At 40.6% G+C, this 138,129-nt stretch overlaps 1 protein-coding gene across 1 annotated transcript; it reads left to right on the top strand.

Annotated features, from left to right (window-relative positions):
* The first annotated feature begins 22,495 nt into the window (after positions 1 to 22,495).
* On the top strand, positions 22,496 to 96,284 carry LOC128359847 (spectrin beta chain, non-erythrocytic 4-like). The gene is made up of 43 exons (XM_053320168.1): positions 22,496 to 22,640; positions 23,196 to 23,347; positions 24,008 to 24,181; positions 29,085 to 29,176; positions 29,293 to 29,373; positions 30,144 to 30,259; positions 30,454 to 30,566; positions 30,764 to 30,951; positions 31,225 to 31,342; positions 31,641 to 31,799; positions 32,440 to 32,742; positions 33,074 to 33,224; positions 33,674 to 33,810; positions 34,572 to 34,721; positions 35,977 to 36,345; positions 36,451 to 36,665; positions 36,753 to 36,890; positions 40,671 to 40,911; positions 41,423 to 41,581; positions 42,698 to 42,828; positions 42,954 to 43,179; positions 48,919 to 49,121; positions 51,177 to 51,267; positions 59,718 to 59,864; positions 77,515 to 77,778; positions 81,792 to 82,016; positions 82,555 to 82,644; positions 82,942 to 83,220; positions 83,349 to 83,479; positions 83,681 to 83,885; positions 84,156 to 84,401; positions 85,115 to 85,249; positions 86,660 to 86,904; positions 87,431 to 87,435; positions 87,674 to 87,849; positions 88,282 to 88,366; positions 88,461 to 88,657; positions 88,871 to 89,886; positions 90,046 to 90,106; positions 90,476 to 90,732; positions 94,458 to 94,628; positions 95,740 to 95,782; positions 95,973 to 96,284. The coding sequence occupies exons 1-43, from the start codon at positions 22,496 to 22,498 to the stop codon at positions 96,282 to 96,284; spliced, it is 8,142 nt and encodes a 2,713-aa protein (XP_053176143.1).
* Positions 96,285 to 138,129: the final 41,845 nt, after the last annotated feature.

The raw sequence follows: 138,129 nt of genomic DNA, 5'->3' as shown, positions 1-138,129 counted from the left end.
CTTTGAATAACTGTGTTGGCACGTATGACCGTTGATGCAGTATAATGATAGATTTCAGGCTTCAAGCGACTGTTGAATTGACCGTTGATCCAATGTGCTTCTCTCTCCTATCCTTCCTCTCTCTCCTCTCTACCCCAACCAGTCGAGAAAGATGGCCGCCCACTTTGATCCTGGTTCTGCCTGAGGTTTCTTCCTATTAAAAGAGAGTTTTTTTTGCCACTGTCGCTAAGTGCTTGCTCATGTGGGAATGTTGGGTCTCTTTAAAGTTAAAACCTGAAGAGTTCGGTTTAGAACCTGCTCTATGTGTAAAGTGCCTTGAGATAACTTTGTTGTGATTTGGCGCTATACAAATAAAGATTGAATGATTGAATATATTGTGTTTCTAATGTGTTACTTACCTGATTAGTTCTGTCATATTCAGTATTTACATAATTTGTAAATACTGAATATTTCCTTGGCCCCCAGAAGACAGGGCCAAGGAAATCAAAGACATGGATCTCTCTACAGACGTGCTTCCTGGCTTCCTTGCCCCCGTAACTATTAAAGGAATACTTCTCCAACAGTGGCCTTGAGTAGGATAGCCCCCTACCCCAGGACATGTATAATGGCTGGAGAAGATGGTAAGATTCACTGCAGGATCTTAAGGCTATCCCATGCACATATGGCTCCTTCTCCATCTCACAAGCCAAGTCTACTGAGCTTGGTATGTTCTCAGATAGACAGATAGACAGGTAGATAGATAGATAGATAGATAGATAGATAGATAGATAGATAGATAGATAGATAGATAGATAGATAGATAGATAGATAGACAGATAGATAGATAGATAGATAGATAGATGGATGGATAGATGGATAGATAGCCTTTATTGTCCCATGGGGAAATTCGTTTTCACAATCTGTCAGAAACACCACCAAACATGAACAATATACATACACACACCCGCTGTACAAACGCCACCAAACATTGAGAACATATAAATACACACACACTGCACAAACACCACATATATCACATATGCCTCAGTCAAGGCTATAGCTGCAGCAGTCTACCTGAAAGTCATGGAGATGGGCACAGTGAAATCAGCTTTATCATGCCAAGCTGGCTCTAATACCAGAGCTCACCATTCCGAGACTGGAGCTCTGCGCCGCTGTTGTCGCTGTGAAGTTGTCAGAGCTCCTTACAGAAGAACTTGACATGAAAATAGACAGACCTACATTCTACACCGACAGTAAAGTGGTGTTAGGATACATAAACAACAAAGAGAATTAAGCAATGTTATCTACCAGACCAGTGGAGACATGTTTCAACAACCCCGCTGATCATGGCTCTCGGTCTGTAGCAGCAGGGAAGTTCACCCACACCACATGGCTGTTCAGTCCAGCATTTCTGCGGCAGCCTGAGAGCACGACTCCTGAGAAAGGTCCATTTGAACTCATGAATCCAGAGTCAGATGTTGAAATTCGTCTTGCCACCACAGTGTCTACAAGTCATTTGGGTTCAGCACGCTTTGAGCGCTTCTCAAGGTGGACCCCCCTCTTCAAATCAGTAGGCCACCTTCGTCACATCTCTCGCAGCTTCATCAAATCTAAAGATGACACCAGTTGTGCAGGCTGGCACCTCTGCAAGACAAGTCTCACAGATGAAGCCTTAACTCAAGTAAAATGCACAGTGGTCAGATGCATCCAGAATGAAGTGTATGCAGAAGAAATCAAATGCATCATGGCAAAACAAGACCTGCCATCTAACAGTTCCTTCACAAGCTTCACCCAATGATTGATAACAATGGCCTACTGCAGGTAGGAGGACGCCTTGCAAAGTCAAAATTGTCAAGTCTTGAAGCCAACCCGCTTTTGATCCCAGGCAAGCATTACATTGCCACACTGCTCATCCGTCATCATCATGTAGCTGTAAAGCATCAAGGAAGACACTTCACTGAGGAAGCTGTAAGAGCATGGATAGTAGGAGCCAAGAGATCTATCAGCAGCATCATCCATAGATGTGTGACTTGCAGGAAGCTACGAGGCAGAAGGGAGCAGCAAATCATGGCAGACTTGTGTGCTGAACGCTTACAGACTGATCCTCCATTTTCTTATGTTGGCCTTGATGTATTTGGACCAAGCTCTCCTAGCTTCATCAATGCACTTTGCGATCAGAGGTCCGACTGTGAGACCAACTTCATTGGTGCATCCGGGGAACTGAAGCTGGATCCTCCGAAGCCTGGTGAGATGAGTGTGAACAACTACCTACTCGACCAGAGATGTTCCTGGGTATTCAACCCTCCCCACTTATCTCACATGGTTGGCACATGGGAGCGTATGATAGAGATTGCACGATGCATCCTAGACTCAATGTTCTTACAAGCGGGACACTCTAAGCTGACTCATGAGGTTCTGACAACATTGATGGCTGAAGTTACAGCTATTATTAATGCCAGACCTTTGGTGCCCGTCTCCTCTGACCCAGAAGCTCCTCTGATCCTAACCCCCTCAATGCTCCTCACCCAGAAGTTTGGTGCAGTCTCACCTCTCCCTGGAGACTTCACCAAGGCTGACATGTTTGAACATCAGCCTCTCCACAGTCAATGCGGCGTCTATGTATATATGTCTATGATCCTAGCCATGATAAGCTAACTTGTACATATGACAAGCTATTCTGTATTGTTTATTAATGAAAGCTTTTCTGTATATTTATATGTCCATTTCAGTTTCACACTTTCTTGTATTAAATCCTGCAACACCTGTCTGTTCCTTGGAGGATGTGATATAAGGGAGAGTTTAGCTGGCTGTGAAGCTCAACATACGGCAAGAGTCACATTGCCCCCCTCCCCCCCTCAAGAGTACCTTGCTGCAGTAAAGATGGCCGACAAGAGCGCCGCCATATATCCAATCCTTGCCGGAAGTGTCAGGTGGAAGTTAATCGCCGCTCCAAGTGAAAACAAAAATAAAAGCCTAAAAAACTCCACATACGTCGTTTACACATAATTCTATGAACTTTGTTGCAGTTACATGTTCATCGTAATGTTATAATTGACTCCACAAGTTTATAGGCTACTGTAAAACTCAGAAGTTATAATGTTAACGTTTCATGGATTTAACTTTAATATCAACATTATGAATACAAATGTGAATATTATGTTTGTGTGGTGGTGGCAGGGGGGGGGGGGGGTCACTCTCTCTCACACACACAAACACACACTCACAATAGGACTTAATAATAACTAAGATTGAATAGAGTTCTCAGATTAAATTAAATGAGGATTAATCTTCTATACAGTCTATGGGATTAATACAATATTTAAACAATCAATACATTAACTGAGCACTTTCAGATTAGGCAGCAGTTGCAACATGTACACACAGTCACAACAAATGTCATACCTGCTTTCACATGAATATTAATTTATCAATACTTAATATTTAATGTCATTTAATACTGTGCAATGTCCGTATACTGTGCAACATCATTACTCTCATTGTCCATACCCATTACTCACTGCATTATCACCATTATCACCATCACTGTGCAATATTTAAATAACATGCTAACCGCTAATCGACATGGACCAGGGATGTATTATGGACGCCGAAAAAGCATTACATTACACGAAGAAGAAACTTCCGCTTGAATTAGATATATGGCGGCGCCCTGGTCAGCCATCTTAACTGCAGTTGGGTCCCTCTCACATTGGGTGTAACAGTACAATTACTTTTCTAATGTTCTAACCAATGTTTTCAGCTGTTAGGGTAAGTGTACCCATTAAGCACCAAAATGTAAGTTCAGGTGTTTTTCATGGATACTGACATGATTTATAAGGAAGTTCATTTCTCATAAAGCAAGATTCATCTCTCATTTGAAAATGTATTCATTAGTTCATGTAGATTTTGTAATATAAAATAAAGATATTTTATGAAGAAAGTCAAAAGTCTGGCATGGGCTTAATTCGTACTATGACACAATTTAAGATCATGTGTGCCCACGTCATGATTTATTTAGAAAACATAAAACAAAACATTGATTTAAAAAAAAAAACAGTAACATGTTAAATATTAAAAAATGAGGAAAAAACCCTCCTGAGAAAAATCTTAAAGGTCTGACTTCAAATGTAACCCCATTTTCACAACTGTAATTTAATTACACATTTTTCTCAGTAACTAACAGATTACAATTACATTTGTTTAGTAATTAAATTACTAGGGTTACTCCACAACACTGATTATAGAATGAGTAGAACTGACTAAAACAAAACTCCTCAAAATAATAATTGAAAGGTAGGCTATATCCAATGAGATCTGGAATTCAATTGGACCAAAAAACATTGAGGACGCCTGTGACTACAAGTGTAACCTGAACTGAAATCATAGCTACCTTGCTTATACGAAAAGGTGAAAGAAAAATGTTTCTGTTTCTAAATATTAGAAAACCATATTATTCTAAATATTTAGATTTACGACACATCATGATGGTTTTTGATTGGATACAGACATTAGGAAGCCCCGCCCCTTTCTTCTTCCTGGAGCAGAAACTTGGGAAAAAAAAGATGGAGGGAAAAGGTGTCCCGGAGTCTTTTATTAATCAGTTCATCATTAGTTACACCACTCTGTTACAGTATAACAGCATAAGGTATCTAAGGTACGTTTGTTAAAACAGTGTGAAGCTAAATTTACGGTAAAGCTCGTTAAACTAACTCAGCATTACTCACCTTTGACACTAATGGAGCTATGATTAGCCCACTGATGTTTTAGTTAGCTTAGTATTATTTAAGCAAAAATGCCAGCATGTGATTCCAGCTTCTCAAACCAATAGATTTTACAGTCTAGAGAAAGAGAAAGGTTTTCACATGATTCTAAATTGGATGTTTTTGATTGCTTTTGCACCTTTTAATTAAACTTGCTGCTTAATTTTTTATGATAGGCCTATTTTATGTTCGTTTTTTAACAATCCGTCTTTTAAATTGATGCTTTAACTTTGAAGCACTTTGAGATTTGCTTTAAATGTAAAGAGTATCACAAATAAAATGTATTATTGAACATAATGTATTATTATTATTATTATCATTATTATCTGATATTACAGGCGTTTTCACTTTTATCTGACATTTTTTTAATCAAACAATCGATTAATCAAGACAGTAATCGGCATAATTAAAACAATGGTTAGGCCTACTTGCACCTCTTGTTAATTTATATAAATTCAGATGGAAGATGAATGCAACACAGTGACGTTAATATATTATTCTCTGTTTTTATTCTCATATCTTAATCAAGCTCAGAAAAGTTTGAGCTTTTATATTTTTATATGCCTTTTAGTTTTATAAATTTAAGCTCTCATCTGACTGTCAAACACGTCCTCTCGTGGCTTCTTGATATAATTGATCTCTCTCTTTCTCTTTCTCTCTCACTCTCTCTCTCTCTCTCACTCTCTCTCTCTCCCGCTCTCTCTCTCTGCTCGCCGCACTGATGCTGACATTTCTCTCCAGCATCACCAGCGGAGAGGAAGAGGAGGAGGAGGAGGAGGAAGGAGGGGTTGTGTGTCAGGTGGAAACGGGGACCTCTATGGATATCATCTTCACCCTCCACCGGCTCGCATCCTCAGCACCGACAGCATCTCCCGGCCGGCGGTCACCGCTGCAGGCTCACAGCGCGGCCCCGTTTTCTGCAGCAAGGCGTTGTATTATTTCCACGGTACAAGCTCCCCGGGCTGGTTCTGTAATTACCCAGACAAACCGCTTCCTCCAATAATAAGGACTAATCGAGGGAAGACCCTGCTGGACTAGAAAGCGGAGCGCCAGTCTCCTCCATTGATAAACTACTCTCCACATCCACGTCTTGGTACAAGAGGAGGACAAAAAAACCAATCCAGGAAAAAAAACTAACGCTGAAGCTGAAGGTAAGGCCGAAAGGAGGTCGACAGGATGCGCCTTATCTCCGTTGGATGTCGTTTTATGTTGTCATTCCCTGTGTGAGAGCCAAAGGGAGTCGAGCTGCATGGTGTTTTTTCGGTTTTGCAGGGACGCTGGCCTGCATTTGGGTGCAGGGTACTGCAGTGATCCGTCGGGGGGGACGCGCTGTTTCATGTCTATGCTTTTTTTTCTTCTTTTTTCACCTACATGTGTTAGGCTACATGGTGCATGTCTGGAAAAGTGGTTATGGTACCTGCCAGAGCTGGCTGTCTAAATTGAAAAAGGATAAATGAGTTGACAAGCAGAAGCCAGAATAGCGGCCTAGTGTGCAGGGGCTATTGGATGTTGTTGCATGTCATACCGGCTTCTTTATCACCCATAACTTTAAATGACAGATGTTTATGCAGGTTTCTGAGGCTTTTTTAATTGATAAAATGTGTCTAAATGGAAACAGTTAGAAGAGTTTGTCAAGTGAGAAATCCCTACAGTATAATGTATTCCTGCAGGAAGTTAGGTCTGTGGTCTCTGCACTGTGTGACCTCACATTACTTTGTCCTTTGTGGCATCACTTGTTCCTGAGGGATTTCTACTGTCTTTTATAAGGCAGTACATTCAGATTACCATTATCATATGTGTTATATGAAAGATAAAGAACAGCAGCAGTAGCAACAGCAGTAGCAGCAGCAGCAGCGCTTGCTTTAGCAACAGAAGGAGCAGATGCGCTGTACTCTGTCCAGTCCTGATGTGGTCTGTGTGATCACAGCTGCAGTGAAAAGTGACTAAAACCTTGGTTTCACAAAAAGCTCTCACTAATGAGCACGGCTTACTATTTGTGGTGTTTGTGGTAAGGCAGGTGTGGGTTGTGAGTTGGTCAGCCTTTGTTAGTTGGTGCAAAGTGTGTGTGTGTGTGTTTGTGAAGGGGGGGGGGGGGGGGGGTGAACAAGAAAGAAAGGAGGATAGTCACAATCAGCAAAGGTTGTCATCATGTATTCATTTAATGTAATACTCCTGGTAGATTTAACAACTCAGTTGAGTCAGTTTAATCTCCTCACTATCATATACATCTTGTGGTATTTCATGTTACTACCTTGGTCCCAGTATTGACTTTTGTAGTGCTTATACTACAATACATATTACTAAATACAACTGTGGTTTATCATTGAGGTCAGTATTATAAAAATACTATATACTATACACTATACTAATATGAAATTAGTTAGCTCCATTAAGGATAGTAGTTCTTTTTGTTATCATCCCTGTCTTGTGTGGATACTAAACAGCGTCTCTGGGTCACTGTAGGTCTTTGCCGCTGGTCTGGTTTTTGTACAAGGTGACTGTTTTGATTCATATTTGTGGTCCTGCAGACTCAGAACTGGGCGTCGACTTGCTTACAGATGTTGTTTCACTGTGCTGAAGGGGTGAAGTGAGTGGAAGGGACTCAGTGCAGTGTGTAAAGTGCGTATTGCGTGACGTCATGGTGCAAGATCCGGTGTGTGTTGTGTGTGTGTGTGTGTTTCTGTGTGTGTGTATAAAAAGGGAGAGAGAGCGCTTCCGTCACTGTAGGAGCAATCTAGGTTGCTTTTTTTAGACATTTTTGGAAAGTAACATCATTCTGGATAACCTTTAGGGAAAGTCTTTAGTTAAGTTTTAGGTCAGACTAAGGATTTGCAGGTTTTCACAGCATATGCCATCAGACTAAATACAAATGTCTTATATTTTCCACAAAAAAAGGTCAAAGTCAAGATGTTATTCTCCTTAATGATTAATTTATTGGCAGTCTTGCAGGGCAAGACTGCCAATAAAGCAACACTGTGTCTTAAATCACATACTAAGTTAGTACCCTTGTGTGTAGTATATTGAGTACACTATTTACTCAAATTTCAACAGAGTAGTTAGCATTCACATTATCATTCCAGTACCAAATCATTACAGACTGCAAAATTAACCCAATAGTACTGATGGCGTATATGTGACAACAGTGTAGTGATGCTTAGTGCAAAAAACACATGTATAATTTACATTTGTATAATGCGGCGATGTTCACTATAGTTACAACGTCCTTGGCTGTCATTTCCTTTTTGAAAAGTGGTCCCTCCCCTTCTGCTACATAACCAAGATGGACATTGAGGGCAAGAAGAGTCTATAGTTACACACTCAACTTTTTGATTGGTTTGAGTGCACCATCCGGGTTCTCATAGTGCTCTTCATGTTTCCATACTACTCAGTGTGAACGTCCTTATGCACCCAAAATAGTAAGTGTAATTGAGAAGCAACACAAGAAACATCGTACTGGAGGAACACATTTCTCCACAGCTCTGATAAAAAACAGTAAAGCAGAGTGAGAAGAAGAGAAAAACTTTGAACAACATACTTAGTGGTGTATTTGGCAGGGATATCAATACAATATCAATATCACTGCATACACTGTAGTATCATCCAGCCTTAATGTACTATTCTCTTTACCATAACCCACAGAAACTGGCTAAAAAGGAAAAAAATCAATTACATATTTAACATGTCTCCTACAACACCTTGTTTTTCAGCTGAGGCTGCATAACATTCACAGGCCTGTTGAATGATATACAACAGCCAGTCATCAGGTCAATTTATGTTTATTATATGTCATCTAATAATTATGCACAGTAATGTATTTCATTAATATTGGCTAATAGGAAAATTAACAAACAGTGATATGGGGGCAGGAGGAAACCTCTTATACTCTATTTAACCATTTAAATCTTTACAGACTATATATTGAGCAGGTCGAATTCATTTATATTCAATGTGATCCACAATGAACTTGTATTAGATTACCGACAGTATTGTTATGTTTTAATGGAGAATAATGTAAAGTTTTTGTTTACCTACCTCATACCCTCCGAAGTGAATTTAATTGATACTTCAGATCGATCAATGGAAGTTTCCTGGAGGAGCCGATCATGCTCCTCACAGTTGTCAATAGTTTGGATTACTTATCATCTTAGATAGCAGAGGTCACGGTAAATGTCCCCGAGATGTTTTGATCTTCATGTGACGATATTGATGAGGACTGCTGTGTGTGTGTGTGTGTGTGGGGGGGGGGCGGAGGGGGGTATACTGAGGGTCTGGCCCCTATTTAAGCCTCACAGAAACAGAGACACAGAGCTGCTGCCATTGACTGATTAACACTGGCAGCTGTCTTTCTCTCTCTCACTCTTTTTCTCTTCATCTTCCTGGTGATATGCCTTCCCGTCTCTCTCTCTCTCTTTTTTTCCCTTTTCTCCTCAATTCTCCCTATTTCACCTCCTCCAGTGTCAGCCTTTCTGCGCTTCCGTAATATCTCTCTTCTATAACCTATATTTTTTTCTCTCTCTCTCTCTATCTCTATCTATCACTCCCTTCTTGTACTCGTTTACTCTATCTCTCTCATTTGATTATGTCTGCTTCTTCTTTTACTCTCCGTTTCTAAATCTAACCTCTAAATCAAAAGGCACGGACAGACAGACTCAGGGATCCACATGAAGCTCTTCTTCGTTCATTACTGCAGCAAAATGATCCTTAGAGGTGGGAGAAAATAAAACATCATCACTTAAATGGTTATCTGGTTGTCTGAAGAAGTGATCATAGAGTAGGACGTTATCAATACACAGTATCTGATTGGCAAATGTGGCTTTTCAAATGGTTACCCCACTTGAAATACAGACATGCAATTGAATTCGACTCATCATACATTAGTGTTTAGATGTTGTGTAATATCATTATTTTGTTGTGACATTAGAATACTCAGTTTTAAGAAGTCTTTCCTGAGACTTTGGCCTTTTTGATCGTTCTGGTGTCATTTATCTAAATATACTCAATCAGTTCCCATTAATAGAGAGCAGACACTTCTCTAGCATTCATGATAGCACCAATTATCTTTGAAGGAAGGATATGTATAGCTGAACTGTGTGTCTGTAATAAACCAAAAGAAAACAGATCTAATGAGCCCCAGAAACTAAACTGTGGAGCTAAAAATTCCTATAGCACAGATGTGTCTCTGTTATAAAATTATAAAGATAAAAGGTTTAAAAGAATGGAGTTTGCTTGAGATAAGAGAAATGAGACAAACTTTGGTGTGATTGTATAATGTTGGTTTGAATTGATGTTGGAAAGGTGACACAGCAAGTACAAAGTGAGGCTTATTATGCTTGAAAAGTCCACCACTGCCTCTTTTTCTGCTTTATTATATAATGAAAAGCAGAGCAGGTGGACACAAATGCAAGAGACCCAAAGGCAGGGCTGCAGATAAATAGCAGAACATAACCGACAAAAAAAACTGACAGGAACTTGACAAGAACTGGTGAAAGTAGACAAAGGATCCAACAAAGACTGAACAAAAAATCAAGACTTAAATACAAACCAAACTAATCACACAACAGAAAACAGGTGACGCAATGCAAGGGCAGGCTGGGAGCTTATTGGCTATAGGAAGGATACAAGGAGCAGGGGCAGGTATGAGGAGGAGCACACAAGGAAAATAGAACAAACTGAAATTCAAAACTCAGAAAACTCACCCAAATATGAATAAGACAAAAACAAATGACTGAACACAGGCTGGAAACCAATAGAATAGTCCAAACACATGATTTCAACAGATGTCTGATAGTGTGCCTATGTATGGGAATGCTTGACATAAAAGACTGACATGTTTAAGGGGCCTCTGAGACTAAACTGGTGCAAATTATCTAAATATTACCTAAATATAACTTATATCATCAGCTCATTTTGCAGCATCAACCTGCTTTATAGTCTCATAATTTTATATATTAACAACTATTTTCTGCTCAGGATCGACAGTCTTTGACCACTGAATGTACTCCTGTTGGCGACTGAACAGTTTCACTGCAGCATTCCGGGGGTTAAGTGGTTGTTTCAAGGGCACCGTGATGTTTTGGCATCACATTTACTGAAAAGATTAGCAACTCTTTGCTAGTATGGTGGCGTCATGCCAAATGCTAATAATGGGGGAAAAAAAAAAAAAAAATACTTCCGAAGGCAAGACAGGAGAGGATGAAAGGTGAGGACAGAGACAGGAGGACTGGGAATAGAAGGAAAGGACAGGAGGACAAAGTGTGAAGGATGATAAAAGGAGAGAGCGGGGAGGCAGGTGCTGGTGCTTTCATTACACTATTGGTGTAATGCTGATTTATTGTGGCTACCGACAATGACAGCATAACTGGGGAGAGAGGGCAATAATAACACTGAGTGGTTTAGAGTAGAAAGCATAACAACACACACATAATCAGACTTTCTCACTGTCCGTCATTTTGATGGAAAGTGGTTGTAAAACTTCTGTCATAATCTATTATTACCCATAATTTTAATTTTAATTTTTTAATGACAATAAAACACATTTAATAGTTTTTTAATAATTGGCACAGCTGCAACTCTCTGTGACCTGTACTGGTCACAGACTTGTCATAAAGCATCCAGTCCATAGCTCTTCAATCAACAACTGGGCAGCAAAGATTCACACATGCTCTGAAGGGAACCTTTTTTTTGATAGATTTAGTTATCTCGAAGATGTATTTCCGTGTCTGCCTGTGTAAGCGCATGATGTCACATAACTTGCTGTCATGTAAAACCTCCCTGAATTTCGTCTCCGCCTCACCTGGACATTTCATCAAGTCCTTTCTGGCTACACATCATCAGCTGTTCCTGTCATCCTCCGCTGCATCAATCCCTCTTTGTTCATCTCATTTATCAGTCGTTATTGGGATTTTTAAAGAAACTTAGGACACCCAGCTGCCTTGACATTGTGCTAAAGCCAGCTAAACAACAAGGTCGTGCCCATGAAACCAAAGACAAGACAAGACAAGCGATTTAATATGCACACTTGTCATCAACCGGACAGTGGTGTGAGTAACTTAATAGTTACAGTTGGTCGCCGTCAGTGTAATCTGTCAAAATGTCGGACAGCCTTCCGTCATTGTTTAAAAAAGTTCAGTCAATGACGGGAAAAATTCAGTTAACGCGAACTCTGCACATAACATACACAGCATACAGTAGTGCTCAAACTGTTATAATTGTCTGATGAATAAAGCAACTAACCCAAAATCAAAAAATATTGAGATAAAGGATAATGAAAGTCAGTAACAGCCCTAATATAAACCTTTTAAAATCATACCACTATACATACAACAATATCAACATCTACCACAATACACTGTAGTAAAAGCTTAGCTGCAGTCACACAGCTTACAACTGTGTCACTGAGACAGACAGGTAAGAGTCTGGCTTCAAACGCTTCAAAGTAAAGAGAACAACAGCTGAAAGAGTGGTGACACAAACACACTCAAACCACCCAGGAGGAAGGGAGTGTGCATGGAGAGGAGGGGGGGGGGCAAAACAAAGATGGCCACCCTGAATATAGAACAATTCGTTTTTAGATGCTGTCCTATAAACCACACTGAGGCTGAGGTTAGGGTGTGCAGAGGGTCCAGAGATGCCTCATCATGTGATCCAGATTCTGTCCTTTTAAGTGTTCATTACTGCTGTGTCGTCGTTATTAGAGTTGAGCTGTGTGGTTGGGATGTGACGGCTTTTTCTCTCAGATTTTCTACTATTGAAGTTTAAGGTTCAACTAACACTTCATGTGCATCAAAGGAGAGATCATGCCTAATATTTATCTCAATATTTTTTCTTAACTCTTCTTTCTTATAATCATATTTTGTATAGACAGTCTGGGGTTGCGTGTGTCTTTCCACTGTAGCTAGTGTGGTTAACAATGTATGAGGGATGTTCAAGAGCTCACACACACACACACACACACACACACACACACACACAGAGATACATACAGTAGGTTATTCCTGCTCTTTCGTCTAGCTCCATGGAGAGATCAGAGAGGCTGCTGCTGTTTAAAGGGTTTGATCCTTCGATGTTGAAGCAGTAGTGTCTGTATCCTGGGCTGACTGTAACAAGTGACCTCTGTAACCCCTGCAGAGTCAAACAGGACACACCACAAAACCAGAACTAGATCCCCTAGTCAATCTAGGTCCAGAAAAGACCTTTTTATCTATCCTTATCCTTCTCGATCTTAAAGAGCACATAATATCAATACATCACAATTAATAGATCTTACCTGTGTGAAACAAGATACTCCACTTACTGTCATCATTATAAATTTACTGAAGAGAGCTTTCTGTATTGTATTGTATTAGTTAACATTATAAATGAACTGAAATGAAGATTTTAAGTGCAGCTTTTGTGATCGAGGGTGTCTGATTACTGATAAACTTCCCATACTGGCTGCTGTGAGGGAAGCAGCATTACTCAGCACTTTATTTTTGACACTGTAGTAAAAAAAAGCCTCACTTTAAACTCTTCAAAGAAACAAGGAAATTAGACCTGGAAAGATAATAATGCACATTTCATCACTGTACTTTTTCTGGAGAAAATGACTGTAAAGTAATTTTTAGCCTGGGGTTAAAACATCACTATTGAAAGCTGGAGTCTGATAATGAATCCTCAGCACAGATAATACAGTTATAGTGAAAAATATAGTGAATTGTGCTAATGTAAAATAAGTCTGTATGTGTCTCGTATTTTCATCTTCTGTTCGTATGATATCGCTCAAAAATGAGGCGGGGAGTTCTGGTCCTCTGAAATGAGGCCAACGCGGAAGTAACTTAGAACTGTATTCTAGCAAAAGGCCACCAGGGGGCGACCGTTTTTCTTGTCAAAAGGACTTCCGTCTCAATACAAGTCAATGGAGAATTATTTTCTTCTCACTTGATTTCTAACCTCAGTAAACGTTTTCAAAATATGTTTATGGTCTCCATCGCTAGTTTAAAGCCTTCTTCAATGCAGTATGATGTTCATTTGTGAAATTTTGACCTCCCTGATTTTATATTTGACGATAAAACAGGGTATGCATTAGGGCGTGGCTACGTCCTGATTGACAGGTTGATTGCCCAATGTCCTCGAGATCCAGCCCTCGCAACCTATCCCAACCTCCCCGCTGGGAGCTCTGCCCATGGCCCCACCTCATGCCCATATAAGTAGAATCCGTGTTTTTATTTTTCCCAGCATGCACCTGAAATTTTCAAGATGGCACTGCCTAGATTCGAAACTATTGGCTTCCGAGCAGCAGTCCACAAACCAATGGGTGACATCACGGATATTACGTCCATTTCTTTTATACAGTCTATGACAAAAATACATGCAGTAACATGAGCGATCAGTGCGCCTGCACAACCAAGTCTCACAGCACTTCTTAAAATAGCCCTAAAAATAAATCTGTTGATTAAAATCCAGTAATCCATGAATATTATTTAGTACTTTAAAAATATAAACGCCATATTATTCAATATTTAACCAGGAGATTTTATCTCTGTTGTGACTGGGTATTTCACTGACGATTCTATTTATATCTACACACAATTATTTCTTAACACAAAAACAAGAAAGTGTACTGGATAACTCAACAAAATGCTGGGTGAATGTTATGACCATCAGCTTTAATTATTTCACTTTAGATTGTGAGAAATACGTTTTGTTTCTGCGGTTTTGGACAATAGCGGGATTGGTTACGTTAGCCTACCCATGATCCTCAGCGAACGCTACTTGTTGTGAGGAATAAAAAGAGAAATAAACGTTTGTGTCTCAAATCTTCTGCTCATAGTTGTCTACAGCCTCTGCAGCTCAGATACACACTATAGGGATAATAATAAGGCTGTGAAACAAGTGTTTACATTAGTGGGCATTCCCAGTGATGTCATGCGCGCCCAGAAGGGAATTCCCTATTTCATTGAGAAAAGCTGGGACAGGAAGTACATCACTTCGTCTTCTTCATCGCTCCATGAGCCAGACACACCAGTGATCCCACTAGTGTCTACATTGAATGACATCTTCTTACATATAAACCTGGATTACAAAGTTTAGACCAACACAGTCTTTGAATTATCCGGTCTTCCCGGGACAGATTAAATTTCGGGGCTATTTTAAAAACTACCGTGCTATTTTAAAGACTTGGTTGCGCAGGCGCACTGATCACTCGTATGACATCATACCAAAAGTAGTGCACAACTTTTCGTACGATATCATACGAACAGAGGATGAGAAAGGCCTAGTCTGTTTTAGAGCTCCATTAGTCTCAGGATATCTGCACATTTGCAGGAGCTGTTGTTTTTTTAGGTTGCAGCTGTTGTTTTCTGTCTGCTGCTCTGTTACATGGGCAACATGTACTACAGCATTTATATCTGGATCTGACTCACTGGAGCACAAAGAAGGGGCATTACCTTAGTTTTTAAATGAATTATATATATATATGTTAAAATGAAATAAACTATGACTTGCTGCTATGAAGCAGATGAATGTAGTTTACTGTTTACTTGCAGTAGCAGTGAAATAATAAGCTGCAATTCTTTATCATTATAAAGACATGATGTATTGTATGGTGTGATTATATTAATATAGCTTTCCACATTTTCTATATAAACCTCTTAAGTATTTTTCTTAATATTTTCTAATTAAAGTGTATTACAAAATCAGAAATATAATATCAGAAGAAATATTTTTATATATTCTTTTGTATGTTACTGTGATATGCACCCCCCCCCCCCCCCCCCCCCCCCCCCACCATGAGCTGTGTCCTTTATAAAGTTTTGGATTGAATTGAATTGAAAACATGGAAATATTATCGATATCTTGTAAAACTAATATGTAATTAATATTCCTAGAGAGAAGTTTGGAGTTAGAGAGACATAGACCTTTACTGATTATGGACTCTTTTATTTCATTTCTGATGTTGCTCCTTATGTAAGACAGAAGCGACCAACTTAAAGTAAAGTAGCAGAATTAATTTAATGTTGACATTCAGATGTTTAAACTTGCAGGTTTCATGTTCATACAACAGTGAACACAAATCGAATCATTCTCAGCTCAGTTTGTTTGTCTTCTTTTTATTTATTTTTATCTCTGCTGTCTGAGATTTGACTTGATGCTGTGTTCAGTCTCTGGAGGGAAATAATGAAGAAAAACTCAACATCTCACTGCTGCTGTTACTTATAGAGCAGAGAATGGATTGCCAGGAGTGTGTGTGTGTGTGTGTGTGTGTGTGTGTCATATATAGTGTTGACCCTCTTGCCTGGGGCTGGATGATTCCTCAACAGCTAAGTCTGATTATTAGAATAAAGGTGATAACACACATGCACATACACCATACACACAAACACACATACATCATACACACACGCACATGCACACACACACACACACACACACACACACACACATACATCGTGTACACCACACACACGCACAAACACACACACACAAAAGAAAAGACACACGCACACATTGCACACACCACACACACACACACACACACACACACACACACACTCATACATCAGAGTATCCCTACGAGCTATGAGTTTGATTGATTGAAAGAGCAGGTGGTTGAGGTTAGGCGAGGATTACGGCAAGGAGAAACAGATAGATGACACACACACACACACACACACACACACACACACACACACACACACATTTCTATTATATTTCTTATGTCTCATATAATGCACACATTTTAATCTTCTATTCTTATACTGCAGAATTACTACAAGTCTCTTTCTGCCTCATAGCATTACATTCATTCAAAACTTGGTGACAGCTGAGACAGTGATATTGTCATGTATTTTAAAAAAAACCCAACATCAACATGGCTTCAGAAAATCACTCTGCTTTCTCCGATAGTGTCTGTGTCTTTTTTCCTTGTTTTATTCCCCACGTCTTCCACCTCCATCACTTGGTGCAAGCAGCTGAAATGACCCTCGAGCCCAGGCTCTCACACACCCTGACGGGAAATGATTGTGCCACATTGGGTTGGGGGGATATTGGTAAAAAATATAGAGGGATTTAAAGGGAGGTGAAACACAGGGATAGTTAATTTACAACATCTGTGATTATACCATCAGCTGTCACTCGTCTAAGACTTCAAGACAAAATGAAAACAAACTGGAGTTGAGATATTTCCAGTGCAGCTGTAAGGCAGACGGTGTGTTTCAGTGATGTTTAAGAGGAAAAGTCAGGTTTTTCGTGTCAGTTCGTCATGATCAAGGAAGAAAGGCTTGAAGCAGATGTCACGTCAAAGCTGATCCTTATAAAGAACTACTCATACTCTACTGTTCAGTTTTTACCACACTGAATCTGCAAAACCAATCAATATTCAGCAATAATTGGCAAAAGGCCTTAAATTAGATTTTCTTTTACCACCACTACAGCTGTTTAAATGCCTTAATTTCATACTGTATGTTCTCACATGAGGGAACAAGCTTTTGTTTTCAAAAGATTAAAGTTAATTAACTTCCTGTCAAAAAATATTATAGGATTGTCCTCTTTTCCAATATGGTCCTATATGATTCCCACATATTTCTAAATACCGTATAGGAATTCTGTAGGATAAAGTTTAGTTTTTAGTTTTAGGATTTGCACCTTCTTATAGGATTTTCATCTTTTTCAATACAATCCTACAGTGTTCCCCCACTTTTCTAAAGATCCCATAGGAATTATATAAGAAAAATCTTGTTTCATTTAGAATTTGCACATTCCTAGTAGGATTTTCATCTTTTCCAGTATGATCCCATATATTTCTAAAGATCCTAAGTTTTCTTTCTTTTTTGGAAATTTCCTCTATTGGTTCCAATAAAATCTTTTAGGATTCCTATAAATTTCTAAAAAAGCAAACAACACGTTTCAGTGATCAGAATTAAAGACGGACTGTCAGCATCTTCTTCATCTTTAATTGGGTGAATGTGGTGGTTTTCCTAAAAACTCCTCTGGAATATATTCTATGTCTTTGACTGGACATTTTAATAATCTCTTCAATATATTTATACCTATCACCATCATACTTTTTAAAAGATCCAGAGCATATTCAGTTTAAGGAATATAATAATTTAACAATCACTTCTGCTTTTGGTTTTGCATATAGTTTGAAAATATCCCAAAAAGTAGCTAATAATTATCTTACCTAGTTCAATCCCTTAATCTACTTAACCTATTTCCTATTTTTCTTACCCTGTAAATTAAAAATGATACTCTGTAGGTTTTCACTTGAGCTACAGTCTCTCTCTCTGCTTCATCACCACATAGAAAAGCACTGTAATGTTTTGTTATTCTCTCCAGGGAAGAACAGCCAGCTAAGTGCATGCTACAACTGCTTCCCTCTCCTCTCTCCTCTCTCCTCTCTCCTCTCTCCTCTCTCCTCTCTCTCTCTTCTGTCTTGCAGGGCACACTGACATTTACTCGATATGTATATACTTTTTTTTTTCTTTTTACTGTGGTCTAGGTATAGTGACAACTGTGAGCTTGGACTTTTGTTGCAGTGGAGAGGGGAGAGGGGAGAGGGGAGGGGAGGGGAGGGGAGGGGAGGGGAGGGGAGGGGAGAGGCCAGAAAAAGGGATGGAGTGAGTGTGAGACGAAGAGATATAGAACACAAAAAGGCTGAGGTAGAAAATGACAGAAAACCCTTTTAAAAACTGGGTATAGAAACCTCACTTACACTTTTTTAGTTGTTAGCTTTTACTTGAAATGCTAATTAATCAGTGACAAAATCATAATGTTAAAATCCAGCTTTTAATTAGTGTTTAGTGTTTTAATTACTGTAACATGCAGAACGCAGTTTGCAACAGTATTTTCCTCTCCAGTATCTTTTATTGATAGCCATCTATTAATATTCTGGATGTGGTTTTTGCTCAGTGTGTGTGTGTGTGTGTGTGTGTGTGTGTGTGTGTGTGTGTGTGTGTGTGTGTGTGTGTGTGTGTGTGTGTGTGTGTGTGTGTGTGTGTGTGTGAAGGTGGAAGGGGGACAGATGGGGGAAGGGGCCAGAGGGGAGGGGTGTGTGAGCAGGACAACACATTTTTCATTCTGCCTTATCTTACGAGGCGTTTCAAGGACAGGCTTCAACGGGTGCACAGAGGGGTTAAGACTACTGTGGTAAATGGGTTTAAGTCTAAAAAAAAGCTCAACAAATAACCCATGCAGAGCACTACTGTAGCTATTTTTTGTAAACCTTATTTTGCAAAATGTAACCCCACTTCAAGCATCAAATCAGCCATCGTCAACCGTAATTGCCTTTTATAGTGTGAAAATAGAATATGCCACAATAAAGCCAAACCAGAAAGTGTATATAGGTGAAAACAGTGGACAAGCTGTATTATAAATGTTAAATGTTTCACTTTTGATTTTTAGTTTTAGTTTATTTCAAACGTGTTAAAATAACAATATTAAAAATAGATATGACAGCAAACTGTGAGATGAATAGCAAAAATAATAACCGTTCAATGTTTGAGAAGGATGTAGGAGGAAGTAAGGAACGTTTCTAGTCTTAGCCCTCCTTTTTTAAACTAAAAAAAATCATAGCAACACAAAAAATAAAGAAACAATGACAAAAAAACAACACGTCAAAAAGACATTGTACCAAATCATATTAAATCCAGTCGACCTCTTTCTTCATCCTTTCTATAGCTGTCAAATACATTTTACTTTTATTTAGCCTTTTATATTGTGACACTGAAACAGTAAACTTCAATGGGAATTTTATACGTAAACTTGAATTACGAAGGATTAAATATTGTGATACAATAAAGTTTTGCACTTGTCCTCATTAATTGTCTTTTTTAATATACTGATATTCCTCAGAGATAATGTTTAGCTATTATCAGCATTATAAAAGATAAGCATTGTGAATATACATTAAATAAGAAGATGCATCATGTTTCAAATTTCTTTACCTCTAAATCATCAAAAAAGCTTTGTACTGTAAGTGCACTGTTTTAAATTCCACTGAGACTGAGCATGCATACACACATGTATCCCTGCATTGTAAGCATCTCTGTAGAAGAGCACTAAATGGCATATTTTATATCCTATGGGCATATCTGCTCTTTAGTAGTAAAGAAACCACTGCATGTATTTTCTATCCATCCATCATATGTGTTACACAAAGAGAAACAGGGGAGGAGGATGGGAGGAACAGGGGAAACTAATGCAGCAGTGTAGCATTCACTCCTTTTTAAAGCATTTTTTTTTCTCCAACCAAAAAATTGTCCTTTCATTATTCAACACAATCGCAGGCTGTAGGCTTTAAAAGGTGGATGTTACACTTTTCATCCATCCTGGAGAACAGTGTCTGCGGTCAGCTGGGATTATGTTACAGTATATTCAGTTTCACAGTGGCAAGAAATGATCAACTTTTCGAAACCGCTGCTGCTGCACGCTCCACTTCTCCACAGTCGATCTTTATGTGCATTTTGTGCTAAACACTCATATATTTCTCTAAATATGCCTAAAAGTTACAGTGCAGTGTAAAGATATTAACCCCTAAAATTGTGATTTAATAAAAAGCAGTCGCAAACAGAAAAACCTGCAGCCTTCTGGGAGTTTGTTTCAGATATGTAGAGCATACAAACTGAATGCTGCTTCTCCAGGTTTAGTTTGGACTCTGGGGGTCAGAAAGCAGACCTATCCCAGACCACCTGAGAGGTCTGGATGGTTCATAATGTAGCAGCAGATCAGAAATGAACTTTGGCTCTAAACCATTCAATACTTTATAAAACCAACAGTTGTATTCTTTGACAGACAGGAAGCCAGTGTAAAGATCCTAAAAGTGACTCCCCCTTCATCAGGAAGGTTAAAGGGAAGATAAAAACTACACAAAACAAATAAAAATAAAACACACATGGGTGGAGGACTACCAGGAAATTAATCAGTATGCATAATAAGGCAGAGTTTGCAAAAGAATAAAGAATAAAATAGCAACAAAGCTCAATAAGCAATGTCAAAGACAGCTTCCTTAACTTAAAAAAATAGTAATCTGTGGTGTTTTTGCAGTAGCAAGCTTTTCGCTGAGCCATCTCCTGAAACATGGAGACAATAGAGACTTGCGTTTTTGATGTTTCGAACACTTTTTTTATCTCTCACCTCTCAACTGATGTGATGATGAAGTTCAGAAGTTATTTTTATCATCCAGTGTTCAGCTGTCAATAGGAAAGAGAGACAGGAGAGATGAGAGAGAGAGAGGGAGACCCAAATATTTTTTACTCTCTACCTCCCACCATCCTTTGAATCATCGCAGAGATTTTATTTTAAGCTTCTTTATTGTCGAAGCTCTGATGCCGTGCTAGGACAGGTTCTGCATTTTTCATGAATGATAAGGAACTGTTACTCAGAGACTCCAGCAGTAAGGTAGATAACGAGCTATAACCTAATATTCATTCAAACGAGCATGGACTAATAAAATCGATCTCTATGTACGGCCGGCTGTGAGACGAGTGCACAGGGGCTGTCTAAAAAGTACAACACCAAAAACAGAAACTACATGAATATTTAATAACTTCACTTTTATACAGTTTAGAGTCCCCAAAGTCACTTCACACATCAATGGTCTTCTCTTGGTTAAACTACAGCAGTTAGTGTGGGGGAAAAAATCTTTTTTTTTGGTGTGTGTGTGTGTGTGTGTGTGTGTGTGTGTGTGTGTGTGTGTGTGTGTGTTGGGGGGGGGGGGGGGTATTTTGGGGAATTGAAATATAAGAATTTCATACAATAACTTCACTTTTATATAGTCTAGAATCCCCAGGATCATGTGTCAATGTTAAACTACAGTAGTTTGGGAAAATGTGCTTTTTTTGCTTAATTTTTGGGCAATTTAAATATTCAATAACTTGAATATCTTCAGTAACTCTTAAATAGTGTAGTTTCCCCAAACTGACATTGATAATGAAAATATATTTCTTAGTTTTTTATTGAAGACCATTGCTATTATGTGTGACTAATTGTGCAGTTCAGTTTTTCTTATTTGTATTTTTTATGTTTTTTTTTTAAATTCATTTTAACAATAATGTTAACATTCCTAATTAAGATTCACTTCTGCATATTTGTGTGTGTGGGTTTTTTTTTCTTTTTACCAGAAATCCATTAAGCTTAGTGCACCCAAATGGCCCTGCTCCTAATTAAAAGTGTAAAGTTAATTTTGTGAGAATGCTGTTGTTAAATATTGTGTTAAATCTGAATGTCTGTTTCATTGCACTCTTGCGGCCTAAACAAGGTGAAAAGATGAAGTGTGTGATGTCACTTAGAGTTTAATTATGAAGTGTGAACAGCCTTTGTGCCTGTGGTGATGTGTTTGATGGTTACACAGAAACAAGAACGCTGAGAGGCAACAATGGCACCTGTCCTCACTGCCTTTCCTGCTGTACGTGTGTGTGTGAGAATCTGTGTTTTTACATGTGTATGTTGGTCCTTGTGGTGTGAGTAGGGACAAAGACAGGCATCAGGATTATCACCGCAAATATTTTGTGCAAATTTGTATTCTTTATAGCTGAACATTAAAAAACAAACTATGTGTACATGTAAAGTGTGAAGCTTCTGACACACGCAGCATTACAACTATTCAATTATTTTAACCAGTGAATCTCCATCTCTGTTTGTGTAAATATCATAAAAGTACATTTAGTTTCAGATTCTATACACAACCTGTAAATTATAGAAATCTTAAGCAGCACCAGACTTAATGGTTCATATGTCTGTGTTTCTGTGTCTTGTTTGTGTGCCACAGGGCGTCGGGCGCGATGGCTAATGCCTCCCCAGACCTGGACAACGTGGAAGCCCAGCGCCAGCTCAACAACAACAACCGACCAATCAGCTCTGGGTTTTGGGAGACGGAGTGTACCAGCTCCAAGCTGTTCGAGTGCTCCCGCATCAAGGCCCTGGCAGGTCCGAGGTCACACACACACACACAGATGAGCGACTCAAGGAGTAATACGTCAACATTAAGGGCATGATGTCGAAATTTTCATTTCAAAATTTGTCATTTTTATTTTTTGAATTGTTTTATCTTGACTTATCCCAATCTTAGTTTTTAAGTGGGTATTTATGTCGCTAATAGGTAAAGGACATAATATTTAGGACATAATCATCAATCACCCTCAGAAAGTCACAGACCATGGCATAGCGAAACTTCTCACGTGATGCTAATCAGCCAATCAAATCCGTTCATTCGGACATTGGAGAGACTTTACTATCAGTGAGATACACATGGAGAAAATAGTTCATATGTGTTGAGATGTGTTGTTATAAAGTTATTAGATGTCAAATTAAATATATGATTTAATTTTAAAAGTAAAAAGGATTCTTTTTTTCAGATAAGGCACATTTTGACGTGAATATTATCGTAACTGTCTCAATTTAATGAAAGCAATCTTATTCTTCTTCAGCAACCAGATCTGTCTTCCCTTTGATGTAAAGCTGCCTCCTTTTTTTGTCTCTCAGATGAACGAGATGCGGTGCAGAAGAAGACTTTTACCAAATGGGTTAACTCTCATTTGGCCAGAGTGTCCTGTCGTATATCTGACCTCTACAACGACCTGAGGGATGGATACATGCTCACCAGACTGCTGGAGGTCCTCAGTGGAGAGCTACTGGTGGGAACTGGGACACACGCTCACTTGCACACACACATACACTTAATGGGAATTTTTTTTTACTTTATCTTTCATTGGACGTGAAGTAAGGAAGAGTTAAAGTTACTGTATGGTACCTTTTGGAACAGCCATAATATTTTGTAAAATCATCCTTAGTGTTACATAGCTACCTCTTTAACTAGATATTTGTTAATTGTTACATATAGCCTACAATAATAACATTAGCCACTGCTGCACTGAAAAGGTTTTTAGGTAACAATTATTATTATTATTATTATTATTTTTCTACTTTTTCTGCTTACTAACATCTATCAGACATAAACACCAAGAACTGGATACTGGTTTTCATACTTTCCCCCATGTCCCCTTCCTTTAGTCCATTTATTCTCTGCTTTACATGTTTGAGGTATGAAATATAAAAAATGATTTGTCCATAAACCTTTCATTCTTTTTCGTCTGCTTTAAATTCATCTGTAAGTAAAATTTAAGATAAATCCCTCCTGATGGTTGTATACATTTTTGACAAGTTATCTTTCTTATCAATTATGATTGTCTGCTATATGTATGCTCATGCTACATACTACTGCATGTAGTATTTAAACACTAAGACCTCTGATATCAAAAACATGAATCCATCAATATATCCTCCCTCCCCTCCAGCCGAGGCCTACACGGGGTCGTATGCGGATCCATTGCCTTGAGAATGTCGACAAAGCCCTCCAGTTCCTTAAAGAACAGCGGGTCCACCTGGAAAATGTCGGTTCACATGACATCGTCGATGGAAACCACCGCCTCACTCTGGGTCTCATGTGGACCATCATCCTACGCTTCCAGGTAGACACAAAAAGAATATAAAAGACCCATGTATTGTCTTAAATTATGTATTTTTATATCACAGCTCCATGATGTAATGGCTGTTTCTGCAATTAGAGGTTAAAAATCCATTTAATATTGTTTTTGTTTTGTTTTTACAAAAGAAAATGATTTGTTTTTCTGTTATTTCGCAAATGTAGCACATGCCTTGTTTATTAGGACCATGTACAGGGTTAAACATAAATCTTACCATTTGATGTACTGTACCATAGCTAATTTTTATTTGCAGTCCCTTTTAATAGGTCAATAAAAACATATATAAGCACAATAACAGACAGTACAAAGCAAAAAACACACAGGACACATACAAAATACAATGCTACACACAATAATACATCACATACAAGCTGAAAAGCTTTAAGCAGACTTTTTAATTTGGTTTTAAATGTGCTGTTTTAGTTATGTTTGATCCTGGTAGTGGTCTGATATCAAATAACAGTATCACCTGGGTGTTTCTAGGTAATGAAAGTACACTATGTGCAGTGAGATGCTGGCATGTGTTCCTGTACTTAGTGAAGCACGTAGATGCTGCAATCAGCACTGTTTCCATTTAGGATGAGTCTGGGGGTGGGGGGGGTTGGTGGCCGTCACAGCTACTGCATCATCAGCGTGCGACAGCGACAAGCAGAGTTTGTTGGATAAAGCCTGAATGTCACTCAGGGCTCTGCGGCCTAGTGATAGCAGTCGCCTGCCAGTCTACTCTTCAAACAAGGACGCACACACACTGCACAAGCTCTCTTACATATACAGTACACTCCATAAGTCTGTCTGTCTGTTTTAGTCAGACATACATCTATGTGCTCACATCCTGACATTCACATGCACAAAAACTCTCTCACACACACACACTCTCTCTTTCACACACACATTCTCACAGTACACAGGTCCCCAGGCCTTAGCAGCAGTGATATAGGATCAGTTCCTGCCATGTAAGTACAGCAGAAGCCCAGGGCTCCTGTTTTAATAATGCTTCAGTGCTATAGCATGGCCTCTGCACGAAATGCTTGTGTAGCATTAATCAGACCCTTCCGTAGCGTTCGTGGTGCACAGTCGCCTAGAAGTCGTCTCCTGGGACTCAGTATTGTCATGCTATGCCTAGCTACTTACCACAAAGCACATTTAATTAGCCCATAGTATGTAGATTGACCCTCTGTAAAGCCAGCCAGGCAGCTAGCATACCAGCAGGGCAGAGATGACACTCACAAGAGGTTGTGAGTGTGTTATGGGTGACTGGACCCCTGGTTTTAGTGTGAATGTTAACATATTATATATATGTATTATATATTATATTATTATTAACACTTATGATGTCCACAACTTTTTTCTCTTTTTTATGCTCTGCAAACTAAATTTCAATATGTATCAATATTTATCAAAATCATTCAGTTGAACTTAAGCTTTAGGCAGGACAAGGCTAATTTATTTGTAGCACATTTCAACAACAACGTTTAGACATTTAAATATGATTAAAAGTGTTGAATTTGAAATAAGATAGACCCTAGATAGATAGATGGATAGTTATCCTTTATTGCCATTCCGCATATATACCAAACAGGTACAAAGTGGAACAAAATTTCGTTGCCACTTGCTAAACATAAAAACAGAATTAAAAAACTTAATGTAAAAACACTGAATCAAATAAACAACAAGCACAGCCATAAATAAACAGATACATAAATACATTAAAGTAAATAATAAAATAAAGCTAAAATAGAGTAAGACAGATAAAAAAAAGGAGAATTAAAAGTTACAGAAACATTAACCCTAAAATGTGGATTTAATAGAAAGCAGTCGCAAACAAAAAAGTCTTTTGCTGTGATTTAAAAGAACTGAGAGTTGGAACTGATATCCTGAGTATAACAGACTTGGTAACTTCTTGATAGTTAATTTAGGAATGCCTACTTTGTTTTTTTGTTCAGTTTTATTTTTACAGTCAATCTTAGCAGCACATAACTGTACAGTTTAGTCTACAGTATTGTTGACTGCCTGCTAGCTTAGCCACCATTAGCTGTGAGTTTGGCTGTCATCCCGCTCTCCTGCTCCCAAGAGCCACCAGTCGATGGCCTCTTCAATTTTGCATGCACTGAGAAAGGAGAGCAGTGTAGGTGTGTGTGTGGGTGTGTGTGTGGGCATGACTTAGCCTACTTTCACACACCAGACATAACACCAGCTGATTGGGGACTGTTTGTGCATTTGGGGACAAAAGCTGTGTTCCCAAATGGTAAAGTGCTGATTTTTGGGTCGGTGGTTAAGTTTAGGGTTTTGTTGTCAACCTTTTTAGCCTATTGGTTGCCGAAGTAAGCTTGTAGTCCAATGTCGGACCACACGAGATTGACAGACTGCTCCACCAACACTGTGACAAAGTAAGGGTAGGAGAAAATGCCAGTAAACTGACAGAAGAAGGAGACATGAACAACACAAGTGAGCTGTCATTTGTCTTTTCGTGGTCAAACCAGCCGCACCAACATTTCAAGGGTGCCCGTATTACAGAATGTATGGCAAATGCACGTAATTTACATTGTCTGCTGTCCAAAGTGTCCTGTCAACACTTTTATACAAGTCTCTTTTACAACAGTGGTCTATGGGAATTTTTTTACTGCAACACTGCAAGTGACCACTAGGATAAATCTGCTGATGGCTGAGTGATAGCGCCTCCAGCTCTTATAATACATACATGAGAGATTAAAAGAGCAGTTATGGAAGTAGTGAAGAAGTGATGTTGTGAGTAAGCAGTGGTTGGGGCTTAACTATTAATTTTAGTCAATGTTCACCATCAGCGATGTGAGCTCTGGGTGTGGATTCAGGTTATTTGGATTACATACAGCACACTGCACTCGTTCCTGCTGACCTTTATCATTTGTCCACATTTATGTCTCCGTTCACAAGCTGCCTTTTTTATAATCCTTTAGGCTACTGCCATTCCTTGTGTTTATTATCAGTTCAACCTTTCCTCACACCTGTTTTACTTATGCTATTATTTAAACAGGCAGGTAAATTCAGAAATAAAAACTTATTAAGAAAGACAACCTGAGGAAAAAGACATTTTTGAGATAAGGAGACAAACTGAAGGGAAAATAAAGAATGGACTAAGTCAAGGGACTGTGTAGAAAAATACATTATAAAAAAAGGGAAAACTGAAATAATGACAAAACATTAAGTTATATGGCAAACAAAGAAATGTACATTATAATCCGATCTATTTTTCAATGTTTCAATCTAGTAGGGTCATGCAGGATGCAACACACTTTGGGTATAGATGTTACATATTTGGACATGCAAGAAATGAAAAAATCTCTTCTTTCTCAGAGTAGAAAACAGTTCAGTTATTTTGTTTTCTGTTCATAGCACATTACATTGTATTGGATTTATATTCCCATTTTAGACCTGGTTGCATTTTACATGCTAATATACAAATAAAATATTGTTGGTTTGAGCAGGTGGGAGAACAAACACAGCTGATTATAGTCAATTAGTTCATTCCCAGTATTTCTACCATTAACAAGTATTGTTTTTTTAGAAATAAATATGAAACTAATAGTATACTTATGCGGTCAATAGATTAACTTAACCGAACACTGAAGTGCTAGAGCAGGTTGGAGAATTGAGAGAGGTTTCCAGTTATCTTTCACTCTTTCTCCTCAAGGCCACCTCTTTTCCCCTTTCCTCCCTTCCTTTGTAGTGGAAGTGAGAGTTTGCTTTGCCCAGTCAGCAGGTAGGGCCGAACCACTGCAGTAAATGCACATAGGCAGAGGGAGAGAGAGAGAGAGAGAGAGAGAAGCATAGAAAGAGAGAGAGAGATAGGGAGAAAGAGGAAGGAAGGGAGATGACTGACTGGCAAAAAGGAAGATGTAATCCTGATGTATATACAGAAACAAACTCAAATAATAACAGACACATAACCTTTTTTTCAAACATGCATATATATATATATATATATATATATATATATATATAGTACTGTAAGCAGACTTTGATGTGTAAAATTGGTGGAATACCCCAGTTAAGGTACCCAGTGGAAAACACACATGAACGATTTGGGTCTCTGTATTGTCTTGTGCTTGTGAAGTGTGTATTTATATGTGCAGGAATGTGTACGTAATGTTGTTCCTAAAGATGTGGGTAGCAGCTGATTTCAGGGTGTCATGTCCCCAATTACCTTGGATCATGTCACTGTGATGTGATTGGCTCAATGGCTGTCATTGTCACCTGTCATCAGGCATTAGAATGATGATGTAATGGGTCGGCATGCTGGGAAGAACACAGTGCAGCGTGTTCCTTACCATGAAATCTTCAGCTCTTATTGCTCTTGTCTGTTTTTTACGTGTAATTTTCTCTAACTTTGTGTTCATTTGAGGGTTCAGGAATACTTTAAGGAACTGACAACTTTACGCAAAGCTGATACAAGACCTCTGAGTCACTGCACACACCTCAGTCTTGCAAATAGCCGTTATATGTTTTTGAGACACACCTGAGCCACTCAGAGCCTTTGTGGGCAGGACTGAAGTTGGTGACAGTACAAAAGCTTTTTTTGAGACACCTTTTTTTGTTGTTACACTGGACTGAACAAATCAGTTTTCACTCATTCAACAAGAGTCTGGCTCTGCCTTCTACCACCTTCCTAGCCACTCAAATCAGACTACATCACAAATTCTTGGAAATGTTAGTTGGACAGCCTTGACAGTTGACACCCTTGTTACTCTTCATCTATAAACACACTAACAGACTTGGAAGTCAGTAAGGGTTACGTAAAATACAGTATGTTCCTATAAAGAAAGCAGACAGAAACAGAAGGTATAGGGTCTGTCCGTGCCTCGTTGTCTCTCCCGCAGCAGCTGAAGTGTTGCATTTCTGTGTGCTTGTTCAGATCCAGGTGATCAAGATAGAGACAGAGGACAATAGAGAAACCCGCTCTGCCAAGGATGCGCTGCTGCTCTGGTGCCAGATGAAGACTGCAGGGTGAGTGATGAAACAAAAAATGTGTGGATCCGCATGTACACTGCATACAGCTGCTGTTAATGTTAGCAAGTCTGTGGTTTACATTCAAAGTTACATAACGATTTTCTGTGCTTCAGGTACCCTGAGGTCAACATCCAGAACTTTACCACCTGCTGGAGAGACGGCCTTGCCTTTAACGCACTCATACATAGACACAGGTATATTAACTTTTTGACAAACCTTTATTGCATGCTGTTTTGTTTCAAACTGTAATGTTTCACTTTAACACTACATGATGACAGGCAGAGAGAATGATTTAAAGGCGCACTGGTGTTTTTTTTTTTGCTATTTATTTATATCACATTCTTTCCAGGAATTAAAAGTAACACAATTTGCATTTAAAAATATGAGAAAGTAAAAAATTACAATAACAATGTGATAATTTATCTGGGAGGTGTTAGGACGATTTGTCATTTCACTACTGTCATGGGAAGTGGAGCAGGTTAACCCATATGCAGAGACCGTAAGCAGAGCTACAGAAGAATTTGTTTGCTTGGTCTTGCATGCAAAAACCAAAAGTGCAATGCTGAACAGACTTGACAAAAAAGAGATGAAAACGACCAAACTAGAAAAGAATACAACAAAAAGACTGAACCGAAAACCACGACTTAAAAACAACCTAAACTAATCAAACAACAGGTAACAGGTGATGCAACACAAGGGTATGCTGGGAGCTGGTTGCCTATAGGGAGTCCAAAACTTTGAGCCCATGTCATCTCTATTTTAAATGCACTCATGAAAATGTGTGCATGCTACACCAGCAGTCGCAGTACACATGCCAAACAACTGCAGCATGATGACCAACAAGATTTAACAGAACAGAAAAAAACATTTTGAAAGTCCTGAAACAAGTTGAACTGACATGCAGTTTCAAGATTGAAGCCGGATAAATATGACAGTTTCTGTTTCATCATCTTGCACCCTGCAGACCTGACCTGATAGAATTCCACAAGCTGACAAGATCCAACGCAACCCACAACCTCCAGCAAGCCTTCAACATCGCAGAGCAGCACCTGGGCCTCACGAAACTCCTGGACCCTGAAGGTGAGAATATTAAACTTAGGTCACGTCATTCATCACTCATCATTACATACAGCAATACTCACAATTGTGCCATAAAAGTATCCTGCATTACATAGATTCATCAGTGTCCCCTCATTTACTCTGCACTCATGCACTAGTAACTAATCAGAGAGTATTTAAGAAGTTCTTCTTCTGTCACCTTCCCTCCTGTCCAGATGTGAACACAGAGAACCCAGATGAAAAGTCCATCATCACCTATGTGGTCTCCTACTACCACTACTTCTCTAAGATGAAGGCGCTCATTGTGGAGGGCAAGAGGGTCGGCAAGGTAACAAATACTGTGATCAAATAGTAATTGAGGTGCAGTTACATCTAAACCTCAGAAGTGTTAGCAAGCTAAAGCATAAACAACAAATCATCAAAAGGTGCAGAACCTAAGTAATAAATATCATGATGCTTCTGTTTATTTTCGCCCATTTCTGCCTCCTCAAAATATCCCCCTCTTCTTCTTGCTGTCTATCTCAGGTATTGGACAACTGTATTGAGGCCGAGAAGATCATCAACCGCTACGAGGGTCTGGCGTCAGACTTGCTGGACTGGATTGAGAAGACCATTGCGGTCATCAGTAACCAGAAGTTCGCCAACTCACTGGCTGGAGTTCAGCAGCAGCTACAAGCCTTCACAACCTACTGCACCATAGAGAAGCCCATCAAGTATGTTTGAAGGTTTTTAGTACTATTGGCCTTTTAATTATCATTTATTACATAGCACATGTACACATAAGCACAGATGCATATGAATTCATGCATACCCTACAAACTTACTGCTCTTACGTTTTAATGGCAACGGGTGGCAACTTGGTTATTTTCAGACCAGTTACAATCTCCAAGCAATCACAAAGCTCTAATTGGATCTCTGATGCAGGCTGCAGCTACAAGCAGGACCTTCATTCATGTTACAGATAAGGTTGTCTGATTCTCACCCAGGTTCCAGGAGAAGGGGAATCTTGAAGTCCTTCTCTTCACTATCCAAAGCAAACTGAGAGCCAACAACCAGAAACCCTATGTGCCTCATGATGGGAAGCTCATCTCAGACATCAACAAGGTCATACAATTACCAGCTGTGTTTTTATGCATTAGCATTTAACCTTCTAATAAACAGTTATTCAGAGGAGTTCTTGATTGATTACAATGTCGCCATCGTTCTTTCACAGTTGTTGCTGTCAAATGCAGTTTCTAAAGTTTTGTGGTCTGTAAAATTAAAATGATTTACTTATTTCAACTTGTATATCAATTCCTGAAATGTTATTTAAAAAAAAGAGATCATTTAGAAAATATTCATTCTTGTTAAGTTTACAGTTTCCCATGACATTACCGCCATTAACCAGTCTTTTCCCGTGCAGGCCTGGGAGAGGCTGGAAAAGGCGGAGCATGAGAGGGGCGTGGCTCTGCGTAAAGAGCTGATTCGTCAGGAGAAGCTGGAGCTGCTGGCTCAGCGCTTCGACCACAAAACCACAATGAGACAAGCCTGGCTCAACGAAAACCAGAGACTCGTATCACAGGTACTGTTGGGATATCCCATTTATTGATATGACCGTGCTTTTTAACCCTTTAAGACATTTTTCAGGCATGATTTTGTGACATCACAACTAGTTTAGAAGCCAATCATGATCCAGTATTCAGTTAAAAGAAGTGTAATGTTGAAACTTGAAGCCTACAAGTACATTCATACTGATAATGGATTTTTCAGTGAAGTAGGTAGCATCTTGTGCCTTGTAGTTAAACTTTAAAATTAACAATATTTGTTAAAGTTGTTTAAGTAAATGATTATGAAAAATAGACTGCACTTACAGTATATAGTGCTTGTCTACCTAAACATGCAAAATGCTTTACATCTTTTACCTCATTCATGCACACACACTGAATGTGGTGAAACCAGTTTCTTACTCAAGGGCACTTTGACACATGGACAGGAGGTTTGCCAATCCTGAGATTAGCAGACAACCAGCTCTGTACTATATATAACTTTTTATGTTAAGTACCTCTATACCAGTCTAAATAAAAAGATAGGAGAATATTGGTTCATTCAGCTGAGCTGACCCACTGTAAAATCACGCGCTGCACTCTTACTCCATCACCCTGATCTTATCTTATCACTCTTTCCTCCTCTCTCTGCCCTCTTTGTTTTCTCTCCACCTACAGGACAATTTTGGCTATGACCTGCCAGCAGTTGAAGCAGCGATGAAGAAACACGAGGCCATCGAGGCAGACATCGCCTCGTACGAAGAGCGAATCGGCGTCGTGGTGGAGCTTGCCGCAGAGATGGAGGTGGAAGGATACTATGACATTCGGCGTATCTTGGCACGTAAGGAGAACATCCTGGGGCAGTGGGGTCTGCTCAAAGAGCTGGTGGCTGGGAGGAGGACACGGCTGGAGAAGAACCTGGCCCTGCAGAAGACGTTTCAGGACATGGTCTATATGATCGACTGGATGGAGGACACTCAGGTACAGGAGGGTGTGAGAGAAAGAGCGGGTGAGAGAGAGAGAGAGAGACGCACTTGTATTGTTAGTGGTTAGCTAGACAGAGATGTAAGAAGTTGTGGATTTGGAGAAACATGGAGAAAAACTGTATGTGTAGTTCGAAGGGTGAAAAAAAGAAAGGGAGATACAGAAAGAGTCCAAAAAAGGAGACTATATAAGTACAAGTATGCATGTGTGATTTTGATTTTTAAGAATGGATAATTAGGAAAGGGAGAGAAATACAAAAAACCCATTTTATGTTTTATGACATCACACATATTCCCTCCCTCCCTTTCCATCTCCTGCTCCCTCTCAGGTCCAGTTGCTGTCAAAGGACTTTGGGAAGCATCTGTTGGAGGTGGACGACTTGCTGCAGAAACACAGCCTGCAGGAAGCTGATATTGGCGTGCAGGCCGAGAGGGTCGAGACCCTCAACACTGCTGCACTCAAATTCACCACCATAGAAGGTACACTCTGACCTTGTGTATTAATTATGTACAGCACAGTCTAAATTTGAATTGAATACAGATTTGAAGAGACTGACATTTTTCAATCATTTGACTGCAGGATGGATACAGTTACATTTTTAGGAATCAAGACCATTGAAAATGTAGAAAAAAAAAATAATATTTTGATGCTTAGATTATTACATGATAAAAGCAACACTCTTCGTGGACTGATGAGATGACACCAGAAGGAAATTATCCAGTATTAATCTCACTATAGTGAAGAGAAGATGTATTTGACCTTGAGATAACTGGAAAATAGATTCTTGGAAGTGATATTAGAAAACTGATCTCCTCTTTAGTTTTGAGGTAGTCTAACTCAGAGTACACTGATGTAATTAATGCTTTAAAGTGTTTTATGTACTGTATTTTTTTCCCACAGGCATTCATCTCATTTTTTTGTCTCCCAGGTTACCAACCATGTGACCCACAGGTGATCTGTAACCGTGTCAACCATGTCTCTTCCTGTCTGGAGGAGCTGAAACAACTGGCAGCCAAAAGACGCGCCGAGCTCGAGGAGTCGAGACAACTGTGGGCTTTCTTTCAGGTAGGAAGGGTTTGACAGGATGAGACAGGGGGTTTTTGCGAATTTGCGACTTTATAATGTTGTAGAATATCCAAGTAGTTTCTTGTAAATTTGCAACTTTATAATGTTGGAGATTTATAATGTTTTTCTTGAAAAATGACACCCTCTCCCCCTCCTCCAGGTCAGTATTTTATTTTATTTTTTACATATAGCATACCTATAGCCCTAATACGCTGTCATACATTTCCTTGGTGCTTGGTTATGCATTATTTTTCTCATTTGGCAATTGTCAGATATGTATTCCCTGCTAAAGCTGTCTGTTGCTTTGAGTTGATGAAAGACTTATTAATGTAAGAATTTAGAAAAAACGATGAAAGTAATGAGTGTATAATGATAACAGTTTACATCTTTGTCAAAAGAGTCATCGGTTCACACTGCTGAAACACTAATTAAATCGCATTAGTGATTAAGTTGGCTAATTCCTCTTCCTGCCTTTTGTGAGGCTCTCAGAACAGGCCAGGATCTGTGTTACGGACTTCAGTGGTTTCAGGGGAAGACTGTGTTTCTAACCTTTTTATATTATAGTTTTATTTCTTATCTAATTTTCATTGTTTTTTCCTTATCAGTTATCTTTCTTCCCTTTCCTTTGTGTGTCTTTTAATTCTCGTATCTCTTTCAGTTAGGATAATATTAGCTGTCATAAAAGATTTAGGTTGTCTTTATATTGTTTTGTATTAAACGTAAAAATGTAAATCCTATTTGTCTCTTTGTTGTCCTGTTAGGAGCTGGAAGAATCAGAGGCCTGGATCAGGGAAAAGAGCTCCATCCTGGGAGCTCAGAGCTACGGGAAGGACCTGAGCAGTGTGCTAGGGTTACTGCAAAAACACAAGACTCTGGCTGGAGAACTGCTGGCTCACCGGTCACTGCTGCAGGTGTGTGTGTGTGTGTGTGTGTGTGTGTGTGTGCGTGTGTGTGTGTGCGTGTGTGTGTGTGTGTGTGTGCGTGTGATTGTCTGTGTCTAAAGCCTGAGGAAACAGCACCTGCAGTACCTACACTACAATTAACATGATGTACTTCAGTAACTTAAAAAAAAAATTGTATTTCCCTGGCTGTATTTAGTATAGTCTAATTAATAGAATCTAGCTGTTTTTATAGTTTTGACACTTATTATGAAAGTGAAAATATGGAAGTGAGTAATTGCTCACCTTCATATTGAGTAATGGCCATTGGTCTCTTTTGTCTTGTTTGTGAACTCCACTTGCAGTGAAACATGGAAGTTATTTTTTCCTTTTTAATTTATTTATTAAGAAATATTTGAAACAAGACATATTTTTGATTTATAACTTAGACAAAGGCTATTTGGTCTGGCTATTCAATTGTTTTTAATCAAAAGTTAGTGTGACTGATTTAATGTTTTGCATCGTTAGGGTACCATACAAATTAAGTGCGCTAGATTGCCCCGCTCCTCCTACCTCAGGCTTTCAGTGTAGAGGCCAGAGATCAACCTCTCTGCTCCTCTCCTCATCTCCTACTGCTGACTGAGATCTTTTTAGCAGGTAGTAAACTTGATAGTTCACTAACTAGAACAACAAGCTTAATGATCCACACGGTGACAGTGACGTTAGAAAAAAAGACATGACAGCCAAATCAGCGATAAAAATGTGTGTGTGTGTGTGTGTGTGTCGCCCCCGACTAGATGCCGCTTATACTTTGTAGTTTTCACTCACTAGTAAACTGCTCCGCGACATAGCGAGTGACGTGATGTGCGTCAGTAATAACCATCCGTGTAAAACACAAGCCGAGCAGGACAAATAAACGAGTGAAATGAATTAAACGAAGCTTCAATTCATGAAAAACTTCCTCAATCATTTTTTGTAATCGGATTATTCGAATAATTCAAGTAATTTGTTTCAGACCTAGAAGTAACCCACCCACTTATATATGGAAGTTTAAATAAACAGGTTCTGTGTGATACTGAATAAGAGGTTTGATCGGATCTCACAGGTCTGAGGCTTTAAGTAAGGTACATATTGGAGGTACAGTACTTCATGTAAGGTGACACTGATCATAGGACTCAGTGTGTGTGGTATTACTGCACCCAGTGTAACTTCAAAACAATGAGAACATATCCCACAAAATAATCTAGAGTAACACTGTCATCCCTCCATCCTGCTCTGCTCCTTTCAGAACACCATGAAGCGTGGAAAGCAGATCCTCAGTGAGAAAAGTTTCGGGACGGCTGGGATCCAGGAGCGCATCATGGATGTGAAGAGCGAGTGGAAGAGGCTAGAGGACCAGGCCGCGCAGCGTCTTGGTCACCTGCAGGAGGCGCTCAATTTTTTCCAGTTCTCCACAGAGACGGACGACCTGGTGGCCTGGCTGCAAGACGCTTACCGCCTGGTCTCCAGTGAAGATTTCGGACACGACGAGTACTCCACTCAGACCCTGCTGAAGAAACACAGAGGGGTCAGCGAGGCCATCGACAAACATCGTCTGCATGTAGTAACGCTGCGTAAACACATGGTGGCGCTGCCTTTGCAGTACCGTGATCAGGAGGTGAGTAGTGGGAGCAAGGAAAGCATGTTTTTTTTTTTACCCTTCTGCCTCTGTCCTCTTATGTCCTTGTGCTTCTTCCTCATTACTCCCCTATTCTCTCTGCAGGAGGTGCAGGTGCGTATGGGAGAGGTGGAGCAGCTGTATACAGAGGTAGCTGAGGTGGCAGTTCTCAGACAGCAGTGGCTTCACGACGCCCTTGCTGTCTACCGCATGTTCAGCGAGGTCAACGCCTGCGAGCTGTGGATTGATGAGAAGGAGCAGTGGTTGGACAAGATGGAGATCCCTGAGAGGCTGGAGGATGTGGAAGTGGTGGCACACAGGTGAGGAGGATTGCTGTGGCACCAAATGGAAGCAAAATTTAACCCGGTGACTTGTCCCATTGTATCCATCAATGCTGTGTCTTGTAGGTTTGAGTCCCTGGACCAGGAGATGAACAGCCTGATGGGAAGGATCCTGGACGTTAACCAGATAGTCCAGCAGCTCCTGGATGGGGGTCATCCGTCCTCTACAGAGGTCAGAGGTTGTCAGGACCACCTCAACTCCAGGTACTGAAACAAAACTGACCCTCCTGACTCCTACAACTGCTACAATTTCTGCTCCCACTGTTGTACGACTTGTCACTATTGCATTTAACCATCATTAGTACAGTACCACTGACACTAATTACAACATCTCTAGAAAACTACTACTATTATGACATGGCAATACACTTTATGACTAAGCTATAAAATAGTACAAATTGGTTTACCTCCGTTTTTACTCCTTTTACTCTTTTCTTACTATTTTAATTTCTGCATTCGCTATAACCGCTGTGATACTTGCATTGGGCAGTTGTTGCAGCCTGTCTACGTATATTGTATCTGTCCCTAATAAATAAACCATAATCTTACAAATACCACCACTGCTACTAATATGAGTAATAGTTCTCTTTGTTCTCTAAGGAAAGACACGTTTGTGTGTGTTACCTGTCAAAACACAGAGGACTACATGCAACTGCAGGTTTTCCATCAAATATTTGCTTCAGTACACACATAAACCTTTGTTTCAGTCATGAGGTAGTGATTGCTGCTGCCAGCGTGCTGTTAAATAAGGCACTGAAGACCCTAAAGCAGTGTTCCTCAAATACGAATCTTAAAAGGTCCACAAAATGTTTTTTCAATGAGTCAAAGGTCTGTTTATTACTCGGTCAAGCCACAACAAATCAATGTATCCACCACCAACCAACTTAACAATACAGTGGTGTATAGTAGAAAAATAGAATATATGACTCAACTATAAAATGTATTTTTAATTTTAACAACAAAACAAAATGTCCTTTTCATAAAAACAAAAAAATCTAATAAATACTCAAAAACAAAACTTATTTTTTGCATCAAAAGTGACTCAAGTAAGTAAAAATGTGGGTCGCGCTGCAACTGTGCTTGCCCAACAAGTCACAGCCTATCAGCACATTGTTGGCATGGAGACCAAAATACACACGGTGAAGGACTGGTGTCACACATCCATACCAGCGATAAAACGGATAATTCTGACTCACGCAAACACTCGTATTCAATAACAATAATAATAATAATATTTTATGCATTTCTCTTTTTTTAAGATTAGACCAGGCAACTGACAGCAAGTACTGTATGTGCAGAGCACGCGTAAACTGACAGATCCTCTCCTGTTAAGAGCTGCATTGATTTATCAAATCTTTGTCCTACTTACTTACTCATTCCTGGAAGGGGGAGGAGTGGGTGTGAGGAAAAGGAGGTGTAAGGGAGTTGATTGACAAGCAGTAAGAGAAGATCGATGATGGAGAGAGAGAGAAAAATTGTAATTATATGGGGGAATTCTTAATAGTGGGTTTGTCTGAGGATGAAGAACATTCTCCAGTTGTTTTTGTTTGCACAGTCATTTTTGAAATTGCCATCTGACGAACAGCTCTTTGTGTCCTGACAGTCGCTGTCTTAGTAAGATGCTAAACTCCTACCTGCTTCCTCGTCTTTCTGAGTATGAGCTCAGTGCCTCAGATGTAAATGTTAAAAAGCAACAGTCTCTCTTTCTTTGACCGTAATGTTTATTTACTTTTAACATCCAGCCAGGTTCGACTCTATGATGGGATTGGCTTTTTTCCACCTCCGTCCTATTCACTGACCACTATTACGTCTGGCAGCAGTGTCAATGGCGGCTGGGTGTCTTGTGACCTTGGCATGAAGTGTTGGTCTCAGGGCGACCATCTGTGCCGGCTGCCTTGGTCAAAACAGGGACAGCCGAGAGCACTTGTACCAAAATAAACCAAACATTAAAAAAATTAACTTTCCTCATCTCTCCTATGTTGCTTATTAAAATTCTCTTTCAGTTTTATGACATTAACTGCATATTATCTTTTCTGACCTTAAATAAGGACACTGCACACAGTATTGGGGTTATTGTGTGTAAATTACCTTTAACTTGGGTTTATTAGATACAGTGAACATCAGTAATACTCAGTGGGCGCATTTGTGGAAAATCCAAACAAAATATCTTATCCAAACAAAATATCATATCACTAAGTTTACAGCTCAGTCAGTTTTATCGTCTGTCTTTACATTTTCTACCTTAAAAATAGATTTCTGATAGCGTCCATTAATTAATACTGAAATAAAAGTATAAGACAAGATATTCCTTTATTAGTCCCATGATGGGGAAATTTGCAGTATTGCAGCAGCAAAAGCGGACAGTAAAAATAGAAGAGCATCAATAAAAAAGAATAAAGAACAATAAATAATAAGTAGAAAAGCAATAAAAGCAATAGTCAAATACTAACATTTGCAATAATATTTCACCTTATTTTATACAATGGAAATTATAGAACGATCCAGTTACCATCCACGAATATAATTATTGCTGCAGTATTAATTAAGTATCCTTTCCTAATATATTTATATTTAAAATCAAGATTTTCTAGTAGTTTAAGTATGTTCATAAATTAATGTATAAAACAAGTTCAATTCAAACTGAGTTCAGCTACACACACACACACACACACATTGAATATAATATTTGTGAAGCAGCTACCCCCCTCACATATAAACCCCACTGTTGTATCTAAAAGATGATTTTAGCAGCTCTGAGGTCAGTGTCACCGAGCTGTTTTCCTGCCTGCCTGCTGAGCGCTCTGTCTGCCTCTCAGTGACTCTGCCATTACCTCATTACAGTCACAAGGATCTGTTTGTACGACTATATATAAATAATATGTGTATGTGTGTGTTTCTTGGCTGAATGGGCGTGTATTAAGACCTGCTGGTCTGCAGCAGAGTCAGGAGAACATATTGTGTGGTGATACGGTGAGCAGACTAGACCCAACGGAGAGGAAAAACTGTCAACTGTCTCACATGATTTTCTAACTGTTCGTTTCAGGTCATCATAACAATGAGAGACAAGCTTCAATAATATATTAGCCTGTCGCTTCTCATTATATTCTGATTACAGGTTAACATCCAACAATGATATGGGAGTGAAATGCTAAACTTTTATCACAATGAGAGCAACTAAAACAAAGCATACAAAGCCTAAAATACCCAAATACATAGAAAACTGTGCAACACCACCAAGTTACTTTTATATTTTTACTGTTTTTCATCTATGTGACATTTAGCTTTTACATCTCAGTTGACTGAGCAGACAAACAGAAACATTTCTCTACCAACAACTTTAATAAGAAGCATTAAAAGAGAGATGATTGATGGTTTGAATCAGTTGTTTTCAATTAGCACCACCCTCCTCTTTCTTTGGTATTATTAGGGTTGGGAAGGTTAGTAGTTACTCTATTTAAATTGTAATAAATAATGTAGCTATTTCAATTATGTCATCAAAATAATGTAACTTATTACATTTGATTACTTTTTGATTACTTTTCTAATTTTCTAACCAGTGTTTTGAGCGGTTAGGGTAAGTGTACCCATTAAGCACCAAAATGTAAGTTCAGGTGTATTTCATGAATACTGACATGATTTATAAGAGAGATCATTTCTTATAAAGCAAGATTTATCTCTCATTTGAAAATGTATTCATTAGCTCATGTAGATTGTGGAATATAAAATAAAGATATTTGATGAAAAAAATCTCAAGTCTGGCATGGGCTTAATTGGTACTGTGACATCATTTAAGCTCATCTGTGCTCTAAATAAGCCCATGTCATGATTTATTTACAACATATTAAAAAATATTGATTTCAAAGAATTAAAAACGGCAATATGTGTATTCCGTAACATGTTAAATATTAAAAGTGAGGAAAACACAGGTCTGACTTCAGATGTAACCCCCCTTTGTAATCATCAACATTTTCCAAATCACACCAGGTGGAACAGCATTGTGGAGCTGGTCGAGCAGAAGAAGGATCAGCTGGACTCCATGTTGCGTCTGCAGAACTACCTGCTGGAGTGTGCTGAGATCAAGTCCCAAATCCAGGACAAAAGAAAAGCCATCGACGCCACTCAGTATGTAGGCAGCGACCTGGGAGGAGTCCTGGCTCTGCAGAGACGTCTGTCCACCATGGAGGGGGCACTGTCTGTCCTGGAGCCCAAACTGCTTCATCTGCAGGTAGGGCAGGCTGGAGAAAATGACTGTAGTGACTGTACAAATGTTCCAGTTGTAATATTTCACTTAAAAATGTATATCAATATCATACATCACATATTTTTTATCATTCTGACAACACCAATATTCCTCTTCATACTGTCACTATTTTTATTTCCTATTGTCTTCTATTGTTCATATTGATTGATTATTTACTTATTATTTATTAGTTTTTATTTTTTATTTTTTTTTTGCTATCCACATCGCTGCCGTAACTCTGTAAATTTCCCCCCATCATGGGACTAATAAAGGATTATCTTATCCTATCTTAAGTTGAAGGAAGACTTTATTCTTCTGTGAAAGATAGGATTTCAGCTTTTAATGATTATTGATTTATTCCTTAAGCAACACTTTTTTTTTAATTAACAAGTGTAGAAAAGATTACAAAATGTGGAGGTGAAGATGGTTTCATTATGCAGCTTCAAAGCCTAAAATCACCTTTTATTTTCCTAATATTTTCTATTTGGTGATTTAGGAGGAGGCGGAGCACCTGGCCACCGCCCATCCGACTCGAGCCATGGAGGTTCTCGTGCCGTTTGATGGCATCAGCGTGGAGTGGGAGGAACTTAAACGGACCCTGCAGGGCTGTGAGGACTCGCTGATGGTGGCTAGCAGGCTGCAGAGCTTCATACAGGTACACAGTAGCATTTCATACAATCAGTAAGAAATCTGTGACACACATCCACTTTGACTAATAATCAATAAGAAATGGAACAGTATATTTCTCTCCTCTCACCTTCCTGTCATTTTGTCCTGTCCCTGACAATTAATAAAATCACATTTTTAAAACTAATGGTATAAACCACGTAAACACAAAATACTGCTTTGAGTTAGCTATTGTTTTGAGGCTTAAGGAATCTCAGAATATGTTTCAGTAATAACTGATCACTGGTATTGATCAGCAACTATATTAATTCTCTACAGCCACAGTATACTCTGGTAGTTTTGTGCTGTACTCACATTTAGTATCGGCTCGGCTCGCTTGGAACCTTAACAGAGCAGGTACTAAAAAAGTACCAGGTACCAGGTACTATCCCTAGTGGAAGCGCAAAAAAACCCAGTCGAGTAGTACTAGAACTGTACAGTGGAAAAGCGCCATTATTGATGCTTCAAGGAAACACTTGCATAATGTTTTAATTTTAAACAAAGCTACAAATTACAATCCCACACTCTCATAAATTTTGTGAACTCCAGTTATAATATTTGTAGTTTATCCCTCCTGTTGTCTTCCCATTGACTTCCCAACTTTTGTCCCCTGGTTTGACTGTTTATGAAGCATAAGGTATAAATTATCACCCAATTCTGTGTTTGACCTTTTTAGCCAACATCATTCTAAGTTATTGCCACAGGTTTTAAACATATTTTTTGGAAATTATGGTCAATAGGCCTCATTTAAATTTAATTGTACCTAATTTTTGAGTTAATGTGTCAATTTTGACGCAGGAGGATAACAGGGAGGGCTTAGATAGTGTTTGATGATTTTTTTTCAAATGAAAAAATCTCAGTAGATGTGCCAAGAAACGTCAAAGTAAGTGATAATCTGGAAACACACTGCATGATCTTCAGGCAGCATTTTTCAACACATAAGAAAACCAAATGTCTGTTTATGATGTTTTCAGAAGCTGTAATCACTTGGAAGTATTTTTTATCATCACATTTGTCAGTCTGCACTAACTTTTATAGGGTAGACTGGGGCAGAAAACAATGGAACGGATGTAACGTAAATTGCGTTCTTCTTACCATCCTCCAGGACCTGGACTCATTTCTCACCTGGTTGGTCCAGACACAGACATCTGCCGCCTCAGACCAGCTGCCCAACGACCTGGAGGAGGCTGAGAAACTCATCAACAAACATGCTGCCCTCAAGGAAGAGATAGGACGGTGGGTTACTGAAGGAGAATGAAAAGCTTCTTCTTGTTTTAACTTTATTATCTTTATCATCTTAAAAATACATCAAGGGACCAGAGAATGATTAGACATGTCTCTGTCCTCATTGTTCCTTGCAGGTATGAAGAGGACTACGAGCGCCTGCAGGCCATGAATGAGTTGCTGGAGTCTGAGGAGGCTCCTCTCCCTCAGGCCGCCCTGCAGCAGTGGCTCCAGAAGCTCGATGTAGGCTGGAACAAGTTACTGGAGATGTGGGAGAGCAGGAGAGAAGTTCTGGTCCAGGCTCACATCTTCCATCTGTTCCTGAGAGACGTCAAACAGGCTGAGTCCTTCCTCAACAACCAGGTGAGTAAAAAAACAGGATTTAAGGATGGCTCGTTGAGGTTTTTTTGCTAAAATAGTGGTGATTATTGGTCCATATCAACATGACAATGTCTGTTTTTAATAGACTGTATATATAACTTAAATCCTTGTTTTAATCATGTCATTTGCTCCCCATGTAAAAGTGTCATCCCTCCTTCTACTTGATGCATGTAACATTCATCAAAGCCTCTTCTTTTATCTCCAACCTTACAGCATCACAGAAATCTGCTTAACTCAATAACTAAACAGTTATTCACAACATTAAAAATGTTCAGCTAGATTATGCTTGGCAATAAGATGAAAACAGCAGCTACTTGCAACATGTATGATGTGTTTTTTATGTGGCTGTTTTTTTTTTTTCATCTTATTTTTTCTTTTGAAGGAGCAGCATGCAAGTCACAAAATCCATAGAGAGAAAAGAGTCTGCTTCTCAAAAAACTTTGCCTTTTAGATTGTCAGGTTTTTAAAAATATTTTTTGGGCCGGAAATAGAAATATGAGAGTGAAGAAACTCTATAGGCAGGAATAAAACAAAGTTGACAAAGCAGAACATTAGCACAGACTCACATCTTGCACATCCTGCACATCTTCTTATAACATGGCTAAAAGACATAATTCCTTCTTTTAAAACTCTTAATGTGACGTCAGCACCTAACAGAAAAATGTGTGAGCAAAATCAGATCCAGGAGGGAACTTTTCATTTAATGTTCTCCCTCTTTTTTAAATCCCAGGAACTAAGCATTGAACTTTCAACTGCCTTGTAAGGCACTTTGTAACACTGTTTTAAAATTTGCTCTATAAATAAAGATAATCATTATTATTATTATTATTATTATTATTATCATTATTATTATTTTTATTATTATTATTGTATCCTGATGTCTGCATGAACGCATTGGCTCTAGATAGGAGGAGTGTTTCCTCTGACTGCAGCAGAGATGCATAGAGTGTCAACTAGACTGGGTGTGGTCAGCTTAGGCCCACTGATGTCTGTTCTGAAAGAAAGAGAGAAGAAGAAAGGCTGTGTGTGTGTCAGCAGGTGTCTTTTTGCAGAGTGTCCGTGTGTTATGTGATATTAGCTCCAGAGCTGTTGATGCAGTAGCTTCTAGTAACTCTAGATCTACACTGTGGCTTCATGATAAAGTGTTGGAGGAGGTACTGTTGGCAGCCTCCTGATGCTGGTGTGTGTGTTTCTGTAGTGTTAACAATATATTATAGTATTTATAGACTTGTGTGAACTGTACTTCCTTATCATTGGCTAAATTCTGTTCGTTATTGGTAAATTTTCCAAATATTTACTTTGCAGATATCCCATCTAGGATCTTGTATGATTGTTACATTAACGGTGCAGTTTGTAGAATTTATTTGCATCCAGAGGAATGGACTTGCTTATATCCAGAAATGTAATGTAATATTCACAAGTACATATAAATTAGGGTTTCATCACCTGAAAACAAGAATTGCTGTGGTTTTGTCATCTGAGAATGTCTACAAAGGGAGCGGGTCCTCTTCCAAGGAGTCAGCCATGTTGTTCCACCATATTTCTACAGTAGCCCAGAACAGACAAACCAAACACTGACTCTACAGAGTGGCTTTAGTGATTAGTGTTGTTAGTTTTGCAGGCACAGTAGGGTCTTCTAGATGCTTGAAAGGGGAGAGGGAGGGAAGGTGTATTCCATTGGTTGCTTCACCACTAGATGACACTAAGGGCCCCATCTTGCGGTCGGCACACAGCGGATGGCGGGCGTGGCGCATGTGTCTTTGTTAGTTTCCCCCGGCGCAGTTGTCATTTTCTCGCCCTGCGACCACATTGTCTAAATAGCAAATGCACTTGCACCAGTCTGTGCGCCTCTCAAAATAAGGTGTGGCCAGATGCATTGGTGGCGCGTTGCTATTTTAAGGCAGAGGAAATCGATTGCGCTACCCACCATAAAAAAAACTGGTCTAAAGTCACTGGCGCATATTTCACTGTTATCTAAGGGGTGCATCATCAAGAGATGATAGATAGGCGGGTGCGCGGGTGCGCTGCACGCAGACACTGTGCTTGTTATGCACAAGGACGCGCAGCAGCACACAAACATGCAAACACATCACAAATAAAAGGACCACAATGTGAATTCGTATTATGATGTACATCAACATATTAAAAATACATGTCATATTAGTTAGTCATAATATAACAAATTAAATGAGAATCTGTTTCTCACTGTTTTTTTTTTTTTTTCTTTTTTGGGGGGGTTTCATCACCTCATCAGAGTGCCGCTGCGGACAGTCCTAACATCCGTATGAAAGTCTGTAGCCTCTGAGATGCTGCACAGAGCGCAGTGCCATTACGCACAGCCACTCACTGTTTATTAAATTAGCTGATGACACCAGGCTGCTGCACACCTCTACACTCATCACTTGGTTATATCTCCATATTCTTCCTTTATATGAATTAAATGTGAGGTTAGCAGCTCATCAGCAAAAGTAACTCATGTTATATTATTGATATACATTGTGGAGTAAGTGTGCTGTTATAATAGCAATCCGCCAAAGTGACAGCGCTCCCGGATATTAAAGGGAATGGGAGATGACACTCTGATTGGTTTACCGTGTGTTACGCCCAAAACACACCTATAATTAATAAGGGGACTTAAGTCCATCCCTTTTAGACCATGCGCCTGGCGCAGTGACCATTTTTCCGCTGTTAAAATAGTATGGAGTTAGATTTGTTTCATAATGTTGTGTGTGTGCAGATCGACAATCTGTGTGTAAATGTGTAATCTGTAAATATAAACACCTTCCACAAATACAAAAAAAAGATTTGTATACTCACAAAAATATTTTGCAAATATAAAACGGATCTGCAAATACACAAACAAATTCCACAAATATAAAAAATGCATTAAATTAATTTTGTGAACTCAGTTTTTATTTGTGAATCGAAAAAACATTTGTGGATCTCAGTTCTACGCTTGTGGATTTGCTTTTTACACACACGGAGTTTTGAAACAAACTTTCCGCCGGTCCGAACGAAAATCCACTCGTATCACTCGGCTATTTTCGGATAGCAAGTGATCGCCTACTGGTGACGTCATTTCCGCATATCAAAGTAAGAGCACGCAGTCTTTCTATGAGCTTTTTTTAAATGTTTATCAGCGATAAGTGACGTGCATTCATGGTTTCATGTTAATGTCATACAGTGATTATTAGTGTGTGTTTATTTGTTCCATGTATATTATCTAGCACACACTTTCATATACATTTCTGTTTGAGTATGAAAGGCACCAGGATGCTTGAGGGCAACATTCAGCTCTCTAAAGCGGTGGCTTGGCTGCTTCTTCAGTAAGCAGTTATCAGCCACCTCATCCTTTATATTTTTCATTTATTCTTTCAGATGGGTAAAAGTCACAACGCACTTCATCTTATTAGTAGTGTACTCTTACTAATGTAGTTCTAATGTCTATGTGTAAGCATTCATGTTGCGGGCTGGGAGAACGAACAGGGTGCAGGATTTTATACATTGCAAATATGATTAAGATGCATTGTAAATAGACCAGAAGTCATAACAATCCAACCTGTAAAGAGGGCCCCTGTAGAAGATGCTGGTGACTGACATCCAGACATCTCTTCACAACCTTTCAATACTAGTGTAATCAGTAGAAAGTTATGGAGTTTAAGATTTAGACATTTTCAGCACAGCATTTAAAAGACATTTTTTATCGTTAAACAATAATAAAAATAATAATAATAATAATGATAATATATTTTGCATTTGTATTCATTCTGTTTTATGAATAGCTGTGTTTATTTATTTATTTATTTTTTATTATTGTTTAACGATAAAAATTGTCTGAACGTTGCCCACAAGCATCCTGGTGCCTTTCATACTCAAACAGAAATGTATATGAAGTGTGTGCTAGATAATATACATAGAACAAATAAACACACTAATAATCACTGTATGACATTAACATGAAACCATGAATGCACGTCACTTATCGCTGATAAACATTTTAAAAAGCTCATAGAAAGACTGCGTGCTCTTACTTTGATATGCGGAAATGACGTCACCAGTAGGCGATCACTTGCTATCCGAAAATAGCCGAGTGATACGAGTGGATTTTCGTTCGGACCGGCGGAAAGTTTGTTTCAAAACTCCGTGTGTGTAAAAAGCAAATCCACAAGCGTAGAACTGAGATCCACAAATGTTTTTTCGATTCACAAATAAAAACTGAGTTCACAAAATTAATTTAATGCATTTTTTATATTTGTGGAATTTGTTTGTGTATTTGCAGATCCGTTTTATATTTGCAAAATATTTTTGTGAATATACAAATCTTTTTTTTTGTATTTGTGGAAGGTGTTTATATTTACAGATTACACATTTACACACAGATTGTCGATCTGCACACACACAACATTATGAAACAAATCTAACTCCATAAAATAGCAAAAGTGAATCTGGACACGCCCCAAAGGCACTTGGGCCATGCGCTATAGATTGTTAAAATGGGGCCCTAAATCTTACACATTGCTCCTTTAACAAAATATGTTGACATATGATGTAATAACTTCTGCAAATATTTTTAGTGGCGTGAATGATTTGCATATAATTAAAGTGCAGTTTTTAATCCAATCTCATTTTAATGTACTAAAAATGGACTGATAGTTTTAGCAGCAGCTGGCACAAAGAGAAATTACAGAAAGCAGCAGCATTTTTAAATTCCCTTAAAGACAGTCTTTGGAATTAAATGATCACAGTCTTTCGTGTTGCCATGCAATTATGATTTCAGTACATTTTAAAGCTTTACAGGGTAGTCTTTGTCGTTAAGTACAGAGTAACAGCCAGACTCATCTCATACAGCCTGGATCTCTGTATTCAATCTCAGTATTACATGCAGAGGTTTGTTTTTCTAATTGAAATGTCACAGGCAGAGCTGCCCCTAACTCTGTGTGTGTGCGTGCTGGTCAGCTCGAGTGTCTCTTTTGGTTTGCTAACAGATCTTTAGCAGGGACCAGCTCTCCTTATTAGCCCAGAGGGCTTGATTTAGAGAGAAGAGCATTTCTTCTTCAATAAGTATCAAAGACGTTCCCGGCCATAGATCTGTGTCTGCTTCTACCCATTATTCATTATTCCATCCTCCACTCGACTTATTTCTCTATATCCAGAGACTGTATACATTTATATGGTTTTTTGAGTGGCATGTGAAATTCCCTGGTCTTAAATTATTCAGTTCAGTTTTTTACTTTCTCGTGAAAAGCAAATCAATAAGAAAGCAAAGCAAATTTACTGATCTGTTGCAGGATTTCAGTGTTAACTTTTAAAGGCTGATATCCCGAGCAACCTTCATGACACTGAAGCTGTTGAGAGCTGATTTTTTTTGCTTTTTGTTTTACATAATACACTCATAGTTAATATTTTCATGCCTGGAAAAGTTACTCATCTTTGGTGACTAAAACATTCCGATGAATTCCCTGCTAACAAAATATTTAGATGATTCAGCAGAAGATTGTGGCAGTAGTTGCAGATCATCTCTAGTTTGTCATATGAGCAACATTATTCTGTTCCTATATCCAATATTAACCCTAATTTTGAAGAGTCAGCCTCATATCTCGATGTCTTGCTGTGCATTGAGGGCTGTTAGCATTTTATTCTATTAGTCTTCGGCTTTATCTTAACACTTAATCAGATAATGAATCAAGAAATCACCCTTCCGCTCCCATCTTCGTCTTCCAGGAGTCGGCCCTCGCTCACGTGGAGCTGCCCACCACAGTGGAGACGGTTGAAACCGCCATAAAGAAACACAAGGACTTCACCACCACCATGGAGCTGAACCTGCACAGAATCAAAGCCGTGATCGAGGCCGGAGAGAGTCTGATCAGCCAGAGCAACATCTACTCTGATCGCATCAAGGAACGCATCGACACCCTTGCCAACAGGTACGAGTAAGAAATGGAGTAAGAGAGGAAATAACATGAACCAATGTCCAGACTCACTTAAAGCAATGGTTCGGTGTAATTTTGACCTAGCGTCATATGCACCATTACATCTATCTAAACACCCCCTCTCGCCCCTTCTTTCTTCTACAAATAGGGTCTTTACTCATAAATTGAGGCATTGGAAAGTTTGTAAGTACACCAGGAGTTTATCAAAATAACACTTACCTGATGGCTTTTACTCTGCTGCTACTGCTAAAGCTCAGCTGTGCTGAGATTTCAACAATGTTTACAGCTTTAGCAGTAGCAGCAGAGTAAAAGCCATCAGGTAAGTGTTATTTTAATAAACTCCTGGTATACTTACAAACTTTCCAATGCATCAATTTATGAGTAAAGACCCTATTTGTACTACTGTAGAAATTTGATAACAATCCAGGCATTATTAGCGGGGTAATTTACAAGATACACTGTTGGTTCCATTAGCACCTGTACTAAGCCATTTGGCTGATAGCTCTAAATTCAGTCATGGTGCATATGACGCTAGGTCAAAATTACACCAAGCCATCGCTTTAAAGAGCAGGTTGCAAGTTAGAGTTTTTACAGAATGTATACTTAACCTTGTCTGAAAATGACCATTTAAAAGGTTAATGGAGGATGTTAAAATATTTTACAAGACATGAGGGCTCAAATTTAAAAGAAAAGGTGCCGTCAATATCGCGCCATAGTACTTAATAAAAGGGAGTTGGTTTGTATGTCTCAGTGTGCAGTAGTAGGTTGTGATATCCTCTGACCGTCATTCCTTCTGCACATTGAGCTGATTATAAAGAACAAAGATCACAAAGTGGCACAATACAACAATAAAAGAAAAAGAGCAGTAACAATAGCAGCTAAACAGGACCAAACAGAAGGACTCCTGAGTATATATGAAACAAAACACACAGAAAACAGAGTCTGGGCTGTTTTTGTATTGAAATGACACCTGACCATGAAATCTGTGTGATAGCTGAGGTGGTGGTAGTGTGTGTATGTGTGTGTATTGGGTGGGGGTTGGTCTGTGTGTCTGTGTGTCTGTGTGTCTGTGTGTCTGTGTGTCTGTGTGTTGGGTGGGGGTTGGGGTGTATTTATGTGCATGTGTCCAACAATAGAAATGTGAAGAGCCATATGCTTTTCAGATTACATTTACATGAATTAAATGTGTGGACATTTATTTTTCTCCCATAGGGACAAATAAATAAGCGTAGTGTGCAACATCATTATTTCAATGCATTACACACAGATTTATTTTTTAAATAAATCATCTCACAATTATTGTATAAATTAAGGTGCTCTTTAATAAACAAATATATCATATGTAGTCTTGTTTGCTGCTGTCTACATATATCAGTATTATACCTGTACATTTTTAGGCATTATGCTCAGATATCGTGTATCAGTGTGTTTAATGCATTCATGTAAGATTTCCATATATTGTAAGTCAACAAGTGAAAATCATGATCTCAGACTGGCTGCAAATCATTCAATTAATCAATATAATGAGTTGTATATAACTGTAGTTGCGAAATTTTGAATCATAAATCCAAAAATATATTCTTTACTATTAACTGTCAATGTTATTCACACGTAAACAAGTTGCTTTTTAATACCATCATACTGTCAGTGAGCAAATACATCGATAACATTTAGTATTAAATAAAATGAAGTACTTTATGTCAATCAATAGAGACAAAGACAATCTAAGAGTAACATCTAATAGGAGGTGAATACATGATAATTCAGAATAAGGTACAAATAATACAACTCTGCTTTCATGGCTCAATAATGAAATGCATTGTACACTTAGAAGCTGTTAATTTACAGAGGACAGATAAACTGGTAGAACTACTGTACATATACACACAGAATTATGCGCAATATATAATTTAAGTTGAAATTGACTGTATTTATTGACAGTTATTCTCTCTCTCTCTCTCTCTCTCTCTCTCTCTCTCTCTCTCTCTCTCTCTCTCTCTCTCTCTCTCTCTCTCTCTCTCTCTCTCTCTCTCTCTCTCTCTCTCTCAGGGGAAACCAGAACAGAGAGCTGGCCCAGCAGTGGCTGGAAAAACTGAACGACCAGTGGGAACTTCAGAGGTTTCTCCAGGACTGTCACGAGGTAGGAGGCCAACAACAAACTGGTCTTACTGGTTGACCTGTTAGGAATTTAATATGAATGAAATGCTGTAGACAGCTGAAGTACCTGGTCAGTGGATGATGGCAGGAGTGTCTGTGCTGGAATGATGGTGTTGACCTCAAACTATGCATAGAAGTTATTCAGTGTATCTGGTAGAGAGGGGTCACTGTGGCATGTCTGCGGGCAGGGGGGCTTGTAGTTGGTGATGTTCTGGAATCTTTGCCATATACGACGTGGGTCTTTGTCGTTCATGAAATGGCTGTTCAGTTTGTTCTCCCTGATCCCCCGGGACAGGTTCTTCCTTGCCAGACTGTATGCTGCAATATGCCCTGATTTAAATACAGCATTTCGGGCCCTCAGCAGTGCACAGACTTCACCGGTTAGCCATGGTTTCTGGTTGGCATGCCTCCTGGTGGTTTTGACCACTGTCACATCATCTATGCATTTATTGATGCAGCCCATGACAGACTCTGTGTATTCTTGTAGGTTAGTAACACTGTCATGTGTTGCTGCCTCTCTAAAGATGTCCCACTGTGTGATTTGAAAACAGTCTTGCAGTGCTGCTGTTGCCTCCTGTGGCCACATTCTGATCTCTCTGACCACTGGCCTGTCCTGTTTCACCCTTGGTCTGTATGCTGGTGTTAGCATGACAGCCAGGTGAGGAACCAACATGAGGAAGGGGGGCGGCTCTATATGAGTCTTTGATGTTTGTGTACACCAGGTCTAATGTGTCCTCCCCCCTTGCTGCAATGTTCACATGCTGATAGAATCTGGGCAGAACAGATTTGAGACTTGCCTGGTTGTCCTGGTAATATCTTGGTTTTTGTTGCAATAGCTGACTTCATATTTTGGTAGCCTCCAGTGGCAGAGCAACAAACAGACTTTATCACCCGAATCATCTCAAGTTGCATCTTGAAAGAGTTATAACTGCTGTTTAAAAGTTCGTATTTTAAATATTTCAATCCATTTAGTCTGCTTATTTTTTTCAGACAATGAGACAAATACATGAAAATGAAAAAATGTACATCTTCCCCTATCAAATTTCGCCATCTTGTCTTTCATCACCTGAATCATATTCACTTGTTAGAAAAAGTTTAAACTGGTTTATATCTGACTTTATAAGTCACTTGCTGTAATTATTAGAGTAGTCTGTAATAAGATGATGGTCTACATACACTAAGTACATAATTATGAGGATGTATATACTTTTTTATTTTACATTAGTTCAGTCTTTGCTCTTCATGATCAAAATAGTCTGGATCACAGGATGTACACTGTTGCTACAGGGAGCATTTTCTATTGTGTATTTTTTATCAGTAAAAGTCGTATTGCATAGGTTTTTTTTGATTTATGTGGCATTTTCTTTTGCAGGGATTTAGTCATTTAAAGCCAGGGCTCAAACAAGTTCCCCACTGCATCCTCAGTTTAGCACCGCCTAGGAAGGTTTTTATTAGTTTAAAGAAATACAAACAAGCCAGAGTGTTTTCCCACCTATAGTAGAATTGATGGTGGGTGCAGCCAGACTTTTCTCCAGTGCTGGCACAGCTCTGTGGAGATAGAGCTGGCTATTCAACACAATGATCAGAGCTACACTTCATCAGTAGTACGGTACATACTGTACTATTTGACTGACATCACTGAGAAGAGCTTTGCAATACAAAAAAATTGGTTTTAAGGATCAGCACTTTAATCCTAATTTTATTGTTGGATCCTATAATACCTCACACGGCTGGGTAACCTCTCCTCGCTCCTGCAGTTTTTTTGCTCTCTCACCCTGCGGAGTCACCGGCTTCTTTCTGGGCCAAAACCTTGTTAAGTTTCAGCAACTTTCTCTCTTTGGCTCTGCTGAATAATTCATCAGCACAGCTCCTCATCATTAATTCAAAGGAGGAAGAGTGTATCTCACTGTATACGTGTGTGTTGGTGTGTTGGTGTGTTGGTGTGTTGGTGTGTGTGTGTGTGTGTGTGTGTGTGTGTGTGTGTGTGTGTATATGTGTGTGTGGCTTACAGTGGGCCAGTGACACTGCGTCAGTCTGTATGAACCTGAGATCTCAGCTGGCAGGGTGTGTTCTGCTGTTCGGCACATTTACACACAGTCAGATATGTTTGACAGCAAAGTTGTTGTACACAAAGAAGTGATCACATGTAGAGATCATATGCTTTGGTCTGCTCTGGATATGACACACTTTTGTTCAGAGTAATTTTACAGAACAATAAACATTTAACCCACACATACTGTGCACTACACTTGTTTTTAGGTTTTTAGGTTGATGTCTGGTTTTAATAATGTTTGTTGTTTTACTCTCTGCAAGGTGATGTTGGGTGACTTGAAAGGTGCCATCAAATAAAATGTACTATTATTATTATTATTATACTGTTCATATTCTATATTCTATATCAGTCATATATAAAATGAGTAATCCTTAATGAAGCTTTCAGAGAGCAGAGAGCGTTTATTTTTTATTTTGTATGTAGACAAACTATATCCAATTTCAACAAATTATATTCAATTTGAAAAATTAACACATATTGAATGACAATACCGGTATTTGATTTTTTTGATAAATATGGGTCCAACATGCAAAAAAAAGATTTTAAAAAGTTTAAATATTTGCTTCTTTGTATTTTATGGGTCACATTAGGGAAGGAAAAACAAAACAGCTTTTTAAAGTATTTTTACAGCTCTCAAGTGTGAAAATGGGTCAGATTTGACCCTGAACAGTATGTAGGGGTTAAGATAAGCTGTTGATAAACTGACAATAAGTGCAAGAGATGCTGCAGAATGGAAGTCATCAATGTTAATGTTGGACTAACCAGATTAACCTAACACCCTGGTGCCCCTGGTGTGGAGCACCAGTACTGTTAGGGCATGATTTACTAAGATCCCAAATAGTAGGTACTAAATTGCATGCACAGTGCAACAGATGCGTTTTGCGGGTGATCTACTAAGAATAACCACGTAAATGAAAACAGGTGTAACAGGGTGGAGACAGCAGTATTTAAATGAGGGTTTTGCGTCTTTATGGAGAGTTTGGAATGAAATGAAATGTGATCAGGTTCTAGTGGAAGAGGTTAACAAATACATTGAGTTATAACAAAAACAAATATTACCAGAAAAACCGACATATAGGAGAGTATTTGTGACAAAGTCAATGCTGTTAGTAAAACAAAAAATATTCCACTCCAAAATTATTAATACAGGTGGAAAAACTCCGTCCTGTGTGTATTCTGTCATTGTGGCTCTGTCTCCTCCTCTCCACAGTAACAGAAGTCATCTGTGTGCAGCCAGTTAATACCTGCCCTTCAAAGGTATTATTTATAGACGTAGTATCCGTCTGAAAAATACCCTCAGATTTGGTAAATCACAATGCAATCACAATATATACTATATATATATATATATATATATATATTTTATTTTTTATTTTTTTGTGCTAACATTAAAAAATGGAACTCAAATCAACCAAGAGACGTGCTGTCCATAAATGTTTGCACTTAATAACTTAAAGTAAAAGCCTGATGGCACGTGAATCTTGATACAAGCCTTGTAATGCTGGTCACATTGTGAGATAAATAACAATACATTTTTTAAAAAGTGTCAACATTAAAAAGTGGAACTCAAATCAACCAAGAGATTCAGACTGATCACTCTAAAGCCAAGGGGGAAAACAGGAAACTCCCATAACTGAGGCTCACTGATATTAAGAGGTATGTACCATTTGGCCTCTCCTACTTTTTGTGACACAGATTGGATCACTACATGTCATCCTTCTGGGTCTCTTAAAGAAGACTTCCAGGGCTTTCTGGTAGTTCATCTCAGCCACGAGAAAAATAATCACATATCTGACATTAGGAAAATGTATACCTACATAAACTGCTAGCAGAGAAGTGAAAACAAAATAATCACAGTGTATTACCCTGTTCTTTGACTTTATTTAATCAGCTATATAACTTATCTAACGCCGAATTTAATAGCAGCGTTTTACTACTAAACCAATGTAAAATTAGCGCACTTAATATTGTTAATATTTTCACGTAGTACAAAACAAACAAAATAAAACTTACTATACTTGGTCAGGTGCAGCCAGCCGCTGAATTTCGGGTCCACCAAGCAATTTTGATTAAATCTGGCACGGAGAAGGCTGCTCTGCCACTGCAGCGGGCGACAAGCCTTTTCTTTGTGACATCCCGTTATGTTCAATCAAGTAGCCTAGTTTGTGTGTAGTCAGTGACAGTCAGTGGAGTCTTAGGTGATGAAAAGACACCTGACCTCAGACCCGCCATGTGTTCACGTGTTGACCATAAGATGGTGTATAAAAACCTATTTTGAATAAATAAATAAACGACGCTTAGCCTGGCGGCGGGAAATTTAAACCTGGCTTATAATACACTGGGGGAAACCCTGACAGTGAGGAATAGAGGACACTACTCGCTTAGCCAGTGTGACATGAATAGCCTCTTAGCTGCTAATGTGAAGTGTGGCAATACTGAGGTCAAAGAATGAGTAAGGTCATGTCCATGTTTTATACAATAAATCGATATATAGATATAATGATGCTGATAATTACGTTATTGGTCATTATTGTGATAGGCCTAGTTACCAGCTGTAATTTTAAACTTTAAGAACAATATTACTATTACTTACTTACTTACTATTATTTACTTTCTTTGGCTCTTATATAATTCACATCTTAAAAATTAGAAGCCCCTCTTCAGCTTGTCTCTTTCATTTCATCCATGTTAAACTCCATGTTCAGGACTAAAGGTGATTGAAAAGGTGAAATCAGTACAAGATACTGTAGCTTTTTAGCTGGATTAACCTCCCAGTCTCTTTCAGCAGGCGTATGCCCAAAGGCTGCACTGCTGAACGGCATGTGTGTGTGTCTCTGTATAATAGATGCAACACATGCAAACCCACTCTGCACATATTCCTCCCAGTCTTTAGCCTGTTTGTGCTTTTCTTCTGTCAGGTCAGATAATATGGCTTGATTCCTTGGACGTGTTATTATATCTTTTTTTATGATATTTAGTAAAATCTTTGGAGTGCCTTGGTAGCTGCATGGTTAGGGCACTTGCCACATAAAGGCTATGTCCCTGGTTTGATTCCAGCTGGGGACCTTTGCTGCAGGTAATTCCCCCCTCTCTCTCTCTCTGTTTCCTGTCGGCCACTCTGCCACCCACTGTAAAATAAAGACAAAAAAGCCAAAAAAAAAATAATTTTTTAACTAACAGTGCACCTTGATATTTTATCACCTATTCAGAATATATATAGTATAAAAATAGGTAAAATATTATATACTTTGTTGAAAGATAAGGTATTATTTGGAGTTTTAGTAGTTCTGAAAATAGTGTTTATTGTCAGTAATTAGGGCCCGAATGACTTATGTACATGCAATATTTCAGTTTTTTATTTTTAATACATTTTCAAACATTTCTAAAAATCCTTTTTGGCTTTGTCATGATGGGGTATTGTGTGTAGATTGATGAGAAAAAAGGAATGCAATCCACTTTGGAATAAGGCTGTAACATAACAAAATATGGGGAAAGTGAAGGGGTGTGAATACTTTCCAGATGCACTAAAAAATACAGGGTCATGGAAGTATTGGTTGGTAGTGCACTGATGTATAAATTGACATCAGTGCATTAAAACAGCAACTATTAAAAAGAAAGAACAAAAAAAATATATTAAACATGAATTAAGAAATATCATCAAATATGCCTAAGATTCTACCTACAGTATATAACTTTAAAATAAAATTGGTGCATATCGTGCAACCTAGTCTCTGATGTTGATAAATCTGTGATAGGCTCTATTATCAATTAATCATTTTCTTTAATTAATTATTATTTCATTTTAATTATTAATCAAAATTGCAGTCAATGTAAGAAATGACTGAGTTCACCTTCTCAGTCCTGCAGATGGAGTTGTGTTGTAGGATGAAGTGAGGGAGATGAGCTGAAGACTTTTAAGCATCGGGTTGATTGCTTTGTTTAACAGCTAAAATATTTTATTCGAGACACCCTTTGCTGTCTGTTGACGGACCAGCAGCTTAAATACCTGATGATGAAGTCTGATGAAGTGATGATGACTCCAAGGCTGTACATCCTCCTATCTCTCTCTCTCTCTCGCTCTCCCATCCTTTCTCCCGTTTTTTTTATTTTTTACATCAGACATACTCCTTTAGCTCCTCCCTCTCCCTCTTTAATTTTCATTCATTCTCTACATCCCCCCTCTCTTCCTCCAGCATGCACACTCAAACCCTTCACCTCCTCCTCTTCCTTCTTCACTCAATTCATTTACAGTCTCAAGGGGGACATCAGGCAGTGTCCCCACATGACCTCTGTGGTCATTACACCTGTGTGTGCGTGTGTGTCATATGCGTTTGTATACTCCTTATGAGTGTGAGAGCCATGTTTACTCATGTTAGCCAGCATGTCTTTACTTGTCTATATAGTGAGTGTGTGTGTGACGGCTCTAGAGAGAGGTGACAAAACAGAGAAATTCAGGCCTGCTCCATTAAAGGAAAGGAGGTCAGTATATCTATCAAAACTACAAATACATCATTCAGGATAAAGCACTGCTCTTTCTTTCCACTACCACCCCTCCTTTCTTTTCTTTTACTGTCCAAACCTACACTGTTTCTCTCTCTCTCTCTCTCTCTGTCTCTGCTTTACCACTGCAGCAGCGTCAGTCGAGCTGGAGACAGAGAGTGCAGCTGCTCGGGACTGCTGCAGAGAGGAAGAGAGAGGGATGGTAAAGGGGGCGATGGATGTAGCGCAGGAGGATAAAACAAAAGTAGCTGCGAGAGGAGTCGTGAGCTCGGTTGTTGAGTAGAAAACCGGCGTGTTTCAATCCTTGAAAAGAGCAGGGGGGGAAAAATCATCTGTTTTTCAGTCCTTCCTCATACATCCCCTCTGCTTTGACACATTTAAAGCCCACACTACACCCCCTCCCTCCTCTCTCCATCTCCACCTCCAGCTCAGCATCATTAGCCGTGACTGGTGAGCCTTGAGGCGCTGCCTGCATCCCTGCCCCCTAAAAAATCCCAATCCCAGTCTTTTGCTCCTCCCTCTCCTCTGCTCCATCTCTCCTCCTCAACCTGCCTCACTCACTCGCCCGCTCACTGAAGCTGTGAGGTTACAGAAGAGAGGGGGGGGCGTGCTTGTGCACCGGCTCGGCTGCCTGCCATTTTATTGTTTTGGGGAGGAGGATTTTTTTTCTTCTTTTTCTTCTTCTTCTTCTCCTTTCAGTCATTCTTATTCTTGCTCTCTCGTTCGTCAGTGATATGCCTCCGCCCCCCTCCCCTCCCCTCTCCTCTACGGTTGAGCGTACAGCAAGTTCTCAGCAACCAGCGAGAAAGAGAGTGTGAGAGAGCGAAGAGAAAGAGAAGAGAGCGCAGCCTCAGTTTTTTATGTCTCCAGTCTGTCTCCTCAGCATCCAGTATCGTTGTTGGTATTTAGCTTCCAGTGTTTTCCTCCTTTTGTGTGGCTGCCTCGTGCTTGGCTCTCCCTGAAGGCGTCTTATCTTTCTGTCTGGCTCTCTCCATCTGGCTCTGCGGTTGAGGAGCGTCTTTGCATGTGTGTGACGGCCGACGACAACAAGGATGTGGATACCAGCAGCGGCTGCCTGCAGCTGCCACAACCCCGCAGGCTGCTCCTGTTAAACGCCGTCGGTAAAAAAAACAAAAGAAAAAAAGAAGTCATTGGTGTTTGGAGAGAGAGGGATGAAAGTGCAAGTGGAAATTTTGCGTGCAGGTGTAAGGATGTTGATACTGGAGAGAGATGAGGGTGCTGATGCTGACCTCAATATGTTGTTGATGCTGTCAGGGAAGGAGTGACATCTTTCCACTGTGTGTTTGCCTTGTGGGTTGGGTACCGTGTGGATGTGTGTTGATGCTGTAGAGAGTCTTGATCTGACGTGTTGTGTGTGTGTGTGTGTGTGTGTGTGTGTGTGTGTGTGTGTGTGTGTGTGTGTGTGTGTGTGTGTGCACATGTGAGTTCCTGCCGCCATGCTTGTTGGTACACGTGTGTGTGCCTACATGTGGCTGCTGTGTGACATTAAATATTAATATCTGTGTGTTTGACCTTGTATTTCTCACTGTATGTGTCGCTGGTGTATGTTTATCTACAGAACATGAGCCTGTTTTTATTTTCTGCTCTTCACATAACAGAAGCTACTGAAGTAATATACGTGAAATATGTGTAAATTATCATAATATATTTTAAACTAGCATATATTTCCCTTATGAACCAGGCACAGCTTCAGGATGCTTCATTTTTTGTGTAAGAGTGTGTAAGAGAGTGTTTTTATGTATCCAAATCAGTTTCTACTCACCTATAGTTATTTATAGTACTGTACTGTATATACAGCATGTGCTGTTTCTTGTATTTACATCACTCTCTCTTTCGCTCCTCTCCTCTCTCTCCCTCAGCTGGGGGACTGGGTGTGTGAAAAGATGCTGATGGCGAGGGACAGCAGCCGAGACGAGACCCAGAAGCTTCATAAGAAATGGCTGAAGCATCAGGCCTTCATGGCCGAGTTGGCCCAGAATAAGGAATGGCTGGATAAGATTGAGAGGGTAAGTTGCTGTGCTTTTATTTCTATTATAAGAATGTTTGTGAGAGTTATGTGAGTTTTGTGACCTTTGACTCGTTGAAACTGGATAAAACACCTCTCTGAAATGTCGAGTGTAATGACAAACAAGTTATCTAAATGAACTTTGGCCCTCTGAACTACTAGTGAAAACCTACAGGTGACACTTGACACAGTTCAGAGTGAGGTGGATAAAGAGTTGGGATTTAAACTAAGATCACCATCTTAACAAATAATCAGAAGGATTGGTCATTCCCATATACTGTGTCCATTAGAAATCTGTCAGAATAGATTAGTTTACAAAGATAATTTGGCATCTTTTCAGCTTTCAAGTTTGGTTCTCATTCGTTAATTTGAAACCTCACCTACCAAATTGTTGAATATTAGACCTCTTTCAAAGCTATGAGACATAACATTATTGCATTTGTTTGAATTTCCTTCACATAAAGTTTGTTTTTAACAAGTGCTTTATTATTTTGAGCAGCATCTAGACTTTAAGTCGTTTTTACGGGTTAGGTTATTACTTTAAATCATATTTGATGCCAGCTAGGTTACTGAGCTAATGGTTAGCAAGAGAGAACAATGTGGATTTCTTGTTTAGTCACAAATCAATTGTTGTATTTTTGTGTGTTTGGAAAGATTAATAAAAAATGTGAAGGTTAGGTTTTATTTGTATAATTTTAAAGAGAGAAGTGACCTCTTGTGTCTGTTACCTTCAGACAGGCATAATTGATGTAAACAATGTCTTTCATTACCCCATGCCAGTTTTATTCTGAACTGTTTTATATGGTCGGTGCTTGTATTAAAACACTAAAGAGCCATACTCAATCAAAGCAGGGGGTTTTAGATAGAGAGTGGAGCGCTGTAACCTTCACCAATGCTTTGAGCCCCTGATAGGATCTGTTTAATATTAAGGAGATTTATAGAGGACACGAGCCTCTTGTCTAAAGACTCGATTTGACACAGATGTAATTAGGTTATCCAGTGTTTCCCCAGCTGCACGTCCAATTTTGTACTGGTTGACTTTGTGGGCTGTTGTGTTCACACCTCTGATTTGCTGCCTTGACTTGAATCTGGGTGCGTAAAGTCGTTACTAGTCAGTAGAAGTGTAGTTCAGTGCCACATTTCCTCAGGCCGCCTTCAACTCGTCGCTGATTTGTGGCCCTATTTCAGTCAAAATCACACGTGGAGTTGTGTGAATGTGTGTTTGACCTGTGAGAGGATCTTCAGTTGAACTTCTTTGCCTGAAATTTCCAGAGGTCTTTTACACTCTGCATGCCAAATGTTATGATCCCCAAACATCATTAACACTTTTTCTGCAAAATAATTAAAGATTGATTCATTTTCTTGTGATGTACATACACAAAGGCACAGAGGAAAGTATAGCTGTAAAAGATGAAATAAAGTCTAGGGTTTAATTGTAAATAACTACAACCCAGCGATGGTCTAAAGTACACGTAACCTCCTGAAGCTCCACTTTGTGTTGAAATACACCATAAGTTAACTATGGAGAAAAAGCTAAAAGAGGCTAACTGATGCTAGAGCTAGATTTGTCCTTAAGGTCCTGTTTACACCTGGCATTAAGATGCGTCTCAGGTAATCCGATCACAAGAGGACAGCCGAGTCACATTTATGTTCACACCTGTCTCTATTATGCATCTCGAGCTGACCACGTGTGTCCAGATTTTGTCGCTACCCACATCACTTCTACAGTGATGTCAAACAGCCCCGCTCACAGTTATTACATCAATCAGACAAGCAACAAGAGATATGTGGTTGAAGTGCATCCCACCTCTGCAAGTGGTTTGAATGATCATTTTGTATTTAGTGCAGTCCGCTTGTGATTGGATACCCAAGACGTATGTTAATGTCAGTAATAGCAGGATGTAATTCACTTTCATGCTTGCTTCATGACCTGCTGATACTGTATCAGGTCATCAAGTCACATACACAGGTGGTGGCAATTATTATTGTTAAGATTAGATATTGTATGAGATTACCCTCGTATTTGAAGTGAGTATGAGTGAGTGGCTGCTGGACGAGCTTTGACAGGACATATGGACACCAATGAAGCCTTTTTAAACTTGCGAAAGGCTGCAAATCTATCTGTATAAAGTGAACTGTAGAAACAAATCTTGGCTGTACATCCTCTCTAAGGAAAGCCAAAATAATTATTTCTGGTGAAAAAGACATTACACTGAAGCCCCTTATTATCATAAAGCTTTTATGCCATTAACATGAGTAGCATCACGTCATAGTTCATTATGATGGCACATACAGTAGACTGTGGTGTAATGGCTCCATCCTCTGCAGTCTAATACTGGCCAGGGCTGAAACTGAACTCCCCTGATAGGAGCAGAGTGAAGGAAGCCCTGTTACAGCACTGCGCTCCATGTTGTCTGTGCACATACAGCAAGTCATGGTGGAGATACTGGCATGATATGATATGATACAGTAAGACATAATTGCATACAAAGTTACTAACTAATAGTTTATTAATTAACTTAAATGCAATATATTTGCAATATATTTGCAATTACAGCGTGCAGAAGCTAGAGCCAGTAAATGAAAGATATAGAGCTAGATTTAAATAGATTACCCATACAACTCAACTCAATGCTTATAAAACCTCTTTTTCAGCCGATTTTCTGTTGAGGTCAATTTCACAGAAAAGCTTCAAATGTACCTTGTGATTGATGGCTATACAGGAAGGCTGCTTCACCCACTACTGGCTAAGCTGCTCATCATGTCTAATTATTGTTTGCTTGGTGCTGAGAACTCACCAAGGCACTTTTTTTTCTTCTATAGTGGGCACTGGGAAGTTTGTGGTAACATTAATTACTCTATCTTGGGCTTATAATGTGTGGAAACTGGCCAACTGATGGTATATCCTAGTAATGATATGCACTGTAGTTTATATGATGTAGAGACAGCAGCACTGCGAGACCTGAGAGCACAGAGCTGTTTCATTATAGATTCATAGAGCATGTGCTTATCTGTAAGCAGAGTTGGGTTACTGGAAAATGCTTACAGTGGAAGGAGGAAGTGAGAAAGAGTGACAGTGACAGAAGAGAGGAGGAGGAGGGGGAGAAACACTGCATTTTCTGGATGTTTTTTTCTGCAAATATTGATGTGTTTTTAAATGTGAAGGTGAGAAATATACTGTATGGCAAACAAAAACAAAAAAGAGAAGATTTTTTTCAAAAAGCTACCTCTTTGCTGTTGCTCTCATGTATAGAAAGGTTCGTCATTATTGTTTTTACGCCCACAAATATCAGAATATTACTCTTTGTTTTTATCATCAGATGAAAGACTGTAATTTGGCTGACAGTACAAAAACTAAACCTACTCAAATCTTGTCAAAAGATTTTCATTTTGCGATATTCAAAATAAATAGTGATATGATGGATATGCTTTGTTTAAAGAGTTTAAAATAATAATATTAAGTCTTGATTACACTGCAAGAGCCTAAACACTTACATTGTACACAGTCACATTGTGCACAGATACTGTTGAGCCTGTTTACATTGATTTCTTTTAATCATATAGCCTCAATTCATAAGTCTGTTCAATTAGGCATCACCCATCTATCAATTAGTAGAAACTACACATGTATGTACATTGTGTTTCTATGGGTTTGTTCTACTTTTATCAAATATACTACAGTCCTTTGTGGTCTAGAAGTGCTGGTGCTGAACACTGAGGAAACAAAGGCTGAGACAGCATTTTTAATTCAAGAAAGGAACATCTCGGTGCAGTGAAGGACTAAGAAGACATTTGTAGCATAAAATTTAGGATTAAATGGGTAGGGTTAAGAGCAAGAGTTAGTGAATATATTATACTAATGTGAGCACAAATACAGCAGTGTACATGTGTGTTTTTGTAATGTGTATTCTGCTAGTAATGGTCCCAGCTCACAGTCTCATAGCCCGGTCCTGGTCTCCTCTCCTCAGTAGCAGACTGTAGTCACACCAGGTCGTCTAGCTGTTGGCAGATAGACAGAGTTTCACTTCTGAAGTCGTACATGGCAGCCACGTTCACCCCGCATGCCTGCTCGGTGGCTGTTGCCTAGCAACCTATGAGTTTTATTTATTTTTTGGAGAGAGAGAAAACATTAATAGTATTTGGCATCTTACCGTGGCAATACTGAGGATTTAAAAATATTGTTCTGTCCCTTTGAACTGTGCTGTAGCAGAAGTCCAAATATGAATTATATCAGTGCAGCATTTTTAACTAGAAAATTCCAGGGGAAATTTTGAATGCCACGGGGCTGCTGCCAGGATGAGTACACAATTTATTTCCAGTGTTCAAAAGTCACCCTGATCATATTCTGGTTTCGAGAATTGCACTAACACTAACTAAGTACCTTTTACTGTTGCAGTATTAAGTACATCTTACTAGTCAGTATCAAGTGTAACAGTAGATGTAAGCAGAGAGTAGCACAGAGCTTCTGTGTTAGCACCATAGACTGTATAAAAGAAATGGACGTAACATCCATGACGTCACCCATTGGTTTGTGGACTGCTGCTCGGAAGCCAATAGTTTCGAATCTAGGCAGCGCCATCTTGAAAATTTCAAGATGTCTTGAGGACATTGGTCAATCAACCTGTCAATCAGGACTTAGCCACGCCCTAATGCATACCCTGCTTTATCGTCAAATATAAAATCAGAGAGGCCAAAATTCCACAAATGAACATCATACTGCATTGAAGAAGGCTTTAAAATAGCGATGGAGACCATAAACACATTTTGGAAACGTTTACTGAGGTTAGAAATCAAGTGAGAAGTTGGTGAATTCTCCATTGACTTGTATAGAGACAGAAGTCCTTTTGACACCAAAACAGTCGCCCCCTGGTGGCCTTTTGATAGAATGCAGTTCTAAATTACTTCCGCGTTGGCTGCATTTCAGAGGACCAGAACTCCCTGCCTGGTTAGCACACAACACAGTGTGTACAAACACACACACCATACCTGCCTGCATTTGGGCAGTAGGAGTGTCAATATAATTCATATATATATATAAATATATATATATATATATATATACCAGCGATAAAACAGATTATTCCGACTCGCGCGAACACTCACATTTAATAATAATAATATTTTATGCAAGATTTATCTTTTTTTAAGATTAGACCAGGGTCCGCAGATAGTTGTCCTGCAGTCCAGATGCGGACCGGAGTCCGCTGTTTGAGGATCCCTGGTTTAGAGTATTGTGGTGCTGATTGTGCTCCTGTTGCAAACACTCTGCTTCTTCTCGTGTCCTGGTTGCGTCTCTCTGCTTGTGCCCTCTGAGAGTCTATTTCTGTAATTAGGTACAAACCCCCTCTCTCCTCTCTGCCATGAAGGACTCTTTGAAGCACATCGCCTGTTTTTAGGGTAGCTTCAGCCATCTGTGAGCATATCTGTATTTCAGTGTGTACAGCACATGTATACAGTGTGCAGAAAAATGAATAATTACCTGCTCTGTTCTGCTTAAATGGTTTTAAAAGAGTCTGCGGTGGATATAGATGACAATCCACTCCTTCTTCATTAAATGCACTTTTTACATCAATGTTTCTTAAAACTCTCCGCCTTTCCCCTTTACTCAGCAGCGTCCTTAAACCTAAAGGCAGATATCAGCTCTCCAGAGTCTCTAGACTGGCCTAACAAAGTCTAACATCAGGGTCAAAAGCAAACCTTTATGACATTAATTAAGGAACTAATTAAGACTGTTCATAGGAGAAAGGGCTTTCATATTTTCATTTAAACTCTGGTTGGTCTCACCTGAAAGAAACCTGAAAATGTCTTGAACCTCCAGGAGTACAGTGTTTTATAGTACAACTTTAGGAAACAGCCAGATCAGTGTTTTACTGGTTTAAGAAGACTGCTGCACCTGATTTGACTAACATCTAATGTAAAGCAATAGGACATTAGGACAAACTACAGACTGAATAATGCTCACATCCAGCAATTTGTGCTTTTATTAACACATTATGACATTTTTTTAACATGTAGGGATGCTACAGAAAACACAAAATTCATCATGCTTTACTTCTAGAAAGTAAAAACAAAAATGAAGCAAACTATTTGTATGCTGTGCCTTTGAGATACAAATACTAAGAATGCACAATAGATGTGACTGTATCCTCACAAGACTTTTACACCAAAAGTGCAAGTTCTGTATTTCTACAGTTAGGATGTCTGACATCCACGACGTGCATTGAATGAATGAAATTATGCATCTGACAGTTGATAGAAATGATGATGCATACAATTTTACAGTAGAGAATAATGGTGAAAAAGTTTATTCATTTAAGGTTTATTTGGCAGTAACAGTACACAACATTTTAGTTTACACCACAATGTAAATGTGTCAGAGTTAGCCAAGAGGATTGTTTTCATTTGTAGTCCCCAGGCAGGTCAACAACTTATTTGTCTATAAAATGTCAGAAATTTGTGAAAAATGTTTATCACTGTTTCCTGAAATCAAAGATGTAACCTATTATGTGCTGACCAATGGTTCATAACCCAAAAAATATACAGTTTACATAGAGAAACAGAGGACTTAAGAAACCAGGGAAAAGAAAATCACATTTTAAATGCTGAAACCGCAGAACTTTAGTTTTTTTCCCCCCTCAATTTAGAAAAATTAATTAGGGCTGACAGGGGCCCTTCGGTGTTGTGTTTGCATGTTCTCCCTTTGCTTGAGTGGATTCTCTTTGGGTACTCCAGCTTCCTCCCACACACCAAAAACATGCAACTTAGGTTAATTGGTCACTCTAAATTGCCCGTAGTTAGACCTGTCCAGGGTGTACCCCGCCTCTCGCCCAGTGACAGCTGGGATTGCAACGCTCTAGAGGATAAGAGGTTTGGAAAATGAATGAATGCAGCTCTACAATTAACTGCGGCTTCCTATAAGCTAAAAAAAATCTGCTGTTAACAATCCATAGTCCAATTTTCAGTTTATTTGTGTAGCACATTTTAACAACAAAGTAATTCAAAGTGCTTTACATTAAAACATAAAAGGCTGTAATGTCCCAGAAGGCGCTGAACCCAAAGGCATGAATTAGAGTGAAATCAAGTGTCCAAAACCAAAGTTTATTAAGACAAAACAAAAAACCAGGCTACTAACAAAACTGAAGTAGGAAGGTCCAAAAAAAAACCCCTTTTGCAATTAGGGAGTTTTAAGCAGAACAAAACAGGTAGCAACTGAAGAAGGGCAGCATATGAAAGGGAAACTGATTTGGAGGCTGAACATGATGATGATGATGATGATGATGAGGGCCAGCTGGGGAAGAGGGTGGAGAAACTAACTTCTATACTACATCTATACTACACATTATCTTTTTTAATTTCATTTTTAGCTGCTTTTAAATACATTACACCACTTTTTCACCTGTATTCTACAATTTTAAGTGACATAAGTTAAGTCAGTGGAGTGGTGCATTAAAACTTAAGCATTGACCCAGGCAGGAAGTTTCTCCCATGCTGCTTCTCTCTCCTTAGCGCCTGCAGCGATGTTACTTTTTGTGAAATATATGATCATAATCGCCACAGGCCTGCAGGGGGAGCTCCTGCTCCAGTGAGGTGACGTAACTCGATCTTTTTTTCTCAATAGTTGCCATGGTGAATCAAGGTATCGGGGCTCCATAGACGATGGCTTTCTATAGTGGTTGCGCACGCGCCAAACTCAAAGTTAACATACTCAGAGTTGATTGAACTAATTCAGATCAGCTGTTCTGGAACCGGATACTTCCCATCTCAGAGTAAGTCAACTCAGAGTTCAGGGTTAGACTCAGAGTTTGTTGAACCTCCTACCTGGAATACCCCCCTGATCCCCTGACAAAAGGCATCATGATGTTGACTGAGTATTTTAAGGAAGACGTCTGTAGTTGTCAGTATTCAGCTACAGAGTGGTGCCATCATACTGGACATCATGTTTGAATCTGAAATGACTTTAATGATGTGACTGTGCAAAAAAACCCACGTTTCTCCTTCAGTGTTTAGGTGAGTGTGTATGACAGGGGAACTCCTCCATCAGATGAGGTGTTTTTTGGATGATTATAATGCAGCTCGTGTACTGTCATGTCCTCTGCTGACGTCAAGCGGCCGGCGGCAGCTGGAGAGTTGTCTCCTCTTTCCTGTGCTTGCAGGGGTTGCCAGGCAACAGCTGTCCAATCACCCTCTCTGTCCTCTCTCTCCCCTTGTCTTTCCTCCTCCCGTCGTACAGCTCCTGTGTCTGAAGGTCATTCCTCTTTCCCTCCCTCATCTCTGTCCTTTCAGTCACGGGGACAGGAAATATGTAGATAACAGGAAGTTACGTAAGACACAGACCAAAAGAGTGCTGCTTTGGAGTATTGAGATTCAGCCTACATCTGTCGGTGTAAATGTAGTGAAGTGTAACGTGGCCAAATCTAATGAGCTGAGGTTTGCAGTGCTCTGAATGTGCAGCACATTGTTTAATCAATAACTGTCGCTGCAGGATGACTAGGTTTCTTTAACAGGGCCAAAATAAACCAATCAGTGTAAATAAGTAGAAATCAATTTATCTTAAATAAAGTTTATGATTGAATGAATGATCTGAGTGAAACTAAATCTCCAAAAATAAAGATTCAAGGATACTTTTTGTGCAGCAACTTTTTCTTTTCACTCAAAAAAAAATCAATGTAACATTAGTCTGTATACATTTAGAAGATGTTGTAGTCATCCTGTAATGTCTGTAATTTCACTCTGCAGTGATTCAGACAAAGTACTTTGGAAACTGCGGTTTGATTTGCCTCAGTTGCAGCAGATTGTGTTTGTGTGTGTGTGTGTGTTAGTGTTTCTTCCACATGCAGTTGTCAGCCTAAACCCAGTGGGCTTTTGATTCCTGTCCCCTTCTCTCCTATTATGCCTGATAATTAATTGGCCTCATTAACTCTCAGTATTAGTCTCATCCTCTGCTGTCCTGATCCTACAATCACTCGCTCTCCCCAGCAAACAGATTAATAGACTATTGAAAACTATTCTGTTTTCCTAAATCCTCTATTCATGTCCAGTTGGCATTTTTAGATATATATATATATAAGCCACAGCTTGTCAGACTCAGCTTTACACTCTCTTGTAATCAGTTTAAGCTGAACTTTGTCAGCAATATCTTTACTTTGGCTCAACTGTGCTTAAAACTGATACTAACACAGTTAATCTTAGCGTTATGTTGTCATGTCTAGATTTAATATGTGGACATGTATGTTAACTTTTAGATCTGTACATGTTAACATGCCAATATGTCATAGCACATGGGCTTGCTAACACTTTAAATACAAGTCACTCAGTTTATTTTAGCATGTTAACATTGTCATTTTTGCCTTATTCAATAGTAGCTGGTATAGAGTTGGACAGGAAATGGAGTGAGAAAGATAGGGGAACGTAATGCAATGAAGGGTCCTTGCTTGGCTATCGAGGCACTCCCATGATAACATATTCATCTGAATGTACAGCTGAGCCAGATGGGAGATACTTTGTCTTAACCTGATGTGTTGGACATTGTTCTTTGGATCTGTTGGTTCCACTAGATGAACAACGCTCAACAAGATCAACAAAGTTAGTCTTCATCCTTTTTGCAATATGAATATCTGCAACAATTTTCATGGCAATCCATCCAATAGTTGTTAATATATTTGAAGTCAAGTCATGTTTTATTTGCACTATGCAGCCCAATAATACAAATCACACATTTACAAGCAGAGCTTTAAATCTGTGCTATCTGTACAGCACACAACATCCTTAACATGAAGACCCTCATTTGGAACAAGGAAAAACTTCCCCCCCAAAAAAACTTGAACTTGGAAAAAAACGGAGGAAGTCTGAGGAGAAAGAGATCCTGTACACCAATAATAATGGTATAATAATAATGACATCTGCTGCAAATTGAGTTGTCAAAACCTAAAAGATGTATGCATATTAGTACCACTGTTATTTCAGTTTCAATGCATACTACATATGAAACTGCCTGACTCACATCACTGCGTCCATTAAGCTGTGACCTATAGTTTTGTGTTGGCTCTGCAATATATGAGGAAGTGTGTGTAGGAGTGTGCAGTGAGAACATCAATGGAGCAGTGGTGATATCAGCAGTCTCACTGAGAGCGGACAGTAAACTGAGACAGACATCTATGCAGTTATATTTGTATTCTTTCAATCAATTCCAGATTTGTTTAAGATATTTTGGGAACACTGTTACTGCAGTATTTGTTCCAGTAAAGCTCATAGAAGTCGACTGATATGAGACAACGAACAGAAGGTCAAAGTCAGGTTGTGTACCTGTGATTTAAAAACAGACGATCAGAAGTTATTTTAGGGTTGGAGTAGCTTTCAGTCTGAATGCTGCTGCAGTTTGGGATATAACTGAACACACGTGCTGTGTCTAAAATCTCCTACTTCTCTACTCACACTTAATATCTTGAGTGCATAAGTGCGTTCAAACTAAGAAAAATGGAAAAAATGCAGTGCAATCGATACGTGGATGGTGCACTCAAAACAGTCGAAAAGTCAAGTGTGTAACTATGGACGCTTCTCGCCCTCAGTGGTCACCATATTGGCTTCATAGAAGAAGGAAAGGGACCATTTTTTAAACTGGAAATAGCAGTGGAGGACGTTTTAATAATAGCCTATATATCGATACATAATCACATATGTGCTGATTTTTAGTTATATAGGCCACATTCAAGTTCAAGTTTAGTATATACTTACATGTCTTTTTGGTATTTAGTTATAGTTATGTACAATTATGAAATTCACATCGAAGTTTTACTGTTTCAGTCGAAGGTTTATTGTTTAACGCTAAAATATCACAGCCACATATTTTTGTCATAAGTGTTTTTAAGGGATCCCTGCAAAAAAAGTATGTTTATGTATATATTCTTTACATATAAGATTATTGGCTGACGTATCAATATAGAATTTTTTTACTCCTTAATATTGGTATAGGAATCAGCCCCAGAAATCCAGTATCGGTCTGGCCCTGGTTGTAACTACAGTGAACATCGCTGCATTATATAAATGTAAATTATACATGTGTTTTTTGCACTAAGCATCACTATACTGTTGTCACATACAGTATAAGCCATCAGTAGGTTTATTGGGTTTATTTAGCAGTCTGCTAACTTGCAAACTGGTTAATCATTATTTCCAGTAAATGTGCAACAGCTGTATTTGATTAGAGACACTAACCAGTTGAAATATGCGCACTACACAAGTAAATACATAGAATACACAGTGTACTACACAGAAGTGCACTAACACAGTATGTGATTTGAGTCACAGTGTTCCTGACAAACTAGTAAAATATGTACATATAGTATTTGGAGATTTGGAAACTCACAGATTCACTCACAATATATGCCTGTGCTGCTTCATACTAAATGCCCTGCAAGACTGCCAATAAATGAACCATTAAATAGAATAACATCCTGAATTTGACCTTTTTTTGGAAAATTGAAGTGTGTACAGTGTACTAACAGAAGTATGTGTTTTGAGACAGTGACTGAAGACACTTTTTTATGATGTTGCTGCAACAGCTGAATCCATAGTGGTTCAGTAGTGAATTATAAATCCACACACAGAGAGCTGAAGGCCTACTATGTATTATATATTATCCACATTTAATTGGACAGTTAATCTGCTCCAGCACTGACTATTACGTAAATCCCGACCATGCAGTTTTTTTTTTACTGAAGACACCAAAGAGATTATTTTCTAGTATTTAACAACTTCATATCCAACATGTTGGTTCAATCAAAGAAAACCTAAAACACCTTCACCTGGTCACATGTAGACTTCTTTAAATAAAAATTGGGCTCCTCATTCAAAACACAAACTTTCTAACCACTAACTGGAGCTCTCTTAGTGTATCTTTTAATTGGTTGCTGCAAGTAATCTACTGTAACTGTGTCAGTATGTACCTGCTGATTCTGACCTGAATACATCTCACTCTGCGGCTGTACAGTATCTTCTGCCTGCGCTGCAATCCTGCTGTTAAGACTCTTTTATCCTTCAAAGAGAGCTCTGCTTTGACTGGCCTGTCTGCACATCAGGAGCGTTTAGAGCCAAATGTGTTGGTTTTTATATCCATTTTCAGCGTCATGTATTCTGCAGTGTATATAAATTCAGTAGACTGCTGATTCCAGCAAGATGGACAAACAAACAGAATGTTTAGTTTTAACAATAGCCCATAACAGTTTTTGTCTTTTTACACAAAATTTAAGATCTCGTACTGTTTGTAGGTTTTAGTGAAGTAGCACACAATGGGCCAGATGTAAGAACATCTTTTTTTTTTCTTAAATTTGTCTTACTTTTTTCGTGAGATGGACCTTTACAAGTGTGCCATGTTGGATTCATCAAACACTCGTATCACCAGGAAACAGTCGTAAATGACCTTCGTAAACATGATGAATCCCACCTGTTCTAAATGTTCCCGAGAATATTAAATTAACACAAATTCAACCCCAAAAATACCATAAGGTCAGGCGACCGGAGGTTGTAGAGAAGCTCCATTCATGAAAATGAAAGACTAGAAAAGCAAAACTTTTGACGTCCTGCTCTCAGAAATAGATCAACAGAAACACATATTATTATTTAGTGTGTAGGTGTAAGTCCAGAGAAAGACAAAGAATGAGGAAGAATGACCCGTGCTGTGAACGCTGTCTCAGCTGTTGTGCGCACTGTCACAGAAATAAAAACAAAAATGATTTAACATGAATTAGATGCCAAAAACATCTCGCTAGGGTCGTCAGCCATGGAGCTAAACTATAACTTCGATCAGCAATATTTCAATTAAATGAATAAAAGGAATTACTAAAGTTTCAGTTTGTTATTGTGGAAAGTAACTGTGGACAAGTCGCTGTGTAGTTTTAGCTGCTAATATTTATATATTATTATATTATACTAAGCTTGCATTATATCATAGTTTCAATTGTCAACTTAAATGACTGATGTATCTACCTAAATTGTTAAATAGCCTACTACTTTATACTAAAGTAGCCTAATACTTTTGCAAACAGAGTAATGTCATCATGATTATGGATTCAGAAGGGTAATTTAATGAACGGGTCAGTGTTTCAACTACAGGGGAGCCGGGCGGGAGCTTAGCTCTCCTCAATAAGATATGAGCTCCCCTGATATGTGATTTTTTTTGCAGAGTGGTCTCTAAAATACTGACACAATAAATGCATAACATAAATGCAATGTTGTCACAGAATACAGTCTAATAATTTTCTCTTTTTTGTCTTGGACATGCTAGCATAGGAAATCACACCATGAGTTGTATGTCAAAGAATATAGCTAATAGTTGCCATATAGGGCAAATAATACATCATTTAATAAACGAAATCATGAGGATGATTGTAGCTTTTGTTGCTGCTGTAGCCTGCAGTGCCATCACATGCATCACTTCCTGTACACTAAAGGACTTCTCCCTCAAAAGAGCAGAGTACCACTTAGGGCCCTTAGTGTTCAGAACAATAAGAGCCTCTACACTATTCACAGAAACTAGCTTCAATCTAAAACATGTCACCAGTTATTCATTTAAACAGTGAGAGCTCTGCTGAGTAGCGTTCACTGTTTGATTTTTTTTCACACGTAGAGTAAATATTGACACCGTAGCAGCGGTGGCCTCATCCTGACAGACACGCAGCGACCAGCGGAGTGTGAGCAGTGACACTCAGGAGCAGATGTCTGCTGTGATGTACAGACCAGGCAGCAGAGTGAGGAAGGATGCTCTCAGCTGTTACCGTTAGCATCACTGCAGCGTTGTCACTCAGTCCTCAGTCTTCAGGGCCCATCTTCACTTTACCTTTCAGCTTATGTATTTGACGCATCTTCAGTCATAACATATAATCACTTAGTGTAATATGAGAAATGTGGTGGAAAAAATGTACCTCAGCGAGAAGATAGTGAGACACATAAAAGGGGAAAAAGAGAGAAAAAAATCAAATAAATAAAATAGCAGTAACAAATATAGGAATAAGAGCAGAAGTTACAGTCTCAATTGTTATTTATCTTCATTTTTTAATAGAGGTATTTAAAGCAACATATATCTACTACTAGATGAGCAGGCAAAGTTGAGCCCCCTCTTAAGAAACAGGAACTGTATTAACAGAAAATTAAGAAAATGTCTAATGTCATCAGCAGTGAGTGTCAGCAGTACATTTACCATAAAAAAATAAAAGAAACTACAGAAGTCGCCGTATGTGTCGGACATGGATTTTCCTTCATGATGGTTTGGGATCAGGTTTCTGTGGGATTTCTTTGCAGATACTGTTTGTATGTGCAGTGGAATATGTGATCCTCTTTGAGCTGAGCATGTACTGTATGAGTGCAGAGAGCCTGTGGGTGAAGCTGCTCGAGCCCACGCAGCGCTCCTACTCAGAAGCGCTCCATCAGCTGACGTAACGCACTAACACTATTACAGGACAGTGAGTGGTGTGGTGAAAGCCTGCTTGTAATTCCTCTCTATGTTCTATATATGTTTATTAACAGTATGTATACACATTTACACCTAGGAAATACCAGTTCATCACCTCAGTTCATCACATCAGGCATCTCCAGTTTGCTTTACTATACTTTATAAGTATGGAGTACGTTTCAACAAAGAGGCAATTGAAAGTGTTTTACATGAACATAAAATGTATCAGAACAGAATATAAAAGCAACACACAGCAAAATAAGACATTTAAATACAATTAAGTGTTAAATTGGAAATTAAACTAAAATAGAGTAAGACAGATAAAAACAGGAGAATAAAGGTGCAGCAGGTTTGTAAGTTTAAGACAATAGTGTTTGATTTTTTAATTATTATAATTCTAACCTTGACTTGACAGGGTTAGGGTTGTGTCATTTATGCAATAGAAATATATTTTCCATACATGAATATTCAATATTTCACAGTATTTTATTATATATTTAAGATATTGTGGAATATATTAAATGCTGTTTATTATTATATTGCTATATATTAAGCATCACTACACGGTAAAATTTGTAAAGAATAAATTTCAAAAAGTCTAAATTGTAAGATTTTTTTAAGCCTTAAATATAAATGATGTAAAACAATAATGATGATAATACTAATAATTCTAATAATACTAATAATACTACTACTACTAATAATCATAATAATGATGATGATAATAATAATCATAATAATAATGATGATGATGATGATGATGATGATGATGATGATGATGATAATAATAATGATAATAATAATAATGATTATGATAATAATAATAATGATAATAATAATGATGATGAAATTACAAAAAACAAAACAAATAGGACACTTTTTTTCAGGAGGACATGCAAAATAGCAGAAATGATTGTATGTATTGTAATTGTTATCATATACAGTCTCCTTCCTATATGGTAAATACCAAACTACATACACAGTATCTCATTGAAAGAAAAATAATATACTTTACATAATATTATATATTGTAATGTGTGATACTGTATATTCTGGTATTTAATGTAAGCAAAGAAAAGTCCTTCCATAAATGAAGATATATTTTGTAATGAATGACACTGTATTTTCACAGTAAAGCAGTTCTATTCACTATAATAAAGAGCTTCTGAGGTGAATTTTCGGCCTTTGCAGATTTCTGTGATGTTACTAGTATTACTTTATTTGACTTGACATGTTTTTATACATTTACTCACATTCACAACTTGGAACTGCCTGTAAATCCCAAAGATGTCACTGCAGCTTATCTGGGATTTTGCATCAGAAAAGCATTTTATCACCTCAGTGGGATCCAGTTTCCAGTCACTGGGCCGCTCTGTATGTCTGCAGATTTTATGATAACCTGAGTGACTCAGACGAGAGATGCGGATGGATGATGATGAGTCACTGCTCAAAGTTTTTGTTTTTTATCCATTTTGGTGAAATTTCTTGGCAGAATGTGAAATTACCACCTGCCAAGCACCAAATGCTGCAAAATGTAGCTTTTGACAGAAAAATGGATCCAAATATTACATTTCTAGTCATACAAGCCAATAACTTTCTATTTTGTTATTCATGTTTCAAAATCTATTAAAATGTCAGCTTCTGTTACACAATATCATAAATAACCTGCAGTGATTCTCTCAAAATGTGCTGTTAATTGATTGTGACTTTTGTTAGGATCAGTTATATTTGAATTACACTCAAGTATGATGTTAAAACAGGACTCATCATTCAGTTTTTATGGCCACACCTTAAACACATTAGAGTTTAAATCAACTTCTTACTGTGAGTGACCACGTCCTACTTAAACATAGTTTTAAAATGAACTGAGCGGTATGTTTGCTAACATTAACACTAACAGGCGACTGTCAATCACATGTGCTCAAAAATCCACAACCACACACTCCTAATGAAGCAGGTTTTGAGTGTTGAACTCTTAACAAATAACACACACACACTTAAAAATGTATTGTTGGTCATTTAATTATGAATATTTAGTATTATTGAGCAACTTTCACCTGTACAAGAAGCATGGCTGCAACACTTGATTTTTTGGAATATTTAATATAATATATATACATTAATAGAAGTTTTTTCATATGTACAGACAAATGGAAGTCATACTGCCACATAAATTCAGTGTCTTTTTAAAAATAAAAACAGATGCTAAATGTTAATGTAAGTAAGATTGATACAGTTTTTACATTTTTTTATGTCTATTTTTCTTTCAGATATTTTTTTTATTTTTTTTTCTTTGTTTGTTTTTGTCTTTGTTTTCTTTCTCCAGCTCTCTTTCACACACACAAACACACAGACTGTGAATTACAATTGGATGGGGGAAGGTTTTCACTGTGGAGGGAAAAAGGGAGGGAGCAGGTGTACATAAGGATTAGTGTGTGTGTGTGTGTGTGTGTGTGTGTGTGTGTGTGTGTGTGTGTGTGTGTGTGTGTGTGTGTGTGTGTGTGTGTGTGTGTGTGTGTGTGTGTGTGTGTGTGTGGTGTGTGAAAAAGAGAGAGGATACAGAGAGAGAGAGGGGGGGGGAAGGGGAGTATGAGGTAATTTATGAAGCGGCAAGGTTTAATCTCTTCACACACACAGACATACATATACACATACATATACACATATGTCCTAACCTAGTTCCACAGTGTCTGCACATAATTATCCCAACATGAGATCCAGAGAATATTTGCTATCTTTGTTAGGCAGTTTATTATATTTATTACCATTGTTGTGTTTAGATGTTTAGAAGCATTTTGCTTGTGAGTGTACATTGGCAAGTGACAATAAAACTGATTTTGATATCCAAAAGTTCAAAGGTCAGCTTCACTGTGATTTTCCACCTATAGTTGACCAAACAATTTGTTAATTTAAAAAAATCATGAGTTTAAGTAGTTAGGGCATGAAAAATGTAATTCAAATTTAGATTCATTTATTAAGGTGGTCATTTTCTCATTGAATTACCTTATTATCATAACAGGTTTAATATAGTTTGGTGATAATGGCACAAATTTCAATCAAGTGCCTTTTGTTTCCAGTTTTTACCGGAAGTGTTACTTGTGCTTTTTTACTCTGCTCTACATGTTAAACTACATATTTAAAAACATCTACAGGTCTTAGTGTATCTCACCTCTCTTTCTGTGTCCCTCCCTTCTCCTCTTTATTCCAGGAGGGCCAGCAGCTGATCCAGGAGAAACCAGAGCTTAGTCCGGTGGTGCGGAGGAAGCTGGAGGAGATCAGGGAGTGCTGGCAGGATCTGGAGAGCACCACTCAGGCCAAAGCGCGACAGCTCTTCGAGGCCAACAGGGCTGACCTGCTGGTACAGAGCTATGAAAGCCTGGACCAGAGACTGGGCCAGCTGGAGGGTCAACTGGCTTACGTAGACCAGGGACAGGACCTCACCTCTGTCAACAGGCAGCTCAAAAAACTACAGGTTTGTACGAAATAAAAAGCCAGAAACTCTCCAATACCTACCTACCGACTTTTTGGGTTGTAATGATTCAATATCAGATGATCCTAGAAGTTTAGAAATGCTCAGTATTTGACAGGAAAATAAGAATAATGGGAACATAAAATTGTTATAGCAGAAACATACTTTTTTTTATCCCATTTGTTAGTTAGCTGGAGGTTGTTGGTCAGTTATCCCTTGATTCCACTGGGTGCACTGCACTTAAAAGACAATTGTATTCCATCAATAAACATGAAAAACAACAGATAAATAAAGAGACTATTTAACTACGTAGCCTACTGACCCACAGTAGAAGCATATATATAAAGTAAAATGACCAAATCAATTAAATTTGAGCAAGAAAATCAGGCCATTCAGTTGTGCTGCTACTACAGTAATTACAGTAGTCTAAAGGCACTCATTCGAATTTGATTGGGCTGCCATAATTATTATATTAAGAGTACAACTTAATTTAAAAGGTGGAGTGCTTGCTCAGAGTACACTGCGTGTACTTCTGAAACACTCCCGGTGGGGTAGCACGCCGTACACAGGACGGAGCAAAACTGTGGTGCAGCCGGATCAGTACGCACCAAGTACATACCTGGGGTTAGACTTTTCTCTGCAAAGACAAATATAAATATTTGAAATTGAAGTGTACAGAAAAGTAATATAATAGCACAATTAGTAAGTTCACTCTTGCTATTTTTGTCAGTTTTGAAGGTACCTTATCTTTTTTTTTTTGTTGTTGTTGTTTTAAGTCTTTTTTTTTTTTTATCAGCAACAAGCAGCCAAAGAGAAAACAGGTGTTTCACTTATTTTAGCAATAGCAGAAAGTTTATATTGTTTTAATGATGACATTTCTGAGTTTTCTGTCTAATTTAGGGCTAAAACATGATGCATTTTTGACCTGAACTGTGAAAATGATCCTGCAGCTCTACATGTTAAACTGTTTATGACTCACAGTTTTTTTTCCTTTTATTATCATCACACAGTGACCGCATCACCTCATTAAAATTTGAACACACATTGTGTTTGAAAAATGACTAACAGCATTTCTCACTGTGTGCCCGAATACTTCCCGTTTAGCTTTTCATCTCATTTCTGCGAAGTCAGACTCTTTTTTTTATTTTTTTACTTTTTCCACGCCAACGTTAATTTTTAATTTGTGTTGATGGTTTTTGGAAACACTAAAATCACATCAGCATTCCTACCAACCTAGATAAGCTTTCTCCAGAGTTACATCCCAAGATAATTTACAAATACTGTATAATCAAAGCTTATTGATTAGTATATAGATGACTTTGTGTAGAATTCTTATGATTGTTTTGTGACTGATTGGATAACATTTTATCTCTTTGTCCAATGTTCAGTAATCTTGCTGTGTTTATTGAACATTTGTTTAGGTCATATTATAAACTGGTGTTAAATTATCTCAAGAATCACTGTTTTAAAATCAGTCAGTCAATATCAGTATTTAATTACTGAACATGGAGCAGCTCGTTTATGTGTTATAGTCTGATCGGACTGAGAGATTACTTCTCTGTAGTGGCGTGACTAGTGTTTTAATATGGAAAAATAAGGAATTAATTTTTAACATGTTGCTTGTAAGCTTGTCAGCGCTGCTCATAAACTGAAACCTCAAAATGCCCCCAGCACAGCAGCTCTGCAACCATCAGTGTATGAATGTGTGTGCAGTTTATCATTTATCTTTAATCCACATAAAAAAACACATTATTTAAAAGCTTCAAACTGGCACCGACAACTACTGTATTGAAATTGAATGTACTCGTCCTTGGAGTGTTTCTTTTCTGTTCCTTTTTATTTGGACAAGCTGATTCCAGGTGTAAATACAGTAAGCACACAATCTGTGGAGGTTTTAGACAGCTATGAATCTCTATCTCTCTCTATAAAAACCAGACCCCTGTAGTTCATCTGAGGCTTTTTAAAGTATGTGGGGTTTTATCAGAGAGCGTTGACTCCAGACAATTACTCTTTCTTTTTTAATACATTTTTTAACCAGGTAAGCAATTCCAACACATAAAGAATTATGAAACTCTCTCAATCATTAGAGAAAATAATGACAAATATTCCACCACCAAGATTCAAATTCAGTTGTCTGCTGTAATAAGTTGTTTTCAATTGATTTTCTTATGAATTTGGATTAAATTTAATTTCCTCAATGATCGTACAATCTTCTGTCTCTGTTCGCGACAACAAACCTCTCAATATTGGCTTAAATTAATATTCCTTAGTTAGATATCTACTTATTTTAATTTCATGGAGGTAAAAATATGATGTTGGGATGTAACTCTCCGCTCACTCCGATATTTTGTTTGGAGGAGTTGGGTGTGACCCGGTCTGGCGCACAGATTCATCCGTTCATTACATCATCATTTCACTGGACATCTCTCACTTTCCTCTCCCACAGCATGCCGCTTACAGCTTCCTTTAACAGGCTGCCATTAGCACTGCTTTACCACATCATCCCTAACTCCAAACCAAACTCCACTACCCAGCATCCATCCTGACAAGGGGTACAGTAACCTTCACTACACTTCATGTCTATCCACTCTTCTTTTGCTGTTTTGGGGTTATTTTCCATCTTCTCTCTGCTTTCATGTACCTCATTTATTACATTACTGTCAACTAAACCTCTTTAAATGTATTTAGGAATATTCTAAAATCTTTATAGATTCAAAGAGTCATTTATTTTCTTTCATGATGTTTCCCCCCTTTACCATTTTAATGCTTTAGTTGCAGGCAGTGAGTCATCCTGTCTAAATGGATGGGCCACAAACTAGGACTGCACTTTTGGTCATATTAACTTCGTATAATTGTGTATCCACTATGGAAAAATGTGTAATTTTATTAAACTGTACATATAATATTATTATGGTAAGTTTAAAATTCCTCAAAATAAGTGTAGAAGTTTTGTGATTTTTGTTTTTTAATTAAAATGTTCTTAAAGGACCAGTGTGTAGGATTTAGTGCCATTTAGCATTGAGGTTGCAAATTGTAACGAACTGAATAAACCTCAACCTCCACTTGCAAGCCATTGATTTTATATAAATATGGGTGATGATCCACTTCCTACCATTATGCAAAAGTGAAGTCAAAATATTTCCTTTTGGGGAGCCGCCATCTTGCTTCTATCATTTGAGTCATTTGGAGCCAGAGTCTGTGCTGTAGAGTCAGGTTGCCCCCTCACTCATCTCATCACCTGACAGAAGTTTGAGAGCAGCTGTCAGTAAAATGAGTACTTGGACAAATATCAAATACATTTGGATAAAATGAAGATGGTTTCATGTCACTTTATGTTGTTCTGATATAGCTGCAGTATAGGTCATTTTATGACCTATACTGCAGCTAGCCACCAGGGGGCAATCCAGATGTTTTGGCTTCACTTTTGGGGGAGCTGTTATGACATCCATATTCATATACAGTCAATGTTAAAAGCCTGGACTTGTGGCTGTGAAACTCATGGAAAACATGAAAGGCCCTCTTTCGAGTGTTTGGTTTCTTCATTTTGGGCTTCTGTAGAAACATGGCGGCTTCTGTTGAAGAGGACCTTTATATAGATATAAAGGGCTCATTCTAAGCTAAAGAAAAACACAATGATTATTATTTTTAGGTGATTATACACTAATCTAAACATACTTTATTCATTTTCTGCCAAGTCTGTTCAGCTGCTAGATGTCACTAAATTCAACACACTGCACCTTTTAAATGTAAATTTGGTAAAAAATTAAATGTGTGCTTTCACTCATTTATATATATTTCTGTCGCTCTCTTTACATCCCACTCATCTCATCTTCTTCTTCTTTCCAATGACAACATGTTTATTCTTCACCTCCACCCATGCTGATCTCTTCACTTCTCCCCTGCCTCAATGTTTCTCTCTTAATCAACACATTCCTCCATCCATCCGATAACTTCCACTCTACTACCTCTCTCCTCCACTGTTCACCTCCTTTTCCTCTTCCTCCTCCCACCCTCAGACCATGGAGTGCCAGATGGAGGAGTGGTACAAGGAGGTGGGGCAGCTCCAGGTGCAAGCGGCCTCCATACCGCAGCAGACGCAAGTCAAGGAGACGGTTGTTGGGCAACAGGCCGCCGTGGAGGCCAGGATGGTGCGTCTGATCGAGCCGCTGAAGGAGAGGCGACGCATCCTGCTGGCGTCCAAGGAAGTTCACCAAGTCGGACGAGACCTGGAGGATGAGATTGTGAGTTTGTCAGTCAACACATGGGCAACACACACACATTAATCATTTAAAGGAACATTGCTTTGTCTTGCATCTAGTCCATTACGTTTTTTTCATGGTGAACCAAAATTGATTCATTTTTGTTATTCATATTCTCACAATAGTTTGTCATGTTTTATTTTTAAACTGTTTTCAATTACAAATTAATTATAAAAAAAGGAAACCTGACATGGTTTGAGTCAGTTAGTGTAACTCTGAGTTAAGACACATCCAAATTCTTTAAAAGCGCCTTTAATTTTCTCTACACCTTCATAAGATCCTCCTGTAAATTTAACTGACATATGATCAGAGCAAACCATATGATGCCACTATTAACAGCAGTGCAAAATCTCCAAAATCTTAAAATCCAGGTGAGCAAAGATAAAAATGATTAAGATTTAGTAAGATACTTGTATTAATTTACTTTTACTAATTTTAATTGCACATGTTCTCTTTATACACACCCACAAACTTTCAGCTGGACTTATATTCACTAACCTGTGTCTTGTTGTGGTTGTAGTTGTGGGTTCAGGAGCGCCTCCCGATGGCCATGAGTCAGGAGCATGGTTCCTCTCTGCAGGCTGTCCAGCAGCTCATGAAGAAGAACCAGGTAAGAACATCTGAATCTTTAGTATAGCTAGTAATTCTAACCACAGTTTTGACCTAATACATAACTTAAACAATGGGATAGTACACTTTCAACCCCCCCGATTAAATTGACAAAAAATACATGACAGTTAGGCATGTACACGCCCAAAAGTCCTAATTTGTCTCCCTTTTTTAACTACTCACTTACCTTATCATGTTCTAATGTTACTCCTGTGTCAGTCTTGTCATCATGGTGCCGTTCAACATAAAAAAGATCTAACCAGTCACCTCCTCTGTCTGTCCTCTGAATCTCCTCCAGACACTTCAGAGGGAGCTGCAGGGCCACAGGAGCCGGATCGACGACGTCCTGGAAAGGGCGGGAATCATAACCTCCATACGCAGTCCTGAAGCCGACTGCATCAGGGCAGGTCACGACCAGCTAGCCGGGCTGTGGGCTCTGCTCTGGACCGAGACTGAGAGAAGGCAGCTGGTACTGGACGCCATGTATCAGGCCCAGCAGTACTACTTCGACACGGCTGAAGTGGAGGCCTGGCTGAGCGAGCAGGAGTTGCACATGATGAACGAGGAGAAGGGGAAGGTGTGTGAGCGGTTGTTTGAAAGTTTCTGGCCTTTTAAATTAAATGTACTGTATACAGAGAGTCAGGATGTATAATTTGTACAGTATGTGTGTGAAACTTGTTTGTGCCATTTCCTCCTCCCCTCCAGGATGAACCGAGCACACTGCAGCTGCTGAAAAAACACTTGATCCTGGAACAGACCATCGAGGACTATGCCGAGACCATCGGCCTGCTGTCACAGCAGTGTCGACAGCTGCTGGAGATGGGACACCCAGACTGGTGAGCATGTAAACATACACACACAAACACATGCACCAATTTATTACAGGAAAGCTCATTTTCAGATTGTATGTGATTTGTTAAAAGTAAAGTGCCATCGCCCCCCTCCCTTATACGTCTATAGTTCTGACACTTAAAACACAACTAAAAATGAGTGTTACCATCCAACCTAACAAAATTTCTCCCCTCTCTTCTCTGTAGCGAGCAGATCAGCAAGCGTCAGTCGCAGATCGACCGCCTGTACGTGTCTCTGAAGGACCTGGTGGAGGAGAGGAAGAGCCGCCTGGAGCAGCAGTACTGGCTCTACCAGCTCAACAGGGAGGTGGATGAGCTGGAGCAGTGGATAGCTCAGAGGGAGGTGGTCGCCAGCTCGCCCGAACTGGGTCAAGACTACGAGCATGTCACTGTAAGTGAGGATTAATAATAGATTTAAGAAGCCTCATTTAAAAATTACAGAGCCGTGCTCTCATTTGAGTGTTCATTAAGTCAAGTTACAACTGTTAATTGGACAGTAATATGATGATATGTTCATGGTTTTATTAATATATTAGAAAATCACAGTGCATCAGCTAATAAATCTGCATTTATGTATCTGTAAATGAGTCAAATAACAAATAATCATTTACCAACAATCTAAAACCCATAAATCATTTCCTAGTCTTGTTATATTTCAAAGGTCCTGCAGGAGAAATTCACAGAGTTTGCATCAGAGACGGGCAGCGTGGGGCAGGAACGAGTGACGGCCGTCAACCAGATGGTGGATGAGCTCATCGACTACGGCCACTCCGAGGCCGCCACCATCGCAGAATGGAAGGACGGGGTGAACGAGGCCTGGGCCGACCTGATGGAGCTGATGGAGACCCGGGCGCAGATGCTCGCCGCCTCACACCAACTACACAAGTTCTTCTCTGACTGCAGAGAGGTAAAGATGAAAGAGAAACAAAGCTGAAATGATACAGTAAAATGAAAAAAGATATTGGAATAATAATTATATTATACAGCATAATACAATACTGTTTGATGCAATGATAACAGCTTATCATTTAGGGGAATATTAATGTAATACAACATATACAATACATAGTATAATAAATAAGGCTGATTATTTTCTATTTTTTTTTAGATTTTCTTTTAAAAAGCTGATTCATTTAAACTGTTTTCACCCATTTCACCATTTAGAGATTGTTTATCAGAGTTTACAGTAATGAGGAGGACAGCTTGAAAGGGGTGAAAAATTTAAATTAGTTGCCGATTATGCACCAGTGTCCTTCAGAGTAAGCAAACTATTCAGTTTTTCTGCCAGAAATAATATAATCAATCACTTAAATATGACAGACTACAAGGAGATGTTATGCATTGGTTAGAATTAATTGTTGTTGAGTACAAACATTTTAACTCCAAAATGTCAGCTTCCAAGTACTTCAGAGTCCTTTTTCAGTTGTGGATATTACTCAATCCACAGAGGGCAAATTGAATCATTCAGTAGAAGTTAAGCTTTAAAAATGAACAAAACTTTGTCACAGTTTGTCTGTATGTGTGTGTGAAACATATTTCTTTCTTTTTTCTACTCAGATTTCACATAGCACTCTTTACACTGCTTTATCTTTGATCTATGATTTTATTTAATTTTTTCAGGTTTTGGCCCAGATTGAAGACAAACATCGAAGGCTGCCCGAGGTTCAGGATCGGCAGGGCAGCACTGCCAACACCAGCACCCTGCAGAGACTCCTGCACAGCTTTGAGCAGGACATACAGCTGCTGGTCACACAGGTACAGATACACACACACATGAACAGACAGCATGTAAAGTTACCTGCTTCAGTATTCAGGCCAATGACGTTTACTTGTGTCCATGTAGTTCAGTCAAATTTAAAGGGGTTAAAATGTGAAATAAAAGTATTAATAACACATTCTTTTTTGTGGACCCAGCATAAAATTAAATATATTGTTATGTTTAATCCATTCTGAGAGAATATATTAGAGGATTATGGCAAAAATGTTTAAGTGGTGTAACCATAAAAACTTTGTACCAAATAATTAAACTTGCTTAAAAACACTAAATTCTCAATAAAACACCATATCAACTAGTTTGGCATGATCTAACATTACAACTGTTTAAATTAAATAAAGGTATTGAAATACAATTGTTCTAAATTATTTAGAAAATTAATTTAAACTGGGGAATCGTGGAATTCAGGGACAAGTAATTATTATACTTATTATACTTAATATACTATGTAAGTCCACTTAAATGTAGGTGGATGAAATATTTAATATTTATCATTCTTTTGTGGTTACACCATTTGACATTTTCAGAACCATTCAGTCATACTTTAGGTTAAAAGAAATGTCATTTCAAATTACATGAATACAAAATGTACATTTTAATTTAATTGCTTTTAAGGTACTTTTTAGGATATCTTTTAATCTTGCCAACCTGTGTTTGTCACTGACCCATTCACTGATCTCAAGATACATGCAGGGAAGAATCACAAAGACCTCCTCCAATGATGATCACAGCACTTCATTTCCTACTGAGTGATGTTAATGCTAATTTCTCACATGTACATTTGTTAAGCATGCATGCATGAGATGAAGATCATATTAAATCTGTAAGATAGCAATAAGGATACTATCATTGTTTTCTTGTCTTTTTCATGCACTGATTGGAGTTTGTTACTGTCTTTCTCCTTCAGAACTGTCTTCCAAAATCATTTCTTTCCATTTGATATAATATTGTTTTCTTGTATTTTGTTCTATTCTGCAGACATTTTAGTGAAGTGAATAATTACATTGGAAGTAATGCCAAAAACAAATCCATTTGAATTTAAATATCAAATAGTTCAAATATTTGGTTATTTGTGAGTGTGAAACTTCATGGAAACAACTTCCTTCTCACTCTGCATTTAATTTTGCTTACCCTCACCTCTTTAGTGCACCTGGGGAACAGAGACAGTCGCACATTTTTACTAAAAGAAAGATGCAAAATCACAGCTGCTCTGTGGCAACTCCAGTGACACAGTACGAACCATTTGGCCCTGACTAAACACAGCTGTCAGGGCAGCTGTGTTTTTGTGCATCATTCGGGAAAACAAAATCTTTCTCTTTACATAATTTAATTTCTGTTCTTTCCTTGTTCAGCTTTGCATTTTCCCAAAATCTACTCCTCCGCTCTGCCAGGTGCGTCAGCTGCAGGAGAGTGCGGCCCAGCTGAGGACGGTGTACGCCGGTGAGAAGGCTGAAGCCATCGCCTGCCGCGAGCACGAAGTGATGCAGTGCTGGAAGGAGCTGCTGACGTCCTGCGAGGAGTGTCGGGTGCAGATCACCACGGAGACGGACAAGCTGAGGTTCTTCAGCATGGTCCGAGATCAGATCATGTGGATGGAATCGATCATCTGTCAGATAGGGACAGGAGAGAAGCCAAGGTACCCAAACTAGCGGAGCAGGAAGAGAGTACTTGTCAAGGGTTAAATCAAGATGGTTGGAGTGTGTTTGGCTTTCATAGGACAACACAAAGATATAACAAAAAGGAGACGAGTTCAAGTTACAAAAACCTTTTTCAAGTAAAGAAAGAAGTGGATTTTTGCAATTTAGTGCAATCTGTGACACTTGGGTGTTGCAAATGAGACCCATAATGATGTAACTTCCTGTAGCCATCAATTAACCAATAGGGAGGCTCAATAAAACAACTTACTGCACCAACAGTAATAGTCACCACATTTTAGCCGTAACATTTGGATATCTGACACATCAACAGTGTTAAAATTGTTGTAATATCCTGTTTTTATTAGCAGTAGTTTTATTTGTGTCTCATTAAAACAGCCGTACACTGTCCACTTTCTATCTGTGGACGTGTACATACGTGTAAATACAGCAAAATGCATTTTTATCAACTGGTAAAGCTGTAAATGGGCTAGAACTTACTTCTAAACTGGGAAGATTTAAACTCAGGTGTGGTGACTTCCAACACAGCAAGATTTATGCTGTGAACTGAACACAGCATAAATCTTTTTAATAAATCATAAATAAATCTATATCAGGCTGAAACAAAACCTGACAGAACAGAAGATGGTGATCGATCATTTGATGCAACAACAATATCTCCATAAAAAACATCATAGTTTTACAGCATGATGTTCTGTGTATGGTTTGTGTTGAAAAGCAGTTTAGATGTTGGTGTCTGTACGTGTTGAGCTAACTGTTTGTGGGGGGTTTTCTGTGTTTCCTGCAGGGACGTGTCTTCAGTAGAAGTGCTGATGAACTATCACCAGAGTCTAAAGAGCGAAGTGGAGGCTCGCAGCCAGAGCACCATGGAGTGTATCGAGATGGGCAAGACGCTGCTGGCTGCTAGAAACCCTGCAGCTGAAGAGGTAAGATGAGATGTGATAATTATGATAAACTAGATTAAAATTAAATAAACTTTTACAATACTACTCTACAAAATTCCTCATGTTGACTATTGACCAGGGACCCTTGGACTTCCAAAATCATTGAATATAATAACTGTTGCAGTTTTAAATGAATTTTAACAGTCAGAAAAAACAGTCTTTAAATGTTATATTCAAAAGAGTGTGGAGACCTAAATTCATTGATATACAGTTGAGCATTTATTTACACATGTGCATGGTGTGCAGAATGTGCATTTTGTGTGTGTATGTATACGTTTAGGTTTAGATATTGCTAGCATTCAAACTGCTTTGAAATGAAGTTCTCTTAAAGCTTTTCAGAAAACTATCAGCAAGCTCAGTTTGTTTGAGTTTTCATTTTTCCATCCTTTTGACCTCTGACCTTTTGACTCTCAGATCAAGGAGAAGCTGGACAAGGTGATGGCTAAACAACATGAGCTGACTGAGAAGTGGGACAGGCACTGGGAAATCCTACAGCAATGTAAGCACACACACAGAGGCCTATAAACCTATAATAATATACATTTAATGCTTCCTCTTTAATATTATTTTTATCCCTCCTGTCTTCCTCTCAGTGTTGGAAGTTCACCAGTTTGCTCAGGACGCGGTGGTGGCAGAGGCGTGGCTGACGGCGCAGGAACCGTTCATTAACAGCAACGAGCTCGGAGCGAGCGTAGACGAGGTTGAGCAGCTGATTCGTCGTCATGAAGCTTTCCGCAAAGCTGCCGCCACCTGGGAGGAGCGTTTCAGCTCACTGCGACGACTCACCACGGTATTAACGAATGCAACACTTCACTCTATCACAACAAAGGGAATAATTCATGAAAACATGTAGGACATTAAATACATTGAAACAAATCTATAATAATAACATTTTATGGTATATTTCCATAAAATATTCAGTTTCATTCACTCACATCAAAGCCCTGCTTGACTTTATGTCTCAATCTTTTTATTTGAAACTGCTCCTGTTTTCTGTCCACAGGTAGAAAAGTTGAAAGCAGAGCAAAGTAAACTTCCCCCAACCCCCCTGCTGGGGCGTAAAGTCTTCCTAGACCCCCAAGATGCCTCAGCCACTCCCTCCACCCTCCCCCGTATCCCTCTCTCCCCCGTCATGAGACAGACCATCTACGAGCAAAACGAAGCCAGCTCTCCTCCCTCGCCGTCGCCTGCCACCCCGACACCCTCGCCTACATCCGTGGCTCGCCGGCTGGGCTCGACGGTGGCCAACTACACCCCTGTGATGAACGGCTCCAGTTACCGCCACACCCTGGAGGCGCGGCATGGCAGCGTGGTGGGCGTGGCTGCGGGACTTGCCCAGCCCGCTCCCTCCTCAATTGCCTCAATCGCCACGGCAGCCATGCTCGTCTCAGCCAACCAGGCGCGAGAAAGCACCAGCATAGTGAGAGACCAGGCAGTGAAGGTGATGAGTCACCTACAGCCAGTGCAGGCCGCGAGGGAACTGGAGGTGAAATCATCCCCGTATCTACGGCAACCCAAAATCAAACACCTGGACGACGCGGTGACACCGCTGCTCGTGGCCAGCCGGCTGGAGAAAGCGAGAGAGAGAGGGAGGGAGAGAGAGATGATGATGGGAGAGATAGGGACAGAGAAAGCGGAGGTGGCTGTGATGGCTGAGGTGGTGCTCCAGGAGCCAAGCCGCGAGAGACTACACAGTGAGCCCACCAGAGGGCCCCGGGGGTCCAGGACTGACCCATTGGGCTATGCAGAGCCCCAAGTCCACCAGAAGGACCACAGGATAGAACGGCAGCTGTCAAGCGAGCAGCTGATCCAGGCGCGCAGGGATGAGCTGCCTCAGGAGGTGTGGAGGGAACATGCGGAGAGGCGGGAGAGACGGACGCTGGAGAGGCAAACGTCCAGCGAGCAAGAGGGCCACGGGAGCCATGAGGGGCGGCGGAGAGAGAGGGACCGACACCGGCTAGAGAGACAGGAATCCAGCGAACACGACACCGGACACTCGGACAGACGCTCAGGAGGAGGGTGAGACTTAATGCGGCAGATATTGATTGTCTTGTGTAGGTAATGTAATCAGCAGGATTTACAGCATATGAATATAATGTTTGGTTAAAAGGATAATTCCTGTTTTTTGGTTTTTGGAGTTGGAGTATGATTCTCTGATGTCTTTTCTTTCTTTTTCAGAGAGAGAAGAACCACCTTATTAGATATTGTGGAGCAGCTGCAAGAAAGAGAAGCTGCCCAGGTCTGGAGATTTATGTGTTCTGCTGTTTCATTATCGGTATTTATTCATATATGTTTCAGCTTGTGTGTGGTGGTTTTAAAATAGGACAAAAAAAGAGACAAAATAAACTTCCTGTTCCACCATCACTATATCATTTTCTTGTCACGTTTGCTCTAGTTTAAATGAAGCTGAACATTTTTAACTTTTTCTCTCCCACAATGGCTAAAGATACATATAGAAACTGGTAGATAGCTGCCAGCAGGAATCACAGTGAGAACATACATAATTCTTTAGATGATAAAAAAGATACTTACTGATTTAAAAGACCATCAAAGACTTGAGACAGATATTACTTTTAAACCATGAACCACTCTCTCACTGTCTCTCCAGGCCCGTGGCGAAGTGCCCCGCCTGCCTAACGGGGTACCAGAGAAGGCTTCCCGTCCCGAACGGCCTCGAGCTCGGGACAGACCCAAACCACGGCGCCGACCGCGCCCCAAAGAGGCAGGAGAGACGACACGACGGTCCAGGTCCGCCCCGGCCCAGAGCAGCCCGGCGGTCCCCCAGCCACCAACACACACTGCACATCACGAGGGCTTCCTTTTCCGAAAGCTAGACATCGAGAGCCTGAAGAAGAGCACCAATAGGTGGGTGTTCAGGGTCTTAATGATGAGTGTAAAACAGATGATAGAAGTCATAGAGAAGGAGGTGGACTCTGCTGTCATGAGAATCAGACTCCAGGGATTATTATTCATTGATTATAGATTATGCATTGCCAAATAGTGTTTGGAAGTATTGTGTAGAGTTTAATTCAGTTGTCTAAGAAGGTTATTTCCACAAAGTTTCCACAAAAGAGCAATTTAAATTATATACAGTGGGGGAAATAAGTATTGAACAATGATTTGTTTTGTTTTTTTGAATATATTTCCAATGAGGATATTCACATGAAATTTTCCAGACTTTGGTATTAAATCTATACATATAAAGAAATCAAAACATTAAAGTCCATAAATAAAGTTACATGGAATAAAGTGGAATGAAACAGGGATCACTACAGTCTTGAGTCTTGAAGCTGTCATTACAAAGGTTTCTCCACTAAGTATTACATACATTTCACTTAGTGAGTTCAATACTTTTTTTTCCTGTTTCATTCCATTTTATTCAACTTTAATTATGGATTTAAATGTTTTTGATTTTTTTATATGTGTGCATTTCTTGAGTTAATACCAAAGTCTAGTGAACATTTCATGTGAAAATCCTCATTGGAAATATATTCACTGAAATTTTTTTTGACACATTCAGTACTTATTGACCCCACTGTAAGTAGATTATATCTCACCTGAAAAGATACCAACATGGATTTTACCTTCTGCCTGTTGTTGCTAAATCTAAATTTTGGGGTCTATGTGTCGAAACCTCATCCATTAAAACAAAACTGCTATAAAATATTTTCAAACACCATTTGACTGCACATCGTCTGTTTCTGATGACGTCACCGCCCCCTCCGCTCCATTTTTTCTTGATTCGACTGTAATTACTGACAGGGGCATGACTTTAAGCATGCTAAAGCTAACAACCTAACCACACGCTGCTGACATGTTGAAATAGATGCATGACTGACACCGGCTCAGGTCATACACACGGTGCCTTTAACAGTCGATATGATACTGGCAAGCTGTTAATGTTAACATAGGAGATAGATTAAGTTTTGGATATATTTAGTTATATTATCAGTATTTGTTGTGTTGTGTAGTTTTTCAGAATTGGTTAATTAAAGTAGTGAAATGCAGAAATTTCACTGCATGCACAATTGTTTTTAAAGAAAAGTCATGCATGACGCCTCTTGATCTAACACGAGCCCACAGAGGAAATAACGTACAGCACAGACGTGATTGGCTGGCTAGCGGACTGGCTGGTTGATGAATGCCGTGAGAGTGAAGAATGATGGCATTCACTGCCTTATGACCTATCGCTGAGCCTCACACACACAAGCACACACGCACATTACCTGGCCTCCACAGATGACTGCCCTGCTTCCTTCCTGAGAGACCCCAACGTCAAAGTCGCTCTATCTGCACTGCCCTGTAGTGGCTGGGCTGACCACGCACAGCTAAAAGAGCTCATCCTCCCCCCTTCCTCTCTCTCTCAGCTGAGGATGAGCACGCGCCCACTTAAGGCAGTGGATGAATGTCTCGTATGTACATGCTCTGTTATGTACATGGCAAGGTAAAAGCATAATCCCTGAATGGCTTTAAAGTCCAGACAAGTGTGAATCTCCAAACGGCTCCTCGTTTGGCTCAACGTACGCTCTCTGTTTGCTTCGTCTTTGAGATTTTGATTGGAGGAGAAGATCTGAGGCAGGCAGGCGGGTGGTTCCACTTAGTGCTTCTCCTCCATTCAATACGGTGAAAGAGAGGATTCAGTTAGTCTTTGAGGAAAGATTGAGATTCATCTTGTCTCTGTAACATAGCTACATGATGAAGCACTGAGTATGTTTATGTGCACATTAATATTCTGGTGTTATTATTTAGGATAAATGAGTGATCCTTATAACAGGATACGGTGCATGTGAATGGTGTGTAATCTTTATATTAACCTGACTTATAAACAAACATATGTTGCGTACAAAGAGATGAAGTTATACATCATTTATAGCTCAGAGCTCAGTTTTCTAATTGAGTATTTCATCAGAAAAAGCTGAAACATGCTCCATACGTTTTGTGTCCATATTTTAAGATAAATTAATATAAATCAATTGATTTCTCTTCACTTCATCTTAAATTCAAGTTTCAAGTTTAATTTTATTTATATAGCACTTTAAAAGGCAGACAGTTTTTGTAGTGCTTTACAAAAGGCAGGCATATATATGCACATACAAGCATAAGGACATTTATGTACATAGCTGATATAGTTGTGAAAAGGGGCAAAATTAAAATAGAAGAAAGTTTAAGCAAATATAATAATAATAATGATAATGAACTTTATTTATAGAGTACCTTACATACAAGGGATTACACTTAGAGCACCTTACAGAGAAAAATAAATATAGAATAGAATACAATAAATAGCAAATAAACACGTTTTTTTTTAAAAAGTTAAAATGACACTAATTAAAAACCAGATCAAATAAGTATGTTTTTTTTTTATTTCAGAGACCACATCTACCTCACTTTAAGTGAAGTATTCCATAATTTTGGAGCACAATAAAAGAAAGCTGCACTTCCTATTTTCTTGTGTGCAACCCAAAGAAAATCAGATAAGAAAAAACAACAGATTACTCACAGTTCAAAGCCAGCGATCAGTGCCAGGCAAGGGAAATGTGTTTGTATAGTACGTTTCAACAACAAGGCAATTCAATTTAAATATGATTAAAAGGGTTAAATAAAAGTGGGTCTTAGGATTTATCATAAAAAGCATTAACAGCGTCTACTTAGCATCTATCGAAAAAGCCCTTCTTTTTCCGCAAACGAGGCACTGCCAGCATGCTAAGATAGCTGGATCTGAAGGGTCTGTTGATGTTATAAAGGACTATAGAGGGTTTTTTAGGCAATTACAGGAATGTTAATGTTATCCAGTAATGAAATCAACCTCAGTGGATTGTAGTGCTGATTTTAGCAGTTTAGACACCTTATCCCATGCACCGTTAACTCTCTTCTCTTCCGGTCTGCTTCCATTTAATAACACAAACTGGTACCTTTAGTTTGAAATCAGTATATTAAGCTGCACACGGACAACATGCTCTGAACAATACCTGTATTTGGGTGTAAGCTATGAATGCTATGTGCATGTAAACACGCTCACAGAGAAAGAAATAAAGAAAAGAAAAAAAGAAGCATGATAAGATTTTATTAAGTAGTTTTTAAGTGTTGTTGCCAAAATGCCATTTAACCAAACTCCCCACTCTGCTTTCCCCTCTCCTCCTCGTCGCTGCTGGCTGCTCCTGTCGTCTCCTTCAAGGTAAGTCATATATGAGCCCCACCCCCCCAAAAAAAAACAAACACTTGGACACAAACTGTACATAGCCTCCACCTCCCTCCTCCCTCCTCGTCCATCCCTCCATTCCTCCCACCCACCTCCATCACCCGTTTGTGCGTCCGTTCGTCTGTGTTTGTTCAGCAGTTGTGTTTCGTCCTCCCCTCTTGGCGCTGGCCCATCCCGCCTACCTGTCTGCCATGGTCAGGTGAGTGAGGTGTTAGCTTAGCGAGAGCGACTCTGCAGCTATTCCTGACTCCTCCCATCTCCCTCCTCCTCCTCCCAACCACCACTTCCCCCACTTTCTCCCTTACTCCTCCCTCTCCACCTTACCCCGTACTCCTCCACTCTCCACTCTCCTTCTCCTCGCCCTCCCCACCACCACCTTCCCACACCACAGCAGGTCTTGGGTCAATCTGTACTGCGTGCTGAACAAAGGGGAGATGGGTTTCTACAAGGATGCCAAGAACACCACCACACCCTACAACAATGAGCCGCTGCTCAACCTCTCCCACTGCCACTGCGACGTCACCAACGGCTACAAGAAGAAGAAGAACGTCTTCACACTTAAGTGAGGAGCTGTTTTCATACCCGTCTTTAGTGTTATGTGTTTATGAGTTTTAAACCCAGAAACAGAGAGATTCGTGGGTTAAATCTCAAGCTCTTAGGTCTTGTTTTTGCCTCTTGTTTTTAACTTTACTGATCTCACAAATTTGTGTTATCAGCCAACAGTGACTTATCTTAACCCTGAAACAGGCAACAAGAACCAGGACATACAGACATAATTGGCTAAGGTGGTTGTGCCTTGAATTGGTTGAATTGAAGCTTGTGGTAGGTTTATACTTTGATAGAAATGATCAAATCCGTTTAGAAACTAGTATATGTGATATTAATGACCAATATTGATGACTTAGGTGCAAATGAAATAACTAGTATAAAAGCCCTGTGAGTTTATTTGTTATTAGTCCTGTAATGGCGCTTTTCCACTACACAGTTCCAGCACGACTCGACTCGACTCCACTCGTTTCCACTAAGGATAGTACCTGGTATCTGGTACTTTTTTAGTACCTGCTCTGCTGAGGTTCCAAGCGAGCCGAGCCGATACTAAATGTGACGTCAACAGACTGCCGGCTACTGATTGGTCAGAAGAGTTGTCGCTGGAAGAGTCATGAGCAAGAAATCAAACCCGGCATTTTAAATACCAGCAACACTGTTACAGCCATACGGCTTAGTTTTCTTGCTTTGTGTGTGACAGAAAGCCACATACAGCAGCAAGTACACCATCGCCTCCATGTCCTCCATTGTTTATGTGTTTGTGTCGCGTATAAAACGAGCCGTGCTATGACGACCCCGCCCACGTTGAGTAGGTACCTTTTTGTAATGGAAAAAGACGTTCCTGGAACCATGTCGAGTCGAGCCGAGTAGTGCTGGAACTTTGCAGTGGAAAAGCGCCATAATTGTCAAGTTAATTTACTTTGGCAGTGTACTTTACCAACATTTTTACATACATTAACATCAAGTTTATCTTGGTCTCAAATGCACCAACTCACTGAACTGGTTGGACAGACTAGCTCTTTAATTACAAATACAGTTTGAGCATGGTCTGTTTCTTTACTGTTTCTTCCAACAGACATGTTTGGCACTACACTGTTTTTAAGTTAAAATTTCTCCTCTTATCACAGAACGAAGGATGGCAGCGAGTTTTTGTTTCATGCAAAAGATGAGGTGAGATATTCTTCTTCTAATCTGATCACAAAATAGTTAAAGGATTTGCAGCTTCACCCCACTGATCACATAACGTACGATTCTTAATCACTGAAACCAATATTAGAAACATACCAAAACATACACAGTACATGACAAATCATCTGACACTTGTGATCCCTCTCCTCCCCCTCCACCCCTTCGATCACAGGAGGACCTCAAAACGTGGGTGTCCAAAATCACCGCCAGTATTACGGAGCACGAGGAGATTGCCAAATGGGGTCAGCCCCAACCAACTACCTCATCCACTGACGAGGGCACGCGGCGCGACGGCAGCAAGGCGGACAACAGATCGGAACGAGGCGGCGAGCGCTCGGACCGCACTGAGAAGATCGAGCAGGGCGAGAAAGAAAAGGAGAAAGAACGCGAGAAGGAGAGAGAGAGAGGAGAAAGGTCAGAGAGGTCAGATCGGGGCGGGAAGTCGGAAGGAAAGCGCTCGGAGAAGTCCAGTAAGAAAAAGTGAACCGGATGACGGACTGGTTGGGATTGAATTGAAGCGTATGAACTTCCGGGTGGGAGGTTGGGGCCGCGGACTGGTAATAAACGCCCCCTCCCCTTCTCTCCACCTCCAACACTGTCAACTAAGCGGTTGAGTTTGGATGGAAAGTGACACACAGGATGGAAGGATTGACCCAGGCTCACTCATAGGACGGACAGGACGGATCTGGAGCAGGATATGTCTCTCTCTCTTTCTCTCTCTCTCTCCCTCTCTCTCTCTTCTCTTTTCTTTTGCATCTCTGTGAGAACACACAGAATCACTGACGCTCCATATGCGCCCCCTTCCCCCCCAGTGGCTGATTCGGAGAACTGCAGAGGGGGAGGGGTTTCGTTCTGCAGCATTAACGCAAGAGAGAGAGGCGGGACACGCGTCACATTAACTGGAAGGCTGGTAGTGCAATTAAAAACGTAGCTCATGCTGTCCCATGTTTGTTTTTTCTATGAGATGAGCTGTATCTTTATGTATTTCTCGTCCGTCTGTCCTATGTACTGTATCTTATCTGTCTGTAAGTCGGGACATCCTACACTGTCTTATTACTCCTCGTAGATCGAAAGAGAATGAAACTTATGCCAAAATGTTTTACAGACATACAAAACTTAGAGAAGCTTTTCGGTTTTCAACGTTTAATTTCACCACACATCCCGTTTGTCTCGGAAGGTCTGGCTGTGGAGAAAAAGAAAAAGTTTGAATTGCATCCTCTTTTTTTAATTTTTATTTATTGTTTGACAGCACCAACCCCCCACCCCCACCCCCACCCCTCTACATTCATCCAGACTCCAAACACGGATGAATGAATCAGCACTGATGAACAGCTGCTGTGTTGATTCTAGGAAGGAGGGACAATGAGAAAAGTAGAGCAACGAATGAACTTCAAAAACAATCAGGAATATTTAAAAAGGAAAAAAAGAAAAGAAAAAGAAAGAGGAAAGCAGAAATGAAAACAAACACATCCAAAAGGCTTGAAATCATCATTTTTTTCCTACATTAAATGTTGAACTCTTGCTCATGAAGACTACAGGACAGCGTGGTCACTGCAGTATCTGATTAAACTGGACTCAATCTGATTGTAAACCATTAAATCCATTCAAATATTCTTTCATTTTAAAGCGTAAAAAAAAACAAAAGCTAAGATTTTGCTTGATTGAAATTCGTTGGAAAAACTTGCTGGTTTGAGCATCAGGATCGAGTTGTTTTGGCTGTGGTCACAAGCACAGATTCTCATTTTTTAATGAGCGAGGCCTCCAGGTGGCAAACAGGCCACATCTACTCTTCTATTCTCTTACAACATCTAACTACTCGTCACATATTCTCTTTGATTTATCTTCACAAATCTGTTGCATCCTTTTTCTTCTTCTTTTTTTTTTTTACAGAGAATTTTAAATAATCTTGTTTTTTGTGTGTGTTATGTGTGTATGTGTGTGTTGTACCCTGCACCCAGGGTCTCCATAGCTCTCAGGTTACTTATGTTCTTGTTTGCTTAACCGTGTGCTTTTTACGTGTTAATATGTTCGTCCTCTCTCAGACGCACCCACCTCAGTCTTCCAGACACGTCCACATCCACAAAACACACCTCCACGACAACACACACACACACACACACCCACCCACACATATATGGGGGGGATACAACTCAGATGGTTTAACATGTTATATAAACGGTTATAAACATGTTACAGAGCGTTAAAAGGTCATTTGACTGTCGACATCCTGTCAGCGTAGAAGTAGAAATGAATAAGTGAATGAACTGGCGATACGTTGAAAGCCAGGATTGACCAAATAAAGAGGAAAAAAAGGGGTTTAAATTGTGAGATTGCATGTTTTGCTTGGAGAGTAAATCACATGTCAAAAAGAAGCTTGTCTTTTCAGCATCCACACGTTATTTTTTTGTCCTTGTTTCTTTACTGTAAACTCACCACAAAGCCATAAATGACAGGGGAGGGGGAGGAAGGGAGGAGAAAGAGGAGGAGGAGGGTCGTCAAAGTCAAATAAACTGGTGAATGATGCCCTGATAGGAGCATCAAGGTCAGAAAGTATTTAAAATCCTTTTTAAAATAATGGTTTAATATCACTGCTACTGTATCAAAACCTTCAATTACTGTTTTTTTTTCGGTTTATGTTTATGAACAGCCCAAAAATCCCCTATATTCAATTATCAGCTTGACAGTATTATAATTTTCACTTCAGGATTTTAAATTTTCTCCTGACCTGTTTGTGTTTGACATAAAACATGTCTTTTTCCCTTCCCCTACACATTTTATGCATCAAATTTAGGTGTGAATGCCAGATCAATGCAATCATTTACATGCATGTTGGACACAAAGTCAAAGAAAGTGGAAAGAGGAGGTGGATTTCGAATGGATTCAGTACAAGTCTGACTCACTGTTGATGCACACAGCACAGATCATGCAGGGTATATTCAACAGTTAGTATCAAAAAAAAGGTGCCCATATGAGGTCGGAGGTACCCTGCCTGTCTGTGTGCGTCTGTGCTGTTCTGTTCACATCTGTCAGCCGAGATGGAAAGAAAGAATAAAAATACCTGTTGGTCTCTCATTAATGTTTTTATGGTTTTCTTTTCTCACTGGAAATGAATGTAGAACTGTGTTGAAGGAAAGAAAAGATCATGTTTCCTCTTTCTCTCTCTCTCTCTCTCTCTCTCTCTCTCTCTCTCTCTCTCTCTCTCTCTCTCTCTCTCTCTCTCATATGAGAGCATGTGGGTCATAAGATCGTTAACATCTACATCAAAAGCAAAAACAGATCGAATTAAGATGGATGGGGAAATATTAAAGGTGCAGTCTGTAGAATTAAGTGGTATCTAGAAGAACGGTTAAATATGTTTTAATAAGTGTATAATCCCCCGAAAATAAGAATTGTTGTGTTTCCATTAAGAATGAGACTTTTTTATTTGCAGAGGGAGCAGATCCTCCTCCAGGGAGGCCGCTATGTTTCTACAGTAGCCCAGAATGGGCAAACAAAGCACTGGATCTAGAGAGTGTCTTTTGCACTTTTCACTAGTTTCACAACCACTGTAGATTCTCCTTAATGCTTGGAAGAGGAGGGGTACTCAGTTGGACCCAATGTGCAGCATCACTGCTAGATGCCACTAGATTCTACATACTGGCCCTTTAGTTTTATAGCATTAATCATGAACACTAACACAGTTTCAGTCTTTGTTGCATCTCTTGAACACCAAAAACCAACAGCAGTATGCAGTATTAATTATGGAGTGTGATTTATTTTTTTGAGGATTGTAGAAAGGTTTTGTTCAGGAATTCATGTTTTTAAATGTTGTTGTGGTGGATGTTACTGATGATGATGATGATAATGAGGATGATGATGTCCATGTTAGCAATGAACTGAGACTTTATGCAACTTTTTTCTTTGCACTAGGACGCTGAGCCTGTCGCAGAGTTGAGGCCTGATGGTCAGTGGTGTCGGGGGGTCGGGGGGAATCACATGATTACTTGTATGTGAGAGGTGTTGTTTGTCATCATCACTCAGCTTTGTCTCATTTCAGCAACTTTAAGCTATTTTTTTTTTTATAAAGTCACTGCTCTCATGGCGTCATTTTCAACCAAAAAGCAACCTTAAAATCCATTGTATGCTACACCTGCTCTGCACCATATGACACATTCACACAAACTGGTGAACATAGTGGGCAATGTGGCAGCGAAAAAGCAGATATTTCATGCAGGAGTTATGTGGAAATCAACAGAGAGCCAAAAAGAGATTCATCAAACTTACATTCATATTTTATTGTATTAATCCTCGATTTACATGCTGCCAATCAGGAGCATTAAAAAGCCATAGCCAGCTGTGATCACGCTTCTCATTCATTAGTTAGAACTGTAGCTGCTTGTTCAACTGCAGCTGGATAAAAAACTGATAATCTAATACAGACACACACACTGCCTGGAGTATATATAATTACCAACAGACTTTGAATAGGGCTTAAAACAGAGTGAACACAGTAAACCTAAAGTTTCTAAGTTTATTTTTTTAGTGTCTGAGGACAACCAGGGCTCGTTAATTTACTCATTCAGGTGATTTATAGAGTAGTGAATCTAGACGTAAGAGTTAGTGCAAATCAGTCAGTGTTACTGCAAGTGAACGAGACAAAGCTTAAGCTCAAATTAGACTAGAGATGCTCCGATACTGCTACCGATATTGGTCCAATATCAACACAAACAGCTGGGTATCGCTGACAAAGGGCCGATCTGATATCAGATACCGTTATTTTAATAAATGACAATTCAGTACATGTAAATTTATGCATTTATTTGTTATATTTTGTTTTGCAAAGTTAGGAAAGCCATGTGTAAATGTTGAAGTCAAGCCTGATGTTGCCTTACACACAAATGATTGATCCCAGTCTCTTCCACACAGTGAGGTATACAGCTTATTAATTAATCACTGGTATTGGATCGGCACTTGATATCGATCGATACCCAAAGCCTAGGTGTCGATATTGGGACCGAAAAAGGTCAGATTGGTGCATCTGAACTTCAGTTTGTGAGGCTGGATACCAATGTTTTGCCACTGGTTTTGTGCCATGTGGACCTTTTATTGGAATGTTAATATCTGTAATATAAAATAAATGCACCAGTGTACTTAAAAGCAGCTCTAGAAAAAAATACACTGTTGTTTAAAGATAACTAACTATAGCTTAAACATCTTTCATTGAACAGTGTGAGACTTAATGTAAGAGTCTCAGCCTTCTCGTCAGTAGCTGTGGGAGAGATTACAGACATACAAACTGTTCATTTCTGCTTTTAACATGAAGAAAGCACAATATTTTTTTATATCCAGTTATATCCAACCTTATGAAGCTTCTGCAGTCTCTTCCTGTTATTATATCTATCTGTCCACATCTTTACAGTCAGTGCACCATTATGTTTTGCTTAAAATAGAAATAATGAAATAGAGAGAGAACGTCAGGATTAGTCAGACACATTTATATGATTATTTTAGGCAGTGTGCGTCATTTTTTTTGGCTTGTCATAATTTTAGCAAAATATACCAAAATATTCTTAGCAAAGAATTTGTTTTACTTTCTTGTAACTTTAGATGGAATTGAACATCAGATGCACCACGTCATGACATTAACTTTCATTTTATGTCTCAAACAATCCCATCAATTTATGCAGATTCCCAACAAATGATTTTAAAGTTCTGACACCAGCCTGAGATAATCCAATTTTGTTTTTGTTTTTTGGCTGATCCATGACCCCCAGAGCACCACTGTCTATCAGCCCTCAGTCTGTCTGTCTTTCTGTATGCCTGCCTACAGCAACCTAACCTGATAATGTACAAATGTATTTGCTCAAAAAGTATTTTCTGTAATAAAACAAGAAACAAGAAAATGAGTTTATCCACAATGACGATGACGACGATGGGAAACTGCCCCCTTTGTCTTTGTTATGTTTGTTTGTTTGTTTTCCACGACTATTTTTAAGTCTTATGTGGGGAAGTGAGACTGTTGATTCGTACCATAAAGCCGCACTTCCTTCACACAAACACATCAGGACAAAGAGGTTGCATGAATGACATAAGACTCGATTATGGTACTGCTGTGCATGTCTTTGAAGACCCATCCCTCCACTGTACAATGACTGTAACACACTGGGGTGACAAACTACCAACACTGGAAAAAGGTGAATGAATGAAACAAATATTGTATAAAAATGATCAGAACCAACTGCAAATCATCTGTACAGTCGTTTCTTTGAATTGATAAATACAAATTGTGATATTGAAAGATAAACTGAAGTTTGTTTTGTGTCTTTTTGTGAGCAGATGTGGGGACTGTTGAGGGTTTTTGTGAGCTCCAGCAAGGCCGGTTTAATTTCACTTATTTTAAGTCAGGTTTATTAGTACAGCATAACATCACATACATCAATGTGCTTTAAATCCAGATGAGTATTGAAAAATATTTCCCGCGATTGAAAAAGAGACGTGTTGAGGATGAGGACCAGCCTGAACCGGAGGTATCAGTCTGAAACAGAGCTGAACAGTCCGACCAGTGTAATTAGCTATGTTATTAATTTGTTTACAATATTTTCAGGCTTCAACCAGTGCTGCTCAAGCAGAAAGACAGGGTCAGGGAGAGAAAGAGATAGATTCGTTAGGCATAGGAGAGGAGGACAGCATCCAACATGCTGCTGTGACAGAGCCAGCTGAAACAACAGGTGAGGTGGACAAACAGATGTAGAAACAGGCAGGTAAGAAAGCAGGTCTCAGTTCAAGGGAACTAATTTCTATTGTTCGGTTTCTGTTTAGATGGGACTTTGGCAACATCCAAAAGTTTTTGATTAATATGATAAAGTTGTGTATGACCAAAGAGCCAGAGGGGCGGCCAATTGAAAAAAATTGCAGGGCCGGTAGTGTCGAAAAAGTCAAAAATAGGGAAGGGTGGGGGATTGTCCCAAAACTTGCTACAAGGGGCCAGAGGGGCGGCCTGAATGAAAAATGTGTAAAATCAAGCACCGTGAAGGCATTGTGTGAAAATTGTCAAGGATTTTCCAAAGCGGGCAAAAATTTTAAAGAATGACAGGGCCGGTAGTGTCGAAAAAGTCAAAAATAGGGAAGGGTAGGGGATTGTCCCAAAACTTGCTACAAGGGGCCAGAGGGGCGGCCTGAATGAAAAATGTGTAAAATCAAGCACCGTGAGGGCATTGTGTGAAAATTGTCAAGGATTTTCCAAAGCGGCCAAAAATTGAAAAAAATGACAGGGCCGGTAGTGTCGAAAAAGTCAAAAATAGGAAGGGTGGGGGATTGTCCCAAAACTTGCTACAAGGGGCCAGAGGGGCGGCCTGAATGAAAAATGTGTAAAATCAAGCACCGTGAAGGCATTGTGTGAAAATTGTCAAGGATTTTCCAAAGCGGGCAAAAATTGAAAAAAATGACAGGGTCGGTAGTGTCGAAAAAGTCAAAAATGGGAAGGGTGGGGGATTGTCCCAAAACTTGCTACAAGGGGCCAGAGGGGCGGCCTGAATGAAAAATGTGTAAAATCAAGCACCGTGAAGGCATTGTGTGAAAATTGTCAAGGATTTTCCAAAGCGGGCAAAAATTGAAAAAAATGACAAGGTCGGTAGTGTCGAAAAAGTCAAAAATGGGAAGGGTGGGGGATTGTCCCAAAACTTGCTACAAGGGGCCAGAGGGGCGGCCTGAATGAAAAATGTGTAAAATCAAGCACCGTGAAGGCATTGTGTGAAAATTGTCAAGGATTTTCCAAAGCGGGCAAAAATTTTAAAAAATGACAGTGCCGGTAGTGTCGAAAAAGTCAAAAATAGGGAAGGGTGGGGGATTGTCCCAAAACTTGCTACAAGGGGCCAGAGGGGCGGCCTGAATGAAAAATGTGTAAAATCAAGCACCGTGAGGGCATTGTGTGAAAATTGTGAAGGATTTTCCAAAGCGGCCAAAAATGGAAAAAAATGACAGGGCCGGTAGTGTCGAAAAAGTCAAAAATGGGAAGGGTGGGGGATTGTCCCAAAACTTGCTACAAGGGGCCAGAGGGGCGGCCTGAATGAAAATGTGTAAAATCAAGCACCGTGAAGGCATTGTGTGAAAATTGTCAAGGATTTTCCAAAGCGGGCAAAAATTTTAAAAAATGACAGTGCCGGTAGTGTCGAAAAAGTCAAAAATAGGGAAGGGTGGGGGATTGTCCCAAAACTTGCTACAAGGGGCCAGAGGGGCGGCCTGAATGAAAAATGTGTAAAATCAAGCACCGTGAAGGCATTGTGTGAAAATTGTCAAGGATTTTCCAAGGCGGGCAAAAATTGAAAAAAATGACAGGGCTGGTAGTGTCGAAAAAGTCAAAAATGGGAAGGGTGGGGGATTGTCCCAAAACTTGCTACAAGGGGCCAGAGGGGCGGCCTGAATGAAAAATGTGTAAAATCAAGCACCGTGAGGGCATTGTGTGAAAATTGTCAAGGATTTTCCAAAGCGGGCAAAAATTGAAAAAAATGACAAGGTCGGTAGTGTCGAAAAAGTCAAAAATAGGAAGGGTGGGGGATTGTCCCAAAACTTGCTACAAGGGGCCAGAGGGGCGGCCTGAATGAAAAATGTGTAAAATCAAGCACCGTGAAGGCATTGTGTGAAAATTGTCAAGGATTTTCCAAAGCGGGCAAAAATTGAAAAAAAATGACAGGGTCGGTAGTGTCGAAAAAGTCAAAAATGGGAAGGGTGGGGGATTGTCCCAAAACTTGCTACAAGGGGCCAGAGGGGCGGCCTGAATGAAAAATGTGTAAAATCAAGCACCGTGAAGGCATTGTGTGAAAATTGTCAAGGATTTTCCAAAGCGGGCAAAAATTTTAAAGAATGACAGGGCCGGTAGTGTCGAAAAAGTCAAAAATAGGGAAGGGTAGGGGATTGTCCCAAAACTTGCTACAAGGGGCCAGAGGGGCGGCCTGAATGAAAAATGTGTAAAATCAAGCACCGTGAGGGCATTGTGTGAAAATTGTCAAGGATTTTCCAAAGTGGCCAAAAATTGAAAAAAATGACAGGGCCGGTAGTGTCGAAAAAGTCAAAAATAGGAAGGGTGGGAGATTGTCCCAAAACTTGCTACAAGGGGCCAGAGGGGCGGCCTGAATGAAAAATGTGTAAAATCAAGCACCGTGAAGGCATTGTGTGAAAATTGTCAAGGATTTTCCAAAGCGGGCAAAAATTGAAAAAAATGACAGGGTCGGTAGTGTCGCAAAAGTCAAAAATGGGAAGGGTGGGGGATTGTCCCAAAACTTGCTACAAGGGGCCAGAGGGGCGGCCTGAATGAAAAATGTGTAAAATCAAGCACCGTGAAGGCATTGTGTGAAAATTGTCAAGGATTTTCCAAAGCGGGCAAAAATTGAAAAAAATGACAAGGTCGGTAGTGTCGAAAAAGTCAAAAATGGGAAGGGTGGGGGATTGTCCCAAAACTTGCTACAAGGGGCCAGAGGGGCGGCCTGAATGAAAAATGTGTAAAATCAAGCACCGTGAAGGCATTGTGTGAAAATTGTCAAGGATTTTCCAAAGCGGGCAAAAATTGAAAAAAATGACAAGGTCGGTAGTGTCGAAAAAGTCAAAAATGGGAAGGGTGGGGGATTGTCCCAAAACTTGCTACAAGGGGCCAGAGGGGCGGCCTGAATGAAAAATGTGTAAAATCAAGCACCGTGAGGGCATTGTGTGAAAATTGTGAAGGATTTTCCAAAGCGGCCAAAAATGGAAAAAATGACAGGGCCGGTAGTGTCGAAAAAGTCAAAAATGGGAAGGGTGGGGGATTGTCCCAAAACTTGCTACAAGGGGCAAGAGGGGCGGCCTGAATGAAAAATGTGTAAAATCAAGCACCGTGAGGGCATTGTGTGAAAATTGTGAAGGATTTTCCAAAGCGGCCAAAAATGGAAAAAAATGACGGCCGGTAGTGTCGAAAAAGTCAAAAATGGGAAGGGTGGGGGATTGTCCCAAAACTTGCTACAAGGGGCCAGAGGGGCGGCCTGAATGAAAAATGTGTAAAATCAAGCACCGTGAGGGCATTGTGTGAAAATTGTCAAGGATTTTCCAAAGCGGGCAAAAATTGAAAAAAATGACAGGGCCGGTAGTGTCGAAAAAGTCAAAAATAGGAAGGGTGGGGGATTGTCCCAAAACTTGCTACAAGGGGCCAGAGGGGCGGCCTGAATGAAAAATGTGTAAAATCAAGCACCGTGAAGGCATTGTGTGAAAATTGTCAAGGATTTTCCAAAGCGGGCAAAAATTGAAAAAAATGACAGGGTCGGTAGTGTCGCAAAAGTCAAAAATGGGAAGGGTGGGGGATTGTCAAAAATGGGAAGGGTGGGGGATTGTCCCAAAACTTGCTACAAGGGGCCAGAGGGGCGGCCTGAATGAAAAATGTGTAAAATCAAGCACCGTGAAGGCATTGTGTGAAAATTGTCAAGGATTTTCCAAAGCGGGCAAAAATTGAAAAAAATGACAAGGTCGGTAGTGTCGAAAAAGTCAAAAATGGGAAGGGTGGGGGATTGTCCCAAAACTTGCTACAAGGGGCCAGAGGGGCGGCCTGAATGAAAAATGTGTAAAATCAAGCACCGTGAAGGCATTGTGTGAAAATTGTCAAGGATTTTCCAAAGCGGGCAAAAATTTAAAAAAATGACAGTGCCGGTAGTGTCGAAAAAGTCAAAAATAGGGAAGGGTGGGGGATTGTCCCAAAACTTGCTACAAGGGGCCAGAGGGGCGGCCTGAATGTAAAATGTGTAAAATCAAGCACCGTGAGGGCATTGTGTGAAAATTGTGAAGGATTTTCCAAAGCGGCCAAAAATGGAAAAAAATGACAGGGCCGGTAGTGTCGAAAAAGTCAAAAATGGGAAGGGTGGGGGATTGTCCCAAAACTTGCTACAAGGGGCCAGAGGGGCGGCCTGAATGAAAAATGTGTAAAATCAAGCACCGTGAAGGCATTGTGTGAAAATTGTCAAGGATTTTCCAAAGCGGGCAAAAATTGAAAAAAATGACAAGGTCGGTAGTGTCGAAAAAGTCAAAAATGGGAAGGGTGGGGGATTGTCCCAAAACTTGCTACAAGGGGCCAGAGGGGCGGCCTGAATGAAAAATGTGTAAAATCAAGCACCGTGAAGGCATTGTGTGAAAATTGTCAAGGATTTTCCAAAGCGGGCAAAAATTTTAAAAAATGACAGTGCCGGTAGTGTCGAAAAAGTCAAAAATAGGGAAGGGTGGGGGATTGTCCCAAAACTTGCTACAAGGGGCCAGAGGGGCGGCCTGAATGAAAAATGTGTAAAATCAAGCACCGTGAGGGCATTGTGTGAAAATTGTGAAGGATTTTCCAAAGCGGCCAAAAATGGAAAAAAATGACAGGGCCGGTAGTGTCGAAAAAGTCAAAAATGGGAAGGGTGGGGGATTGTCCCAAAACTTGCTACAAGGGGCCAGAGGGGCGGCCTGAATGAAAATGTGTAAAATCAAGCACCGTGAAGGCATTGTGTGAAAATTGTCAAGGATTTTCCAAAGCAGGCAAAAATTGAAAAAAATGACAAGGTCGGTAGTGTCGAAAAAGTCAAAAATGGGAAGGGTGGGGGATTGTCCCAAAACTTGCTACAAGGGGCCAGAGGGGCGGCCTGAATGAAAAATGTGTAAAATCAAGCACCGTGAAGGCATTGTGTGAAAATTGTCAAGGATTTTCCAAAGCGGGCAAAAATTTTAAAAAATGACAGTGCCGGTAGTGTCGAAAAAGTCAAAAATAGGGAAGGGTGGGGGATTGTCCCAAAACTTGCTACAAGGGGCCAGAGGGGCGGCCTGAATGAAAAATGTGTAAAATCAAGCACCGTGAAGGCATTGTGTGAAAATTGTCAAGGATTTTCCAAGGCGGGTAAAAATTGAAAAAAATGACAGGGCTGGTAGTGTCGAAAAAGTCAAAAATGGGAAGGGTGGGGGATTGTCCCAAAACTTGCTACAAGGGGCCAGAGGGGCGGCCTGAATGAAAAATGTGTAAAATCAAGCACCGTGAGGGCATTGTGTGAAAATTGTCAAGGATTTTCCAAAGCGGGCAAAAATTGAAAAAAATGACAAGGTCGGTAGTGTCGAAAAAGTCAAAAATAGGAAGGGTGGGGGATTGTCCCAAAACTTGCTACAAGGGGCCAGAGGGGCGGCCTGAATGAAAAATGTGTAAAATCAAGCACCGTGAAGGCATTGTGTGAAAATTGTCAAGGATTTTCCAAAGCGGGCAAAAATTGAAAAAAAATGACAGGGTCGGTAGTATCGAAAAAGTCAAAAATGGGAAGGGTGGGGGATTGTCCCAAAACTTGCTACAAGGGGCCAGAGGGGCGGCCTGAATGAAAAATGTGTAAAATCAAGCACCGTGAAGGCATTGTGTGAAAATTGTCAAGGATTTTCCAAAGCGGGCAAAAATTTTAAAGAATGACAGGGCCGGTAGTGTCGAAAAAGTCAAAAATAGGGAAGGGTAGGGGATTGTCCCAAAACTTGCTACAAGGGGCCAGAGGGGCGGCCTGAATGAAAAATGTGTAAAATCAAGCACCGTGAGGGCATTGTGTGAAAATTGTCAAGGATTTTCCAAAGTGGCCAAAAATTGAAAAAAATGACAGGGCCGGTAGTGTCGAAAAAGTCAAAAATAGGAAGGGTGGGGGATTGTCCCAAAACTTGCTACAAGGGGCCAGAGGGGCGGCCTGAATGAAAAATGTGTAAAATCAAGCACCGTGAAGGCATTGTGTGAAAATTGTCAAGGATTTTCCAAAGCGGGCAAAAATTGAAAAAAATGACAGGGTCGGTAGTGTCGCAAAAGTCAAAAATGGGAAGGGTGGGGGATTGTCCCAAAACTTGCTACAAGGGGCCAGAGGGGCGGCCTGAATGAAAAATGTGTAAAATCAAGCACCGTGAAGGCATTGTGTGAAAATTGTCAAGGATTTTCCAAAGCGGGCAAAAATTGAAAAAAATGACAAGGTCGGTAGTGTCGAAAAAGTCAAAAATGGGAAGGGTGGGGGATTGTCCCAAAACTTGCTACAAGGGGCCAGAGGGGCGGCCTGAATGAAAAATGTGTAAAATCAAGCACCGTGAAGGCATTGTGTGAAAATTGTCAAGGATTTTCCAAAGCGGGCAAAAATTTAAAAAAATGACAGTGCCGGTAGTGTCGAAAAAGTCAAAAATAGGGAAGGGTGGGGGATTGTCCCAAAACTTGCTACAAGGGGCCAGAGGGGCGGCCTGAATGAAAAATGTGTAAAATCAAGCACCGTGAGGGCATTGTGTGAAAATTGTGAAGGATTTTCCAAAGCGGCCAAAAATGGAAAAAAATGACAGGGCCGGTAGTGTCGAAAAAGTCAAAAATGGGAAGGGTGGGGGATTGTCCCAAAACTTGCTACAAGGGGCCAGAGGGGCGGCCTGAATGAAAAATGTGTAAAATCAAGCACCGTGAAGGCATTGTGTGAAAATTGTCAAGGATTTTCCAAAGCGGGCAAAAATTGAAAAAAAATGACAGGGTCGGTAGTGTCGAAAAAGTCAAAAATGGGAAGGGTGGGGGATTGTCCCAAAACTTGCTACAAGGGGCCAGAGGGGCGGCCTGAATGAAAAATGTGTAAAATCAAGCACCGTGAAGGCATTGTGTGAAAATTGTCAAGGATTTTCCAAAGCGGGCAAAAATTTTAAAGAATGACAGGGCCGGTAGTGTCGAAAAAGTCAAAAATAGGGAAGGGTAGGGGATTGTCCCAAAACTTGCTACAAGGGGCCAGAGGGGCGGCCTGAATGAAAAATGTGTAAAATCAAGCACCGTGAGGGCATTGTGTGAAAATTGTCAAGGATTTTCCAAAGTGGCCAAAAATTGAAAAAAATGACAGGGCCGGTAGTGTCGAAAAAGTCAAAAATAGGAAGGGTGGGGGATTGTCCCAAAACTTGCTACAAGGGGCCAGAGGGGCGGCCTGAATGAAAAATGTGTAAAATCAAGCACCGTGAAGGCATTGTGTGAAAATTGTCAAGGATTTTCCAAAGCGGGCAAAAATTGAAAAAAATGACAGGGTCGGTAGTGTCGCAAAAGTCAAAAATGGGAAGGGTGGGGGATTGTCCCAAAACTTGCTACAAGGGGCCAGAGGGGCGGCCTGAATGAAAAATGTGTAAAATCAAGCACCGTGAAGGCATTGTGTGAAAATTGTCAAGGATTTTCCAAAGCGGGCAAAAATTGAAAAAAATGACAAGGTCGGTAGTGTCGAAAAAGTCAAAAATGGGAAGGGTGGGGGATTGTCCCAAAACTTGCTACAAGGGGCCAGAGGGGCGGCCTGAATGAAAAATGTGTAAAATCAAGCACCGTGAAGGCATTGTGTGAAAATTGTCAAGGATTTTCCAAAGCGGGCAAAAATTTAAAAAAATGACAGTGCCGGTAGTGTCGAAAAAGTCAAAAATAGGGAAGGGTGGGGGATTGTCCCAAAACTTGCTACAAGGGGCCAGAGGGGCGGCCTGAATGAAAAATGTGTAAAATCAAGCACCGTGAGGGCATTGTGTGAAAATTGTCAAGGATTTTCCAAAGCGGCCAAAAATGGAAAAAAATGACAGGGCCGGTAGTGTCGAAAAAGTCAAAAATGGGAAGGGTGGGGGATTGTCCCAAAACTTGCTACAAGGGGCCAGAGGGGCGGCCTGAATGAAAAATGTGTAAAATCAAGCACCGTGAGGGCATTGTGTGAAAATTGTGAAGGATTTTCCAAAGCGGCCAAAAATGGAAAAAATGACAGGGCCGGTAGTGTCGAAAAAGTCAAAAATGGGAAGGGTGGGGGATTGTCCCAAAACTTGCTACAAGGGGCCAGAGGGGCGGCCTGAATGAAAAATGTGTAAAATCAAGCACCGTGAAGGCATTGTGTGAAAATTGTCAAGGATTTTCCAAAGCGGGCAAAAATTTTAAAGAATGACAGGGCCGGTAGTGTCGAAAAAGTCAAAAATAGGGAAGGGTAGGGGATTGTCCCAAAACTTGCTACAAGGGGCCAGAGGGGCGGCCTGAATGAAAAATGTGTAAAATCAAGCACCGTGAGGGCATTGTGTGAAAATTGTCAAGGATTTTCCAAAGCGGCCAAAAATTGAAAAAAATGACAGGGCCGGTAGTGTCGAAAAAGTCAAAAATAGGAAGGGTGGGGGATTGTCCCAAAACTTGCTACAAGGGGCCAGAGGGGCGGCCTGAATGAAAAATGTGTAAAATCAAGCACCGTGAAGGCATTGTGTGAAAATTGTCAAGGATTTTCCAAAGCGGGCAAAAATTGAAAAAAATGACAGGGTCGGTAGTGTCGAAAAAGTCAAAAATGGGAAGGGTGGGGGATTGTCCCAAAACTTGCTACAAGGGGCCAGAGGGGCGGCCTGAATGAAAAATGTGTAAAATCAAGCACCGTGAAGGCATTGTGTGAAAATTGTCAAGGATTTTCCAAAGCGGGCAAAAATTGAAAAAAATGACAAGGTCGGTAGTGTCGAAAAAGTCAAAAATGGGAAGGGTGGGGGATTGTCCCAAAACTTGCTACAAGGGGCCAGAGGGGCGGCCTGAATGAAAAATGTGTAAAATCAAGCACCGTGAAGGCATTGTGTGAAAATTGTCAAGGATTTTCCAAAGCGGGCAAAAATTTTAAAAAATGACAGTGCCGGTAGTGTCGAAAAAGTCAAAAATAGGGAAGGGTGGGGGATTGTCCCAAAACTTGCTACAAGGGGCCAGAGGGGCGGCCTGAATGAAAAATGTGTAAAATCAAGCACCGTGAGGGCATTGTGTGAAAATTGTGAAGGATTTTCCAAAGCGGCCAAAAATGGAAAAAATGACAGGGCCGGTAGTGTCGAAAAAGTCAAAAATGGGAAGGGTGGGGGATTGTCCCAAAACTTGCTACAAGGGGCCAGAGGGGCGGCCTGAATGAAAATGTGTAAAATCAAGCACCGTGAAGGCATTGTGTGAAAATTGTCAAGGATTTTCCAAAGCAGGCAAAAATTGAAAAAAATGACAAGGTCGGTAGTGTCGAAAAAGTCAAAAATGGGAAGGGTGGGGGATTGTCCCAAAACTTGCTACAAGGGGCCAGAGGGGCGGCCTGAATGAAAAATGTGTAAAATCAAGCACCGTGAAGGCATTGTGTGAAAATTGTGAAGGATTTTCCAAAGCGGCCAAAAATTGAAAAAAACGACAGGGCCGGTAGTGTCGAAAAAGTCAAAAATGGGAAGGGTGGGGGATTGTCCCAAAACTTGCTACAAGGGGCCAGAGGGGCGGCCTGAATGAAAAATGTGTAAAATCAAGCACCGTGAAGGCATTGTGTGAAAATTGTCAAGGATTTTCCAAAGCGGGCAAAAATTTAAAAAAATGACAGTGCCGGTAGTGTCGCAAAAGTCAAAAATGGGAAGGGTGGGGGATTGTCCCAAAACTTGCTACAAGGGGCCAGAGGGGCGGCCTGAATGAAAAATGTGTAAAATCAAGCACCGTGAAGGCATTGTGTGAAAATTGTCAAGGATTTTCCAAAGCGGGCAAAAATTGAAAAAAATGACAAGGTCGGTAGTGTCGAAAAAGTCAAAAATGGGAAGGGTGGGGGATTGTCCCAAAACTTGCTACAAGGGGCCAGAGGGGCGGCCTGAATGAAAAATGTGTAAAATCAAGCACCGTGAAGGCATTGTGTGAAAATTGTCAAGGATTTTCCAAAGCGGGCAAAAATTTAAAAAAATGACAGTGCCGGTAGTGTCGAAAAAGTCAAAAATAGGGAAGGGTGGGGGATTGTCCCAAAACTTGCTACAAGGGGCCAGAGGGGCGGCCTGAATGAAAAATGTGTAAAATCAAGCACCGTGAGGGCATTGTGTGAAAATTGTGAAGGATTTTCCAAAGCGGCCAAAAATGGAAAAAATGACAGGGCCGGTAGTGTCGAAAAAGTCAAAAATGGGAAGGGTGGGGGATTGTCCCAAAACTTGCTACAAGGGGCCAGAGGGGCGGCCTGAATGAAAAATGTGTAAAATCAAGCACCGTGAAGGCATTGTGTGAAAATTGTCAAGGATTTTCCAAAGCGGGCAAAAATTTTAAAGAATGACAGGGCCGGTAGTGTCGAAAAAGTCAAAAATAGGGAAGGGTAGGGGATTGTCCCAAAACTTGCTACAAGGGGCCAGAGGGGCGGCCTGAATGAAAAATGTGTAAAATCAAGCACCGTGAGGGCATTGTGTGAAAATTGTCAAGGATTTTCCAAAGCGGCCAAAAATTGAAAAAAATGACAGGGCCGGTAGTGTCGAAAAAGTCAAAAATAGGAAGGGTGGGGGATTGTCCCAAAACTTGCTACAAGGGGCCAGAGGGGCGGCCTGAATGAAAAATGTGTAAAATCAAGCACCGTGAAGGCATTGTGTGAAAATTGTCAAGGATTTTCCAAAGCGGGCAAAAATTGAAAAAAATGACAGGGTCGGTAGTGTCGAAAAAGTCAAAAATGGGAAGGGTGGGGGATTGTCCCAAAACTTGCTACAAGGGGCCAGAGGGGCGGCCTGAATGAAAAATGTGTAAAATCAAGCACCGTGAAGGCATTGTGTGAAAATTGTCAAGGATTTTCCAAAGCGGGCAAAAATTGAAAAAAATGACAAGGTCGGTAGTGTCGAAAAAGTCAAAAATGGGAAGGGTGGGGGATTGTCCCAAAACTTGCTACAAGGGGCCAGAGGGGCGGCCTGAATGAAAAATGTGTAAAATCAAGCACCGTGAAGGCATTGTGTGAAAATTGTCAAGGATTTTCCAAAGCGGGCAAAAATTTTAAAAAATGACAGTGCCGGTAGTGTCGAAAAAGTCAAAAATAGGGAAGGGTGGGGGATTGTCCCAAAACTTGCTACAAGGGGCCAGAGGGGCGGCCTGAATGAAAAATGTGTAAAATCAAGCACCGTGAGGGCATTGTGTGAAAATTGTGAAGGATTTTCCAAAGCGGCCAAAAATGGAAAAAATGACAGGGCCGGTAGTGTCGAAAAAGTCAAAAATGGGAAGGGTGGGGGATTGTCCCAAAACTTGCTACAAGGGGCCAGAGGGGCGGCCTGAATGAAAATGTGTAAAATCAAGCACCGTGAAGGCATTGTGTGAAAATTGTCAAGGATTTTCCAAAGCAGGCAAAAATTGAAAAAAATGACAAGGTCGGTAGTGTCGAAAAAGTCAAAAATGGGAAGGGTGGGGGATTGTCCCAAAACTTGCTACAAGGGGCCAGAGGGGCGGCCTGAATGAAAAATGTGTAAAATCAAGCACCGTGAAGGCATTGTGTGAAAATTGTGAAGGATTTTCCAAAGCGGCCAAAAATTGAAAAAAACGACAGGGCCGGTAGTGTCGAAAAAGTCAAAAATGGGAAGGGTGGGGGATTGTCCCAAAACTTGCTACAAGGGGCCAGAGGGGCGGCCTGAATGAAAAATGTGTAAAATCAAGCACCGTGAAGGCATTGTGTGAAAATTGTCAAGGATTTTCCAAAGCGGGCAAAAATTTAAAAAAATGACAGTGCCGGTAGTGTCGCAAAAGTCAAAAATGGGAAGGGTGGGGGATTGTCCCAAAACTTGCTACAAGGGGCCAGAGGGGCGGCCTGAATGAAAAATGTGTAAAATCAAGCACCGTGAAGGCATTGTGTGAAAATTGTCAAGGATTTTCCAAAGCGGGCAAAAATTGAAAAAAATGACAAGGTCGGTAGTGTCGAAAAAGTCAAAAATGGGAAGGGTGGGGGATTGTCCCAAAACTTGCTACAAGGGGCCAGAGGGGCGGCCTGAATGAAAAATGTGTAAAATCAAGCACCGTGAAGGCATTGTGTGAAAATTGTCAAGGATTTTCCAAAGCGGGCAAAAATTTAAAAAAATGACAGTGCCGGTAGTGTCGAAAAAGTCAAAAATAGGGAAGGGTGGGGGATTGTCCCAAAACTTGCTACAAGGGGCCAGAGGGGCGGCCTGAATGAAAAATGTGTAAAATCAAGCACCGTGAGGGCATTGTGTGAAAATTGTGAAGGATTTTCCAAAGCGGCCAAAAATGGAAAAAAATGACAGGGCCGGTAGTGTCGAAAAAGTCAAAAATGGGAAGGGTGGGGGATTGTCCCAAAACTTGCTACAAGGGGCCAGAGGGGCGGCCTGAATGAAAAATGTGTAAAATCAAGCACCGTGAAGGCATTGTGTGAAAATTGTCAAGGATTTTCCAAAGCGGGCAAAAATTGAAAAAAAATGACAGGGTCGGTAGTGTCGAAAAAGTCAAAAATGGGAAGGGTGGGGGATTGTCCCAAAACTTGCTACAAGGGGCCAGAGGGGCGGCCTGAATGAAAAATGTGTAAAATCAAGCACCGTGAAGGCATTGTGTGAAAATTGTCAAGGATTTTCCAAAGCGGGCAAAAATTTTAAAGAATGACAGGGCCGGTAGTGTCGAAAAAGTCAAAAATAGGGAAGGGTAGGGGATTGTCCCAAAACTTGCTACAAGGGGCCAGAGGGGCGGCCTGAATGAAAAATGTGTAAAATCAAGCACCGTGAGGGCATTGTGTGAAAATTGTCAAGGATTTTCCAAAGTGGCCAAAAATTGAAAAAAATGACAGGGCCGGTAGTGTCGAAAAAGTCAAAAATAGGAAGGGTGGGGGATTGTCCCAAAACTTGCTACAAGGGGCCAGAGGGGCGGCCTGAATGAAAAATGTGTAAAATCAAGCACCGTGAAGGCATTGTGTGAAAATTGTCAAGGATTTTCCAAAGCGGGCAAAAATTGAAAAAAATGACAGGGTCGGTAGTGTCGCAAAAGTCAAAAATGGGAAGGGTGGGGGATTGTCCCAAAACTTGCTACAAGGGGCCAGAGGGGCGGCCTGAATGAAAAATGTGTAAAATCAAGCACCGTGAAGGCATTGTGTGAAAATTGTCAAGGATTTTCCAAAGCGGGCAAAAATTGAAAAAAATGACAAGGTCGGTAGTGTCGAAAAAGTCAAAAATGGGAAGGGTGGGGGATTGTCCCAAAACTTGCTACAAGGGGCCAGAGGGGCGGCCTGAATGAAAAATGTGTAAAATCAAGCACCGTGAAGGCATTGTGTGAAAATTGTCAAGGATTTTCCAAAGCGGGCAAAAATTTAAAAAAATGACAGTGCCGGTAGTGTCGAAAAAGTCAAAAATAGGGAAGGGTGGGGGATTGTCCCAAAACTTGCTACAAGGGGCCAGAGGGGCGGCCTGAATGAAAAATGTGTAAAATCAAGCACCGTGAGGGCATTGTGTGAAAATTGTCAAGGATTTTCCAAAGCGGCCAAAAATGGAAAAAAATGACAGGGCCGGTAGTGTCGAAAAAGTCAAAAATGGGAAGGGTGGGGGATTGTCCCAAAACTTGCTACAAGGGGCCAGAGGGGCGGCCTGAATGAAAAATGTGTAAAATCAAGCACCGTGAGGGCATTGTGTGAAAATTGTGAAGGATTTTCCAAAGCGGCCAAAAATGGAAAAAATGACAGGGCCGGTAGTGTCGAAAAAGTCAAAAATGGGAAGGGTGGGGGATTGTCCCAAAACTTGCTACAAGGGGCCAGAGGGGCGGCCTGAATGAAAAATGTGTAAAATCAAGCACCGTGAAGGCATTGTGTGAAAATTGTCAAGGATTTTCCAAAGCGGGCAAAAATTGAAAAAAATGACAAGGTCGGTAGTGTCGAAAAAGTCAAAAATGGGAAGGGTGGGGGATTGTCCCAAAACTTGCTACAAGGGGCCAGAGGGGCGGCCTGAATGAAAAATGTGTAAAATCAAGCACCGTGAAGGCATTGTGTGAAAATTGTCAAGGATTTTCCAAAGCGGGCAAAAATTTTAAAAAATGACAGTGCCGGTAGTGTCGAAAAAGTCAAAAATAGGGAAGGGTGGGGGATTGTCCCAAAACTTGCTACAAGGGGCCAGAGGGGCGGCCTGAATGAAAAATGTGTAAAATCAAGCACCGTGAGGGCATTGTGTGAAAATTGTGAAGGATTTTCCAAAGCGGCCAAAAATGGAAAAAAATGACAGGGCCGGTAGTGTCGAAAAAGTCAAAAATGGGAAGGGTGGGGGATTGTCCCAAAACTTGCTACAAGGGGCCAGAGGGGCGGCCTGAATGAAAATGTGTAAAATCAAGCACCGTGAAGGCATTGTGTGAAAATTGTCAAGGATTTTCCAAAGCAGGCAAAAATTGAAAAAAATGACAAGGTCGGTAGTGTCGAAAAAGTCAAAAATGGGAAGGGTGGGGGATTGTCCCAAAACTTGCTACAAGGGGCCAGAGGGGCGGCCTGAATGAAAAATGTGTAAAATCAAGCACCGTGAAGGCATTGTGTGAAAATTGTCAAGGATTTTCCAAAGCGGGCAAAAATTTAAAAAAATGACAGTGCCGGTAGTGTCGAAAAAGTCAAAAATAGGGAAGGGTGGGGGATTGTCCCAAAACTTGCTACAAGGGGCCAGAGGGGCGGCCTGAATGAAAAATGTGTAAAATCAAGCACCGTGAAGGCATTGTGTGAAAATTGTCAAGGATTTTCCAAGGCGGGCAAAAATTGAAAAAAATGACAGGGCTGGTAGTGTCGAAAAAGTCAAAAATGGGAAGGGTGGGGGATTGTCCCAAAACTTGCTACAAGGGGCCAGAGGGGCGGCCTGAATGAAAAATGTGTAAAATCAAGCACCGTGAGGGCATTGTGTGAAAATTGTCAAGGATTTTCCAAAGCGGGCAAAAATTGAAAAAAATGACAAGGTCGGTAGTGTCGAAAAAGTCAAAAATAGGAAGGGTGGGGGATTGTCCCAAAACTTGCTACAAGGGGCCAGAGGGGCGGCCTGAATGAAAAATGTGTAAAATCAAGCACCGTGAAGGCATTGTGTGAAAATTGTCAAGGATTTTCCAAAGCGGGCAAAAATTGAAAAAAAATGACAGGGTCGGTAGTGTCGAAAAAGTCAAAAATGGGAAGGGTGGGGGATTGTCCCAAAACTTGCTACAAGGGGCCAGAGGGGCGGCCTGAATGAAAAATGTGTAAAATCAAGCACCGTGAGGGCATTGTGTGAAAATTGTCAAGGATTTTCCAAAGTGGCCAAAAATTGAAAAAAATGACAGGGCCGGTAGTGTCGAAAAAGTCAAAAATAGGAAGGGTGGGGGATTGTCCCAAAACTTGCTACAAGGGGCCAGAGGGGCGGCCTGAATGAAAAATGTGTAAAATCAAGCACCGTGAAGGCATTGTGTGAAAATTGTCAAGGATTTTCCAAAGCGGGCAAAAATTGAAAAAAATGACAGGGTCGGTAGTGTCGCAAAAGTCAAAAATGGGAAGGGTGGGGGATTGTCCCAAAACTTGCTACAAGGGGCCAGAGGGGCGGCCTGAATGAAAAATGTGTAAAATCAAGCACCGTGAAGGCATTGTGTGAAAATTGTCAAGGATTTTCCAAAGCGGGCAAAAATTGAAAAAAATGACAAGGTCGGTAGTGTCGAAAAAGTCAAAAATGGGAAGGGTGGGGGATTGTCCCAAAACTTGCTACAAGGGGCCAGAGGGGCGGCCTGAATGAAAAATGTGTAAAATCAAGCACCGTGAAGGCATTGTGTGAAAATTGTCAAGGATTTTCCAAATCGGGCAAAAATTGAAAAAAATGACAAGGTCGGTAGTGTCGAAAAAGTCAAAAATGGGAAGGGTGGGGGATTGTCCCAAAACTTGCTACAAGGGGCCAGAGGGGCGGCCTGAATGAAAAATGTGTAAAATCAAGCACCGTGAGGGCATTGTGTGAAAATTGTGAAGGATTTTCCAAAGCGGCCAAAAATGGAAAAAATGACAGGGCCGGTAGTGTCGAAAAAGTCAAAAATGGGAAGGGTGGGGGATTGTCCCAAAACTTGCTACAAGGGGCAAGAGGGGCGGCCTGAATGAAAAATGTGTAAAATCAAGCACCGTGAGGGCATTGTGTGAAAATTGTGAAGGATTTTCCAAAGCGGCCAAAAATGGAAAAAAATGACGGCCGGTAGTGTCGAAAAAGTCAAAAATGGGAAGGGTGGGGGATTGTCCCAAAACTTGCTACAAGGGGCCAGAGGGGCGGCCTGAATGAAAAATGTGTAAAATCAAGCACCGTGAGGGCATTGTGTGAAAATTGTCAAGGATTTTCCAAAGCGGGCAAAAATTGAAAAAAATGACAGGGCCGGTAGTGTCGAAAAAGTCAAAAATAGGAAGGGTGGGGGATTGTCCCAAAACTTGCTACAAGGGGCCAGAGGGGCGGCCTGAATGAAAAATGTGTAAAATCAAGCACCGTGAAGGCATTGTGTGAAAATTGTCAAGGATTTTCCAAATCGGGCAAAAATTGAAAAAAATGACAAGGTCGGTAGTGTCGAAAAAGTCAAAAATGGGAAGGGTGGGGGATTGTCCCAAAACTTGCTACAAGGGGCCAGAGGGGCGGCCTGAATGAAAAATGTGTAAAATCAAGCACCGTGAGGGCATTGTGTGAAAATTGTGAAGGATTTTCCAAAGCGGCCAAAAATGGAAAAAAATGACGGCCGGTAGTGTCGAAAAAGTCAAAAATGGGAAGGGTGGGGGATTGTCCCAAAACTTGCTACAAGGGGCCAGAGGGGCGGCCTGAATGAAAAATGTGTAAAATCAAGCACCGTGAGGGCATTGTGTGAAAATTGTCAAGGATTTTCCAAAGCGGGCAAAAATTGAAAAAAATGACAGGGCCGGTAGTGTCGAAAAAGTCAAAAATGGGAAGGGTGGGGGATTGTCCCAAAACTTGCTACAAGGGGCCAGAGGGGCGGCCTGAATGAAAAATGTGTAAAATCAAGCACCGTGAAGGCATTGTGTGAAAATTGTCAAGGATTTTCCAAAGCGGGCAAAAATTGAAAAAAATGACAGGGTCGGTAGTGTCGCAAAAGTCAAAAATGGGAAGGGTGGGGGATTGTCAAAAATGGGAAGGGTGGGGGATTGTCCCAAAACTTGCTACAAGGGGCCAGAGGGGCGGCCTGAATGAAAAATGTGTAAAATCAAGCACCGTGAAGGCATTGTGTGAAAATTGTCAAGGATTTTCCAAAGCGGGCAAAAATTGAAAAAAATGACAAGGTCGGTAGTGTCGAAAAAGTCAAAAATGGGAAGGGTGGGGGATTGTCCCAAAACTTGCTACAAGGGGCCAGAGGGGCGGCCTGAATGAAAAATGTGTAAAATCAAGCACCGTGAAGGCATTGTGTGAAAATTGTCAAGGATTTTCCAAAGCGGGCAAAAATTTAAAAAAATGACAGTGCCGGTAGTGTCGCAAAAGTCAAAAATGGGAAGGGTGGGGGATTGTCCCAAAACTTGCTACAAGGGGCCAGAGGGGCGGCCTGAATGAAAAATGTGTAAAATCAAGCACCGTGAAGGCATTGTGTGAAAATTGTCAAGGATTTTCCAAAGCGGGCAAAAATTGAAAAAAATGACAAGGTCGGTAGTGTCGAAAAAGTCAAAAATGGGAAGGGTGGGGGATTGTCCCAAAACTTGCTACAAGGGGCCAGAGGGGCGGCCTGAATGAAAAATGTGTAAAATCAAGCACCGTGAAGGCATTGTGTGAAAATTGTCAAGGATTTTCCAAAGCGGGCAAAAATTTAAAAAAATGACAGTGCCGGTAGTGTCGAAAAAGTCAAAAATAGGGAAGGGTGGGGGATTGTCCCAAAACTTGCTACAAGGGGCCAGAGGGGCGGCCTGAATGAAAAATGTGTAAAATCAAGCACCGTGAGGGCATTGTGTGAAAATTGTGAAGGATTTTCCAAAGCGGCCAAAAATGGAAAAAAATGACAGGGCCGGTAGTGTCGAAAAAGTCAAAAATGGGAAGGGTGGGGGATTGTCCCAAAACTTGCTACAAGGGGCCAGAGGGGCGGCCTGAATGAAAAATGTGTAAAATCAAGCACCGTGAAGGCATTGTGTGAAAATTGTCAAGGATTTTCCAAAGCGGGCAAAAATTTTAAAGAATGACAGGGCCGGTAGTGTCGAAAAAGTCAAAAATAGGGAAGGGTAGGGGATTGTCCCAAAACTTGCTACAAGGGGCCAGAGGGGCGGCCTGAATGAAAAATGTGTAAAATCAAGCACCGTGAGGGCATTGTGTGAAAATTGTCAAGGATTTTCCAAAGTGGCCAAAAATTGAAAAAAATGACAGGGCCGGTAGTGTCGAAAAAGTCAAAAATAGGAAGGGTGGGGGATTGTCCCAAAACTTGCTACAAGGGGCCAGAGGGGCGGCCTGAATGAAAAATGTGTAAAATCAAGCACCGTGAAGGCATTGTGTGAAAATTGTCAAGGATTTTCCAAAGCGGGCAAAAATTGAAAAAAATGACAGGGTCGGTAGTGTCGCAAAAGTCAAAAATGGGAAGGGTGGGGGATTGTCCCAAAACTTGCTACAAGGGGCCAGAGGGGCGGCCTGAATGAAAAATGTGTAAAATCAAGCACCGTGAAGGCATTGTGTGAAAATTGTCAAGGATTTTCCAAAGCGGGCAAAAATTGAAAAAAATGACAAGGTCGGTAGTGTCGAAAAAGTCAAAAATGGGAAGGGTGGGGGATTGTCCCAAAACTTGCTACAAGGGGCCAGAGGGGCGGCCTGAATGAAAAATGTGTAAAATCAAGCACCGTGAAGGCATTGTGTGAAAATTGTCAAGGATTTTCCAAAGCGGGCAAAAATTGAAAAAAATGACAGTGCCGGTAGTGTCGAAAAAGTCAAAAATAGGGAAGGGTGGGGGATTGTCCCAAAACTTGCTACAAGGGGCCAGAGGGGCGGCCTGAATGAAAAATGTGTAAAATCAAGCACCGTGAAGGCATTGTGTGAAAATTGTCAAGGATTTTCCAAAGCGGGCAAAAATTGAAAAAAATGACAAGGTCGGTAGTGTCGAAAAAGTCAAAAATGGGAAGGGTGGGGGATTGTCCCAAAACTTGCTACAAGGGGCCAGAGGGGCGGCCTGAATGAAAAATGTGTAAAATCAAGCACCGTGAAGGCATTGTGTGAAAATTGTCAAGGATTTTCCAAAGCGGGCAAAAATTTAAAAAAATGACAGTGCCGGTAGTGTCGAAAAAGTCAAAAATAGGGAAGGGTGGGGGATTGTCCCAAAACTTGCTACAAGGGGCCAGAGGGGCGGCCTGAATGAAAAATGTGTAAAATCAAGCACCGTGAGGGCATTGTGTGAAAATTGTGAAGGATTTTCCAAAGCGGCCAAAAATGGAAAAAAATGACAGGGCCGGTAGTGTCGAAAAAGTCAAAAATGGGAAGGGTGGGGGATTGTCCCAAAACTTGCTACAAGGGGCCAGAGGGGCGGCCTGAATGAAAAATGTGTAAAATCAAGCACCGTGAAGGCATTGTGTGAAAATTGTCAAGGATTTTCCAAAGCGGGCAAAAATTGAAAAAAATGACAAGGTCGGTAGTGTCGAAAAAGTCAAAAATGGGAAGGGTGGGGGATTGTCCCAAAACTTGCTACAAGGGGCCAGAGGGGCGGCCTGAATGAAAAATGTGTAAAATCAAGCACCGTGAAGGCATTGTGTGAAAATTGTCAAGGATTTTCCAAAGCGGGCAAAAATTTTAAAAAATGACAGTGCCGGTAGTGTCGAAAAAGTCAAAAATAGGGAAGGGTGGGGGATTGTCCCAAAACTTGCTACAAGGGGCCAGAGGGGCGGCCTGAATGAAAAATGTGTAAAATCAAGCACCGTGAGGGCATTGTGTGAAAATTGTGAAGGATTTTCCAAAGCGGCCAAAAATGGAAAAAAATGACAGGGCCGGTAGTGTCGAAAAAGTCAAAAATGGGAAGGGTGGGGGATTGTCCCAAAACTTGCTACAAGGGGCCAGAGGGGCGGCCTGAATGAAAATGTGTAAAATCAAGCACCGTGAAGGCATTGTGTGAAAATTGTCAAGGATTTTCCAAAGCAGGCAAAAATTGAAAAAAATGACAAGGTCGGTAGTGTCGAAAAAGTCAAAAATGGGAAGGGTGGGGGATTGTCCCAAAACTTGCTACAAGGGGCCAGAGGGGCGGCCTGAATGAAAAATGTGTAAAATCAAGCACCGTGAAGGCATTGTGTGAAAATTGTCAAGGATTTTCCAAAGCGGGCAAAAATTTTAAAAAATGACAGTGCCGGTAGTGTCGAAAAAGTCAAAAATAGGGAAGGGTGGGGGATTGTCCCAAAACTTGCTACAAGGGGCCAGAGGGGCGGCCTGAATGAAAAATGTGTAAAATCAAGCACCGTGAAGGCATTGTGTGAAAATTGTCAAGGATTTTCCAAGGCGGGCAAAAATTGAAAAAAATGACAGGGCTGGTAGTGTCGAAAAAGTCAAAAATGGGAAGGGTGGGGGATTGTCCCAAAACTTGCTACAAGGGGCCAGAGGGGCGGCCTGAATGAAAAATGTGTAAAATCAAGCACCGTGAGGGCATTGTGTGAAAATTGTCAAGGATTTTCCAAAGCGGGCAAAAATTGAAAAAAATGACAAGGTCGGTAGTGTCGAAAAAGTCAAAAATAGGAAGGGTGGGGGATTGTCCCAAAACTTGCTACAAGGGGCCAGAGGGGCGGCCTGAATGAAAAATGTGTAAAATCAAGCACCGTGAAGGCATTGTGTGAAAATTGTCAAGGATTTTCCAAAGCGGGCAAAAATTGAAAAAAAATGACAGGGTCGGTAGTGTCGAAAAAGTCAAAAATGGGAAGGGTGGGGGATTGTCCCAAAACTTGCTACAAGGGGCCAGAGGGGCGGCCTGAATGAAAAATGTGTAAAATCAAGCACCGTGAAGGCATTGTGTGAAAATTGTCAAGGATTTTCCAAAGCGGGCAAAAATTTTAAAGAATGACAGGGCCGGTAGTGTCGAAAAAGTCAAAAATAGGGAAGGGTAGGGGATTGTCCCAAAACTTGCTACAAGGGGCCAGAGGGGCGGCCTGAATGAAAAATGTGTAAAATCAAGCACCGTGAGGGCATTGTGTGAAAATTGTCAAGGATTTTCCAAAGTGGCCAAAAATTGAAAAAAATGACAGGGCCGGTAGTGTCGAAAAAGTCAAAAATAGGAAGGGTGGGGGATTGTCCCAAAACTTGCTACAAGGGGCCAGAGGGGCGGCCTGAATGAAAAATGTGTAAAATCAAGCACCGTGAAGGCATTGTGTGAAAATTGTCAAGGATTTTCCAAAGCGGGCAAAAATTGAAAAAAATGACAGGGTCGGTAGTGTCGCAAAAGTCAAAAATGGGAAGGGTGGGGGATTGTCCCAAAACTTGCTACAAGGGGCCAGAGGGGCGGCCTGAATGAAAAATGTGTAAAATCAAGCACCGTGAAGGCATTGTGTGAAAATTGTCAAGGATTTTCCAAAGCGGGCAAAAATTGAAAAAAATGACAAGGTCGGTAGTGTCGAAAAAGTCAAAAATGGGAAGGGTGGGGGATTGTCCCAAAACTTGCTACAAGGGGCCAGAGGGGCGGCCTGAATGAAAAATGTGTAAAATCAAGCACCGTGAAGGCATTGTGTGAAAATTGTCAAGGATTTTCCAAAGCGGGCAAAAATTTAAAAAAATGACAGTGCCGGTAGTGTCGAAAAAGTCAAAAATAGGGAAGGGTGGGGGATTGTCCCAAAACTTGCTACAAGGGGCCAGAGGGGCGGCCTGAATGAAAAATGTGTAAAATCAAGCACCGTGAGGGCATTGTGTGAAAATTGTGAAGGATTTTCCAAAGCGGCCAAAAATGGAAAAAAATGACAGGGCCGGTAGTGTCGAAAAAGTCAAAAATGGGAAGGGTGGGGGATTGTCCCAAAACTTGCTACAAGGGGCCAGAGGGGCGGCCTGAATGAAAAATGTGTAAAATCAAGCACCGTGAAGGCATTGTGTGAAAATTGTCAAGGATTTTCCAAAGCGGGCAAAAATTGAAAAAAAATGACAGGGTCGGTAGTGTCGAAAAAGTCAAAAATGGGAAGGGTGGGGGATTGTCCCAAAACTTGCTACAAGGGGCCAGAGGGGCGGCCTGAATGAAAAATGTGTAAAATCAAGCACCGTGAAGGCATTGTGTGAAAATTGTCAAGGATTTTCCAAAGCGGGCAAAAATTTTAAAGAATGACAGGGCCGGTAGTGTCGAAAAAGTCAAAAATAGGGAAGGGTAGGGGATTGTCCCAAAACTTGCTACAAGGGGCCAGAGGGGCGGCCTGAATGAAAAATGTGTAAAATCAAGCACCGTGAGGGCATTGTGTGAAAATTGTCAAGGATTTTCCAAAGTGGCCAAAAATTGAAAAAAATGACAGGGCCGGTAGTGTCGAAAAAGTCAAAAATAGGAAGGGTGGGGGATTGTCCCAAAACTTGCTACAAGGGGCCAGAGGGGCGGCCTGAATGAAAAATGTGTAAAATCAAGCACCGTGAAGGCATTGTGTGAAAATTGTCAAGGATTTTCCAAAGCGGGCAAAAATTGAAAAAAATGACAGGGTCGGTAGTGTCGCAAAAGTCAAAAATGGGAAGGGTGGGGGATTGTCCCAAAACTTGCTACAAGGGGCCAGAGGGGCGGCCTGAATGAAAAATGTGTAAAATCAAGCACCGTGAAGGCATTGTGTGAAAATTGTCAAGGATTTTCCAAAGCGGGCAAAAATTGAAAAAAATGACAAGGTCGGTAGTGTCGAAAAAGTCAAAAATGGGAAGGGTGGGGGATTGTCCCAAAACTTGCTACAAGGGGCCAGAGGGGCGGCCTGAATGAAAAATGTGTAAAATCAAGCACCGTGAAGGCATTGTGTGAAAATTGTCAAGGATTTTCCAAAGCGGGCAAAAATTTAAAAAAATGACAGTGCCGGTAGTGTCGAAAAAGTCAAAAATAGGGAAGGGTGGGGGATTGTCCCAAAACTTGCTACAAGGGGCCAGAGGGGCGGCCTGAATGAAAAATGTGTAAAATCAAGCACCGTGAGGGCATTGTGTGAAAATTGTGAAGGATTTTCCAAAGCGGCCAAAAATGGAAAAAAATGACAGGGCCGGTAGTGTCGAAAAAGTCAAAAATGGGAAGGGTGGGGGATTGTCCCAAAACTTGCTACAAGGGGCCAGAGGGGCGGCCTGAATGAAAAATGTGTAAAATCAAGCACCGTGAAGGCATTGTGTGAAAATTGTCAAGGATTTTCCAAAGCGGGCAAAAATTGAAAAAAAATGACAGGGTCGGTAGTGTCGAAAAAGTCAAAAATGGGAAGGGTGGGGGATTGTCCCAAAACTTGCTACAAGGGGCCAGAGGGGCGGCCTGAATGAAAAATGTGTAAAATCAAGCACCGTGAAGGCATTGTGTGAAAATTGTCAAGGATTTTCCAAAGCGGGCAAAAATTTTAAAGAATGACAGGGCCGGTAGTGTCGAAAAAGTCAAAAATAGGGAAGGGTAGGGGATTGTCCCAAAACTTGCTACAAGGGGCCAGAGGGGCGGCCTGAATGAAAAATGTGTAAAATCAAGCACCGTGAGGGCATTGTGTGAAAATTGTCAAGGATTTTCCAAAGTGGCCAAAAATTGAAAAAAATGACAGGGCCGGTAGTGTCGAAAAAGTCAAAAATAGGAAGGGTGGGGGATTGTCCCAAAACTTGCTACAAGGGGCCAGAGGGGCGGCCTGAATGAAAAATGTGTAAAATCAAGCACCGTGAAGGCATTGTGTGAAAATTGTCAAGGATTTTCCAAAGCGGGCAAAAATTGAAAAAAATGACAGGGTCGGTAGTGTCGCAAAAGTCAAAAATGGGAAGGGTGGGGGATTGTCCCAAAACTTGCTACAAGGGGCCAGAGGGGCGGCCTGAATGAAAAATGTGTAAAATCAAGCACCGTGAAGGCATTGTGTGAAAATTGTCAAGGATTTTCCAAAGCGGGCAAAAATTGAAAAAAATGACAAGGTCGGTAGTGTCGAAAAAGTCAAAAATGGGAAGGGTGGGGGATTGTCCCAAAACTTGCTACAAGGGGCCAGAGGGGCGGCCTGAATGAAAAATGTGTAAAATCAAGCACCGTGAAGGCATTGTGTGAAAATTGTCAAGGATTTTCCAAAGCGGGCAAAAATTGAAAAAAATGACAGTGCCGGTAGTGTCGAAAAAGTCAAAAATAGGGAAGGGTGGGGGATTGTCCCAAAACTTGCTACAAGGGGCCAGAGGGGCGGCCTGAATGAAAAATGTGTAAAATCAAGCACCGTGAGGGCATTGTGTGAAAATTGTCAAGGATTTTCCAAAGCGGCCAAAAATGGAAAAAAATGACAGGGCCGGTAGTGTCGAAAAAGTCAAAAATGGGAAGGGTGGGGGATTGTCCCAAAACTTGCTACAAGGGGCCAGAGGGGCGGCCTGAATGAAAAATGTGTAAAATCAAGCACCGTGAGGGCATTGTGTGAAAATTGTGAAGGATTTTCCAAAGCGGCCAAAAATGGAAAAAATGACAGGGCCGGTAGTGTCGAAAAAGTCAAAAATGGGAAGGGTGGGGGATTGTCCCAAAACTTGCTACAAGGGGCAAGAGGGGCGGCCTGAATGAAAAATGTGTAAAATCAAGCACCATGAGGGCATTGTGTGAAAATTGTGAAGGATTTTCCAAAGCGGCCAAAAATGGAAAAAAATGACAGGGCCGGTAGTGTCGAAAAAGTCAAAAATGGGAAGGGTGGGGGATTGTCCCAAAACTTGCTACAAGGGGCCAGAGGGGCGGCCTGAATGAAAAATGTGTAAAATCAAGCACCGTGAGGGCATTGTGTGAAAATTGTCAAGGATTTTCCAAAGCGGGCAAAAATTGAAAAAAATGACAGGGCCGGTAGTGTCGAAAAAGTCAAAAATAGGAAGGGTGGGGGATTGTCCCAAAACTTGCTACAAGGGGCCAGAGGGGCGGCCTGAATGAAAAATGTGTAAAATCAAGCACCGTGAAGGCATTGTGTGAAAATTGTCAAGGATTTTCCAAAGCGGGCAAAAATTGAAAAAAATGACAGGGTCGGTAGTGTCGCAAAAGTCAAAAATGGGAAGGGTGGGGGATTGTCCCAAAACTTGCTACAAGGGGCCAGAGGGGCGGCCTGAATGAAAAATGTGTAAAATCAAGCACCGTGAAGGCATTGTGTGAAAATTGTCAAGGATTTTCCAAAGCGGGCAAAAATTGAAAAAAATGACAAGGTCGGTAGTGTCGAAAAAGTCAAAAATGGGAAGGGTGGGGGATTGTCCCAAAACTTGCTACAAGGGGCCAGAGGGGCGGCCTGAATGAAAAATGTGTAAAATCAAGCACCGTGAAGGCATTGTGTGAAAATTGTCAAGGATTTTCCAAAGCGGGCAAAAATTGAAAAAAATGACAGTGCCGGTAGTGTCGAAAAAGTCAAAAATAGGGAAGGGTGGGGGATTGTCCCAAAACTTGCTACAAGGGGCCAGAGGGGCGGCCTGAATGAAAAATGTGTAAAATCAAGCACCGTGAGGGCATTGTGTGAAAATTGTCAAGGATTTTCCAAAGCGGCCAAAAATGGAAAAAAATGACAGGGCCGGTAGTGTCGAAAAAGTCAAAAATGGGAAGGGTGGGGGATTGTCCCAAAACTTGCTACAAGGGGCCAGAGGGGCGGCCTGAATGAAAAATGTGTAAAATCAAGCACCGTGAGGGCATTGTGTGAAAATTGTGAAGGATTTTCCAAAGCGGCCAAAAATGGAAAAAATGACAGGGCCGGTAGTGTCGAAAAAGTCAAAAATGGGAAGGGTGGGGGATTGTCCCAAAACTTGCTACAAGGGGCAAGAGGGGCGGCCTGAATGAAAAATGTGTAAAATCAAGCACCATGAGGGCATTGTGTGAAAATTGTGAAGGATTTTCCAAAGCGGCCAAAAATGGAAAAAAATGACAGGGCCGGTAGTGTCGAAAAAGTCAAAAATGGGAAGGGTGGGGGATTGTCCCAAAACTTGCTACAAGGGGCCAGAGGGGCGGCCTGAATGAAAAATGTGTAAAATCAAGCACCGTGAGGGCATTGTGTGAAAATTGTCAAGGATTTTCCAAAGCGGGCAAAAATTGAAAAAAATGACAGGGCCGGTAGTGTCGAAAAAGTCAAAAATAGGAAGGGTGGGGGATTGTCCCAAAACTTGCTACAAGGGGCCAGAGGGGCGGCCTGAATGAAAAATGTGTAAAATCAAGCACCGTGAAGGCATTGTGTGAAAATTGTCAAGGATTTTCCAAAGCGGGCAAAAATTGAAAAAAATGACAGGGTCGGTAGTGTCGCAAAAGTCAAAAATGGGAAGGGTGGGGGATTGTCCCAAAACTTGCTACAAGGGGCCAGAGGGGCGGCCTGAATGAAAAATGTGTAAAATCAAGCACCGTGAAGGCATTGTGTGAAAATTGTCAAGGATTTTCCAAAGCGGGCAAAAATTGAAAAAAATGACAAGGTCGGTAGTGTCGAAAAAGTCAAAAATGGGAAGGGTAGGGGATTGTCCCAAAACTTGCTACAAGGGGCCAGAGGGGCGGCCTGAATGAAAAATGTGTAAAATCAAGCACCGTGAGGGCATTGTGTGAAAATTGTCAAGGATTTTCCAAAGTGGCCAAAAATTGAAAAAAATGACAGGGCCGGTAGTGTCGAAAAAGTCAAAAATAGGAAGGGTGGGGGATTGTCCCAAAACTTGCTACAAGGGGCCAGAGGGGCGGCCTGAATGAAAAATGTGTAAAATCAAGCACCGTGAAGGCATTGTGTGAAAATTGTCAAGGATTTTCCAAAGCGGGCAAAAATTGAAAAAAATGACAGGGTCGGTAGTGTCGCAAAAGTCAAAAATGGGAAGGGTGGGGGATTGTCCCAAAACTTGCTACAAGGGGCCAGAGGGGCGGCCTGAATGAAAAATGTGTAAAATCAAGCACCGTGAAGGCATTGTGTGAAAATTGTCAAGGATTTTCCAAAGCGGGCAAAAATTGAAAAAAATGACAAGGTCGGTAGTGTCGAAAAAGTCAAAAATGGGAAGGGTGGGGGATTGTCCCAAAACTTGCTACAAGGGGCCAGAGGGGCGGCCTGAATGAAAAATGTGTAAAATCAAGCACCGTGAAGGCATTGTGTGAAAATTGTCAAGGATTTTCCAAAGCGGGCAAAAATTGAAAAAAATGACAGTGCCGGTAGTGTCGAAAAAGTCAAAAATAGGGAAGGGTGGGGGATTGTCCCAAAACTTGCTACAAGGGGCCAGAGGGGCGGCCTGAATGAAAAATGTGTAAAATCAAGCACCGTGAGGGCATTGTGTGAAAATTGTCAAGGATTTTCCAAAGCGGCCAAAAATGGAAAAAAATGACAGGGCCGGTAGTGTCGAAAAAGTCAAAAATGGGAAGGGTGGGGGATTGTCCCAAAACTTGCTACAAGGGGCCAGAGGGGCGGCCTGAATGAAAAATGTGTAAAATCAAGCACCGTGAGGGCATTGTGTGAAAATTGTGAAGGATTTTCCAAAGCGGCCAAAAATGGAAAAAATGACAGGGCCGGTAGTGTCGAAAAAGTCAAAAATGGGAAGGGTGGGGGATTGTCCCAAAACTTGCTACAAGGGGCAAGAGGGGCGGCCTGAATGAAAAATGTGTAAAATCAAGCACCATGAGGGCATTGTGTGAAAATTGTGAAGGATTTTCCAAAGCGGCCAAAAATGGAAAAAAATGACAGGGCCGGTAGTGTCGAAAAAGTCAAAAATGGGAAGGGTGGGGGATTGTCCCAAAACTTGCTACAAGGGGCCAGAGGGGCGGCCTGAATGAAAAATGTGTAAAATCAAGCACCGTGAGGGCATTGTGTGAAAATTGTCAAGGATTTTCCAAAGCGGGCAAAAATTGAAAAAAATGACAGGGCCGGTAGTGTCGAAAAAGTCAAAAATAGGAAGGGTGGGGGATTGTCCCAAAACTTGCTACAAGGGGCCAGAGGGGCGGCCTGAATGAAAAATGTGTAAAATCAAGCACCGTGAAGGCATTGTGTGAAAATTGTCAAGGATTTTCCAAAGCGGGCAAAAATTGAAAAAAATGACAGGGTCGGTAGTGTCGCAAAAGTCAAAAATGGGAAGGGTGGGGGATTGTCCCAAAACTTGCTACAAGGGGCCAGAGGGGCGGCCTGAATGAAAAATGTGTAAAATCAAGCACCGTGAAGGCATTGTGTGAAAATTGTCAAGGATTTTCCAAAGCGGGCAAAAATTGAAAAAAATGACAAGGTCGGTAGTGTCGAAAAAGTCAAAAATGGGAAGGGTGGGGGATTGTCCCAAAACTTGCTACAAGGGGCCAGAGGGGCGGCCTGAATGAAAAATGTGTAAAATCAAGCACCGTGAAGGCATTGTGTGAAAATTGTCAAGGATTTTCCAAAGCGGGCAAAAATTGAAAAAAATGACAGTGCCGGTAGTGTCGAAAAAGTCAAAAATAGGGAAGGGTGGGGGATTGTCCCAAAACTTGCTACAAGGGGCCAGAGGGGCGGCCTGAATGAAAAATGTGTAAAATCAAGCACCGTGAGGGCATTGTGTGAAAATTGTCAAGGATTTTCCAAAGCGGCCAAAAATGGAAAAAAATGACAGGGCCGGTAGTGTCGAAAAAGTCAAAAATGGGAAGGGTGGGGGATTGTCCCAAAACTTGCTACAAGGGGCCAGAGGGGCGGCCTGAATGAAAAATGTGTAAAATCAAGCACCGTGAGGGCATTGTGTGAAAATTGTGAAGGATTTTCCAAAGCGGCCAAAAATGGAAAAAATGACAGGGCCGGTAGTGTCGAAAAAGTCAAAAATGGGAAGGGTGGGGGATTGTCCCAAAACTTGCTACAAGGGGCAAGAGGGGCGGCCTGAATGAAAAATGTGTAAAATCAAGCACCATGAGGGCATTGTGTGAAAATTGTGAAGGATTTTCCAAAGCGGCCAAAAATGGAAAAAAATGACAGGGCCGGTAGTGTCGAAAAAGTCAAAAATGGGAAGGGTGGGGGATTGTCCCAAAACTTGCTACAAGGGGCCAGAGGGGCGGCCTGAATGAAAAATGTGTAAAATCAAGCACCGTGAGGGCATTGTGTGAAAATTGTCAAGGATTTTCCAAAGCGGGCAAAAATTGAAAAAAATGACAGGGCCGGTAGTGTCGAAAAAGTCAAAAATAGGAAGGGTGGGGGATTGTCCCAAAACTTGCTACAAGGGGCCAGAGGGGCGGCCTGAATGAAAAATGTGTAAAATCAAGCACCGTGAAGGCATTGTGTGAAAATTGTCAAGGATTTTCCAAAGCGGGCAAAAATTGAAAAAAATGACAGGGTCGGTAGTGTCGCAAAAGTCAAAAATGGGAAGGGTGGGGGATTGTCCCAAAACTTGCTACAAGGGGCCAGAGGGGCGGCCTGAATGAAAAATGTGTAAAATCAAGCACCGTGAAGGCATTGTGTGAAAATTGTCAAGGATTTTCCAAAGCGGGCAAAAATTGAAAAAAATGACAAGGTCGGTAGTGTCGAAAAAGTCAAAAATGGGAAGGGTGGGGGATTGTCCCAAAACTTGCTACAAGGGGCCAGAGGGGCGGCCTGAATGAAAAATGTGTAAAATCAAGCACCGTGAAGGCATTGTGTGAAAATTGTCAAGGATTTTCCAAAGCGGGCAAAAATTTAAAAAAATGACAGTGCCGGTAGTGTCGAAAAAGTCAAAAATAGGGAAGGGTGGGGGATTGTCCCAAAACTTGCTACAAGGGGCCAGAGGGGCGGCCTGAATGAAAAATGTGTAAAATCAAGCACCGTGAGGGCATTGTGTGAAAATTGTGAAGGATTTTCCAAAGCGGCCAAAAATGGAAAAAAATGACAGGGCCGGTAGTGTCGAAAAAGTCAAAAATGGGAAGGGTGGGGGATTGTCCCAAAACTTGCTACAAGGGGCCAGAGGGGCGGCCTGAATGAAAAATGTGTAAAATCAAGCACCGTGAAGGCATTGTGTGAAAATTGTCAAGGATTTTCCAAAGCGGGCAAAAATTGAAAAAAAATGACAGGGTCGGTAGTGTCGAAAAAGTCAAAAATGGGAAGGGTGGGGGATTGTCCCAAAACTTGCTACAAGGGGCCAGAGGGGCGGCCTGAATGAAAAATGTGTAAAATCAAGCACCGTGAAGGCATTGTGTGAAAATTGTCAAGGATTTTCCAAAGCGGGCAAAAATTTTAAAGAATGACAGGGCCGGTAGTGTCGAAAAAGTCAAAAATAGGGAAAGGTAGGGGATTGTCCCAAAACTTGCTACAAGGGGCCAGAGGGGCGGCCTGAATGAAAAATGTGTAAAATCAAGCACCGTGAGGGCATTGTGTGAAAATTGTCAAGGATTTTCCAAAGTGGCCAAAAATTGAAAAAAATGACAGGGCCGGTAGTGTCGAAAAAGTCAAAAATAGGAAGGGTGGGGGATTGTCCCAAAACTTGCTACAAGGGGCCAGAGGGGCGGCCTGAATGAAAAATGTGTAAAATCAAGCACCGTGAAGGCATTGTGTGAAAATTGTCAAGGATTTTCCAAAGTGGCCAAAAATTGAAAAAAATGACAGGGTCGGTAGTGTCGCAAAAGTCAAAAATGGGAAGGGTGGGGGATTGTCCCAAAACTTGCTACAAGGGGCCAGAGGGGCGGCCTGAATGAAAAATGTGTAAAATCAAGCACCGTGAAGGCATTGTGTGAAAATTGTCAAGGATTTTCCAAAGCGGGCAAAAATTGAAAAAAATGACAAGGTCGGTAGTGTCGAAAAAGTCAAAAATGGGAAGGGTGGGGGATTGTCCCAAAACTTGCTACAAGGGGCCAGAGGGGCGGCCTGAATGAAAAATGTGTAAAATCAAGCACCGTGAAGGCATTGTGTGAAAATTGTCAAGGATTTTCCAAAGCGGGCAAAAATTTAAAAAAATGACAGGGCCGGTAGTGTCGAAAAAGTCAAAAATAGGGAAGGGTGGGGGATTGTCCCAAAACTTGCTACAAGGGGCCAGAGGGGCGGCCTGAATGAAAAATGTGTAAAATCAAGCACCGTGAGGGCATTGTGTGAAAATTGTGAAGGATTTTCCAAAGCGGCCAAAAATGGAAAAAAATGACAGGGCCGGTAGTGTCGAAAAAGTCAAAAATGGGAAGGGTGGGGGATTGTCCCAAAACTTGCTACAAGGGGCCAGAGGGGCGGCCTGAATGAAAAATGTGTAAAATCAAGCACCGTGAAGGCATTGTGTGAAAATTGTCAAGGATTTTCCAAAGCGGGCAAAAATTGAAAAAAAATGACAGGGTCGGTAGTGTCGAAAAAGTCAAAAATGGGAAGGGTGGGGGATTGTCCCAAAACTTGCTACAAGGGGCCAGAGGGGCGGCCTGAATGAAAAATGTGTAAAATCAAGCACCGTGAAGGCATTGTGTGAAAATTGTCAAGGATTTTCCAAAGCGGGCAAAAATTTTAAAGAATGACAGGGCCGGTAGTGTCGAAAAAGTCAAAAATAGGGAAGGGTAGGGGATTGTCCCAAAACTTGCTACAAGGGGCCAGAGGGGCGGCCTGAATGAAAAATGTGTAAAATCAAGCACCGTGAGGGCATTGTGTGAAAATTGTCAAGGATTTTCCAAAGTGGCCAAAAATTGAAAAAAATGACAGGGCCGGTAGTGTCGAAAAAGTCAAAAATAGGAAGGGTGGGGGATTGTCCCAAAACTTGCTACAAGGGGCCAGAGGGGCGGCCTGAATGAAAAATGTGTAAAATCAAGCACCGTGAAGGCATTGTGTGAAAATTGTCAAGGATTTTCCAAAGCGGGCAAAAATTGAAAAAAATGACAGGGTCGGTAGTGTCGCAAAAGTCAAAAATGGGAAGGGTGGGGGATTGTCCCAAAACTTGCTACAAGGGGCCAGAGGGGCGGCCTGAATGAAAAATGTGTAAAATCAAGCACCGTGAAGGCATTGTGTGAAAATTGTCAAGGATTTTCCAAAGCGGGCAAAAATTGAAAAAAATGACAAGGTCGGTAGTGTCGAAAAAGTCAAAAATGGGAAGGGTGGGGGATTGTCCCAAAACTTGCTACAAGGGGCCAGAGGGGCGGCCTGAATGAAAAATGTGTAAAATCAAGCACCGTGAGGGCATTGTGTGAAAATTGTGAAGGATTTTCCAAAGCGGCCAAAAATGGAAAAAAATGACAGGGCCGGTAGTGTCGAAAAAGTCAAAAATGGGAAGGGTGGGGGATTGTCCCAAAACTTGCTACAAGGGGCCAGAGGGGCGGCCTGAATGAAAAATGTGTAAAATCAAGCACCGTGAAGGCATTGTGTGAAAATTGTCAAGGATTTTCCAAAGCGGGCAAAAATTGAAAAAAAATGACAGGGTCGGTAGTGTCGAAAAAGTCAAAAATGGGAAGGGTGGGGGATTGTCCCAAAACTTGCTACAAGGGGCCAGAGGGGCGGCCTGAATGAAAAATGTGTAAAATCAAGCACCGTGAAGGCATTGTGTGAAAATTGTCAAGGATTTTCCAAAGCGGGCAAAAATTTTAAAGAATGACAGGGCCGGTAGTGTCGAAAAAGTCAAAAATAGGGAAGGGTAGGGGATTGTCCCAAAACTTGCTACAAGGGGCCAGAGGGGCGGCCTGAATGAAAAATGTGTAAAATCAAGCACCGTGAGGGCATTGTGTGAAAATTGTCAAGGATTTTCCAAAGTGGCCAAAAATTGAAAAAAATGACAGGGCCGGTAGTGTCGAAAAAGTCAAAAATAGGAAGGGTGGGGGATTGTCCCAAAACTTGCTACAAGGGGCCAGAGGGGCGGCCTGAATGAAAAATGTGTAAAATCAAGCACCGTGAAGGCATTGTGTGAAAATTGTCAAGGATTTTCCAAAGCGGGCAAAAATTGAAAAAAATGACAGGGTCGGTAGTGTCGCAAAAGTCAAAAATGGGAAGGGTGGGGGATTGTCCCAAAACTTGCTACAAGGGGCCAGAGGGGCGGCCTGAATGAAAAATGTGTAAAATCAAGCACCGTGAAGGCATTGTGTGAAAATTGTCAAGGATTTTCCAAAGCGGGCAAAAATTGAAAAAAATGACAAGGTCGGTAGTGTCGAAAAAGTCAAAAATGGGAAGGGTGGGGGATTGTCCCAAAACTTGCTACAAGGGGCCAGAGGGGCGGCCTGAATGAAAAATGTGTAAAATCAAGCACCGTGAAGGCATTGTGTGAAAATTGTCAAGGATTTTCCAAAGCGGGCAAAAATTGAAAAAAATGACAGTGCCGGTAGTGTCGAAAAAGTCAAAAATAGGGAAGGGTGGGGGATTGTCCCAAAACTTGCTACAAGGGGCCAGAGGGGCGGCCTGAATGAAAAATGTGTAAAATCAAGCACCGTGAGGGCATTGTGTGAAAATTGTCAAGGATTTTCCAAAGCGGCCAAAAATGGAAAAAAATGACAGGGCCGGTAGTGTCGAAAAAGTCAAAAATGGGAAGGGTGGGGGATTGTCCCAAAACTTGCTACAAGGGGCCAGAGGGGCGGCCTGAATGAAAAATGTGTAAAATCAAGCACCGTGAGGGCATTGTGTGAAAATTGTGAAGGATTTTCCAAAGCGGCCAAAAATGGAAAAAATGACAGGGCCGGTAGTGTCGAAAAAGTCAAAAATGGGAAGGGTGGGGGATTGTCCCAAAACTTGCTACAAGGGGCAAGAGGGGCGGCCTGAATGAAAAATGTGTAAAATCAAGCACCGTGAGGGCATTGTGTGAAAATTGTGAAGGATTTTCCAAAGCGGCCAAAAATGGAAAAAAATGACAGGGCCGGTAGTGTCGAAAAAGTCAAAAATGGGAAGGGTGGGGGATTGTCCCAAAACTTGCTACAAGGGGCCAGAGGGGCGGCCTGAATGAAAAATGTGTAAAATCAAGCACCGTGAAGGCATTGTGTGAAAATTGTCAAGGATTTTCCAAAGCGGGCAAAAATTGAAAAAAAATGACAGGGTCGGTAGTGTCGAAAAAGTCAAAAATGGGAAGGGTGGGGGATTGTCCCAAAACTTGCTACAAGGGGCCAGAGGGGCGGCCTGAATGAAAAATGTGTAAAATCAAGCACCGTGAAGGCATTGTGTGAAAATTGTCAAGGATTTTCCAAAGCGGGCAAAAATTGAAAAAAATGACAAGGTCGGTAGTGTCGAAAAAGTCAAAAATGGGAAGGGTGGGGGATTGTCCCAAAACTTGCTACAAGGGGCCAGAGGGGCGGCCTGAATGAAAAATGTGTAAAATCAAGCACCGTGAAGGCATTGTGTGAAAATTGTCAAGGATTTTCCAAAGCGGGCAAAAATTTAAAAAAATGACAGGGCCGGTAGTGTCGAAAAAGTCAAAAATAGGGAAGGGTGGGGGATTGTCCCAAAACTTGCTACAAGGGGCCAGAGGGGCGGCCTGAATGAAAAATGTGTAAAATCAAGCACCGTGAGGGCATTGTGTGAAAATTGTGAAGGATTTTCCAAAGCGGCCAAAAATGGAAAAAAATGACAGGGCCGGTAGTGTCGAAAAAGTCAAAAATGGGAAGGGTGGGGGATTGTCCCAAAACTTGCTACAAGGGGCCAGAGGGGCGGCCTGAATGAAAAATGTGTAAAATCAAGCACCGTGAAGGCATTGTGTGAAAATTGTCAAGGATTTTCCAAAGCGGGCAAAAATTGAAAAAAAATGACAGGGTCGGTAGTGTCGAAAAAGTCAAAAATGGGAAGGGTGGGGGATTGTCCCAAAACTTGCTACAAGGGGCCAGAGGGGCGGCCTGAATGAAAAATGTGTAAAATCAAGCACCGTGAAGGCATTGTGTGAAAATTGTCAAGGATTTTCCAAAGCGGGCAAAAATTTTAAAGAATGACAGGGCCGGTAGTGTCGAAAAAGTCAAAAATAGGGAAGGGTAGGGGATTGTCCCAAAACTTGCTACAAGGGGCCAGAGGGGCGGCCTGAATGAAAAATGTGTAAAATCAAGCACCGTGAGGGCATTGTGTGAAAATTGTCAAGGATTTTCCAAAGTGGCCAAAAATTGAAAAAAATGACAGGGCCGGTAGTGTCGAAAAAGTCAAAAATAGGAAGGGTGGGGGATTGTCCCAAAACTTGCTACAAGGGGCCAGAGGGGCGGCCTGAATGAAAAATGTGTAAAATCAAGCACCGTGAAGGCATTGTGTGAAAATTGTCAAGGATTTTCCAAAGCGGGCAAAAATTGAAAAAAATGACAGGGTCGGTAGTGTCGCAAAAGTCAAAAATGGGAAGGGTGGGGGATTGTCCCAAAACTTGCTACAAGGGGCCAGAGGGGCGGCCTGAATGAAAAATGTGTAAAATCAAGCACCGTGAAGGCATTGTGTGAAAATTGTCAAGGATTTTCCAAAGCGGGCAAAAATTGAAAAAAATGACAAGGTCGGTAGTGTCGAAAAAGTCAAAAATGGGAAGGGTGGGGGATTGTCCCAAAACTTGCTACAAGGGGCCAGAGGGGCGGCCTGAATGAAAAATGTGTAAAATCAAGCACCGTGAAGGCATTGTGTGAAAATTGTCAAGGATTTTCCAAAGCGGGCAAAAATTTAAAAAAATGACAGTGCCGGTAGTGTCGAAAAAGTCAAAAATAGGGAAGGGTGGGGGATTGTCCCAAAACTTGCTACAAGGGGCCAGAGGGGCGGCCTGAATGAAAAATGTGTAAAATCAAGCACCGTGAGGGCATTGTG

This window comes from Scomber japonicus, chromosome 6, assembly GCF_027409825.1.
Source record: "Scomber japonicus isolate fScoJap1 chromosome 6, fScoJap1.pri, whole genome shotgun sequence".
Classification (NCBI taxonomy): domain Eukaryota; kingdom Metazoa; phylum Chordata; class Actinopteri; order Scombriformes; family Scombridae; genus Scomber; species Scomber japonicus.
This window is presented reverse-complemented; position numbering and strand designations above follow the sequence as displayed.

Excerpts from the sequence above, each read along its gene's own strand:
- LOC128359847 (XM_053320168.1), top strand. The coding sequence starts at position 22,496 with ATGGCTAATGCCTCCCCAGACCTGGACAACGTGGAAGCCCAGCGCCAG. Across the intron at positions 36,891-40,670 it reads CAGGACCACCTCAACTCCAG|GTGGAACAGCATTGTGGAGC; the intron begins GTACTGAAACAA and ends AAATCACACCAG. Across the intron at positions 82,645-82,941 it reads AGCTCATGAAGAAGAACCAG|ACACTTCAGAGGGAGCTGCA; the intron begins GTAAGAACATCT and ends AATCTCCTCCAG.